At 46.8% G+C, this 133,037-nt stretch overlaps 1 protein-coding gene across 2 annotated transcripts; it reads left to right on the top strand.

Moving 5' to 3' along the window:
* Positions 1-18,879: 18,879 nt before the first annotated feature.
* TP63 (tumor protein p63) lies at positions 18,880-119,292 on the top strand. Of its 2 annotated transcripts, XM_058031109.1 has the most exons (15): positions 18,880-18,917; positions 21,169-21,258; positions 39,438-39,566; positions 40,303-40,435; positions 72,591-72,845; positions 100,525-100,711; positions 102,408-102,523; positions 102,818-102,927; positions 103,163-103,299; positions 104,310-104,392; positions 105,315-105,451; positions 115,673-115,830; positions 116,713-116,857; positions 117,677-117,770; positions 118,996-119,292. In XM_058031109.1, the coding sequence occupies exons 1-15, from the start codon at positions 18,880-18,882 to the stop codon at positions 119,290-119,292; spliced, it is 2,109 nt and encodes a 702-aa protein (XP_057887092.1). The 2 variants fall into 2 exon arrangements, with proteins under 2 accessions (XP_057887092.1, XP_057887093.1); XM_058031110.1 differs by lacking the exons at positions 18,880-18,917; positions 21,169-21,258 and having other exon boundaries at positions 39,478-39,566; positions 103,163-103,287.
* The last annotated feature ends 13,745 nt before the right edge of the window (positions 119,293-133,037 follow it).

Consider the following 133,037-nt stretch of genomic DNA (forward strand, 5'->3'; position numbering starts at 1 on the left):
GAGCTGCTCTTAGAGAAAAAGGCTTCTGCTGTCTGCTTGTTTACTTGACAACGTGGTCTTTCACTTGTGGTCCAAGACAGAGACACTGTGCATGTCCCACCCCACTCAAATAGTGTGGAGCAATGCTCCCCACAGCCTGCTCTGAATTAGGGATCTGCTTGCACATTCTGTCACTTTTCAGCTGGAGAAGCTCCATTTCTGCTCCAGCTAGGGAACTTGGCCTCCCCCTCCCCTGCTTCCTCATCCCTTAACGCAACACTAAAAGTGATGCTAACTTAGAAAGGTACTTGGCATCCAAAATAGCACACCCACAATGGAGCCTGTCCAAATTTACATCTCCGAAGTAGCTAATGCTATGCCCACTGATGACTTTTTTCAGTGACAGGGTGGGTGTCCCTGAGGTCCAGGGATACATCTTCACAGCCATTCCCTGGAGAAATGTTTGGCTCCTGTTCCCACGTGTGTCCCTCCCAAAGCCCAGGTAATGTAGGCAGTTTCACTGCAGTGATGCTCAAGTGGTTGCAATCAGAGCTGCAATCACAAAACCCACCTTGTGTCCCTTGTGTCTTGCAGGGCTTCCCTTGCATGTGCACATCTGCTTCCCGTGTCCCCAGGCCAGCCCTGTCCCTGCAGCAGGGACAGGAGCCCAGAGCTTCCTTCTGCAGCAAATCCACCCCCAGCTCTCTCTCATGCCAGTGGGAAAGCAAGGCTTGCAAAATGAGTGCTTTTCCAGGCTCTCTCTCCATGCTGAGACAGACCACGACACTTTTCAATTTTAACAATGGGCAGCTGGGTTTGGTGACTGGCAGACAATGAAGGCAGATTTCCTAGGGCTTTGTCTGGTGGATAATGAAGGGCTGGCTTTGTTTGGGTTTTTTCCCAAAACTTTCTTTCCCCTACTGCATTATATTGAGGCTGTAATGTAATAATGAGCATTATATATGCAGAGCAGGAAGATCCCCTGATGGACAAAGGGATCCTCTGCTGTTCAATAAAATAGTCTCCCCTGTGGCTACTTCTCCTACATCCTAGTTTTGTAGATGTTCTCATTAAGATTAATTTAAATCTGATGAAGGCTGAACCACTTCTTGCATTCTTCCCTTTAAAGAACATAGGGCACTCATGTTTTCTACCTACCTTATCACCAGGCAGCATAAAATTTGTAAGAATTGGGAATTTTCCTGAGCATCTGTCAGCAGCAGTGGGAACTAACCAGTTCCAAAAGGAAAGTAGGGAAGTTATAAAGGCAGAGGGAGGAAAAGTACGTTATTACAATCTTCTTTAAAGCTTTCTTGCAAAAACAGTACCACCTTCTGCTGAAACCTTTGTAAAGAGAAATGGGAACAAAGCATTCAGACACTGTCACAGTGCACCAGACCCTGAAGAAAGACACCTTAACTGTTCTCTGGAGGTTTCTGTATGTGTGTTGTAGGGATGCAAACTGGAACACATGCCACTTTTTCTTATGCTTGAGAAAATGGCTCAGTTCTTGCAGGTCTGTCTCTATCTAGTGGCTCACATTTCCTGTCCTGTTCCCCAGCACCACCACATATCTCCCCTTCACGGAATGGTTTTCATTCACTGATTCCTAGAAGGCCTTACCAGGTTTAGAAGAGCTTACCAGGTTAAGAAGAGCATGTGGATGTGGTTGGCATACAGATCTTATCTGAGCCAAGGCCCCACTGCAGCTCTTTGCCCCTTTCCATCTCTGCCTGAGACCTCTTAAGGGATGTGTGTGCATCTCCTAGTGCTGCTTGAATCCCAAGGTACAAGGCTTTACAGAACCATCCAAAGCAGTCCAGTAATGTCCCTTTACTCTGTGCTGATCACATGGCAATTTCAAATGACTGGAGCATTTCACATTTTTGTGTAATCTCCTTAATGTGGGGGCACTTGGGGAGCTCTCGGATTGCAGGGAGTGCAGGGTAACTTGAACTTGTTGGAACAGTACAAGTTTCCACAGATCTGAGCGTGGATGTTTGGTGGGGTTAGGAGCTTCAATGCTTGCCTGGGAAATGAGGAGGGGGATCAGCAGGTCCATTTGGCTTTCTGCTGGAGCAGGCATTCACTGAATGAGTAAGGACACTGGCTGTCACCTAGCAGCCACCTTGCAGTGATGAGGGCACAGGGAGAGCTGCATGTGGTGTTTTGCAGAGGTGATATTTCAGATAGAAGTGGATAATGATGCTGCCTGGAAAAGTTAATGTAGGTATTTGCTGAAGAGTTGGACTTCGTTTTACAAGGTTATCATTCAGTCAGGTTTTATTGACAGCAGATTATTATTGACACACAGATTATTATGTAAATTCTCAGAAATGCTTATCTGTGGTTTGTCGCTGTTGATCTATTCACAGTTATAATCTCCTTGCCTCCATAAATTTTTCTGCTCTTGGGAGATGTAAAATGTTATAGGAGTAAAAGTTATTTAGGTGGAGCAGTTACCCTGAGTTTCTTGCTCATTATATTTCCCAGTGAATTTTTGGGAAAAATTTAGGTTTCTGGTAATTTAGTCAAGATTCAAAAGAATGAGTTGATGAGTAAAGAGATGAAGCAGTTCTGATAAAAGAGGCAGCTAAGGAGGTGATAATTCCAGCCTCAAAAAAGTGAAGGAAAGGGGAGGAGGAGTCCACTACCTATTGAGTGACATGGAGGTTATCCAGATGCTTCCTGCTCACTTTCTCTCAGAAGCTGGAGCATAAAAGTAAATTGGTGGCTGTGAAGTGCAGAACAATCCAAAGGAGAGTGCCTCCAACTTGAAGCTGTGCATTTCTTTCCTCTTATCAGAGCTGCTCTTGTCACACTTAGCCATTACATGGTGTAACTTTTTACTAGAGAAAGCTGTGAGTACAAAAAGCTCCTTCCAGTTTAAAATTAGGGACCTAATGAAAGATATATGACTGGGTTATTAAATGCAATATTAACATCTCTGACTTGACTCTGACTATTCCAGCTTCCCAAAGCTGGAAAATATTAAATTAAAGAATGATGAAGTGCTGCAGGTAGGATCCTGGTGAGGCTGGTGTGCTGTAACCCACCCCTTTAACCCAAGGATGAGCTTAGTCCCTTTACCTTAAGCTTCTCTTTGGTGTCTGACAGAACAGGAGAAAATGTGGGAGGTGAATTGTCCTGTACCAGCTGCAGGATAATGAGACTTGCAAGGCACCAGCTCAGCAGGAAAGATATTGCTGTGGTTGAGATCCCACCACTCCTGAGTGGTGCAGAAGGAAGCCTGCATTGAAAGCTGGGTTCAGCCCTCAGAGGGCAGAACCCTGTGTCAGCATCAGTGGGGATAGGGTGATGTAATAAACTTCAGCCTTTCTCTTGTTTTTTGGAGAAACTGTGTCTTCTCCTTGACCTTCATCCTCTAGCTGAAGCCCAGAATATGATTCTTTGCCTTGTGTTTGTCCTTGAGAAATCGTGAAGAGAACAAATGCTGAGGCCAGGCTGAGTCTGCTCCAGCAGTCAGAGATAGAGAGTTTGCAGGGTTATGTGGAACATCTGGGGCTGAACACAGCAGTGACAAAAACCAGAACATGCTGAAATACAATGCTGAGTGTGTGTTGTCTGACTGCAGAGAAGCTGGTTCTCCCTGAGACATTAGTTCTTGAAGCAGAAGACGTGAAGTCAGAGAGGTTTCCTGTGTGCCAGCTACCCCCAAGCCTGAGGGCATCCTGGTCCTGCTCCATCTTGGTGGCAGGGTCAGGGCTGCAGATGATGCCAGCATCCCTGACTCTGTGACACCTGGGAGAGATGTGAGGAAAAGGAGCTTGCTGCCTGCAATAGCTAGACTGCAGCTGATTGTCAAACACAGCCTAATTTAATTAGAGTCGAACTGGATCTTTATTTAATGAGATCTGAGACTAATTAATTTTTGGAGTCACAGTATGAAAGACGCTTTGTTCCTTTTGAATAGGTAATTAAGTGAGGCATATGCAGACAGTCAATGCCCTGCTGCATTTGCAAAGAGTTTGTTCTCCTTCTTATCTTCATCTTCTTTGTATAAGCACTAGAATTAGGAATTAATTGTTTTGTTGCTAATGATGTTGGGTATAATTATCTTGCCTTAGAATGACAGACTTTGTCCGGGTCATGGGTTGTGGGTAGAGAGCAGAAGACAAGCTGCCCAGGATGATGAGTTGTCTTTGAACTTCCCAGAGCTAAAGCTACTTTTGCTCAGGAACAGAGTGGCCAGCTGGGATCCACTGCAGAGTGGCAGGTGACAGCATTTCTCAACACCAGCTCCAGCTGGCTTTCCAGTTGTCTTTCATGTGGTTTCTCCTCACCTGGTTCTACCAGAGTTGCATGGTCACACCACAATATTTAGCTGTCTAGTTCTTGGAGAAGGAGATTTTTTTGTCCTTTTTCTTTCATTTGTAGTGGTGCTGTGTGTACCACTGCACTGGATCAGAACAGCTTGGCTGTTTTGATCCTCACACCCATAAAAGCCTCAGGGGCTCCAACGTTTGCAAGCACAAGGCAGCATCTCCTTAATTGAAGTGACATTCATTTGCAAGCCAAGAATTAATATTTTGAGTTCTGATGTTTATGATTTAATCTTGTGTGACTTGTTCCCCATTGGCACCAGCAAATAACCCACAATGTTCAATATCTAGCAGGTCATTTCCATTAGAAAGCAAACTTGGTGTTTGAGCCCAGCGTTTCTTAGCATGTCTTTGATGAATCTTTTTTCATTTGTGATGCTCAAGACAGAGGTTCATGGTTGCTGGGCAGCTGAGTTAGCACACAGATGAGAACAACTTCGATTTTTCTGAGGACCATCCTTGTCCTGACTATTTTGTGGGCCCTCTTTTCCAGCTCACTGCACATTTATGTACATCATCTATACCTGGTCTATACATCTCTATGAGTCTGCAAGGAAACCAGGTGGCATTCACGGGAGTTTTCTTCCATGTACACATGTTCTTTGTTGCAAAAGCTCAGTCTTTGAAGGTTTGTGGCTTGGTACCAGATTATGGCTGTATGATCAGTTCAAGCCATTGACATAGTGTATGTACTAAAACCTCTGACCTCAACTCAACCCATTATTCCAAAAAAAAAAAAAAAAAAAAAAAAGTAACTTCTTGTTGACCCAACTTTATCAGAAAGAAAAGGAATAGTTCATACTGACAATACATAGAAGCTAGGGCAATGAGAGTGTTTCCCTGTCAGGTATCCTTGGAGATCCATTCTCATGTTCCAATGTCTTTCCAAGATTGTAGCAAAACCTCTTCCAGCAGGCTGCTCCAGAATGGCACATATTTTGGACTTGTAGCACAAACAGGTTAAACCGTTTCTGCCAACCCTAGTTTCTACAGCTACATATTCAACTTTGGAGGAGACCTGTACTCAAACACATCATCAGAGGATCTCTACAGCCTTAACTTTGGGACTCCAGACTATCCCCTCTGCCGGGGTCTGTCTGTGCTGAATACAGTGTGCTATAATCATGCTTTTTTATCTTTCATTGCTTAAGGGCTGCTTCCCTATTCCGTGACAGAGTCAATAATTTTTCCTGCACTTATGAACCTCTTTCTACGCTTTTAGATGGTCCAAACCTCTTGGATTTTCTTCAACAATTCCCCACGACAGGCATCTGGTGCTCTTGCCTGTAGGGCACTCTCTAACCACAGGCAGTCGCCTGTGTTAGCTGGCTGCCAAAACGCAAGGCAGCCCTGGCAAAGTTGCCTTCCATTTCATTGAGATTGGAGCCCAAGAAAGCCATGCTGGTGGCCACACCAGCTGTGTGCCTGCTGCAGGAAACCTTGGCCCATATGGCTCTTGCAGGGCAGGGGATGTTTGCAGAAAGGGGCTGCTGTTCCTTTGATCCTTTCCACGTGGCAAACAAGCAGTGACCACAGGGCTCTTTGCCCTTCTCTTACCCTTTCCAGCTCCCTATCCCAGCTCTGCCCCTCTCCGGGCTCCTGTTCCTGCTCTGCTGGGAATTCCTGAGCTGCCTCAGGCACGGAGAGATGCATTGGGCTTGTATTGATGTGGAGAGTGATGTGAGGATGCCGAGGGCTGGAGCAGGAGAGCCTGGGAGCAGGTGCACTGTGGTTAGGGCATATGACTCTCTCCACTTAATCACCTCCGAGCAGGTCTCCACCTATTCCTTCCTCTCCTTTTCTGGAAAGTTACTGTAACTTGCATATTTGTGATGCTTTCTGCTGCTGCAAGCAGGACGACTTGTTTACATGCAAATAACTTGCTTTTGGTCAGCTGCATTGTCTAAGGACAGCCTGAATGTGCTGAGTGGCTTCCCCAGCCTGGCTTGCACAGTTCTTGACCTGTGAAGTGCAGGAGTTTCTCCTACAGCCTCTGGTTGTTCTGATCTGAGATGATGGGGCACAGAGCCCAGCAGGATCAGACCTGGCTGGATGGAGATGGCAGTGCAGTGTTTGCAGACAGATGTGAGCCCCTGTCTGGTCTGGACCAAAGCCAGCACTGGACTGAGGCACAACCATGTTGGTGCTGAGTATATTGGTCTGGGGTCTCAGCCAGACTCAAATAACAGCACAGCTTTGGGTCCTGAGCTGAATCTTACCTGGCTGGGGTGAGCTTGCCATGGGTCTGCTCAGAGACCAGCAGGACAGCTCAACATACGTGTCTCACAGACATGGCAAACTTGTCTACAGAATCTAGTAGTTGATCCATCCAGATTCCTCACCATTAATCTTCATCTGGCATCACACATCTTGAGGTCAGCAGTGTTGAGCTCAGCCAAAATCAATATAATTCTACATTGTGAGTGTGTGCTCAGTGCAGCGCAGCTGTCCTTGCTATGCAGAGAGCATAACTTCATATTCCAGACCGACATGCTGAATTTATTGCCTGGGATGTTCAGTGAACATGGGGTGGTGGGTGGGGAAAATCCAGGGGTTTGATTCAGAATTTGTGCTATATCTGTGAGTAAGAACACACATCTGACTCAAAGCATGCAGCTCTTGTTTGGGCTCCTGTGTTCCACTGTGCTGCCTCCTCCTCTCTTGGGCTTTGCAGTACAGAACTGCTGGCCCAGGGGTGCAGTAAAGGGAGATCAGGAACAGAAATAATATTGAGTAAAACTGATCATGTGTGGGAAGAAAAACAGGTTTTTATCCTTTTATGCAAGGGGGAGGGGGAATAATTCAAATGAAGAGATTGATTCCCTTTTAACTTAGCTCTTGAAAAATGCCACAGTGAATTATTTGATGTCCTTAAGCAGATCCCCTCATCTTGCTTCCTCACAGGTATTTGTTCACAGTGTCCATGTCAGCCTCAGCACAGGGAAAGTTGCTCACAGCTCTGACTCCTGTGCTAAGAGGGATTTCTGCATACCTGCTCCCCAGGCTGCTTGCTTGCTGAGCACTCCCCAGGGCATGAAAAGTGGGAAAATACAAAAAAGGGAAAGATACAGCTGGAGCCTGTTAATTAAACTGAAAACAATATCCCAGTGGCTAAAACCTTACTGAAGTCAGTGAGAATTCTTTTATGACTAGAATAAGGACAGTTTCAGCCCAGACCTGGATCCATGTGTCCTGTTTATATTGGTTTTGATGCTTATATTTAGGTTTTTAACTTCATGTTGCACTCTCATCCATGGGCTTCTCTTGTCTCTGGTCATTTCTCAAATGGTTCCTGAATGCAACACCAAACAGACCTCTGTGGCAGAAAGGGAAGACACCAGCTTTCAGGATCTTTGCAGAGATAAATAAGACTTTGCTTTGCCCAAGGGCATAACTCCACATATGGCTCTGGAAAGCTTTAGGAGGTCTTTGGAGAATGCTAGACCTTGTTCTGCTTCTTCCTTGAGGCTGAAGCAACTGATATTATTCTGCTGTTACTTTCCTTATGGCCTAAAGTTGAACTAGAATGACGGAGCAGGATTTTCTGGCTCTAGGACCAACTTCACGGAAGTTATCACGGAGAGTGGCTTCTTTTCATGCATGGTGTCTCCTGCAGGGTTATTCTCAGTGTGCATGTTATCACCTTGTGTGATACATAATCACCCAGAGGCTAGGACATGCAAGCACATGGTTATGAATACAGAAACACTGTGATCCCTTGCCCTGATGTCAGAGATAAATACTTTGACTCTGGACTCCATTATATTCTCAGAACCAAACCACTCAGCAAACCTGCCTCGTGATTCCACTCAGCCCTGTCATAATGATTTTAGAAGAAAACCACAAGAAACGTGGTGGTTTTGGGTCCTTGTCAAAGCACAGCAGAGGAGTGTTGGTTGATTACTTTTTAAAAATTCAATTTAACATTACATTCAGAGTGAAAGTCTGGGCGTACACCTAAATGTTAGAAATGTAAAGAGGGTCTTACATATAATTGTGGTGAGAAACCACTGGATATCATTTGAAACTTACTGTGGATGCAGGAGATGAGATAATTTAAATATAACTATGTGAAATCCCACCATGGAAACTGTATGAGCTTCTGGGTTACTCTACCCTTTCTTAACTTTCTCTTTTGTCTAAAAAGCTATATTCTCTCTGGTACACTAACAAATATAAGCATTCACACTTCAGCTCTGTGAATTCAACCTTTTCTTCTCTTTTCCTCTTCGTCTGTGCTTTCCCCAGACACACACACAAACGAAAAGTAGCCCGTGGCATGTACCTGGGCAGGACGTGCCCTCCTCTCCACAACTGGGCACGGACACAGTTGCAGGCAGCTGCTGTGAAACCAAATCTTTTTGTGATGAATAACAGCTCTGGAGCTCAGCAGGCATCTGACTATGACTGGTGAAGGTATTGCTGAGGTCAGTGGCGGCGTGTGCAATTACAAAACACTGGGCAGTTGTCCAGGTGGTTGGTGGAGGCACAAGCACAGCCCTACAGCTACGAGTGTGCTTGGGGCTGTGGACAGGGCAGGGTTCAGCACAGGGCACTGTGGTGGTGGCAGCTCAGGCAGCTGCAGCAGAGTCCCGTGACAGTGAGCAGAGCTCTGGGGAAGGTGACTGAGAGGCTCCAGAGCCTGCAGCAAGCTTCTCCTCCTGGGCCATCCAACAGCCAGCCCCAGATGTGCAGGGAGAGTGGGTAACCATGCTCCCAGATAGGCCAGGTGTGCTGCTCTGGGTGCTTGGGGTGTCTTCATCCAGCCCTCTAGATAATTATTGTTGCAGCAGGCATGGAACACAATGGGGGCTTTGCCTTCAGATGCTGCTGAGCACAGAATGATGTCAAGTCCCACCTTTCTTCATGTGGATGAGAAAATGGCCCATGAAGTGATAAAGCTGAAACACTTTCTAGGGGTTTACGCTAGTAATTCTAGGGATTTACTAGTAGGAACTTACCCAAAACTACTAGAGATTTGCCCTAGTAGGATGTGTGTGGTGTGAGAACAGCCACAGCAAGAGGAGCCAGGTGGGCAGCTGGGGTTGAAGCACCTTTAGCATCCACATCAAAAAACCCCCCAGAATTTATGTCAGTCCTTTCCCAATGCTGTAACTGCTGATGCATCAGCTGTTCTGAATCATCTGCTCATCTTTCTTTCAAGTCCTTGTGGGACAGGAACTTCTGGGTTAGAGGCCACCAGCACGCAGCACTGCTGTGGCCCTCTGTGCCTTGGCACAGGGAAGTTTACAGTCCTTCCACGAGGTGTGACATAGAAAAGCTCAATTAATAACAGGATCTGCTTCATGTGCAGAGGATCCTCTCCTCTTCCCCAGTGCTTAAAAAGGAGTGCAAAGGGCTCCAGTGAAGCCAACCTTGCACACCATAGATGGAGCTTTCTTAGATCGCTTTAACGGTTGGCATTGTGAAATATTTGTTGCATCTGTAATTAGGGAGTAGAACAGATGGCTAAAGCTTAGTTATAATTAAAGTCTAATGCACAGGAAAATAACCCAATGCAGCCGGTGATTCAGCAGCAACCAAAGAATTTTAATTCTTTTTTTGCTGGGCTTAAGCTTCAATTGTAGGAACTGGGACTTGAGGGAAATTCTGTTGCATCACTTATTACATAGGGACATGGCTTTGTATTAAAGGATGGTGTGGAAAGTTTTGATTGCTATGTATTAAGTTATATTGTGTGGTCTTGCCTACCTTAGTGACTTGAAATCATGTGTGAAAAAGGCATGTGAATCGTTTTAACAACACAGAATCTGCATGTTGCAATTCGTTTTAGAAGAGACTTTCTTAAAACCTGTCTGCCTAGTCATTGATTGCCAATGCTTCAGGTTAAGGTATTTGGAAAGAGGCATTAATTAGGTGCTCTTAGACAGGAACATATTTTATTTATAAATCTGTTTGAAAAGAAGCTTTCAGAAATATCATCTAAATCACATTCAACACCACTTTCAAGTAGAGACCTCATGACATGAGAACTGGAAGACATTGAAGAAGCTTCTCATTTCCTGAGAGGCAGGAGACCAGAGTAAGAGTTAGTATCAGGCAAAGAAACACAGAGTGGTGTTACTGTGAGCTTTGCAGACTCTGGAAAGGGTTTATATGTTTGGAGTTGTTTTTTTGCACCCTACTCTTATTAGAGCAGAGGGAGGTCTATAATACATCCTGCCAGAGGTATGTGAAGCCAGCTCTCCCAGAAGGAGAACGTGAACAGTTCTGGACCATTCCTGAGACTGGAGAAAACATCAAAGTCCTTATGAGCATTCCCCTTCCTCATCTTCTGAGAAGACTTACTGGACAGATTCACCTGTATCTCCCTGGGATATGGGGACATCCATTGGTCCATTAATGATGCACTTGCTGGGCTACAGCTGCCTGAGAGGTTTGGCAGGTGTCCCCTCCTCCCTTTGCAGCAGGCTGGAAAGAGCAGTGTTAAGTGACAGGTTTTTCTCAAAGCTGTCATCAGCCTTGAGTGACCACTGCTCTTTCAGAACCTTTCCCTGGAGGACCTGGATGGTATCTCTTTGATGGTGAGCATGAAGGGAACAAGGAATGCCAGTTATTTGATATTTATTGTGGATTGTAGGCATGCAGACAGCCCATGACTGCTCAGTGGCTAATCAGCATCCCTTGCATTTTCGTTGTTCCTTAGTGCTGTCTTGAGCCTTGGCAGATTTTGGTGCAGGAGTGGTGTGTATTCTGTCTGGGCTCCACAGGACTTGGAAGAGATGCTATGTTTAGTGGAGTTATTGCTGGGAATGCTTGAGCAGGAGGCAGGTGGTGTTAAGGTTTCTGAACTGATGCTGTTTGACCAACCTGTGCCATGCTTTGGAGCTCTACTCTTAGGAAGGGTGACTTGGGAAAAAAAATCAAACAAAACCACCACAGAAAGAAGCAGGAATGTCTCCCATCTCTGCACTTGTCTCAAATGTGGACCTAGGGGCTAAAATACCCTTGCTCTTCAGGGTAGTGCACTCTTGCAAGACACAGCTGACCTCTGCTTTCACACCCACACAGACCATGGTCTCTCAGTGAATCTGGAGCAGCCTCCTGGAAAAAAGTATGGAAAGTTAATGGCCACCACAAAAGGAGAATTTGGCTCATGCAGCCTTTTGATGCATGGCAATAGGATGGGGAACAGAGGGACCTAGCTCAGTTTCTCTAAAACTCATGCCTGCAGGACTTCCCAGGAAAGCCAATACGCAGGGAGAACACAAAGCACCCTCCTTCACCCTTATCCCTGCTCTGGAGTGCTTCTGACCCGTTACCCCATAAGACAACAGCAGTGAGACGTGGCAGTAAAGGCTCTGTGGAGCACATTGGAGCCAGTCCCACTGGTACCAGGAGTTTTGGGGGCCACTGCCCAGCTGTCAATAATGCCATGGGCAGGGGTCCCCAGTGACAGGGATCTCCTGTGACAGGAATCACCAGCGACAAGGATCCACAGTGGCAGGGATCACCAGATGCAGCGATCCCCAGAGGGCAGGGATCACCAATGATAGGGATCACCAGTGGCAGAGATGACCGTGACAGGGATCCCCGGTGGCAGGGATCACCAAAGGACAGGAATCCCTGGTGGCAGGGATCACCAGATGGCAGGCATCACCAGATGGCAGGGATCCCCAGTGACAGGGATCACAGGATGGCAGGGATCACCAGTGACAGGGATGCCTGGTGACAGGGATCCCCGGTGGCAGGGGTCCCCAGTGACAGGGATCACAGGATGGCAGGGATCACCAGATGACAGGGATCCCCGGTGACAGGGATCACCAGATGGCACTGTTACGCACACTCCCTTTCCTGCGCAGCGCTGCCTCAGACCAGGCAGCGTTGCCGAGGTTTTTGAGAGGCTGATTGTTCTGATTGTTGAAAACCAACTATTGGTTCTCATTCTGCCCACAGCGTTGCTGCCTGGGGGAGATTTGATCCCCTCAGAAGGAGGGACTGGGCTTCTCAAATGTGGGATTACCTGTGTGTGGGTACCTCTGGTGTTAGCTGGGTTACCGATGGTGTCACTTCTGGCAGCCTCACCTCCCAGGGATGAGCAATTCTGGCTTCTGCCATCCCGTGGCTGTGGGAAAATTACCCCAGTCTGAAAAGCTGAAGCTGAGCTGGGAGTTTGGGACAGGGAGTTATCTTTTGCCTACTACAAGGGTGCAGTGTATGACGTGCTTGGGCTGAGTCACAGCAGAAATTGTTTCACTTTGGAAAAAGTGAGGTGCGAAGGTTTGATCATATCACATGCGAGGCTTTGTTTTTTTTCAGGGATGCATGTATGGTTATTAACATCAAAGCACAAGGATGGGGGTAATGCAAGAGACTCTCTTTTAGTTGTTATCTTCTCCATAAAGACATGAAACACTGGCTCTTCAGCTTTCCTCAGCTTTGCTCTGAGACAGGAAAGAAGGTTTTATTAACTTCAGTGACACCAAACTCTTATTTTATGTCCTCTACTGTCAGTGATTAAGTGGATTTTGTGCTCCATCCTGAGGAGGATGCACCAACGAGCAGAGTTAAGTACATCCCACCCCTAGTGTATTTCAAACTGCAAGCCTGGAAAAGGACCTGTGCCCCTAACTGCAGGCATTCTTGGGCTCTATCTGCAGCACAGACAGGAGAGAAATCACTGCCTATGTGAACACACCCACCTTAATGGTGAGCTGGGTTCTGCTGGCTGGGGAGGTGTGGAAGTGCAGGCTTTAGCAGAGGATGTGCAGGTTTGCAACCAGGGCTTCCATTGCTAGTGGTTAATGCTTTAGGGATTTTTGTTTTAATTGCTACTGTTCTTGAACTGGCTTTAATCCCATTAGTTCAGGTATGCCTGCAGGAGCTGTGCTTGCACCTTGGATTGCAGGAGAGACATAGCCTTAATGCTGGGAACTAGAGCTCTGCCAGCCAAGCAATGAGATTTTGTTGTATCCTGTTTGGAAACGAGAAATTCTTTTGAGACCAATGCTTTTGCATTGAGGATTTATTTTCTGCATCTGCCAAAAGGGCAGAGAGGTTTCTACTTTTGCAGAGCAGGCAGGAGATGGGAAGGTGCAGGAGCAGCAGGGTTGATAGCAGCAGCATGACATTGCTACAATTCAGCTCAGCTCTGACTCACGAGGAAGAGTGAGAGGCTGTGAAAGATGAGTGATGCAGCAATAAACTCGGTTTACTGCATTTCTCTGTGTTCCATTGAAGCTGACAGTAAATGCTGTTCTTCTTAGGAACTTTCTCTCTTAGTCAATCTCTCCTCACAGAAAACTTGATTCAGCAAATCTTTTGCTTTGCTTTACGTAGAGGAAGCCTCTTCTTTCATTTGATGCTGGGCTGGTGCTGCTGGCTGTCAGCAGCACTTCAGAAGCTGATACCCTGGAATTCCAGGAACCAGCCTCTGAAGCTTCTGATGTGAACACCTGGAAGATGTGAGCAGAGCGTGAGAAAACTCTGGGATGGGTCTGTGGTGAGATGATGAGTGTGAGCCTGGGCTAGAGAACTGATGGGAAACTGCAGGGAGCTCCCAGTCCTGCCCTCCTTCCCCACCCCTCACTGCACAGCAGGGCTGGGGCAGACCTTCACCCACAGGGATGTGCTCACTGAGGTTCCTGTCCCCAGCCTGGGCCTGACCCTGCAGGGTGTGATGACGCTGTGCGTATTTGTGGCACAGCTCTTGCCAGAATGCCAGACATGTCGTGTGGCAGCTGAGTGGGGAGACCAAGCCTTCCACCTACACAGACCAGCCACCCCTTTGATACGCAGCCCTGACCCCACGGCAGGGTGCTGGCACCTGTCCTGGGCCGCTGCGGCCTGCAGGCCCGCTCGGGGCCGGGCTGTGGCCCCGCGGTGTCTCGGAACAGCCCTGGAGATGCGGCACAGCTGCGCTGACGTCGGGCAGGGAAATTCCCTCCTCTGCCTCGGGTGGCAGGAGCTTCCCGTGGGAGCTGCACAGTGGCCTGCCAGCTCTCGAGGACAGGGCAGGCTCTCCTGGGGCCAGAGAGAGAGAGAGCCTTCTTTCGGCCTTGCTCCTGATTTATCACTGTAGTCGCTGCTCTGTGGTTTGCCTTCTTCACGTGTGCCTGAATAACCATAAGGCTTGGCAAGGGACATGGAGCAATACTCCAGATTTGGTCTCTTATATCTACTTCCCTCTGCTCCCTCTTCATAGGGAGAAGTGCCCTGGTTTTTAGTAACAGTGGAAAGAAACCTCTCCAGTGCTCACATCTGCTCTCCACTGATGCTATTACCCTTATAGTTACTTTTGTTTGATGACTCCTCAAAGGGGAGAAAATGGAGACTGCAGCATCCAAAACACAGGTTCAGCTTCAAGTCTTCTCCTCTACCATCTCTTTCCAGCTCGAGAACAAGGGTCAAAACTTTCTGCTGCCCCAAATTTTGGAGAGAACAGACACAGTGTGGCCCTCAGTGGTGGGAATGTCTCCAGGAGAGGGGACATCCATGGCTGCACTGAGGCTTACCCAACAGACTGTGACATAGGAAACTACACCTCTGAGGACCTTGATGGGGGGGTCAGTGAGATAAAGAGGCTGATGGGTTAGAAGTGAGGCCAGCCTCAGGCAAGCTTTTTGGCTTAGCCCAATCCCATGGAAACACATGGAGCTGGCGCTTGCAGGAAGCCCAGAGCACAACTGAATTAACCTGCTGAGATGGCTGCTCTGGGCTTTCTCCTAGAACCAGTCTCTGCCCTGGGACTTGGAAGATGGGAAAGCCCAGAGGAAACAAAGGATGCCCTCAGTGTCCCATGGGAGCTGGGAGTCTCCATAAGCATGTGGGAGAACAGGAAAAGTGTAAAAAGTGCTTTGCTAGAAGCTGTGGGGTTGGAGTAGAAAGGGAGGCAGTGGGAAACTCCTGTTGTAGCTGTTCTGGCTTACTTAAAAGTATTAATAGTTTCAGGATTGCTCAAGCAGAGAACTGGGGCATGCCCTGAAAAAACTACGAAGTTTTTGTAGTTGGTGTAGTTGTAGATGGTGTAGTTGTAGATGGTGAGGGATGAGAGCATGGAAGACCTCAGCTTTACCCCTCTGAGGATGTCAGTCTTCCAGTCCCTGTCATCTGAGCTCCTGCTGAGACAAGATCCTGGGGACAAACACTCAAGAAGTGGTTTGTGCCTCACAAAAATATCTGTTACCCCTGCAAACTATACTGACCTTTGCAGTTGAGTGGATGATGCTGTGGCACTACAGATGTGACACAGGAGACACCAAAGGCAACCAGACAGCTCTGAAAGCAGTTCCCATTGTCCTGTTGAGCAGAGCTGGAACACTGCCCTGCCCTTTGCTGCCTCCTAACTCTGCCTAAGCAGTTGATGGCCAGCATGAGGACTGTGCAGAGCTCCAGGTGTGTGGTATTCACACGGAGATGGCAGCTTGAAGCTGGTGTGTGTTTTAAAGCCCACAGTTGTTGGCACTGAGATGTCCAGGTTGAACAGGAGAAGGATGTGGGGAGGAGTACATTGGGACACCAGATGTGCCTGTGGGGTTGTGCTGCACTGCTGGCCCACTGGATTGCCATCAGTCCTGGGCCACTCTTGGTCATTGGTGACCAAGCATGACCTGCCCAGATGTTGCACAGATGTGGGGGGGAGCTGCTGCTGGGCTCAGCCCCACCAGCAGGTCTGTGCTCCCCAGGCAGGGCAGTGCCAGCGTGGGGACCTGGGGTGTGAGTGCCCTTCTTTACTGCTTTGTGTCTGCACCAGGGACAAAGGTGCTGGGGGGAACGGGCAGGGTCGTGTGTGGAATTGTGGTGGGTTTATTTATTAATTTATTATTTAAAGTTTGCTCTCTTCCCATCCCTTGTCTCTCAATATGGAAGGTGCAGGGGGGAAAGCTTGGAAAAAAGCCAGAAATTTGACACTTCTGAAGCAGTGGGATCAGAAATTAGCCAGAGGCAAAATCTGAATTCTTAAGGAAGCTTTTCCCCTACCATCACAGCATTCGGGGAGATCCTCCAGATCCTGTGAGGGTCATACTCCTGTTTCCTCTTTCCCTTCACTGGAGCTACTGAATAGTTGTCTTTGCTTACTTCTGTTCATGAAACTCCTAAAGCCTTAATTCCTTTGAAACCTTTAAACATCCCTAATATTTAGTTAAAATTGAAAAATTGAAAAATGTGCTCAAAAGACATGCCGATGTGGCTTTCTCTTCCCTTGAATAGCCAAGGTAAAAACATTTTACTGATGGTAGGAGGGAATTATTTCCTTCTCTTCACCTTTTCTAACAAAAAAAAAATTTCCCCAAATATCCCAGAGACTTCTTGCTCTTAAAAGAAATTAATTTTAACTTAACAAAAAAAAAAAAAAAAAAAAAAAATCCAAACAAACCAACAAAGTACCACAACCACTCCCCTGGAAACCCCAAGCTGTGAATGAATCGTTTCAGCCCCTGGCATAAAGGGTGGGTCTGATTTCAGGCAAATCCTGAAGCCAGCAGTTGCCAAGGTGGCTCAGAGCAAAGCATCCTCCTGTCTTCTTCAGCTCCAAGTGGTTCGGAGGTTCCCGGAGCCACGAACAGGGCTGGAGGCACAGAGATGTCAGGAAAGCGCCTCTTCCTTGTGCCCTTTTCAGGAGCGGGGCTCTCACAGCCATCCTGACCGCGGTGGCGGTGCGGGGACCATCGCAAATCCCCCGCAGCAGTCTCCTCGCGGGGACAGCAATGTTTGCCTCTCCAAAGGATAATCTCCCGGTCAATGCAGCGCCAGCCTGGGGCGGGAGCGGGGCACGGAGGGTAACGGGAGAGTGTCCCGCAGCTGTTTCCTGGCTGTTTGTCCGCCGCAGACGTGGAAGCGGCGGAGCGGAGCGGGGCACCGCATTCCTGCCCACCTACGCACATGCCTGGTGCGCTGCCTGCTCCGGGGCCGGCTGTAAATCCGCTGTCCAGACAGATCCCCGGCAGCCCCGCTTCCTGCGGGACGCGTGCCTGCAGCCCGCACATCCACCGGCCGCACCGAGCGTGTGGCCAGCCCCTCTGCCCCTGAAAGGAGCTCGCCTTGCCTCTGCCCCCAGGGTCACAGAGCCGGGCATTGGTTTGGGTTGGAAGGGACCTCAAAGACCCTTCCATCCAAGATCACCCAAGCCCCTTGTGCGGGGAAGGGACACCTCCCACTAGAACAGGCTGCTCAGAGCTCCGTCCTGCCTGGCCTTCAGCGCTTGCAGGGATGGGCATCCACAGCTTCTCTGGGCAACCTGTTCCACTGCCTCACCACCCACACAGCAGAGAATTTCTTCTTAAAGTAAAGAATTTCTCCCCAGATAACTTCTTCTTCAATTAAATTTACTAGTCCTCATATACCAACCCCCCACCGTGAAATCCCAGCTCTCAAACGTCTCAGGCTCCATCTCCCAGTAGGTTTCCTTTATGGCAGTGCAAATGAACTTGGCCAAATACCAGGAGCCCCGAGAGCCTCCCAGCTATGCACAGGGCACTGGCAATGCACACAGGCACACACCCTGTGCTTGTGTTTCCACTGCTGGCTGTGCTATGCAGCGTGCCTTGCAGCTGAGAGGAGCTGCATGCAACCTCACTGCACTGGTGAACATCCCTGCCCAAATTCCCGGTCAGTCAACCCATAGCTATGTGTTGGCTGTGGCAGGAAGGCTGTTTGGGTTTCTGGAGAGAAATCAGGACACTTGGTGGCTTTGCAGGGGGCTTTTGTACACTACTGCCTCTGAGTTTCCATGGCTCCCTTTTCCAGCAGGATAAAGCAAACGATAGATATTCTGAGCTACCTCAGAACATGTCCAGAATTCTGTGGCAGGCTGAAAATGTCCAGTTCTCTGGGAAAAGCTGGTGTGTGCACAGCTAAGGAAAATCAAACCATGAGCAATTTGCATTTACCCAACTCCAGGCATGAGGGGTGGTACAGGTCTTAGGCAGCCCCTTTTGAAATTTTTGTGGAAATGTCCTTGCTAGAAATGTCTCTCATCAATGACTTGTGAGTGAGAAGAGAGCCCTGCTACAAGCTGCTATATCTCATCAGAATTATGTGGTGCTGCTTTTTAAAATTAATTTTTTTTTCAGAATAAGTTATTCTTTTGGTGTGAATTGCTAGCTGGAGACTATCACTTAACTGCAGCACTGCAAGATGTGTTCAGCACTGCAAACAGGAACCACAGGATTTTGGGTTTGGGCTGTAACAGACTTGTATTTACTGTGCCTGGGGTGCCAAGGCTGTGCAGAGCTAAGGCAGTGTAAAACCAGAGGGCAGCTGCACCCCCAGACAGGGGCCAGCCCAGCACCAGCAAGGTCAGGAGCTGCCAGTTTTACTTGACAAAGCCCTTGGGATGTGTGATCTGGGCACCTGCTGGGTGAGGAGACTGGCCAGTATCAGAAGAGGGTCTGTCTCCAGCTGGGAGTTATTCCCTGCTCCCCAAGCATTGGCCATTGCACCCAGGCCATTCTGGGAGAGACCCTTCTCCAGCTCCCATGAAGAAGGTAGAGCAGGGCTTCTCAAGAACAGCATTTTCTCATGACATTTCTTTTGCCTTTTAGGTTGAAACCTATGAGGGGAGGCAAACTTTTCCAGACTGTTTGGAGAGCACACAATGCATGACCACTCTTCCATGAAGTCAGGCTGGAGGAGGTAACAGCTAATCCCACCATGGGCATGGTAGACAAAGTCCAAGCAGCTTCTGGTGTTTCTCCAGGAGCAAGCACGAGGTCTCAGCAGTGGGTCCAGAGCCCAGCCTGCTGCCTGTGTGCATGGTTGGTTATCCATGCCCACATCCATGGGTACAGATTGAAAGCATGTCCTGGGGTATGGTCTGGGCAGGGAGAGCACTTCCTTGCTGTGTCTGTGGTTAAGGGTGGATGCTCAAGGCCTAGACCAGAGCCAGGCTGGCAGTGTGGACCAAGAGTTGGTGTGGCCCTCCTTGCCCATTCCCTGGAGGTATTTGCCCACTGCCCTGATTTCAGCAGCAGAAGAGGATGCAGCCCCTCTGAAGCTCTCCCTGGGCTGCTTTGTGTGTGTGCAAACCCTGCTGTGAATCTTTCTCTCTTCTCCCCAGCAGATTTGGAGTTTCCCATACCTCTTCCCCAATAAGACAAACTAAAATGTTTGATGTTTATTCCAGGGTTCAGCCTAAGAGACAAAAGATGTTTGATATTACTGTTCCTCCACGGGCCAGGCAGGGGAAGCAGTGTCCAGCAGCAGGGAGCCCTTAACTCCAGTTAATAAACATATCCTTCACTTCCAGCCTCTCTTCCTTGGTGAGAGCCACTTAGTGAAAGCTGCTTGGGCTTGGTTGGGGATCAGCCCTGCGAGTTTACAGGATTCACAATTCACAGATGTTAGAAGCTATCAGGCTGAGTGTGGGTGGAGAATGTCAAGTCTGAAATAGCTCTCCTGCCACCCTGGCACAGGCAGCAAAGAAAATGTTTCCACGTGACATTCTTCAAACCAACATTTCCTACAAGGAAAACACAGAGGGGAAAAATAAGAGGCAATTGCTGCCATCTCAGAGGGTTCCTGACTTTTGCCCCAGGGGTGGCTGGAATTATTGCTGACACTGGCACAAAATATTCACTATAGGTGAGCTATAGATCAGTCCCTTACACTTCCCCTTGTCCACACAAATGTATAAGTCTGCTTGAAGATGCAATCCCTCTGGTGCACAGATATGTAGGTGCTATTTTTTTCCTGCTGGAATCCATTTTAATTTAGCTCCTGATTCATATTTCATTCATTCTCCAAACCCACAAAACCAGGATAGGTTTACAGCCTGTACTATTTGGATAAATCATGGAGGGGGAAAAAAACAGGGGGACAAAACAGGTTGCTTTCCTGAATGACGTTTTGTGTGACTCAAAAGAGAATAGTAAAAAAAGAAAAAGAGGTGGTGGAGAGAGAATTAAAGCCATCCTTTCTTGCTTTTGTGCTGTTTCAGGAAAATCAGATCAGCTTTTCATCTTTGGTAGTTTGTTTTGGTGGATTTCACTCTTTTTTCTCTAAGCTTTAATGTCTGACAAAGATGTGATTTCTATTTTCTTACTTTTACTATCTCCTCAAAGTCATTGAAAATATTGGGGGTTTTTAAATGTGGAAAATGTATATGTTATTTAGAGGACACCAGAACAATGCAAGATTTTTATATGATCTCACTTTTTTTTTAAAAAATGAAAAGCTAAAAAAGGGAAAAGATTAACAAATATATGTGATAGCTCTCTTGCAGGGAGGAGGGCAGGAAGGGGAGGCAGAGAGGCAAAAGTTTAAAAAAAAAGTTATTTTTAATTGAGGAATTTCCCCGTATTTTGTCATTCCGTTTTGAAACTGTGACCACAACAGACTGTGTGAACTGTGTACGGTGGGAGGGACACTGAAAATTTCCCCAGGCAGCTATAAGCAGGTACCAACCCCAGAGCTGACAAGGGAAGCTTTTAAAGGAGGATGAAATTCAGCACAGGCACTGCACCCAGCAGAGGAAACTCCGGCCATCTGGAGACGAGGATGACCAGCGGCCACAGCAGTTTGTAAAATTGCAAGAGCTGCCAAAATTAAACTGTGAAGTCAGGCGGGCAGGCAACCAATGACCGGCGAGATCAGAAGTTCAGAGAAGCCCCAGATGAGCTCCCAACAACAAGTGTGGCCAGCGCACACCAAAGTTTATTAAGGATGTTGAGAGGAGGGGAAAATATCTGTGCAGAAGATGCCCAGCTGGCGAGGAGGGAGTGGTGGTGATGCTCGGGTAACGGGACCAATCCCATTGGCCAAGCCCCTGGCAGATCCCACCCATCCGCAAGTGTAAAATAAATCTCTAAAGTTGTACCTCGTGTACCACTTGACCTTATTGCTTTTAGCCTGCTGGCTTTATATCTATTTATTTATTTTATTTCAGTTTGTCCCCAGGGAGGGGCTGGAAGGAAATGAATTTTGAAGCAGCACCTTTCAGCACCTTGCCGTACTACCCCGATGCCTGCATCCCGCGGTGAGTGACGTAACCCCGCTTATCGCAGCGCTTATCTCAGCCTCCTGATAATCGTTAACTTTCCTGCTATCGGCCGCCGGCAGCTGGGCTGCACGCGGAAAAAATGTGCCGCTCTCTTCATGCTCACTGGAGCTTATTATTATTTTTGGCTTTCTAACAGGTTACTGTTTAATTATAGGCATCCGTTTAAGATATCCCCTTTTCCTCTTTGGCATTAGAGGGGAAAAAAAATATGATAAATAACACGAAGGCTGATAGTATCTTTCCCTGGTGTTTTGGAGCAGAAGGTTGCACTGTGCTTTGGGTAGTACAGGAATGGCTTTAGGTTTCTGTTGTGTGTTTGTTTGTTTCTTTAAGTGAAAGAAACTTCTGGGAATAACACAAGCTGACCTATTGAGCCCTGAGATTTTGGAATTTAAAGGATAAATAATTAATTTAAAAGATTCAGAGAAGGAAAAAACTGCTTTCTAAGAGAGAGCAATTTTCCAGGAATATTTTTTCCTTCTGTCTAACAGCCAGCATCAGAGCTTGACAACCACTCTTATTTTAGCTTTGTTGTTACGCCGAGTTTTATAACTTTCCAGCAGATAAAAGAGCATGTCCACACGAGGTGTCACAGTATCACATTGTCGGTTTGTTTGTTTCTCCCAATAGAAGATACTATATTTAAGCATGCAAATGACATGTAGATGGTATTTTTCCAGTCGTAAAGTTCGGAGAGGTGAAATCCTCTGGGCACAGTCACTTGTTGAGCTCCTTTATAAGACTGGTTTCTGTCTGTGTTTTGTAAAAGCCTGGCTGGTGTCTCACCGAGGCATTAATCCCTGGAAGAGTTAACTATTAACTCTGCATCCTCCACAGCGTGCTGGGGAAGGCTGCCCTGCTGCAGAGCTCTGTGGTGGAGAAAGGGCTTGGCCACCATCACCCAGCCCGTGGCATTGCAGGCAGCTTGGTGACGATCCCTGGGTTGTTTCCCCACTGTTGTGCTTTGTTGCAAGGTTTGTGGGGTCTTTTATCCCCCCCCAGCCGGGTGTTTGGTGCCACTGCTGTGTGAAGGTCCTGGGGAGGAGAGTGGAGACCTGGCAGCGAGGAGGGGCCGCGTTTGGGGCCAGCAGAGGGAAAGGAGAGAGGCTGGGAAATAGCGCACGGTCCTTGGCCGCGCTGCCGGGCACAGGAAGGTGGAATGAAGCCGGGGGTATTGGATTCCCCAGGGAGACCTTCCACAACAGCAGCCCAGGGCTGGCCAGGCACATGCAGCCACGCTCTGGCCTCCTGCAAATCCACCCAGCCCTGCTGAGCCCGGCGGGGATGTGCCTGTGGCCAGCAGAAAGTGTGGGAGTCACAAGAAAGCAGCACCAGAGCAGTGCCCACCCAGCAAGGTGGGTTTGGGCGGGCAGCTATGGAGTCCTGAGCGCACTAATGTTTCCATGGCTGGAAGCCCCAGCCAGGCAAACTCCAAAAGTGAAAATGAAGAAAAAGGAAAAAAGCAAGAAGTGTACACTGGGAAGTGTACCTGATCTCTGGGACAGCTTCCCAGCCCGTCAGCTCCTGCCAGTTTGTATCCCACCTCACGCCAAATAACAGGTTCTGAAAATTGGTGCTGTGGTGCAAAAAATTCAGCTGGAGCATGAATTAAAGAGAAAAGAATCCATTGGCTGTATTTGGTGGAACTTTTTTAATAAGCCTTTCAATCCCTACAAATCTACCTCACCCAGCAAGTCAGGCCTTACAGTAGAAATGCTGCTCCTCACCACATGCCTGAGCAGCATGATGAGTTTTTAAGTGACCACTGCAGTGTGGGAAGCCTCAGGACAAACAGAATTTGTGACACCCCTCAGTCATAAAACCTGTCTGAGATACAGCTTAGAGTAACAACATCTCTCAGCTGTTATGCATGTCTGTTTACATGAGCCAAGAGTGGCATTTGTTCAATTGTTAGTGACTGTGCTCTGCCACAGGTCAAAATCAGCTCAAAGCTGATCGCAAAGATATTTTTCTCAGTCTGAGACATAGAGGGTCTTCATCTTTAAGCTCCATTGGTTGCACATTCATAATGTGTTATGTGACATTTCTCTGACTGCTTTAACATTCAATAGTTTCAGAATTGCATTTATTTTACACAGTTTCAAACACTTCTGCTTTGATGTGGCCAAAATACTTTATTTAGCTAATACCAGTGTGCTTCTTTGCAACTTTAAAATTACATCTAGTAATTATCTAACCAGCAAACTGATAACGTTGAGGTATGCTGGCAAAAAACCAATAGTGAAAAGTGTTTTAAACTCTGTTAAACTGCTGGGAGGGATGCATGCCACACAGATATCCCTGTAGTTCAGCGTGGAGGGGGAATAAGTTATAAATCCCAGTTAACTCTTAAGATTTGTGGCTTTGATTTACCCTCTGCTGTTGCTTCATCTACTTACCTCTTCAGTTTGGGGGTGTGCAGCAGGAGGACACGTGGGAGCCAGCTAAAACGTTTCCTCTGTCAAGAGGTGAACGCAGAGCACAGTGAGGAGCATTAATGTGCCTCTATGATGCTCATGTGCCTTATGCCTGCCATTTCACATGCCACTGTGAAATTATATATCCAGAGAACACAGTAATTCAGTGCCCCAGATGAGGAAAAACAGCTGAGTGCCCAGACTCTGTGCTGTGTGTGATTGTTTAAGCCACTTCAGCCTCTGCCTCAACAGCCCAGCTCCCTCATTGAGGCTATTAAAAATGTGGGTATCAAAGCAAAGCATCACAAAGAATCATAGGGAATCAGCTGGGTCACAGCCTCCTCCTTCACAGCCCCACTCATTGCTGAGTGCTGGAGATCAGTGCTGGAGCTGCAGCCCAGCTGGCAGAGGGGCAAAGGAGCAGTGGGTGCTGAGAAGGGGATGTACATCCTTTTGCAGAAGTGAAGGATGCAAATGTAGGTTGTGACTGCAGTGAGGTTGTTTGGACAGGTGTATCCTGAGTCTGCCCATCTTTCTTCTTCTTAAACGGAAAGAGCTGAGGGATGCTAAAATTCAGCAGACCTCGAACTCTTTCTCCTTCTACTTTCGTTGTAAAGGGAAATCCTTGAAATCAGGAATATGCACACTCAGTGCCCTGGCTCTGGGACTTGGGAGGTGCTGCTGTAATGACAGAAGCACCTGCACTGAAGGGCCAGGCCACTGACCCCATGAATTGCTGCCTTGGATGGCACCGTGGGAGCTCATCCTGTGCTGCACAAAACCCAGGTCAGCTCTGAGTCATAAAAAGAGCAGATTATCTGAAACAGGCGGGATTTCCACCTTCCAAGAAGTGCCCACCTAGCTGCAGCTGAAAGCCACTAATGTAAGATGAAAAAGGCACTGTAATTATGATCAAAGTCCAGCTGTTGAGAGCTGTGTAATTAGTATCTCTCCCCAAAGCTGCTTTTTTTTCCAGCTAATGCCTGGTTGGGGGAATGATGTTTACAGATAAGTTACTTGTGTTCTTGGAAATAATGGTCATTAGGCTGTGCTTTACCCAGGAGCCCTCTGCTGTGGGGGCTGTTGGGAATGCACCTGCTGGTGCACTGCACTGAAGTCCTGCCTGCTCTGCCCCTCCCTCTCCCCATGCCCAGGCTAATTGGTGGCCTCAGGATTTCACATCAGTGCTGTGTTGAAGGTGTTCACCATGCCTCACTCTTCCCTTCTGAATGAAAGGGCTCTCACACAAGCTGCTCTTTCTCCTTTCATTTCTCACTTTGTATTCTCAGCACAATGTGATACAGTCCAACCTCCCAATTCTCGCTAATAACAGAGGAACAGCCCTGAAAACCACTGCTCTCAGCAGCATCTGTGCTGGAAACCTGATTTCTCAGACATGGTCCTGGGTTTTGAGGAAGTTGCTGAAACCAAAAAATCAAACAAACCCCCCCAGCCAGGTATGTAGGGGAAAAAAAAATCTATTTTTAGAAACCAATGAGGAAAACTGTAAGAAATTACTTCAGGGGGGGTATTAGAAATTAGTTGGAATGGAGAGGAGTGTTTGGGCCATGGAAACATCATCTATTGGGTGCTATATCTGGATGGATTTTGGTGAGCAGGGCACAGTTCCAGGCAGCCAGAGCTCCAGGGTTCAAAGAGATCTTTCATCAGGAGCACTGCATGTGACACTTCACCTTCCCTCAGTGGTTCCCAGACGTATCAAACAGGGCTGGTGAGCAGACTGCAATGATCAGACAGGAGTCTGGCCAAGGTCAATGCTGTAACACAGCACAGGTGGAAACTCACTGCACCCCGTGCTCATCACTGCCCACAGGCACCAGTGACACTGCAGGCTTCTGTCCCTTGGGCTGGGAGGGGACAGACCCAGGCAAAACCTGCAGTGCTGGCAGCAGAGTGCTGTGCCCCTCATGGCTGTGAATCAATGCTGGAGTCATCCTTTCATTCAGGTATCAGCTGGGTGACATTGTGACAGAGATTCGCTCAAGTTGTCACAGGGTCGTGTCCCACAGGAGCATCTCATCCCACGTGCAGGCTCTGCAGAATCCCTGCATTTGGGCAGCTGCACATTTTTCCCTTTCCTCATGCTATGCTTTGCTGAGGAATAGCTCAACTCCTGCTATGACAGAGTGGACAAATTTCAGTTGCCTTCACCTATGCAATGGGAGCCCAAATTTGCTGTGTTGGCAGAAAGACCTGAAGTCAAGTAAAGAAAGATGCATGACTGAGTATAGATCTGTTTGCAGAAACAGCCAGTGATAGTGCAGGTACTTTCCAGAGACTCAGAGAGGGCCCAGAAATTGTTGTGAGCAGCTTGTGGTGTGCTCAGGGCAGCTGGTGACCCCTGAAGGAGCAGAACTGGCTGGATGCAGGAAGGAGAGATGAGAAGGTGCTTTTGTTTCTGGCCTTTGTGAGCTCTCCTGTGGTAACACTCACAGCTATGGCTGCCACCACTGGTCGAAATTCCATGGGGGAAGGACCACAGCTGGAGGCAGATGCACATGAGAGGACAGCATTCCACGTGCCATATGACTTTTGCAGAGTGGCCTCCTTGGCAGGAGGGCTTTCCAGAGCAGCTCTGCAGTGGATGCCAGCATGGGACATCTCAGGTGCCTCCAGCACCCCATCAGGCGTGTGTGCTGCTCGTGGTGAGGAGGGGAGGGTATTTATCTCATATGTGAGGTTTGTTCTTTGGTCACTGTCCTGTTCTTGCACTGCAATCTTATCAGAAGAATGGGTTTAAAATATAGAATCTTTGCAAAACAGCACTCAAGATTTGCACATTAAACCCTCTTCAGTTCTCTCTTCCTGGCAGAGCCCAAAGTCTGCTTATCCCTGCTGTCCCTCTTCCATTCTGTCTCTGCTGCACCCTCCTTACTCCACAGTCACTGACAAGGACAGCACTTTTTCCTCTTCAAAACTGTGGACGCTTCTCAAGAAAATACCTGTCTGCTTGGAGGTCCTTTTAGTGCTGCTTAAAGGATTAAAGTGGAACCAAACCAAGCATTTTTTTTTCTCACATCCCAAAGGACTGCAAGGAGAATATGTGAAATCTTTCACAGGGTCCTTCGTACTGTGAGGAGATAATGCCTGATTTATAGTGCCTTGCCCAAATTTCAAAAATCCTGAAGAAATTAAAGAAGCAAGTTCTTAGTAGTTCATCTGTTCAGAGGTGTTTAGAATGTTCATGGTGAATGTTATAATTCCATGATGATTGACATTGTACCTTCTGCTACAAGCTAATTTGCAAAAGTTCCGCTCAACAAACACCAGGATTTCTGCTCTGTTACAAAGCAAAAAGGCTCAGCTACAATTTGGGGAAAAATAAAACCCTCTGCAGTTCAACACATGTCCAAAAGAGTATTGAAGCCTTGTGCATAAAACATTTCAATAGCAGTAATAAGGTATGGGGGAGGGAGGAGGGGCTTGGATGAGGAAGAAATCAAGGAAACTTGGCTTTCAGTTTGGTGCCTGGCTCTAAGCTAGTTTGGCATTTATGTGAAAACCTTCCTGGGAACGTGGACATGGTGGTGAGAGCCAGTGGTTATTCTGCCATACAAATTTTGACTTCTTTTTACCTTAAAATTTTGTAGCCCATGATTGACACTGAAATAATCAGAAGGAAAATGTTTTGCTGTAATAGATTTCTGAGGTTTGACTAGCTCTGCTGGTAATAGATAACATCAGCTCAGACAGCGTCATGAAAACATCTGTATCTGTTCTTGGGCCCTGCTTGGGAGTTTTTGGTGCCTGTTTACAATCACTCCTGTGTAGCAAATCACCTCCCCACAGGATTTTGCTGCTGAGTCATTTCCAATCAGGTGTTTAAATGCCACAGGTGGTCTGATGTGATAAATACCAGTACACACAAGCAAGGGGAATTCAGTTAGTGCATGGAGCTATAAAGAGAACAGCCAACTCCCCAAGTGAGAAGGGGGAAACCCTGCAGTAAGTGATCAGGGCTCCAGCAGGTTCTTTGCAACATAAAAATAAGCCTGCTTACAAAACCTTGCCCTGGGAGGTTCAGTGCCTGTGTGGTTTAGTAATGTTGATAGGCACAAAAGTCACTGCAGGCTGAACAAATGCATGGAGAGAAGCTTGAATTGTGCTGGTGAGATGGATGTTGCAAACAGCAGTGGCTCAGCTTGTATTGCCAGCAGTGTCTGGGGAGCAGGAGCTGGGGGGAAATATCAGTGGGATGGCTGGAATTGCTGTCAGTGGGGTATATGAGGCGGTGGCAACAAGTGGGAAACTGTAGTTCAGCTGGCTTTGAGAGTTAACATGGCCATTAGGTGGTCAAATATTGCAGGGTTGAAACTCTCCACATAAAACAACAAAATTTCTTTACACAGCTTTCCAAGTTTTGTTGTTCATATTTGTGAATTTTCTTCGTAAAATATACAGGCTGGAAACATCATTCCTGCTTTTGATGAAAAGGGTGATGCTCTATGCATTCATAGCACTGAAGCAGCTACAGCTTTAAGATTATCACAAGCAAAAATCATAAATCACATTAGGTGTGGCAATGTATTGATAAAATTATAGGGAGCCAACCCTGTAATTTCTCAGCACCCGGCACAGTTACAAAAGCAGAGATGCCGTGAGTGCTCCAGGTAGCATTGCCTTACACCAGCAGGGTTCCTGACAAACAGTTCATTTGTTCCTGTCTTCCAGGACTGTAATCTGCTCTTAATTCTTTGTCCTTCATCTGCCCTGTCTGGGAGCTATTTTGTGACACACAGGAAGGTTTCTGTAAGTGCTCTTATTTTTGAGAGGAAGATTCTCTGCCCTTGGGCTTAGGAATAGCTGCCCTGCCACAGAGTTGCTACACGCTGAAAAATGCAGCCCACATGGTATTTAGCAGAAGAGCTCCTTTTCCTGTAGGAGTACCACTGGTGGCAAGGGTGAGGAGTGGGAGTTAATGCTTAGTATCCAAAATACACCAGATTTCACAGGCTGGCTGGGGGGGTAACAAGTTTGGGGAGCTTCAACGAAATTCATATTACAGGAATCTGCACCTAACATCTGCTTTGCTGGTGTTTCTGTTTTGCATTTTAATTATTTACTGAAACTCAGGATGTTGCTGTTTACAGTTTCCTGCTTCTAAAGAGTTCTGGGGACTTTCTGTATTATCATGATGATTTCTGATATTTTTTAAAAATTCAGCCGGTGAGAGAAAGCTTGTGAGAAGGACTTTATAAGTCCCCTGAGCAGTTCATAAGGAGTTTGTGTAACTAAAGATAGAAGCAGTTTTTTTAAGAGCAGGTACCTTAGGGAGCCAAGTGTCTTACCTGGCTCAACATAAAATGTCACAAGCCTTTTGCAGTAGTCAGTGTGAGAAGCCTCCTGCTCTAAAAAAGAAGCATGTATTTCGTGCTCCCTGTCTGTCCCTCTCTTGTCTCACTGTATTTATATGACTAAATGCCCTGCAATGCATAGTTTCCCAGGCCTGAAAATCAGCATGGGCTGCATGATTTCTCTTACATTGCTTCCTCTTGGTGGAGGGACCATCCTGAGGTAGCCCATGTGGGAAGTCCTTTCCCTGCTGCCTCCTCACAGTGGCCACATTTGGGAAATGCCTGTCCTGTGTGCACTGGGCCAGCAGCAGCTCAGCACCTGCTGCTCAGCATGCAGGGGTGCCCAGAGCCTTCCTGGAGGCTGCAGCTGCAGCACACCAAGCACTTGGCCAAAAAACCCAGGAGCTGCTGGGCAACCCTGGCAGAGGCACGATCTGACTCCTTGACATGTCAAAAAAGTTCAAATCTCAGCAAGTTTAAAAGAAGCTCCACTCTTGGCCGAGTGTGTTACTGTCCTTGGGACCACGTGCCCTTAATACTGCTGATAGTGATATGATGCAAGCAGGGAAGAGGCTGTAGGCAAACATGCCACACTCTGAAAAGAGCTCAGAGCATGTTAGAGCCCCATCATGAGCCATCAGGGCCACAGCCTTCTGCTCTTTGCCCCACAGAGTCTCCACCTGTGTTACCCAGCAGGGCAGCCAGGAGCTCAGAGAGATCTCCCTTGAAGGGCCCTGGTTTGTGGGCCCAGCCATACTTGTGATGAACCCCTCATCTAGGGGTTTCTCTCAGGCAAAAAAATAAACAATTAAATAAATAAATAAATAAAGCAATTTTTCATTCTGTGTTGTGGTCTCTGTATTGGTGTGATGGAGGTAGACCAGTGAAAACTTACAGATGCTGGTTGCACTCAACACTGCAAAAGTTTGGCAGACAATTATTAAGAAAGTCCCATTTCTGTAGGAAATGCTGCAAGCTCCTTGTAAAAACTAGCAATGAAATCAGGTAAATATTTTTACTGGGTAAATGCTGCGATAGGAGGAAAAATACTAATGACCAAATCTCAAAAGAGGGGAATTTGATTTTGCAAGCCTCAGGAAGATGAGACTTCTTGCCATTGCCTCTCCAGAACTTTGCAATTTTCCTCATTAAATATCTAAAATCACTAGAGAAGTCCAGTGCTGAAGACCTGTCATAGCTGTATTTTTCTCATGACTGACACCTCCTGAAAATGACCTTACCCTTTTTTATTTCTGTGTCTGTTGCTTTATGTCTTTTAAAATTCCCTGGTGCTACAGAGATCTGAGCATCTGAAATGATATGGTTCCATGGTTTAGGCTGCTTTGGGCACTTAACACTGCTCCTCCAGGAAAGATGAGGGGTCTCCCCATCTTTCTGTGCAGCAGAATTCAACAGCAGAGGTGTCTGAGTTCCTACTGCCCCACGTGCCCCCAGGCACCTGCCGCAGGTTATTGATGGTGGATGAGTGGGCCATGGAGTGATTTTGGGTTAGGTACTGACCCCAGAGATACAAAAAATGGTCTTTGTTGTCTTCAGCTGTAGCTGCATCTGGACAGCAGAGGTTGGCATGTGGCAGCAGGGCTGGAGGCAGCACTGACCCATCAGGAGATGCCTCAGCAGAGAGCTGTGCTTGTCCTCTCCTCTCCTGAGAGGAGGATGCATCACTGCATTCATCCTGCTGTGAAACTACCAGGGCTCTCTGGCTACAAAACTCCTGTATCAGCTTCCAAAGTTAGACCCAAATACATGTTCTCAGCTGGGTATTTGAACGAGAGCAGATAATATCTAGTACTCAGACCAAAGAGATTTATTATTTTTTAAAGGGACTTGCAAATGTTTTGTGGCTTCTAGACAGTTTGCCTGTAAAATTTTTCTTACAACACTTATTTTTGGACTTGGACCAAAAATACCTCAGAATTTTGAGGGCTGGGCCTGGATTTCCCACTTGTGCTGCTTTTTAGAAGACTTTCTCACTTACTGCAGTAAAAGATCTCATCTCTGTCCAGCAGCTCTGACTCTTCCTTCTCCTGATGGGCACTGCTTCTCACCACCACTACAATAGGTTTGGGAAAGGGATTGACTGGAAAAGTGAGTTACAAAATAATGCAAATGCTTTTAACTGGTTTTGGGTTCAAGGCTTTCTTAAAATTGAATATTTACATTTTATTTTATTATCTAAATTTGGAAAGTCTTGTTTCCCTGGAGATGCACTAATTGTTAGCAAGTCTCTATGTGCTTTACCAGTTTGGGGATTATACCTTAGGAATGGAAGAACAAAGCTGGACAGGTCACCCAGGGGCTGGGGGTTGAGCTTGGGTGTCCTGAGCTGCAGGTTTGCATTCTAACCCTGGGCTTCTCCACACAGGTGGTCTTCTGTGGGTTATGAAGAGTTTGTACCCCAGACTAGAAAGCCCCAATTGCAGTGGGCAGGTGGGGGAATTGCTGTGGCCAGGGCTGAGAAAGGGAGTGGGTGTCAGGGCTGAGCAGAAAGGAGGGGATGTCCATGGCTGAGCTTCTGAGGATGGATAAGAAGGGGGTGTCAAAAGTTGAGTGGGAGGTAAGAGATGTCTGGGAAAGTTCACAAGATGCTGAAGGAAATCTTGAATGAAAAAAAAATAATAGGGTTTACGGTTATGAGAGAGAGTCTCAAATGCTGGTGGAGTGCTGAGCTGCCTGAAGCCCTGAGGACAAAATCTCTGTTATGCAAAAGTGGTCCCTGTTGTCAGGCTGACAATGATGATATGTATTAGCTGATTAGATGAGCTGTTGATAGGAAATGCAGCGGGTTCCTGCGCTGTGGAAGTTCTGAAATTGCTCAGCTTCAGGAAGCCACTCCCAGCCGTTTGCAGGCCCTGCAGGGCTCATTCTGGGAACCCCGGTGGGAATGCAGGGGCAGTCTGTTCCTCCCAGAGGGGCTCTGCAGCCAGCACTGGACCAGGGCACTCGTGTGGGACACAGGGCTGCCTTTAGGGGCTGCCACAAAGCTGCAAATGTTGCCTTCACTGCAGGCAGTCTTACTCAAGATGAAAGGAGATGATGAAAGGAGAAAAATCCCCCTTGTGTTTTGCAGCATGGTGAATTGGGAGGATTACTTTGTACAGGCAGTTTCACTTTCTTGATTAGGTCAGTGTTGCCTGTGCACTGAAGACTTGAGTCAAGAGCAACCAGGAAGCTGAACCATCCCTTCCTACCGCTTTCCATTCATCTCACACACATATGCCTCCAAAAGACAAATCTAAGTCACAGAGAGATCAGGAGGCACTGTTAGAGTAGACCCTAGCAGAACACTCAGCATTCCTGTGAGACAGGGCTCCTTTATTTCCCCCCAATACCATGCAGCTCACAGTTGAAACAGGGTGTGTGCAGGGCAAGCGCCCTTTGCCTGGAGAACAGGAGAAGCTAACAGTCCTGCCTGGTGCGTCCTTGACAGATGCTGTAGGACACCAGCAGTGTCATAGAGCCTTTGCTGCTGCCACTCCCTGTTCCTTCATGTGTTCCCTACATCTCCTTGGCTGTTGGCCACTTCTGAGATCAGGGTTCACCCTTCTGGCAGTCAGCTTCTTTCATTTTCTAATGCATATCCCTGCTGCCCCTCCCCATAACCTGTGCTGCTGTCCACATTTTTTTGAGAGAGATCAGATCAGTGAAATGTGGGAACTGGGGAAAAAACTGAACCATAGGAGAAAGTTCTATTCTGTCTCAAAATAATCCTGTGTTGACGTTTGCTATTCCTTACATTTGTCCTTTCTAGCCCATGCATGTGTCAGTATTCTCTTGGAGTTATTTTTTAGGACTGACACACAGGAGCAGCATTATGTGCAAAGACAATCTGAAGGGTTTAAAGAACTTGCTGGAAGTCTAAATTTTAAAATGCTAAACCTGAAAGCTCGGCTTAAAATCGAAAGGAGAATAATGGCTTGTGAGCTTAGTTCAGCACAACCTGCCTCTGCCAGGATGGGAATCAGTCTCTTTTGGGCTTGTGTGAGTTATGACCTTGGAATATGGCATCAGGCAAAGAAAGAAGCAGGAAAATGCATTCTACAGTGCAATTCATGCTGGGAAGAGAGGCTGCTTGTTAATGAAGTAGACACAGAAAAAGGTGCAGTAGAGGCAGATGAAATTCAACTGCAATCTTCTCCGAGGGGAAGATTCTGCCTGTCTCCCATTTGGCTTTCATTCTGCCCGTCTGTTTAGGGGGTAGCATCGAACCTGTTTGATTTCCAAAGGCCTCCAACCTTTGGGAAGGGGTTACAAGGGGGTGCTTCCAGGGTGCGCTCAGCTGGCTGAGGGTGGCTGCTCCAGGCAGGGGGACAAGAGCGCTCCGGGGAATTCCAGATGACATCGCCTGCCAGGCGCACGCCTGTCCCGTGCTGCCAGACCCAGCATCCTTCTCCTCTTGCACAGCTGTGAGCTTCATTAGGTACCGATGGCTACAAATCACTGCAGCGTTACAATGCAGAGCAGGGGGAATTCCAGCAGGACGAGGGCTGCCAAGTTCCTACAGTTTTAACGGCGTGATCTGAACAGGAGCCCCCTCCCCACGCAAAAACTAAAAATACAACTGACTCCAAGATTCAGGCATTTAGGCATAATGCTCATGAACTTTAAATCGTTTACCACTGCTTTTGATGCACTTCAAGGTGTAACTGGAGAAGGCAGGGACGAGCACGTGGATTGGGATTGCTGGAGCTGAAGCTGCCGACTCCTCTGTGACTTAAATCTCTATCCAGCTCATACCCTGTGGTGGCTGAGGGCTAATGTATTAATGTGTACACAAATGAAGGGATTAGGGGGTTGATTGCTGTATAAATTCATGAAGAAAGATTAGGTTTTCGTCTGGATTGGAATTCTCATTCTACTCTGAACTCTGTGTGTGTCTTAAAGCTGGTCACAGCATTTCTGCAGCCCCTTGATTTTCATTCCTGGGCATCAGCATTTTGGTGTCTGAAGATAAATGAAGTTTGGGAGTTTCTTAGTGCAGGAGGTACAGTGTATACTGTACCAGAAGAAATTAAGGCCTTTCTGAATTTCTCTATGTAAACACCCAAAATCACTAGTTCCTTTTAGAGCAAGCACCACATTGCAACTTGGGTGACCAAGGTTGTATTTATGGCTTGCTGACTAATGGTGAGTAATTCTATAACCTCCTGGTGTCTTCATTTTCTTACAGGTAATATGGGAGTAATCACACTATCTTCCTTTGCAGAGCACATGAATAAAATGAGACACATTAGATATCATTATTTAGACTTTATTAATCATTTGTTGGGTACATTTGTATAATGTGGAAGTGCTGTCTTCATAAGAACAGATGTTCTTCTCTCTGCATCAAGGTTTCCTGAGTATTCCACTAGTTTATTCCTTAGGGGACTGTAACTTGTGAAAAAAGAGAAAAATTTGTAGCTCACAAAGACTTCGCTGGTTCCATCTGCATGTCCACTGACTGAGAACTACAGGCCAATGATAGAAAATTGTACATCATTGATAGACATCTCATAGGAAGAAGCAGAAAGCAACACTGTGGTTTGGGAACAAACAGAAAGAAAGCTCCAAATAATTTTACTCATCCCTGCTGTGAAAGATTTTATTTTACAAAATTTTACAGTGTGGCTTTACAACAACATCAAGCCACAAAGTTCTGCACCCATAAACCATACTGATAGTTTCTGAGAACTTGCACACTGCTGGAGAAACACAAACCAAACCAGAGCTCCAGTTTTTGAGTGAAGTTATGGAGAAATGGAGGTACTTGGACCTCTTAAAACCCAACACAGCAGCTTCACTGAGATACCTTATTCATTTCTGGCTTCCTCACAAACCATGATATCACCCCAGAGTAGTTCAGAGTGTTGAAGCACCAAGCCCGTTTTCGATGAAAACACAAAGGAAACCAGCTACCTCTTGGTTGCGACAGCCTTTATTTTTGGAAGGAGGTTGCTGGACTCACACTTGTGCCAGCGGTGCACCCTGTGTCAGATCTGACCCCTATCAGCGCAAGCAGGTGCCCTCTGCCTTTAAGGTTCAAAACCAAGAGGAGAGGCTGGGCTGTGCATGCTCAGTCTCAAGCCTGGGTCTTTCTCTCCTTGGGAGCTCGTGCTTTTCCCCAGTGGTAAGTCAAACCTGGGTGTTTTGGTTTAAGCCCTTTCTAAGAAAGATTGCTTGCAGTGGAAGGTGGTATTTGGGGTGAGAAATGTTGCTGTGTTGCAATAGTTGAGTTGAATGGCTTTCTGTCATTGTTTCCTGGGGTGGTGAGTGGCTTTTTTGCTTTATCTTTAATGTCCTTAATATGAAGGTAGGAAAGGGGGTAATGTGGTGAAGAATGGAAGGATCTGCTTAGACTGAGCAGATGTGGGAGCAGAAATGGGCTTGTTTTCTCTCCACTTCACCACCACTTTTACGTTATGCTTGGCCAAGCCGTCAGGGCTTTGTTTCCTCCCATGATGGGACACTCACCTCCAGGGAAAGGCAACAGCAGTGTGGCCACAGCTTATGAGAAACAAATACTGTGCTCTTCCTTTTTTGGAAGGGTGAGTTGGTTTTGGTTTGGGATTTTTTCTGTAAATTCTGAAATGGAGTGCTGTGTGGGCACAGCTACAGGTGCGTGTTGCCGTCATTGCCGTGTTTTCAGAGATGTCACTCATCAGTGGTGTGGCAAGGGGGATCAGCTGGGGCACATCCCCACTCAGGAGCTGTAACACAGCTCTGCTGGGGCAGTGCTCGCTCAGGAGGCAGCACAATAATCACTGTGCCTGGGGCTCCAGCCCACCTAGTGAATTTGGAGAAGTGCTTTCACCTGGGCTCTGGGCTGCTCCTGTTTCAGCAGATAAATGGGAGCTCAGTGGGAGGGTATAGCTGCCTGAAGCCTGTCCTGGGATCCTCCAGCTCAGTGTGCTAGCACTGCACGAAGGAACACTGCTGCTCTTGGTGAGGTGCTGCTTCTGGGAGAAGACTTAACTTGCTATTAATAATCCCCTGGTGGTTTTTAAAGGAGGGGCTTGTGGATGCAATGTCCTGTTCAGCTTACAGTTTGATGGAGGCTGTAAATCCCCCTGTAGCTCCTGGTGCAGTTAGTGCTCTCTGTTTGTGAAAAGCATCCTGCCAGATTGTTCAGCAGTTGGTGTGAGGACCTTGCAGACTTTGAACACAGACAACCTAGACAAGACTTACTGCTATGCCTTGTTCTGTTCTAGTCAGTGTTTTGGTATAAGAGGTTGTGTTCAGTAGTGCTATTTCCTGTGATGGCCTTTGGGATGATCAGATGTAGGTAAAAGGGATGTTGTTTAATGCTTGTTAATTAAAAAAAAGCATCTGGTTCATAGAAGCAATTTAAGCAATGCAATCTTATATTTAAATTTAGGCACTCAACAGTTATTTTGCTGAAAGTAGAGCATTTGCTGATGTGAGAAAAGACAATTCACTAAAGTAGTGAAATTTATGCACAGATTTTATATAGGCTTTAGGTGTTATTTTCCAGTGGAAATTCTGATACTTAAGTATGTGTTTGGTAGAATGAAGCTTCTCTTTGTTGAAGGCTGTTAGTTAAGGAAAATAGCTCTAGGTTTGGATTTTGTTGAGACCACAAGGAAGGGTACAGTTTATCTTGCATGCAGCTTTGTGCTGAGCTGAGGTTGCTTTTCTTGCCTTTTAGCAGCTCTTTCCCATCTGAAACCAAGCTGAGCTTACTGTAATGCTATGGCCTTGTCACAGCTGCCTTGCCAAGGCTGACTGCCTGATCTTGCTGCCTTCTTTGGAAATAGAGCTGTACAGGTGGTAAAGGTGTTGAAGGAGTCTCTGTGAAAACATTAAGCAGTAGACTCCTTGGGCTTTGTATAGGGAAATGTGCCTTTTTGGTCATCAGGTAAAATCTGGCAATGCTTTTCCTAGAATCACTAAGCTAGGAGCTTGTCTGGCTACAGGGATAAAGATGCTGTAGCTGGAAAGTGCACCTCTCTAGAGAAATTCAGAGTTGTGTTTAGCAGAGGGATGCACCAGCTGTGTCCTTAGGTGGAGCAGTGCTTTCCAACAGCTCTGTTAGCTGCAAAGGTGTAGAGGAACAAACCTGGCTGTATCTGTTTATGCAGCTGGTATCTTCTGCACTGCTTGGTTGGGGCAGGTTTGTGGAATTGCATCTGAACAGCACCCCCAGGAGCAGAGCAGGCAGGGTGAACTGGGACACTTTGAGACAGAACTTTGTCCAAAGCTGGGGCATGCTGAGGCATGCAGGAACCTTGTTGCACTGAGGTTTTTTTGAAGGAAAGGTCTCTGAGAGAGGTCTGGTTTGGTATAACTCTTTTTTTCATTAATGTCAGTTCCTGTCTGTGTAGTAATGAAATGTGATTTTTAGTGTACAAGTCAAAAGCAGTTGTTATAAGCGGGAAATAATTGTTAGAAATGAGCACTTTGATGGTTTGAGAGAACCCATTGTGGGGTTTCTCTGCCCATTCCTGGTGGTCAGGACTGGGTGCAGGGTGTTGAGCAATGCCTGTGGTCTGTCTGGGTGTACAGCAGAGGAGGTTGCAGGGCTTCCCACTGTGCTCCTCCAAGGCTCGTGGTGGCATTGATCTGCAGTTTATATGACAGGCTTTAGGCCAGAGCTGTTCTTCTGGGTTTCAATGTGGCATTCTTGAAAGTGCCTTACCTGACTGAAAGGCTGAAAGGAGCAATTTTGGGTTCTTTGTGGGATAACTGCTGTTCTCAGAGGATTTGTGATTATTTTTTCACATGAAGTGTGAGCATGTGCTCCCATCTGTGAGGCAGAGCTATTACCCATGCATTTCTGCCTTTCATTTTTGTTTCTGGCTGTTTGTGAACTTTTAAATTATGCTGGAAGTTTTTTCCCTAATCACAAAAAGGATGAGGGACTGAAGTGATGCTTTCGCCTATTTTGAGGCATGCCCAGCACTGGCTCCAGGGGGCTTTTAAGCCACTTTTATTTCCTTTAGCTTAGAATAACAATGTGCTCTTTTTTAAGAGCATGGAGTTCTGTGGACAGCAGAGGTGAGGAAAGCCCAGCTTTTTGCAGACCAGAGTCATCCTCAAAATGAAAGAGGCTATAAAAATTCAGTAAAGAGAGCTAGATACCTCTATGACAGCAGCCAGAAGTAAATACTTCAGGAAAAGTGGAGTAAAAGCACTATAGTGTGATCCTGCCTCTGAAATACTCTTTCTTAATTTTGGCAGCTTAATAAATTAGGGTCTTCCATGCAATTTGTTTAGACCATTGTATTAATCAGGACTAATATGTGCCAAACCAAATATTAGTTCAAGTCTCTTTGGAATTCAGTTGTAACCTTGGCTCCTGCCATGGCCATTCCCCTGGCAGAGAATGTGGTTGTTCACTTGCATTGTGCTGAAAAACTCTTCATATGGAAATTTTGCAGGACACCCCCAACCCTGTAGCAGGAAAGGTGGTCACCTGCCTCATACTCTGAAGCTGAACTGAGAGTTTTTGTCAACTGCAAATATAGTGGAGAAATTCCTCCCACCCCCTTTACATCCGTCAAGTATTTTGACATGGGTCTAAAAGCTGCTGTGTTTGAATTTAGAAATTGGCCAGTGGGATGAGAATGTGCAGCTGTGGAAGGCATGAGTGCTCCAGCTCTGTCACTGCTCCTCTTGGGCCCACCTATTTCTGTGAGGCTTGTGGGAGCTTAAGGGGATAAAAATGGCCAAGGTAATTAGCAGATCTGCTGGAAATCAGTTGGTCTGGCTCAGAAATTGGTGGAGGTGAGAAGGCAGTAGACAAGCAGATAAAATCTGATGTGATTTAACTTTTCTTTAGAAAAGAAAACAAAAATATTATTTTATTATTAAAAAAAAAAAAGAGGAAAATAACCAAAAAAACCCCAAACCAAGCAAAACCACAATCCAATACTTAGTTCATGACCTCAGCTGCAGTGGCTGGGTGTAGAAGTCAACTAAATCATTCAAGGGCATGCCATTTAGACAGGCAAACAGCCTGGGACAGTGGAATCCCACATTGCTTAGCTGCTTCACCCACTGTGAAGACTACCTGCTTCATATGGGAAATTGATTATTTGAGGGAAAAGGGAAAATGGTTTGTTTGGGTTTTTTGGTTGTTTTTTTTTTTTTAAGAATCTCTGGGATTCTAATGACACAACATCCCAGTGGACTCTGATGGGTATTTAACTTACTGGGAAGGGTGGCCAAATTCTCTCCCATCTAAATGCAGCATCTGCAGCAGTGTGGAATGTGTGTTGTACAGCTGTGAATGTCTCAGGCATTCAGCGTGTCTCCTTTTTCACACAATAGCTTCTATTTATGGGTTTTCATTGAGCCGGACACATTAATTCAACTTGTCTTTTTGTGTGTGTTTTTCTTTTGGTTTGTTTTTTCTTTCTTTTTTTTTTTTTTTTTTTTTTTTTTGCTTTTGTTTTTTAAGGTTTGTAGAAACTCCGAGCCCTTTCTCCTGGAAGGAGAGTTACTACCGGTCAGCCATGTCCCAAAGCTCTCAGCCCAGGGAATTCCTCAGCCCAGAGGTGATCCAGCACATCTGGGACTTCCTGGAACAGTAAGTAACCCTTATGTGGAACCTATGGAAGGTGTTTTAGGGCAGGATGCCTCTGTAACTAGGCTGCTCAGGGATTGATTCTGGGGAGTTTGGAATCCTGTACGTGTTGATCAGCTATGGCTGTGCTGGTTGGACGTGTCAGTCTGTGGTGTCTGACAGCTCTGGAGCTCCCCAGAGGGCCTGCACATGGCTGTGGGCACCAAGTGCAGGGTCAGCAGTGGCAATGATTGTCTGCCAGGCCTCTGGTGCCTGAGCTGGCCGCTTCCTGTGAGCGTGGTTGGCATTTCCCCTCAGGAATGGGCTCGTCACTCTGTGTCCAGGCTGCGTGTTTGCCCCTTGCTGATGCCAGGGAGGCAGAGGAGGTGAAGATGGCGCAGAGTTTGCCCTGTCAGGTCCATTGGTGGAAAGAAAGCTGACTCTGTTCCCATTCCTGACTTGCCATGACTGACACTGAAACAATCACTGCTGTAAATCCTCCATGAGCTCTGTCTTTGAGTGATTTGACTCCTCTGCTCTTGCCTCAGAGCGAGTGAAGTGTCCCTCAGGGCCCTGTCCTGTTTGGGGCTGCTGTAGTACAGTGGTGAGGAGGGGGCTGCTCCTCAGTAATTCCTGACTTTGCCATGAGACTGGCTCGTGGTAATGCCCAAGTCCTGGGCACAGGGGAAGGGGAGGAAGGTGGTGGGGCGGTGGAAAACAGAACTTGGCCAGCTTTAACTCCATTACTATGTTTTTCCAGGCCAATATGCTCAGTTCAGCCAATTGATTTAAACTTCATTGATGGCCCATCAGAAGATGGCTCCACAAACAAAATTGAGATCAGCATGGATTGTGTCCGGGTGCAGGACACCGAGCTGAATGACCCAATGTGGGTGAGTAATGAGGAACTTCCTCAACCTTTGGGGGCAGAAGGGGAGTTTTTGCAGGAGCTCTTCCAGCTGCATTGCCCCAGGGCCAGCTTCCCACCTTGGCTGGCTCCTCACCTGCTCTTCTCCTGCAGCAGCAGTGGCAGGAGAGAGGGCTGAGGCAGCTGAACTGGCAGGAGAGCTGAGGAGCCTCTTGCACAGGCTGCTCGACCATCCCTGCACTCTCCCTGCTTAGAGCTAGTTTGACCTCATGGTTAAAATAATTCTGCGCACAACTGAATTTTGCTGACCAAGGCCAGAGGTTCTTCACTAGTATTTCTTCTCTTGAGGGTCATATATGAATGAAAACTTGTTTTAGACTGTAGTTGAGTTCCTTTCCCCTCCAGTTTCTTAAGACTGGAGAGTGTTTGTAATGAGTCTTGGCCATGGGTGTCTCAGGGGTATGGCTCAAGGCTGGAATGCAGGTGAGGCACTGGTGCTTGCTGGTTCATTGCCTTTGGCACTAACAGACTGGCTCTTTCTTAGCAGTAGCTCTTCTGAAGAGGCCAGGTGCTTTTCTTGCAGGCTGGAGCAGGAGGTATTTCTGGAGTTTGAGCTGCTCGTGTCCTGTTTCTGTTCTTCCTGGGTTTTGTATACTTTGGGGTAAAGATAAAGTGTAGTTTGAAATTTGTGTTGGTATCTGTAAATTTTGTTTCTCAGGATGTTTCCATCCTGAGAAGCTGATGCTATTTAATTCCCTGGCTAATCAACCACAATTTTTGATGTGCCCAGTGATGATGTGTTGGCAGTCTGTGACCTGGAGGATTGTGTCTGCAAGGAAGGAGCTCCTGGGTCACTCTGGTTGCACTCCCTGGTGACAGGAGGTTTGGCCTGTCAGTGGTGTGACTGCTGGGGAGGCTGCAGTGCTCTTCCCTTTCCAGGAAGGTTGCAAAGGGTTAAAAAGTTGCTTTGAGGTTGGGTATGTGCCTGGATAATGTGGTGAACTAATCCAAGTGCACAAGGAGAGGTGACCTATGTCACGTCTGGTTATCTTTTGATTCAGCATTTGCTGGGGTGCAGGCCTTCCATCAGCATCTAGATTTTGGCTTTTTCCACTATTAGAGCACAGCTCCAGTGAAATGGTATCTCCTCAGTAGTCCAAAAGATTCTCCATGTTTACAGGAGATTCATCTTTTCAAAGTGGACTATAAGGATCTGTTTGAACCATGTCCTCCTAAAAACCAATTCCTAACAGTTTAAAGGTCATTAGCAGTAACTTTCCTCCTTCCATACTTAAATCTGGATTTGTGGCATTGAGCACAAGCTCACCTCCCATCTCCTGTCCCTCCAGGCTGCCTGCAGAGCCTCGTGGTGGCTGCTGGGCTCACTGAAGGCCTGTTCAGTCTCCCCCTGCCTCAGTGGTGCAGTGAAACATGAATGGAAAGTCCCTTCCCCTTGTTCTCTCTGAGCACTGCTGCCTGGGAAAGGGGACAAGAAGCTTTCTCTATGCAATTACTTCTTGCTGATGATGAGCTTGAGCCCAGCCTTGCAGGAGGCATTTCTGGAGAGGCCAGGCCGCAGGGTGACTTCTTTTTCAGAAGTGTTTTTCACTGACGTGACAAGCTGAAGGGGGAGTGGGGAAATTCCATCCCATCCTCACCCTTACTGTAAAGGCAGCAGCTCGGAGTACATTAATGTATGTACATTAATAAATGTTCCAGTTTGTCTTCAGTGGAAGACAGCACCTTCTCTCAGTTGAATGCTGGACAAAAGCCTTCACAAAGCAAAATATGCACTGCAAACCTGTGCAAACAGCCCGTCTTTTAAAATGAGGAAAGCTCTTTTTACTCCCCTTACCACCACCACCACCTCCCTATAAATTTGCAAACATCCCTGACAGGTGACAACTCCCCTTGCAGAGGAGTCTGTGTTTGCTTTGCTGTTTCTGGGGCTCGAAGCGGCTGCAGCTTTCATTGGCAGAGAATGTGTAGCCTGGGGCAAGGTGTTTGCTTTAATCTGAAATACCTTACAACTCTCTTCCCCTCCAGCTTCTCTTTTCCTTCGGATGGCTGCGGGGCACGAGCTTCCCTTGCACCTGTCTCTCCTGTAACCTCAGCCATGTCACTCCCAGACACGAGGTGCTGCACGCAGCTGATTGCAGCAAAGGGTTGAAGAGGGCAGATAAACACAAAGGAATGCAGCAGAAACAGAGGGGCCCGGGGAGATGAGCGCTGAGATCAAGGCAGAGTGCTTTATAGTATTACATTTGTCTTAGGAAAAGAGCAAGGCCAGGTTTTCTCCAAAATGCAGCACCATGTGAGACTTAAATCAGTGCAGAGCAGTTAAGAGTGGTTTATTTAAAGCCATTGTCCTTGTGTGGACTTTAAAGCACTTCCAGTCAGCTTTTAAAATAAGATTTGCACCTTCTTGCAATTTATGTCTGAAAAGTGAAACTTGCAAAGGAAATGTCTTAAAAGATGCTCATCCTTGAGCCTAAGAGTTGTGTTGGTGGAACGTGGATTTTTAATTTTTTTTTTTTATTATTTGACTTTTGGGAGTACAAGTGCTTGTTCCCAACAGAACTAGTAGTGGGGAAGGAGCTGCAGAGCCTGAAAAAACTGCCCCACAAGTGGGCTGGAAAATGAGCACGAGTCCTGCCCTGTTGAACACCCATCAGTTGTCTTCATTGCCTTGAAAATGCAGCTCTTTGGGGAGAAGGTTGGGTGGCACAGAAATCCCTCTTGTCTGGGCTGTGGCCCTGTCTTTTGCTGAGACCTTGCAGTTCTCATGCACTTGTTTTGAGGAAGAAATAATCTGTGCCTGTGTAAGAAAGGGGTAAGAGAAACTGTGATCTGCAGTAGCTTGGGATGAAGAGATCTGAAGGGGGGCAGGAAGAGGTTTCTGGCTCTGGTATAACATTAGAGTCAGCAACCTTCCCCAGCTGTGTGACAAGCTCTTTCACAATGTCCTGGGTGGCCTGTCCTGGCTGTCAGCTGTGGCCTTTCCTGTCCCCTGGTGTGAACCACAGGCAGCCTGGGAAACCCCAGCAAAGATCTGCCTTCTTTGCATAAGTGGAGTGAAGGGCTGGTGGTCCCTGTGGGTGTGGAGAGCACTTACTCTGTGCCATGGCCCTGGTGTGGGACGGAGCTGCGGATGGCCAGGAAGGTGAGCTGCATGTGTGTCCTTGTGGGCCTCCTGCCATTCATTGAGAGCACCAGAGAAGGTGATCCCCAGCCTGTCCTCTGATCAAGGATGTAGCCAGAAGCTGTGGGGTGTGGTGGGGTGATGTCTGCTTCCCTGCATTCAGGATCAACACTGATTGCAAAGTCTGTATCCTGCAGTGCTAGAAATCAGGTAATGTTACAGCAGTTTTATATTTGTGTCTGACTGGTTAAATGCCCTGGAGCATCAGGGAGGAGAGGTCTGGAGATCCCTCTCTAGGAGTGGGTGTGTGGCAGCGCAATAACCCCTGCATTGTCCTGAAGCCTTCTTAGTACTGTCAGCCTGCTCTACCAGGTGCAAAATTGCTTTCTCTTACAGTGTCTCAAAAGTCCTGCAGACTCGTGGATGCTAAGAGATGCTGGTCTGGACCCAAAGCTGCTTTGGGCTAAGGATTTCAGCAAGAGCCTCGTGTAAAGTAAAAGTGTTATTTGAGGGGTTGGCAGAGTTTGTAAATCTTCTGCCGCCGCCACCACCCCAGCAGTGTGGCCAGGCCTGGGGACGGTGCTGGCAGGAGCTGGAGTGCTGTCCCCAGGGATGGAGCAGCTCATCCCCTCCCCCTGTACATACCTTCCTGTCATGCCCCTGAGCGAGCCCAGCGTCCTCTCTCCCCAGCCCCTTGCCTAACCAGTTCAGCGGAATGCCTGCTCCCCAGACACTGCCTGGTCAGAGTTTTCTTAACCTGGATCCATCCCTCCCCATAAAAGGCAGAGAGAATTCCTTGCTTTTTTTTTTTTTTTTTTAATTTATTTGTTCTCCTTCATCTTCTGCAAATAATCGTGGGGATTTGCTGTGTGTGGCTTGATCAGGCAGTGTTGAGCAGTGTGTGGGGTGGGTTTCTGACCTGGGGATGGTGATGTGTGTAGGGCTGTGTTTGGGTTTGGGTGTACAGCTTCATGGGCTGTGGGTGTCCCAAGCGTGGTAGCTACAGAAATTTTGGAAGTGCAGTGTGTGTTTTGTAGTTTTAAAACTGAGAGCTTCAGTTCTGTGGCTCTGCTGTTCTCCTTTATGCACGGAGGTGGAGGTAAAAGTAGGGTGGATAGACTGGATGCATCTTGTGCAGGAAATTGAGGTGTTGATGCTCTCAGCCTCAGTGCTTTTACCGATGATGCATCTCAGAGTTGGTATCTGATGCTTCCCAATGGAAACAAGCAACATTTCCCATATTTAATCTGCTGCAGGCTCATGAAAGTGCCACCAAACCACCTTGTACAGAATACAAGGACCTGGGAATCCAGGCGGCAGCCCAGCAAGCTGTAGAGGAGCTGTTCTGGCCCAAGGTGGCTGCTGGCTCTCTTGTCTGTGCTCTCATCCTTAGCACCTTGTAAATCAGTAATTCATATTTGATGGCCATGCACAGAATTCCTGGTTCCCATCATGTGGGAGCTGTGGTCAGGACCAGCACCTGATGGACAGACACAAAAAGTTCCCTCCCTCCTGTCCTGCACGACTGCTGCATTCTATCCAATGCTTTAATGTGCAGGCTCTGAACTCTGTTAATTTTAATTGCTTCTTCAAAGTGTTTTTCTGATCAGGAGAAGAGAGCTGCACTTGTTGCAAGGTAATGGCTGAAGAAGCAGATGGAAGCTGGTTATGGGGTGGTGGAACTGTGGGATGGAAGGATGTCCCTGTGTGCCCACAGCAGGGCGGGGAGCTGATGTGGTGACAGTGCAGGAATGGTGCCTCTGTGCAGGGACTGGCTAACATGTGATGTGTGCTGCCACGGGCTCTGGCAGCTGCCACAGCCCTGCATTTTGTTGGGAAAATGGTTTTGCACCTGGAGGATGAGGCTGATGTGATAAGGAGGTGCAGCAAAGTGCCTTGTGTGGCCATCCGTTTCCATGCCTAAGTATTCCAGGACTGACCATAGCAGAGAAGGAAGGAAGGACTTTGTACAGCACAGGGATGTGATCAAAGCTTTTATTACTGTCTGGCTTTTGTTTGAGAGAGTTTGAGGCTTGCCAAGTTTCTCTTCTTTGTGGTTATTTATTCGTTCCATAGCTGTGCAAAGAAAGTTGAGATTATGCAAAGACATTTCCATAATGAGCAAAGGCATTATTCTATTGGAAGCTTCCCTGCAGCACCTCTCCTGTTTGCAGTTGAACTCAGAAGCTCTCCTAATTTAGGCTTGGCTTTGTAAGCCTGCTGATGTTTAATCTTCTGCTGCGTAGGTTCCTCCAAATGATCTAATCATCACGTTTAGGCCTGTAGATCCAGATCTAGAAATGGTCAGTTCTTTCAGATAAGAATGAATGTGAAGAATGTATCTCTATGTTCAGAGTCTGAAGACTTCTTGTTTGTTGCAGGGCTCTAAAGACATATTTATATTTCTTTTAAGTAATTTTTCCCTAGATCCCTTTGCTGTGCTATTGGGCCCTAGTTCTGGCTGCAGACCAGGGATGGGTACATTTCTTCTTGTAGGAATGTAGCCAGTTGTGAGTAGTATCCTTAAACCAAGTGTTTTGTTTTTAATGTCACTCCCCAGGATTCTCAATGGTACTAAAGAAAACTAATGGGTGATTTTTGTGCTGTGTGCTCATTTTAGAAGCATATTTAAAATTCCTTTAAATATGTCTTCCCTTTCAGCATCTTGCTGTACACTCATCTTGGGAAGGAATAAACTAATTTTAAGCTGAAAAGCACAAACCTACAGGGTTTGTCACAGTGAAATGGGGTGTTTCAGGGGGTGTGGCTTTAACTCCCCAACTCTAGTGCTCTGAGCACCTGATGTGGAAGAATGTGGTAACTGGATTTCTCTGACTATATGCAAATGCCTCCAAATAAAGAAGCAGTCACTTCAGAAAACATCTTCCTCAAGCAGCTAGGCCTGCCTCCAGAGGTTTCCATGGTGCTACACGTGCTCCTTGAGCAAGTATGGAGCAATAATATGTTAGTGCTTATTTTACATCTTTAAAAGGTCTGCACAAACACCTAATTAAAAAGCATCTTGATCTTGAAACAATAGGTTGTTGGCACTTTCTCCTCTGGAGAAAGTTTAAGGCTTATGCTATCTTGATGGGAACTTCACTCATTGTTTCTATCTAGGTGATAGGATCCTCTTTCCCCCAGAATTCACCTTCCTCTGGATGTTTTGTTTGTTTTGTTATTTTTTTGTTGGGTTGTTTTTTTAAAATTATAAACCAAATTGTGTGAAGAAGGAAAATGAGGCCCTTTTCTCTTGTTAGCTGGAAGGGTGATGAATTGAGCTGTCCATGTCCAGCCAAATGGAAACTCTGTGCAGCTTTGTGGTACCCCTCCTTGTGGGGTGAGGTGAGTAGAGGATGGGAAGCACCTCACAGTGCTGTTTCCAGCTGCAGAGCTGACCATGCCAGGGAGGGATTTCTCCTTCCAGACTCAGACAAACCCAGAGCACAGCCCTGGGAGTGTCCTGCTCCCCTTCCTTGTCCAGCACAGCCAAGTGTCTGTGCTGCAGCCAGCTGTGGGGTGTAGCTTTTGCTTTAAAAGTTCTCTCTCGCATTAATTGGGATTCTTGCTTTGAAGAGAGTCTCAGGCATCCAAAGTCTCACTATATATGTTGCTTTGTGGTTCTGCAGATTCTGCCCACAGTCCTCTTAATGACTATTATTTTTTCCCTCCAATATTTCATGAGGAGACTTCTGGACTAGGTAATGTTTTCTACTGAATGAATTTCTACCACCTGCTTTCCACTTCACTGTCACTGATTTGATAGCACTGAAATTAATGAGGGAATGAATTGTCAGGCAGTCACAAAAAATTAAATCTGTCTCTGTGAAGCGTAGATTTAAGGAGTGGTTTGTGGCCTGGGTTCATTTGCTCACTGCCGACTGAACTCTTCTCTAATCAGCAGCTGAATTTGCAGAGATTAATGAGAGATCAAAGGAGTTTTCAGTAACAAATATAACTGTCACTCTAAAAAGTGTGGACTTCTATCTCCAGTCTGTTTAAATAAAAGGAAAATGTACTCTGAAGCACTTTTATTCCTCCTTGAGAGCGTGGATGGGTATAGTGGACCTCATGGTGATGTCCAGACTGGATTAAAATTAAACAAGAGTGAAGCAAAAATTATCAATCTTCTGGGGAAGACCACTGCAAAGTGCAGCCTTTCTTCATAGGAAAAAAGGCTTCCTGCCTTGGGAAGTGTGTTGCACTCCAGAGCACCTGGGCAACATTGGATAACAGTGATGTTTTAATAGGAGAACTGTGAATGGCCATAGGTTGCAGGGTCAGGGTGCAACCACGAATTTGGAAGACTCTTCTTGAATTATTGCTAGGTGGTAACTTTCTTTTAAATACTGGATTATTGTAAAAGGGCTTGGGTGGGAGGGAACTGGCAGCAGAGCAGAGGCTGGTTAGAAGGAGCTGCTGTGGTTGTGCATTTAGAAACAGTGGTGCATTTCAGGAGACCTGTCTGTAGTTTATATAAGATAAGGGACTTTCCCCTCATCTGCTTGTGCAAGAACAGCCCTGGTCTGTCAACAGTTGCTCCTTTCTCTGAGTGAAAACAAAAGCTCTGTAATCTGTTGCTATCTCCTTCTCCCTTTCCCTGGCTGAAGTGCTTGGTCTCTGGGGATGTAGGTTTGTGCCATGACACTGTCCTGTCTCCAGCTGGAGGGATGAGACTGTTTATGCCAATTAGGACCAATTTTCATGAATTTTCTTGTGTAACTTCCTCTCTTAACTTTTGAAAAATATTTTATAAATGTGGGGAGTTGGGGGTGGTCAATCATACTGTGCTGAGCATCCAGAGATCCTTGTGAGGCAAAAATGCAGTTTGAGTGCTGAGGGTTGTTACTCCAACTAAAGAGCTTCCCTGGCTTGAGCCCCTGGACACATCTGCATGCATGAGTGTCTACTGACCCGTGGGTTTGCATTCATCAGTGTGAAACTATCTGCAGGCTGGTAGTTTTGTAAGCTTATGTGCAGCCTTGCCAAGATATGTGTCCATGTAGTTTTACCTCTAAGCTTTCATAGTGAAAGTAAATTCCTCTAAAAACAATCACTAGGGTACATTGAAAGTGGGAAAATTAGATTAAAGATGTGCCAGGAATAAGCAGAAACATTTTTTGATAAATGATCTGTATGCTTTGTCTGCCTCCTATGCCATACCCCAATTGTGGGAGGCCAGTCACTGCTGGCACTTGGGTGGGAATGACCCTTGTTGGGGCTACAGGGTTTTTGGTTGTGCAGACAGTGAGGAAGGTGTGGGCACCTTGCATCACCTTGGCTGGAGAGCTGAATCTCTCCGGAGGAGTGTCTTGCTCTCTCTCATTAAATGGAGCTCAGCAGCCCGAGGGCAGAGGCCCGGGGGCTGCGTGAGCCCTTCCTAAACCAATATTGCACAGCGGTTGTGAAGGGAACTGGTTTTGTTTCACAATTCCTTTCCACCTTCCCTCTCCCTGCTCCCCCACCACGTAGCGTTATCTCTTGACTTGATGCCATTAGGTCTCTAATTAGCCCTAGGGGTGTTCTGGGGGAGATAACGAGGCTGTAGGAGCTCAAATAAGCAGCGTGTGCAGATGTTTACCCAGGGTCGGAGGGTAGGGCTGTTGTGACAGGGATTGCCTTGGGGAGGGCATGTTCCTTGGGAAGGAGAAGCCAACCTGCACCATGGGCAGAGCTAGGAGCTGGGCTCTCCTCCTGCCTTTTACCCTGCCCTTCGAAAATGTGGAGAAAAATGCAGTTAGGAGTCCTTGGAAGAAGGGATTGATCCTCAGTACTAAACACCTGCAGACAGGGCGTGTTTCTAACGTGAAGATTTGTACATTTGAGTGCATTTCAAAGAAATTTCTGAACTTCAGACCTTCCCTGGGTCAGTGGTGAGGAGCCAGGAGGTTCGAATTTGTGCTTCAGGTGCATAGAGAGGTTTCTCTGAGAGCTGGGGGTGCCAGGTCCCTCTCTTGTATGTGGATCAGCTGCAGTTCCATGCAGTGCTGCGATGCACACAAGGCTGTAGCCAGTCAGCAAGCCAGTATGATGCTGCCTTTTATACCTCATCTCTTTTTTTATTTGTTCTGTCTTGCCATAAATGGTTAGATTAAAAGCAAAATAGAGGAAAGTACCTATTTCAGGGACCACATTGTTTTTCCCTCTCTTCCTTGTGGTTTGAACAATGAAGATCAGCTCTGCGTGACTTTTCAAGAAGGCAGGTTGATTTTTGCTTTTTTTTTGAAAGTATTTTCTTTTGGTTCTTTAACCTGGCTTCCTGCTATCGCAGAGTATACATCTGTCCCTATAAGATCTGCACTGGAAAGGCTGTGAAAGCCAATTGGCAGAGGCTTGTTTTTTGAGCATTCAGCAGTTATTCAGAGGTAACAGAAAAAAAAATCCTCCAAAAACGATGTTCTATTTTTTCCCTCCTCCTCCTGTTATCTCAGTCCTAATTTGTAAACATTTCTGAGTGAAGTGAATGTCACAGTCTGTGGTGACGCAGTCGATCCAGATGCTATTTTTGTACGAGTGGAGAGGTTTGAGCAGATTTTTTTCATTTGATCTGCAGGAAATTCTGCATGAACTGCCTAACACACAGGCAGGTGTGCATGCACACACCCCCCTTCTACAAGAAATTACACAATCCCCAAACTAACACTGAAGTTGTGCTAATGACATTTTTAATCATCACCATTTTGCACACTTACCTTGGGACCGGAGAGGGTTATTGAGAACTTGCCCATGTACTGGTGAGAGGAGCTGGGATGAGCCATGTAAGAGCATGGGGAAAAGCATTCAAACAAAGACTCTGAATCAGCAGTTTGATTTAGCCAACAGCTCGTTTTGGGAACTTAGGGGTCTTGTTTGTATTTTATTTTGTTCTTCGGCATACCAGCAGGAGCCACAAAGCATTGCCAGAAGCCTTTTAGAATATCTGAGTCAGACCTGGGAGGGTTGCAGCTGAAACTTTCAAATCTAACTAGCAATTATTATTTCTAGTTTCCTACAGTATTGGAGGTAAATTACTTTAAGACTTCCTTTCCTGAGACTGAGCTACTTTTTTAATTTCAATCCAACTAAGCATCCAGAGCATAAGTGCCAGGCTCTTCTCCTGACACTTTTTCTTTGTTTTCTACTTTATTCTTTTCCTGTTTGGGGTGGTGGAAAGCTTGTTGGACTCTAAAAGCAGAGTTAAACCTTCTTCATCTGCCCTCAGTGAGCAGTTGTTCTTACAGATATGTGAAAGGAGGGCCTTTGCTTGAGTGTTTGCTTTGTCTGATTAGGCTAATTGGTATGATAAGGCATAATCTCTGTTTACAAAGATTGTCTTGCTGTGACTTCAGACATTACAGCTGATGATTCCCTTGCAGACCTGTCCAGAAGGCTCAGACAGATTATGACTATTGCTGTCCCAGAGCTGAAAACTGAGTGTGCAGTGTGAGGAGGGTGGGAGTGTCCTTTTGTTTTTATGATTCAGCCATTTAACCATATGATATTTCAGGAAATGAGGTTTTCCTCTGAGAACCCCAAAGAGATGCTGCCTGGCTGCTATTAGGTTGTTGTAAGCTCATCTATCTGAAAATTTTGTACCTGCAAAATGAGAGAATCAAATGAGGGTCTGGGAACTTTTCTTCCTCATGATAAGGCAGAGAGTTTCAAGCTTTACTTTTTTCTGGTGCCAGTGTGAATATCCAGGAGATGGCACCAGCCAGGAGAGCATTTTAGGAGGAGAGTGCATTTAGAGCTGAATCCAGTGAAACAAAATTTGGGTCTGTGGGGGATGAGAGGGACACACCTGTGCCTGGGCTGCAGCAGCGCTGGTGGGCACAGTGTCTGGTGCCTGCTCTGTTACCTCCTGCCACCCCTGCTGGTGTGGTGGTGTCATTTTTTGTGTCCCTTGTGGATGATGGATTTGCAAAAAGCCACTTGTCCAGCATCTGATTCAAGGTGACCGCACAGGGTAATGCATCTGAAACACTGAGCCAGGTCGGGGCTGTGTGTACAGAGGGCAGGGATTTGTGCTGACATGTCAATTTATTCATGCTATATACACCTCTCCTCGTGTTTGACATGCAGATCTCTTTGGATAAACTTCCACGTATCTCTCTGTATCTGGGTGTTGCTTCACCCACAGCCACCTCCAGCCACCTGTGGGGCAGAAGATGGCAGATACCTCACACAACAATGCTGCATTAATGACCTGGAAAAGGAGGATCTTCTGAGTTTCAGAGCATAGCTATGAAAGAGGATTTTACAATGACCTGCTGAGGTTGGGAGACTTATGTACCTTCTCCTGCTGTCTCCTTCCCCTCCAGTTTTTGAACTCATGGGCCAGTATGAAAAACTGGACAGTATTTAGGGATCAAAATGGTCATCAGAGCATGGCATTAATATATCCTCACTGTTAGACAGCAGAAGATCCATGGGTGACATGAATTCTTGCTTCATGTCCAGCTCTGTGTAAGCTTTGCAGTGGTGCTGCAAGGTGCCCGTTTGGCTAACGGTGCTGTGGCTGCTCCCTGCAAACTTTCCCTGCATCTCCAGATTAGCACTGGTGTGGCTTTTTGGCTTGTGCCCATCCCGGGTGAGATGAGATAATTGCATCGGGCACAGTCCCTGGTGTAAGGTGGTGCTGGGGAAGATGGAGAGGAGGGCAAGGGGCCCTGGCAGTGGTCTGTTGAGTTGTTCCTGTGCTGTGGGAAGCTGTCTGTGTGCCAAGCAGTTCTTGCTGGTAGCTCAGGAGCACTGAAGGTGTGTGTGAAGCTCAGGTGGCTCTGACCTGGACTGGGATATTACTGGTCCTGGTAGGTCAGGAGTGCTCAGTGCTCCTCTCTGCAGCCCGTTCTGGAAAGTGCCTCCTTGCAGTGTGCTTGGTGAGGAGTTGGGAAGCACTGAGAATGCTCCCAACCTTTTACTTGCACCCAGCAGCTCCGGTGAGCTGTGCTTGCAGGGTGAGAGCTACATCAGACCCCTTATTGTTGTGGCAAGGGGCTGCTGCAGGGGAAGGGGAGACACTGTAATCCTCTGCTCTGTGTTCTTGTTTCACATCCTGCCTGAAGATGGTTTTGCCCCGTTTTATTAGTGGCAGCCTTTAGGAATGTGCTGGCCGCTCCAGCCTGGAATAGGCTGGTGAGCTTGCAGCGTCCTTTAATTTGCGGAGCTGCCGTGTGCGGGGAAGGCAGCCCAGGAGCCGCCAGCCCCTGAGCAGCGCAGCCTGCTCCACATCGCTTCCATCTGCCCCGAGCCCCGTGAGCAGCGCAGCCTGCTCCACATCGCTTCCATCGGCCCCGAGCCCCGTGAGCAGCACAGCCTGCTCCACATCGCTTCCATCTCCCCCGAGCCCCCTCAGCAGCACAGCCTGCTCCACATCGCTTCCATCTCCCCGGAGCCCCGTGAGCAGCACAGCCTGCTCCACATCGCTTCCATCTGCCCCGAGCCCCAGTCCCTCCCTGCGCGTCCGGAGAAGCCGGGGTTAAATGGTGCCCGGGGCCAGGCGTGGCAGGAGCAGCAGCCGCTCCGGGGCAAAGCGGGGAGGTGCTGGGGCTGTGTGTGGGTGGCAGCCCTGCCCAGGACCCTTGTCCCTCCCTGCAAAGCCCCTGTGGTCTGTGTCTCGCCGCCCGCAGCGGGCTCGGTATTCCCTGGCAGCGCTGGCAGTCCGCCCTTTGCGTTTCGGCAGAGCCCTGCGTGAACACCCGCGCTCAGATAAAGTTGGGAGCGCTGTCATGAGGCTGGGCCGCACTCTGCTCGGGATGTTTGGTTTCCTCTCCCCCCTCCCCAGCCCTGTGGAAAGGTGTTCTGTTTCGCCTGGCTCGGCGGCGCTCCGGGAGCAGCTGCCTTTGTTCTGCCGTGCATCCCGCTCGCCCGGCGGATCCTCATGGGTGAGGGTGAGCCAGCCCAGCGCTGAGCCCGCACCCCGGCACCCCCGCTCCGGGGGACGCCAGGGCAGGACAGGGGGCTTGTCTGCTTGTCTAGAGTGAAATCGCAGTGGGGATCTCTCCTGCAGATCTCGGCTCAGTGCTCTTCCTATCTTTTGAAAAGTATGCCGCGGGCATCCTGTCCAGGTGGTTTTTACTGAGCAGCAGCACCCGAAAACTTGTCCCATATATTAATTTAACACCGTGAATCCCTTTGGACGGGTCGAGTCTTTTTTAATTTGTTTTTAAATCATGATGCAAGTTCGAAGCAACTGCAGAGGGTGGGAAAAAATGTAGCTGGAGTGATGCCCTGCAAACACAGGACCTGTTGGCTGTGAGTGTGGATGGGAGCACACAGGTGATGGAGAATACAGCTGGGTTATGGTGCACAGAACCAGTGATTGATTCTCAGAAAGGTCCTTGGGGCTTTTGTCCCAAATCTGCACACAGCAGCAGCCAAATGCTCGACTGCATTACCGTACCACTGGTGTCGAGCATTGCGTCTCGATCCCTTTGTGAATATTTAGGTTTTTGGTAGCAGCAAAGTCGGTGCCTGGAAAAAAACAGCCCTGGAATCTTTGTAGAAAATAAATAGGAGAAGTTTCTTGGAGCAGCTCCTTTAGAGCAATTCCACAGCTCTCTTGAGTTCCTAAACTTGTAGAAAAGTGACAGGGGAAAGTTATTGTTTCTTTTCTTTTCCCTGCCTGTCTTTTCTTTTTTTCTTTTCTCTTTTTTTGGCCATTCCCCCCTCCTTCCCTTCCCTTTGCTTTTTAGAGATTGGTGATAAGGAATTCTAACTACTTAATGAGCTGGGAGAGGCCTCTCTCCATTGGAGTGGAGGACTCCAGGTGGCACTTTGACAGATTGGACAGGTAAGGCAGGAGAGCCCCACCTCCTCCTCCTTGCCTATAGTTAGGTATATAAGGGAAACTTCAATTATGCAGAGAGGCACACTCTGAGTCCTGTTATCTCCACAGTAGCATCCCATATTTTTAGGGTCTTCTAGGGGGTGGGAGGTGTTTGTCAAAATCCTGGAGCCAGAAGAAAGAACAGCAGCGTTGATCAATTTGACTGCTAACATGTTGTACCTGGAAAACAATGCCCAGTCCCAGTATAGCGAGGTAAGGACTCTAGGTTTCAGCTGTGATATCACTAATGTATTTTTATTTTTAGTGAATGCGTGCAGTTTCTTCACCCCCGAAGTTAGGTGTGGAATATACACTTGTTTTTGTGAGACTTTTGCATTTTACAATGGGAAGCAGAGTTTGTTGGGCTAAATATCTAAATGAGAGCGAACTTCAAATCTTTACATTTGGGACAGCAAATTTGTTTTGGGAAGCCTGATCAGCCAACATAATTTTCTTTCATTGGAGAAGCAAGGCAAGGCAGTTTTTATGGTGGGCAATGCACACAGATTGCATTCCTGTAGCAGTCTGAATACTAGCTGTTGTCTGCATTATAACTCTTTTATGAGTCTTTTATTGCCAAAATTACTGCTTGTGGTTTCAAGTGGATAGTATCTAGGAAATAACTAAAATTGTGTTAAAAATCCCTTCTTAGGTTACTTTTTAAAGCATAAAAATATGCAAACAAAGGTCCTCTGCTGCAAATGCTGTGTTAGCGTCCGCACCAACACCTCTTTTACTCAGTGCTGTTTATACCTTGCCTCATAACTTGCAGCAGCAAGGTATTTTACACAGAGTGTTTGCAGAGGCATATTATATAAGGATAAATGCGTGTACAATAGATGCATTTTACTTTCTACAGCCCTTTGCACTTCATGAGTGTGAGTGGGACGCAAACTTCAGGTGCAGCTTTGATTTCATTTTTGTAAAATTATTTATTTAATTGCTTTTAACCAGCTTGGTTCAATGCTTTGTAAGGTGGCAGTGGAGAGGATTGCCACACGCTGTGCAAATCTTGGAGGAAGTTACTGGGGTTGAGGGAGATCTAACGACAATATTGGTTTACATTCCAGCGGAGACAGCAGCTGTGTTGACACTTGCCAGAGTGGCAAAGCAGCCAAAGCTCTGTGTGCGCGTGTGTGTATATTCCTGAAGAAAAGGCTTCAAGTGGAGGGCACGGGGTACGAGCCCCAAAGCAGACAGAACCTCAGCCACTTGGGAGAGAAAACAAAGTAGAAATTGAAAGGCGGAGAGCATAGCTGGGAGATGAGGCAGGTGGTGAGGAGAAGCCTGTTGAAGGTTTACTCAAGGCTTGCACGCCTGGGATGGCGGGTCTGTGACTGGGGAGAGCGAGAGGTAAACTGAAACCAGCGTGCTCTCCCCGTCCCTGTCTGCAGAGAGCCCAAACCCCCGTGCGTGCGCGCCCGCTTCCTCTGCTCCTCCATGCAGGAGACCCAAATGGGTGACTTTTGTTTTTTCCTAGGTTAATTATAAACTCTTAAATGTGGAGAGAGCCCTTCTTGGAGTGTTTGCTTGGTGTTATTTGTCTGCTGCTATCTGATCAACTTTCGCTGAATAGCAGCGGTGGGGCTGTGGAGTCCCTATGGTTGACTGGCTGGGCTCATCTGTCAGGAGCGATGCGCTCAGGAGCGTTCTCGCTCTGCTTTAATGCCGCTCGTCACTGCTGCTGTCAGGGGAGGTTTTTTAAAAGGCTTTAGCACAGATTTCTTTTTTTTTTTTTCTACCTCCCCTTGCTCTCCCTCTTACCTCCTTGGATTTGAACAAGGTGCACTGACTTTATTCATCCAGTGAAGCATTGTACTTTGGGGAAGGCAAACCCCATTAGCATTGACTTGGCTTCATTTCTGAGGAAGAGCAGCCTCGCTAATGACTTGTCTCAAAAGAGAGGGAGACTTGTTAATGCTCAATTAAAATATATAGGTAATGATGAACCTCACCCACCTTAAGCTTGCAAACAAGAAGTAGACTTTGGCATGAATTCCTTAGAAAAGAAGAAAAAAATAAAAAGCTTTCAATGTGCAAATAGAAGCAGAACTTTGTTGTCACTGCTAATTGCAGTTCAGATTTTAGAGCTGTTGCTGGGTTGGTCACAAGGCAGACATACCAACTCATGAACAACTTAGTATCGGCGACTTTCTGGGTAGAAATTGACCTTATTTAAGGGAAGGAAATAATTTCCCCTATATTAAAGTCAAGTTTTAAGATGAAGAGCAGGGGTCGCTCTCTCATCCCAAGCCTGTTGCTTGGGGTGCTGTGCCCAGCCACCCCAGGATGTTGGCTGCGTGCTGGCAGATGCTGAGCTCTGCTGTCCTCACACACTGGCTCCGTGGTGCCTTCAGCCCTGGGAATGCATTCCCAGCCTGGGAACGGGCCCTTGCACCCTTGCACAAGCCCCAGTGCAGGCTGTGTGGCCGGGGCGGTGAGCTTGCACCATCGCCCACAGCCACCCGTGCCTGCGAGCGGGGTGCCCAAGATGGGTTCCTTCCAAATGGGTCAAATCTGCTTGGGAAAAGCTGAGAGAGGGGAGAAGGGTGTTAAAGTGAATCACAGCCTTGGGAGGCTGGAGGTGGAACCTGTTTGAACCACTTTTTCAGCTTAATCTATCCCAGCATTTGATCTGGGTCAGTTGTAAGAATAATTAAGCTCTTTGTTGGTAGAGCACTGGACTTGATGACCCTGGAGATGTGCTCTTGTGTGCTTATGAGTAGGTGATGTGAAAAGGAGAGAGACTTTGGGTGGTTATTAATAGGATGATGAGGTACTGATGAATAGGAACCCTTTGAATGTCGCTGTGTCTTCCTGCCTGATCTCCACATGTGGAATTTTGTGTTGTGCACAAATGTTTGTGAGATAACATGCACAAAATTGGGTGTGAAGGAGAGAACCTGCAAGTTTGTCTGGTCTTGTCCAAGTTTCCTGTGTCCTTATGAGGGGAGATGAGAGCAGTAGCGATTCCCTTTAGGGACTCTTGGGTTCCTCTGCAGTTTGGCTGAGTGATGATGCAGAGTTTGGAGTGCTTGCTAAAATCAAATTAAATCATTGCCAAAAGAATAAACGCATCTTGTTCAAACACTGATAAGAAATATGTGCCATGACTTTTTATTATATCCGTCATCCTTCCCAAAGATCTTCCTGCTCTTTGTGGGAGACAAATTAAAGAATCTCTTTCCGTTAAGATTTTTATCATCGTTGTGGGGGGGAAACTAGTTTTATTCTAAAAGAACTTGTGCACTGCTTTATGGGGTTTTGGCAGCATTCCTTCACACTGAAAATTAAGAAGAGCAATATACATATGACTGCAAATATATTTGAGGGTTAGGATAGCCTCTTCAGAAGGGTGCATTTTGGTTTTGTTTTTCTTGTCTCTCTTAGCTTTTTAGTAATAATTCACATGTGTATATTTGAGCTGCAGTGCCCTGGGTGTGAGTCCTTTCTTTGTAGGAGCAGCTCAGCAAACCTTAGTTTAAGGTGAAAGACTCTGGGGGTTGAGATATAACTGGCATTTTGAGCATCAGCTTCATTTGTGTGCAGTGAAAGTGTGTCCAGGGTTTATCATGCTTGTTGTCAGCTTGGATTTGGCTGAGAGCTACCAGAGGACAAAGCTGTGACTTTGCTTGGCTGATTTTGCAACATGGCACAGTTGTCATTTGACAAAGGCTCTTTCCCTCTTGCTGCCCCTTCTCTGCGGCCCGCAGCCAAACTTGAGGTAAAGGAAGCAATCTCTCAGAGATGCTGCCAGGTTGCTGCCCAGAAGAGAAGCCCACCTGCTTCCTTCCTGGAGGTATCAGGAGGAAAGGATTGTCTGTGCATTACCCTCTGAACCCCACTTCTTGTCTAACCCATGATGAAAACATTGGATAAATGCTATATAAAGCCTAACACTGGATAGATGCTGTATAAAGCCTATTTTTTTTTTTTTCTCAAGGCAGAAGGCTTTGGCTAAACCAGATTCTCTCTCCTGCTCTCCTATTTGTGATGCTATCTTGGAGTTTTGCTGGCTCTGAGCAGGCAAACAATTCCCAATCCCTGGGGAGGGAAATATCTTCCTGAGCTGTGCAGGATTCAGATGTGAGTTCCATGCCTTCCAGTGGACTCTCCTTATTTAAATGGTATCAACACCCCACATGGGTGGGCACAGTCTATCATTAGGAGCAAGAAATAGGGAGATGCATTGGAGGTTGTGTTTCATGATGGTATCCCTGCAATTCCAGCTACGCTTCTTGTGCATTCATCCTTCAGTTTTGCTGTAATTGCACTTAGGGGATTAAAGTTTTTGTGATGTGGTGCCATCTGTGCAGGCTGGAGAGGCATGTGTCTTATCCTTGAGCTGCAGAGGTCTTCTGCAAGATTGCAGAGGCCCTATATAGCCACGTTCTCTTTTTCAAAGACGTTTTCAAACTGCATTCCAGTTGCAAAGGTTTAATCTGAAGATGAAAAGCCGAAGGTTGGAAATGAGCTGATATTTTGTTTGGAGAGACTAAGTGGATGCTACTGCCCTGTTTGGGTTTGCCAGGGAAGAGGGTTAAGTAGACTGGAGAGATGGGTAGTGGGAAGTTGAGACCTGCCTCTTGCCATGTGCCCACCTCCCTCCCAGCTGAAACAAGGGGATCGTGCTGCAGGAAAAACACAGGGAAGGGCAGGAGTTGAGTATGCTTCCAGTAAAGATCCACCCCTCACTGCAGCAGGTTTGTCATGCCATGGATCGCCTTTTGTTCTCTCCTAGGGTTCCAAAAGTTTCCTGTGGTAGTACGGGCAATAGGACCCCCATGCAGAGCAGCAAGTTGGGGATTTTGCCTGGAGAAATCCTCTCCTTGTTTAGGTGGAGGGATGAGCCCTCAGCAGATTGTAACCTGCATGTGGATGGAAAAAATAAAATGTGTGCTTTATCACACAGAAATGAAACCTGCTGACATTTGACCATCTGCACTGCTTTAACTGCACAGTACTTGTGCAGAAATCAGGGCAGTCTGGCTGTGTGTGAAGTGTTGGTACTGCTCAGTTACGTACGTGCTCTGGGGTTTGTACAGTCATGTAATTACACTTGACATCAGATTGGAAATGGCAGCTCCATTTTACAATTTTCCATGGTCAAAAGAAAGATTAGTAAGCACTATGAAATCAGGGGCAGATGATCTTCTCAGTTTCTTGTTTCATTTGGCAAAAAATAACCCCAACTAAATATTTTCTAGTAGGAAAATACATTTTTCAGTGTGAGAGATGAAAAAGAGCTGCCATTGCAGCGTGGTCAGGATGTTTTACATCTTGAAGTGGTTGCAACAGGTGATCCATTTTCTTTGCTGTAAGTTGACATTGGTTGAGAAGGGATGAAATTATCCATATATATATATATATATATATAGAGTGTGTGTGTGTGTGTGTGTGTATATATCTACATAGTCTGGTAATGTTTTTTCCTTGGTGACTAGAATTGCTCTTTTGACTAGTTATTTTTATTGGTCTGACTTGAATCTTCGATAGTGTCACCAACACCCAATTTCTCTGATTTTCTTCTTCCAGCATGAGCCCAGTTATGCTATTGCCTACCTTCCTCAGGAGCTATTTTTCTTTCTTTTTACCTGCTTTGTTTTAAATAATGATCTAATGGCTTTAAGTTGAGTGAAATAGGTTTTTTTTTTCTCCTTGGGCATAGAGAAACACCAGAAAGCAACTTTTTCTACCTTGTGTTTCAGCCCATCTGGTGGCAACCTTTTTGTTTGCATTTGTCAAGTTATGCCTTGTGGAAAATATAAACTCTGTGGAAGGGTTTATTTCCAGTTGCAGCTCTGTTTACCGTGAGACAGAAGCTTCAGTAGATCTATGAAGAAGACATGGCATTTGCAACAGGAAAGTTGTGGATGTGGGATGTGAGAGGGTGTAAACCATTTGCTTTGCACTTTTTCCTCTGGAAGGCATTAGTTATAACTAGTGGAGAAACTACTTATTTCATTATCGTGGAGGGCTGAATAAAAGCGGGTGTTGCCTGGCTCAAGGCAAATTTTAAATTCTATTTACAAAATGTTCCCACTGAAAAAAAAATCTGGAAACGCTTCAGAAAGGAGCTCTTGCACCGATGGATTTGTGCTAGACATTGTTAAACCCTGTTATTTTTCTGGCACTGCCTCCAACGCCTCTTGAGAATGTGCAGAGTAGGCAATAAAATGAATGCAACTCTTTTAAAGCTAGGTTGCATAAATCATGAGAAAGGAGAGGAGCTTCTTGTACTCCAACAGCAGCACTCACTCCATCCTCTCCAGCACAGAAGTGAGCTCAAAGCTCTTTGTGCTACTTGGCCTGGATTAGTATTAAGTCACTTTTGGTATCAAGTAGAATTAAGAGGAAAATAATTACTCTCCAAGGGTGTTAAGGTTCGACTTTTTTTCCCCTTGCACGTGCTTTCTGGATTCTCTGTCTCAGTGCCATGATCCTTGCAGTCCCCTGTCAGCTCTCCAAGGCAGTGATCTTTAGTGTGACATGTGAGCTCAGCCATGGTCAGGCATGCGGGTGGGTCTCTCCAATGAATAAACTTGCTGTTCTTAAAAATCTCCCTGTTTTGTTTTGTTTTCTTCAGTTACAGTACTAAATTATTTCTGAGAAATCTTCCCGTTTTCAGTCTCCCAGAGCTTCCCATCAGAACTTTGCTGTGCTGGGTAAAGAGGCTGTAATTGTCAGATGGATTAAAGAGCTGAAGGAGCAGACCATGGCATAAAGCTTTCTGTGTAGCAGCCCAGAACATACAAGGCTTTGCAATTGATGATTTGGCTGTGAGTTACTGGCAAGAAAGGTTCACCCCTGTTTCTCTGCACTATTTCATATAAGCACACTAGGTCCTGGGTGAGAATCTTGGCTCTCTTCTAAAGGAGGGCCTATGAGAGCCTCTCCAGGGTTAGCTTAGCTGCTGGGCCAAGGAGCAAAGAGCAGGGGGATTGGGGTTTTACTTCTGTAAGGCTGCTAATAGAAGGAGTAAACCCAGTAAGAAACAACTGTTCAGTAAATCTCAGATAAGACCCTGGAAAGGTTTAGGTCCTTGGCATTGGCAAATGCCTCTTTGGAAACTTGAATTTAAATTTGGTGATTTTATTTGAAATTACTGGCCATTGTTATCAGGTTGATGTACAAGCAAGCAACAAAAACCATGGAAGATGTCCAGGGCAGCTTTTTGGTTGGTTGAATGTTTGCCTTTTTAATTTTTTAAAAAATTTTTTTTTGGTGCCTGTTTTTTTTTTTTTTAATTTGTACTAGAATTGAGTCACCTGGGAATTGATCCAAGTGTGCTCAGTGATATCTTGTATTTTTGCAAATATCTTGCCACTGCTGTTTCACCTGGGGTCTTAGTGGAACAGCTAAAGGAGCAGAGTTTTAACCAGGACATGTGTTCTATCTTGAGTGGATGGCTTGAGGTGTGATGTATTTCTGGGCTTGTGCTCAGTCGTCCGCTCACTCTGGAAGTGGACCCGAGTGGCAAGGCTGAGCACGCTTGAAAATTAATGCATTGATTGGAGCCCAGCAGCCTCTTGGGATCAATTCCAGACTTTGGATCCGGATTAAACTTCCCCCCAAGGACTTTGGGAAGTGGTGTACAAGGGGACCTGGTGAAATTTGAGACTAGTCCAACTTCCTCAAGATGGCAAGAAGATGAATGTTTTAACCAAGGGCAAGAAAGTGGGAGGAGACGCCCAGTTGAGGGAGGGAAGGGGAAATATTTTATGGTGGGGTAGTGTCTGGGAATGAAAGGGATGGATTGTGTCTCAGCAGATATGAATCTTTCAGTTTTAATCCACATCTAGGAAGTAAATACACAGAATCTTGCCAGCTCTGGGGAGAGGGGAGGAGGTGCTGGGCTCCTGGGCTGTGCTGCTGAGGCAGAAATGCCTGTGCTGCAGAGCCCTGGTCCAGCTGTGTCAGGGGATGATGCACAGGGCTGGAGCACAGCGCCTCGGGAGCCAAGGGGAGCAGAACAATGGGAATAGGTGGATGCCAGCAGAAGTGTTGAGTCAGCAACTGGATCTCTGCTGATGGGAAATGACTGAAAAGTGTATTTAATAATTTTGCTGGTTTGTTTTAGCTTTTTTAGGTAATGTCATGGGTCTTTGGGAATCACAAAAGTATTTTTTGGAGAGCGATGGCACAAAAAAAAATTTCTAAGTGCTCTGTAAAATTTGGATTCTGCAGATTTAAGTTATGTCTGAGATTCTCAGTAGCCTCTGCAAGCCTTTACTGTGATTTCTCACTGCTGCAGTTCTGTTCTGCATTTCATCCATAGTCAAAGGATGGGCTCCTCAGGAGTGCTGGTGGTGATTGACTAGAACTGAATAGATGAGTAAATCTCCCTCCACTCTCTTTCAGCAGCAGGAAAGTATGCAAGAAGTTCTTTTAAAGGAAACTAGACTGTACCCTGGCTAGGTGTCACCAGGACTTTGCCACTTCAGTATCATGCAGTAGTTTCCTGTTTCCAAAGTTGAGATGAGCCTTGGTCAGTCTACTGTGTTTTGTGTCTGAAAGGAATTGTGAATGTTCAAGTTGGGGGGGGGGGTAGGGAGTTTAATCTGGTGTCTGATGGAAATTAGTAGGTATATTATTACTCAGAAATCTGCAACAGCTTTCTCTATGCACAGGGAAAGGTCTGTGCATCTGAATACCTCAAATGGAAATCTCTGAAGCTGTGCCTTGCATAAATGACCACGGCACCGTGTGTCTGGTGCTTGGTGCAGTCAGTAGTATTGGACAGGGAGGGAAGTGCTGAAAACTGAGTTTAGTTTTGCTGTTAGACATTGGAAGCCCCATGGCAGAGAGCCCACTGGAAATCCTGCATGTGCAGCATATGTGGCAAAGTGATTTCAATAGTTGGGGAAAATATTCTTGATGTTTATAAAGCTGATGGAGTGAAGCCACTGTGAAAGAGGCAGTGCCTTTGCATGGATGTTGTGTCTGTGTGCACTAACACCCCCTCTCTCAAAGACAGCTTTTGTGTTTCATGTATGCACAGCCTGGCATCTTTGCCACCACATAAAGTTCCTGCTCACCTCTGAGTAAGCTGCAGTAGTGATGTGAAGCTGTTTCTGATACAGGTCTCCTGGCTGTGTGTATCCTGCTGTACTGAACCCCAGCAGATCCTTGGGCTCAGGCAATGCCAGCGTGGTGCAGCCCAGGAACTGCTTTCCTACAAAAACTAGTGTTGGAAGGCAGAGCCCTGCCTCCTTTTGTTCTCTGCAGTTGGGATCTAATCCGAATTTGGCATCCAGTCCTCTTGACTCCCCCCTCAATCTTGAAAGCTTTTCAGTCTGCTGTTTTGTGTCCAGGCTTTTGGGATCACCATGCAAGAGTTTTCTTGCTTGATTTGGACAGAAGCAATGGCCAAATACATTAAAAAATCCAGTAGATCTTCCTTTTACCTATAAGGACTCTGCTGCAGTGTAACCCTTTTCCTCTGCTTGCTCTAACTTGTTTTGATCTGCCCTTTGCCCTCCTATAACTCTTCTTATGAATTCTTATATTCCATAGTTGCACCATGCTTCAAAGAGTGGGCGTGGGGGGTTTATGTGTGTGGCTTTTTTTTTCTTTTTTCTTTTTCTCTTTTTTTTTTCTGTGTGTTTAACTGCTTGACTTATTTAACTTGCAGATTATCTGAATTTCTTGTTCTGACTAAAATGCTACCTAGCTGGAGTATTTTACTTTCATGTCTAAAAGATGATGCATTTGGATTTTATTGAGCATAATGATGAATTTGGGAGCTAACTTCAATTCCTGGTTCTAATCTGACCCTGGTTATTCACTGTCCTTGTGCCCTTTGGCCATACTTTGGTGGTTACTGTGCCTGCAGCCTTTCACTGTGGATGACACACCGATATCCTGTCCAGCCTAAGCTGCCCTCTCAACACAATAAAATGCTGCATGTCTGAGATGACTGATAACATCAAGGGTTACTGTCCAGTAAAGAGCTTTAGAAACAAGGCAGCTTTAATCAACTACTGGAGTTTTCCTCTCCAGCCCCTGCTTCTCCTCCCCACCTCCCCATTTGTATTTTAATTGGTTCCTCTTAATGTTTAAAGTTCTAATTTTATTTTTTTATCCAACTTTTCAGCATTGCTGTACAAACTCAGCACATAGAATTTCTGGGCAGCTGTCTGAGCTAGGATCTCACAGTTGTTCTCAGCTACTGAAATCAGGCAAAAAAAGCCTTGCCAAGATCTTGGCATTTTTTTCTGATGCAGGTCTTTGTCTTGAGTTGTTTACATCTCCTGGGAGCACGAGGGGGTGCTTTTCCTATTTGTCTGTGCTTTATGGCTCTTCAGATCTTTGTTGATGTTGTGTTGTCCAGCTGGTAATAGGAGAACGTAGGAAACTCTTGGCTTCTTTCAGTTTTAGGAAGCTGAGTGTTTGGGTTATTAATCAACTTCTTTTAATATCATGGAGTTGTAATGTCTTGTGATTTCATGTGTTTCATAGAGATGATATTGTATGATTTACTTTTTTTTTTACTGCCTTCTCTTTTTTGTTGGTATGTTTTCAAATTACATGTCAAATTGCTGAGCACAAGCTCAGGGTCAAGAAGTGACTGTGTGCAGCGGGGGTGGGTCTTGGACTTTCCTGTTTTAAACTGTCTGAATTTTCAAAATAACTGAGCATAGCCGAGATACTCTAATGAAAGTGGTTTATGTTTATGAAAGGGATTTTTTGTTTTTATAAAGCTTTATAACCTAAAATGACTTTCAGAAACACTGTTGCTTTCTATGCAAGTAGAACTTTTTTCAAGAGCCCGATTTAGAAATTTTTTTAAGAGCCTTAAATGCTGCTCTAGGGAAATCAGGGGTTTTATTTTTATGTACACTGGAAAATATTTAGAAGTACTTAGTGTAGTGTGACCAGCCTTAATATTTCTGTGGAGTGGGATGCACTGTCACTCTGATAATCCTTGAATTAGACAAGGTCTCTTAAGTGAACCTGTGGCAGGTGGTAGGAGTCAGGAATTACAGGCATTCCTGCTTTGGGCTGTACTTGTTTTAAAAGACACCCTGCTCCTGGCTGAAAAACAAAATGAATTAACCAAGGGGCAAAACTCAAAGTTTAGCTAAAACAGAAAACTATTACAGCTGGGGGGAACAGGACGACTCCAAAGCTTACAGCCCTTGTGGGTGGACAGGAACTCGCCCTCACGTTGCTTTTTGTTCATTTGTCTCGTTCTCTGAGCCCACAAATACTTGCATATGTGGACTCTAACTTGAACATGAAGTTCTGCTGCATTCAACAGTCCTGTGGCTCAGTGAAATGTGACTTGCAGCCGTACAGGGTATGGCTCTTGAAATTGTGCTGCTTCTGCGAACCTGAGGTGTGTAGATGTGGCACTGTGTGCCTGCTGGAATAGCTCATCCCAGTGAAAATGGCACAGGCTCTTCTGCCTCCTCCTGTGTACAAGCCAGATTGTTTTTCAAGTGTGGTTCTGTATGTATTTGCTGTGCACTGATTTCTCCTGTTCAGCTTCTGTGGTGTATTGTTCACCAAATGGGCCACAAGGATATTGGGGATGGCTGGGACAGAAGGAATGCTCTGGTAAAGTGGGCAGAGCAGTCAAGTTTTTAAGCTTGAAACACAGTGGTGTGATTGAGTTGGTCATTTAATGGTGGGTTTTTTGAGGGGAAGAGAGTAGTTGTGGGGGCTGGGTTTGGTTTGTTTTTTTCTCCTCCCCAGCTGGTTGAAATGGAGTGTCTTCCTTAAGCTTTCCTATGTGTTTAGGTGGTGTTGGAAACTGTCCAGACAACTCCTAGGTTTATCTAACTACTTAACATGAAATACCTGTGCAGAAGGATTGTGTGTGTCACTCATGGGGTTTGGGTTTTTGTTCTTCTTGGAAGAAGAATTTTTTTTTCTTTACTATTCTTGAATTTAGTTTCTTTAAATTATGGCGGTTGTACATATTGCACAGCCCTGCAGATCTCAAATAGATTACCTTCTTAATAATGTAGGAGGAAATATGCAGAAATATTTGTGCTCCCTGCTTACAGGTGGGATTGAGCTGAGGAGAGGCTGTTTGGTTGTGCTGCAGCAGGTCTGATATCCAGAGTGATTGACTCCAGGGCTTCTTTTAATTCAATGCCCTCCATTGCACTGGGAACTTGTTATACCTCTGGGATGGGAAATAGCCTTCTCTCTTCCTGGAAAAAGCAATGACCCAAGAGTGGGATTACTCAAATCAGATAGGTTTCTGGGCACTATACTAGAACAAATCAATCTTTGTAACTGTTGGTATCTTTGGTTCAACCGAAGTTACTTGTCCCCTTGCTTTTCACATTGAGTGTATGGTGCACATTATCATTTTATCTGAGGGTTTCTAAGTGCTTGGTGTACTCAGCTCCACAGTAGCTCTGTGGAAAAGCCTCTGCAAAATAGACCCACAGGATTTATTTCCATTTTAGAACTGGAGCTGGAGGGAGTGTGGCTAAGCGGCTAAGCCAGTGTTGAAATGAGCTGTGCATTTCTTCCCCTCATTGCTTGAAGGGGACCAGAGCAGTGTCCAAACTGAGTTTGAAAATTTTCAGTCTTTGTCTCCCTTTTTTTTTTTTTTTTTTTTTTTTTTCTTTTTAATTTGTTTTCTGGTTGGTTTTTTGTTTGGTTGAGGTTTTTTTGTGTGAGAAAACAGACTGGAGAGGCAAAGCAAATCACAGCTTTCATTGCGATGAGTGAGCTGTCTCTGCCTCAGCCCTGATCTTAGCTGAGGGCCATGGGTGGAGCCCTTTATTTCTTGGCACTACTCTGCCACGGCACAAGCAGAGCGCTGACATTGGGTATTGTATCAGCTGCCATCACAGCAGCTGGCAGTCAGCAATATCTTGGTTAATAATTGTGATAGAAGCCCTTCTGTTGAGCTTAAGGGACTTATTTCCACCTACTAAAATCCTTTGCTAGGAAGGTTTGAAAACTTAGTGGATTTGAATCTGGATATATTTGAGGTGTCTGTAATCTGATTTGGATAGGAAATATTTATCCTGCTGCTTTTAAGATAGCGGGAATCTGAATGTTTCCCTGGGCCAGCACAGCAGTATTGCTGCAAGTTGCTTACCAGTCCTACAAGAGTTGGCCCTAGTGCATCATTGTGGTGTGGTTAAGGACAAAGCACAGGATGTCCTAAGTGCTGTGCAAATCTTCTTGTTGGTAATAACTAAGGAAGTTTATTAGTTTCATCACCTCCTATCTTTGGAGAATAAGCACCAGGTGTTTTGCAAGGCTTTTGGGTAGTTGGACACTGTTCTTGAGCTGTGTAGATAGACCCAGTGGTGAGAATTAAAATGCAGTCAGTAGGTGTGTATGGTAATGCTTGATCTTTTGGTATTGGGGAGAAGGGTTTTGATAGGGGTGGAGGCATCTAGGTGTTCTACACCTGAAGGTGGTAACTTTTTGTCTGTTTTCTCAAGTGGAGAAACCCTCAAAGCTCTGTGAAATGCTGCTAACTGGGTAGTTAATAGCTGGAGCTGTGTATTTTAGGGGATTTTTTTGGTGTGGAAGTCCCCTTCAGAGCTTTTCATGACTTGCACTAGTTACTTCCTTTCCAACGGAGGGTCTTTTTGCAGATCTTTCTCACAACCTTATTAATTTACACAATGGGCTTTAGGCTGGAGAGCCAGGGCTGGGTTCTTGCTTGCAGGGCAGGGTGAGAGAAGGGTTTGGGTGGGCTGGGGCATCTTCCCCTGCTCGGGCTGTGCCGTGCTGGAGCATTTGCATTGCCCTCTGCTGGCAAGCGCCCCGGAGCCGCTGGCTCTGCTGTCCCCTGCTGTTCCCCCGTGCTCCCTGGGGACATCCACCCTCCCGGCAGCACAACCGTGCTTAAACCATCGCCAGTTTCCAGTCTGGTTTTAATTCAGCAGCCCCTCCTGCAGAGCCATGTTTCTCCTAACCCGCAAGCATGAGTTAGCATGAGAACCCGAAAGTGAAGCTGATGGGATGTAGGAAGCGAAACTGATAGTTCAAGATGCGTTCTGAGATGATGTTCCGAAATACATGGTCTGAGATCTAATTGTAGCTCTCTAATTATTTGCTATTAGGCTTGCCTGAAGGTTTTTATAATGGTTCAGTGATATTAATAGTTTCAGAAACTTGATGGAGGGAACAAAATAGCAAACAAAGGCACTGAATATTAGATAATCCATACTTTCAGCTTTATATGCAATTCATTTCTTTTCACCAAATAGTTTTCTCTTTATATCAGGAATTGGTGGTCAGGCTACATTTCAGTCATTTAAAATGACTGAAAAATATGAGCGTGTGTTAAATTCTGTGCTCCCAACCTGCCAAGAATTAATTTCTGGATGAAATGCTGTTGTGTTCCTTTCCGTGACTGGTGAAAGGAAGTGGTGTGTGTGCAAACACACGCCCTGCAGCCCCCTCCGGAGGGGCAATACCTTGCAGACAGTCTGCAGCCTCTCTTTGTTCTCCCACTCCAGGGGCCAGGGGGGTGAATTCCTGCGTGTGCCTTCCCCGGGCCTGCTGCCCCTCTAATTGTCCTGTTGTCAGAAGGCGTGTGCCTCCCCAAGCCTTATCAGATTCCTCCAAAACCTTGCAGGCAGTTCAGGTGTTGACCCCTTGAGCGCAAACAACTCCACGCCTGCCTTGGGGCAGAGCTGGGAGACCGGGCTTAGTGCCGGGCTGTGCAGACCTGGTGGCTTTGTCACAGGGATGGAGCACCTGCCTGGGGAGGGGACACAGGGGCCAGGGAAGGTGAAAGGCTGGCGGGACTCGGAGCAGCAGAAGGGGAGTCCAACAGCTGCTTGTGTCAGCATGAGGATAAGTGCAAGGAGATTAATAGTTATTTAAAGAGCAAATGGGGACACGGCATTCGGCTGTGGCATGTGAGTGTATAAATGCACTGGAATGGCTGCTCTGCCGATAACATTTAGACAGATGGTCCCTGGACTGAAAGGAATGAAAAGGATCTTGGAATATCTGAAGGATATCTTACATTTTAATGGGGCACTTATTTTATTATTTTTGTTTAATTGGATCCCAGGCAGCACCTTCAGCATCTCCAGGCTGTGCAGTCTGGTTAACACTGACCGCTTGTTTGGCTGTCTTTCCCCATTAGCTTAAGTGGCCTGGGATTAGAGAAATAGTTTTTAAGTGAAAGCTGAAACACTATTGTTCTGCTGTCTGTGTGTCTGAGCTGGTGTAAGAGACTGTTTTCATCACAGCTGTCTTCTCATCATTTGCTGGTTAGGGAGTGTGTCTGATTATAATCTCCGTGAGGAATGAAGCAATTGAATGATACTTGTATATTTTTGAGAAGTCTTCAGGTTTCACTAGGATATTCTGGGGCAGGAAGGTTATTTTTTGATTAAATGCAAAATCATTGATAAGGTAAAAGACTCTTCCTGGTACAGCACATCAGAATTCTGGCTCTTTCCATATGGAATTAGCCTCGAGGGAAGACGTGTACCTAAAGTCCGTTAAATAGGTCTTGGTTGAGTGAATAGCCTGCAGGAGATGAGACATAACTGTCATCTGTGTTGCCAAAGCTGCAATCTCCTTTTGGAGAAGAAGAACCAGTCTGGATTGCTCTCTCCCCCATCAACTGTTAAGCTCTGAATCCAATTAAGTACCAGCTCTCCCATCTAACAGGGGTGCTGGGCACTAATAACGTCCACACTGCTCCAGAGGGGGAAACTGAGGCAAGGAGGGCAAATGACTAACCTGAGTCACTGGTTCACCCAGGATTAGGACTCAATATGTAATTGCTTTTATTACTGTGCTGCCTGCAGGCCTGAGACAAAGGAGGCCCATTAAGTGCAGGGCTTTTTACAGGGTGAGGAGCAATCCCTGCCCTGCAGACCTTGCTGCCTGCAGTAGGGTGAGGGTGGAGGGGGAGGAGAGGTGCCTTGCCCAAGGACATAGCAAGTTACCGACAGAGCGAGGGAGGGAACCCGCTCACCAGCTCTCCCTTCTCTCTGCAGCCTATCCCAGCTTCCAAAATGAAGTTTTCTGTGCTGTTCCCCCCAACCAGACCTTCACAGCACAGCTCCTGTGAGCTGATCCATCTCTGGAAGGTCCCATGTGCCTCACTGAAGACCCCAGAGCACCAGCCTTATCTTGAGTGTTTAATAAAACCCCCATAAAATATTAGCTTGTTCTAATGAAACAAAAACCTAAGGAAGAGCTGCATTGGGTGGTTTAAATTTCTCTACTTTCATTCTGGATGTACAACTGAGAGTGTGAAGTCTTTGCTCACGTGGAAGACACTTCATCCTTGCAAAGGGACCATCCTGTTTTCCTCTGTGAAAGGCTGAAGTGACTGGTAAAGCTGGGTGTTAAAGGGCTTATCCAAAGTTCCCAAGAGAGCTCAGCAGATAGGTTGTGCCCTTCCCTTTCAGGTCTTTGGAGGAGTGTTGTGCTACTCAAAGCTTCAGTAGGGCTACTGGGTTTCCCAGTATTGAGAAAGCTTTTTGTTATGCATCTTGTGGTTGGTGCTCTGACTCAGGGAGCCTTGCTTTGTGGCTGATAAGAAGAGGAATAACTGTTGGAAAGATGAGGGAAGTTGTGAGCAGAGTAGCTGAAATACTGACAGATAGCTGAGCTTGATCACTCTGGGTGGGACTGGAGCTATAGGGTGTTGAGGGACATGAGCTGCTTGTAGCCTTGGATGAGAGAAAAAGCCAGAGTTCCTTCTGCTGTGTCAGCAGCTAACAGCAGAACCAGGTACCTTTATTGCTGCATGTTCTTGGCTGAGCCCAGAGCTGCTGGGAGTGGGCACCATAAACCTTTGTGATGCTGCTTGCCCTGAGATGGGCACAGTTAGTGCCCTTGGGACACCCACTGGGTTCACAGCCTCATCCCTGTGTATCTGACTGAATCCCACTTGCCTGCTGCCCTGTCACTAAGGCGAGTCCTTCAGAGGATTAAAACTGTGTGGCAGTTGTGTAACTTTCTCCAGAATACTTTCCCAGCTTCCAATTGTTGGTAGTTCAGAATTTTTAAATCAGATACACTTGTTTTGATGGATTTTTCTCAAGCAGAAGTTGTCTCCTGCCTTTTTGAACTTAGGTTTTTAGTATTGTGACATTTTTGTGGCAAAAAATTCCATGTTTATTTGTGGATTTTGTGAAGCATAAGTCCTTTTTGAAGAAGAACTGTGTGTTTAAGCCAAAATTCTGCTCAAGATGTTTGCTTATTCCACAGCTCCTCTTTTAAGATAACATGAAAATTAATTTTGTATTTGCTGTTTTTCCATGTCGTCTAGGAATTTGTCACCTTCTATCATGCCGAGTTCCACCTTTCTTCTCATAGTCTTTTATCCAGCCTGAAAAGTTATCTACTGTCACATTACAGGATGGCATTAAAAGGATTTTCTTATTCTTCTCACCTTCCTCTAAACTGTGTTCCCCTCTCTTTGATATGGGGGACCATGGCTACACATTGAATTTAGGGTGTTAGATGTATTTTTTGTTAACCTCTCCTTAATCTAACCTTTGCCCTTTCTGTACTCTATTCTTAGAGGTTTGCAGTTTTGATGTCTTCTGGTTGTTTCATATATTGTTTGTACTTGAAAGCTTTTAAAGTGCTAAGTAGCACTTAACTACTACTTAAATGTACAACTGATACTTCTTAAGAGAAGAAGCCTTCTATGCTGTTTCCATTCTACTTGATGAGAACTTTAATTCTCCACCACCCTCTGTGACTGGTCACTGGGAGTTGAGTGCAAGGTGCAGATAGTGGCACCTAACTGATTTTTTCAGTGAGTCACATTTCAGCACAGTTACCACCTGAGTTAGAGGTCCTGATGTCATCCTGTATAGTGGGATCAGATCCATAGCCTTTGTGTAGGGCATCAGACTGTTGAAGGTGGTGTAGCCTTGTACAAGTTGCATTGTATAGGGGACCTGCTGAGTTTTGTCAGGTTTCAGCAGTACCTTTGAAAAGATCTGATTGTGTTGTTAGATGTAGACACCCTGCCTCTTTGTGATGGCTTTCTGCCCTGCAAATCACCTCCTGGTTATGCACAGGCTATTTTCCCAGCTCTGCTGTTGATCCAGTGTGTGACTGAGGAGCTGTGCTCCTTTCTGTTTCAGTCACCAATGTCAAGTGGGGGATATCCTTTGCAAATCTCCCTCCTGGTGTGACACAAGCTGTGGTGCTGAGATGATGCCGTGCATCCTCCATGGTGGAGGCTGTGCCATGTCTGGCCAGCCCGTGCTGATGCAACTCCTCTAACATTTCTGTGCATCTCTCTGCCTGCAGCCACAGTACACGAACCTGGGGCTCCTGAACAGCATGGACCAGCAGATCCAGAATGGCTCTTCCTCCACCAGCCCGTACAACACGGAGCACGCGCAGAACAGCGTCACGGCCCCCTCGCCCTACGCCCAGCCTAGCTCCACTTTTGATGCCCTCTCTCCCTCGCCAGCCATCCCTTCCAACACAGACTACCCAGGACCTCACAGCTTCGATGTATCATTTCAACAGTCCAGCACAGCCAAGTCAGCCACATGGACGGTAAGGACACAGCATCCCTTTGCTGCCTTTGGTCCCCCTGCCCGTAGTGACTTTATCGTGTAATACATACCCAGGCTTGTGCAAGAGCAAAGTGACCCGAGTGCTCTGCAGGGTGTGATGTGTCACACAGAAGGGAGACATTTATCTTGGTTGCTCTGAGAGGGTGTGGTGGGAATTTAACCCTCAGTAATACCACTAAATCCCAGGAGACTAAAATGCCTTGCAGAAAACCAGTCACGTAGAGATCACGCGTGATGAACGAGTGGCTCCCTTTTTGGGCCTAGCAGGAGCACTGGAGTAAAACCTGAGGTGGGCATTAGCATTGCCTCAGTGCTTCCCTTGGCTTTCCCCAACATCCATGGGTTTGTGTGAGGTTTGGCATGCAGGGCTGTGCCAGCAGAGTGGAGGTGGTGCTCCTTGCTCAGCCTCAGGACTGTGAGGCTGGCATTTTCTGTGTCCTTCTCTTGCAGCTGGTATGGGAACCCCAGTGTGTCCCCAGCTTGAGTCTGCCCTGTGTGTTGTTTGGGGTTTTGTTGAAGGGAGTGGGATTGTTTTGTTGTTGGTTTGGTGTTTGGGGTTTTTTATTTAATGCTTTGCTCTCAGAACACTTTTTTCCTTAACAAAAAAAAGGCAGAAGCTTGAAGCCTGAAGCCCAGCTCTTGATCCTTGGTGGCGCTGGCTTGATTGTTCAATCTCTAGATACTTCACAGCTCAGGACACAGCACTGCTGGAGCTGAAAGTCCAGCTGTTGTGGCTTAGGGCTCTAGAGCAGAGATGTTTACAATGGATAATATTGCTATCTTAAAGATGTTCAATATTTGCCTTCCTCTCCTGCTGGCACTTGGAGAAGGTGCAGTGAATAATGTCCTGCCCCACGCTATCTGAATAAAAGCAAGGATTTAATTTTTTTTTTTTAAGCAAGAAAAGAGACTTTTTACCGAAAGCTAAGAGCATTAAAATAGTGTGACTTTTTTATTTTTCTTTTTAATCTGAGGAACTGCTTTGATCTGAGATACAATCTAGCTGCAAATGCAACTAAAAAAACCCTCCCAGCTACTGCTGCCAGCAAAGCAGCAGAGCCCTTGTACTCTCATGTGGAAAAAGATGCCATATAACCACAGATCACTATAAGGTTATGTCCCTTACATTTTAAAAGCCTTTTCTGGTAAAATTTGTCTAGAACTGACACTAATGACATTGTTCAGAATGTTAGGTGAGGTTAAAATGTGATAGGTCCCATCACAAACAGATTTTCATTTGTTTATGCATAAAAGGGTGAGGTATTTCTAAGTGAGGTTGAAGTTGCATTTTTTTTTTTTACTCATCAGCCTGGGTAGTGATGCTGTGCTGTACTTCGCACTTGTTTTTATGTCCTTGTTTCTCCTATTACACTGCACACAATATTTATTTTCAATTCCCTTTAGGTAAGGAAACTCTTGGTCAGTTCTACTTTGCATTTCTCAGGGCAAGAAAATGCTGGCTTGGATTTTTGCTAGCTGTTCTGGAGAGGGTCCTTTGAAGGAGATATGAAAAGACGTTCTCTTTTGATACGTATGGTACAAAGAATTATCTAACGCAGCTGCAAGGATCCAGAGTGTTTGATGCTGTCCTTTCAACTACGAAAAGCAGTCTTTTGAAACGAGGTTTGAACGTATGTAGTAGGTTGCTCCAGCGGAGATAAAGGCAAGAGAGCTACTAGCGAGCTTAAATGAGATGTTTCACCTCAGTGATAGTGGCGTTTTGGGGTGGAAGTGAGGGCTGAATTTCAATGTAGATCTAGGTAGTGGTCAAAGCTCAGATTACATGCTGACTTTGAAAAAGAAATTAAATTACTGTTTGGTGACTGCAGTCATCAGATGTGTGTAGCCTGGGGAAAGGCTCATTTAGCCTTCCTTACTTTTTCATTGCCCTGATGTGGACCAGCAGATGAAGGTGTGTTCCCCATGCATGTTGCAAGTCTGTTAGGTCCAAGTCCATGTATTTTACTAAAGGAATGGGCTCTTAAACAGCTGTCTGATTAGGGAGGAGGGAGTGTGTCCAGGTGTCCCTGCACTGAGCCAAGTGACCCAGATTTAGCTGCTCGTGCAGGAGCTGGCAGTGAGCTGTACATTCACAGTGGATTATGACAGTCCTGTGGTGCTGGCTAGGGACCTTCAATCAATGCACCTTATGAAGTGGAGCATCTATCCATCTTCAGAGCTCTGCCCTTCTGCTAATTAATCCACCAACTCATTTCACATGAGCTCTTGAGCAGTTGGTAATCTGCGTTCGACAGCTTTATCAGTGGGGTGGGTGGGGAAGGACGTGAAGGCTCTGCTTCCCACTGTCGTCCTGAGAAGTGTGGAAACACGCATGAAATGTTGATGAAAGCAGGAGTGATTGCCCCATCCTCTCAGCAAGAGCAAGTTCTTGGAGTTGCTCCCCCCCCATGTGACTTCATACACTTTGATTAATGCCTGTCGTCTTTTTTTAATGATGGATTAGGAACTTACCCAACTGGAAGAGTTTCTTCCACTGCAGTGACCTATTAAAAGTGTAATTACTTGATGGCCCCACCCTTATTAAGAGTCCAAAACTTGAAAGCCTTGTTTCTTTGTTTGTTTGGTTTAGTTTTTCTATTTTTTTCCCCATTTTCCCTCTTGCAGTTCCCCAGATAACAATATTGAGTAAGGAAGTCCATTGTGTTCCACTTTCCCCTTTTGTGGAGGGGATGAGCCTGTCTGACCCACCTTGTCCTTCTGGGAAGGGGTTGGTGGTGCCTGGCAGAGGATCAGCTGTCCTGGCTGACAGTGTGCTGCAGCAGAGCTCCTCTGATCTTCTGGGCTGAGTCATGTCAGATTAGGTCATGGGAGTGAAGGCAGTGAGCTGGGTAAGAGGAATGGATTATTTCTCCAAAAAGCAAGAGCTGCTTTCATGGCATGATTGGAGACCTGTGAAGGTGCTTCAGGTTTCTAAGCTACTTTGTGCATTTAGAACCCAAGGTTACTTCTGTGGGAGGTGGGGGAAAGTAGAGAGTGTACTTGGTGGTTATTTAAATGCTATGTTTCTGGAAACAGACCTGGAATCATTTTTTTCTTAAAACTTTTTGGTATTGTTTTTTCTTCTCCAGATTCTGCCGAAGGGTAGGTTTATTGTCCTAGGACAGTGGACACCCTTTGCAAAATCTGCAGTATTTGTGTACTAAAGGCTGGGAGGGAGATGAGTGTGACAGCTTCTCTGCTCAGGGGTGTGATGGGCTCCTAATTAAAGTGGGGGGGGAGAAAGAAAAAAAGGCCAAAAATTACAAAGAGAAACACTAGCTGATGCTAGGTGACAGGGTGATTCCATATGTATGAGCAGTTCACTTTGAAAATATTGCAGATTTTCTCTCTGAAGTCTTTCATGACCGTCAGTAGGAATTCCAGTAAAACATGCTGTCTAATCAGGTTAGGTCTCATTTGTATGCAATGTTGATCTAATTAATGATGACAAATTGAGATTGGATTGCAGAGGACTTTATAAGCATCCTTGATTATTTTTTTAATTAATGACCTCAGAACGTAAGGATATAAGCAGGTTAATCAGCCTTTTCAGAAGGAAAATCTTTAACAATTTAAACTCTATTGAAGTGTTTGAAAACAAAAGCCTTTATAGTCTAAATTGAACAAAGTTTCTTGCATGCCCCCTCATACAACAAAACCTTCTTGAAAACCATGCTGCAAAGGAACAAGCAGTGATTGTTTGTAAAGATGAGACAGAGAGCAGATTTTTGAGGTTGAGGGAGAAGCCCTCTGAATTGGGTGAACTAAGAACTTTAGCAAAATAGTGTCTCATTTATTGTGGAAGAATTCCCATATGCCCATGCATTGCAGTATCTCCTCCTGTTTCTGCAGCAGAAGAAAACAAGGCATTTCAAAAGTGTGCCACCTCCGATTTTTGCTTTGTGGAAGTTGCATGCCGATCTTCCCCACCTGGAGCTCAAATAAATAAACAGCTGCACTCCCTTTTCCCCCTAAAAAATATTTGGCAACCACCTGCCACTAGCAGAACCTGTTAAATGGGGGAAAGCATGATTGCAGTAGGAAAGTAAAAATTAGAGTTGTATGTCAAGGTAAGTAAAAGTTAACATTACTGCCAAATGCAAGCTATCAAAAAATGAATCTGATCCACCCATCCCCAAAAGCAAGATACTGCCTTATAAGTCATGAGACTCTTTTTTTAAAAGACAAACAGGTTCTTCTTATTCTCTCCCAGGTTTTTGGGCCTTTAGGGTGCATCTGCTAAATATTTTAAAACTTTTCCTGATAATCACAAGAAGGCAGAAATTGCTTTAAGTTTTTAAATGAAAACTGAAATTTATTTGCAAATTTTTGATTCTGCTGAAGAAAGACACCAAGCCCTGCAAGACTTGCATAATTCAGGTGTTGGCAATACCTGAGTTTAGCAGTTTATTCTCATGCCCTGCAGTACGTTGGAGCTGAGCTGGGTTGGTCCTTTCAGGGTTTGTTATGAAACATGGAGCTCTCCAAAGCTGCAATCCACGTTCCAGGCAGGCTCACTGGTTTTCCTGTTCTCAGTAAATTCAGCTGTACCTTCAACCATCAGAAAATGCTCAGATTTCGAACTTTCTTTGCTAGCAAAGCTGGATAATAGTGTGTGTGACATGCATGAAAGCAACTAAGTGGATTGTGCTGGCTGGGGTTAGTGAATTTGGAAAAGCTGCATTTTAAGGAAGCTGAAAAGAATGTACTTAAATTAGTCCACACAAGCAATAACAGGTTCTTGTGGTTGAGAGAACAGATTCCTTGGCTGGGCTATCTCAGTATTTCTATTTCAGATTGACTCATTCCATTTTTATTTTAAATACATTGTGTTCTGATCCACATAGTTAAATTTGGGATATTTTTTGCCAGTCCCTATAAAATGAATTAGAAGACTGTGCATAAGCATAGTGAAGCAGTGAGAGGGCAATTAGAGGTGTACGCTGCCTTGACTCAACAGTTCCTAATTGTGTTCAGTGTTCTCTTAAATAATCTGTTCAAATAGTGCATCATTTCAGTAACTCTGGTCATGTTCAGTATGTCCTGACTGCAGATTGTCTCTCAGTATCATAAATGAAAACCTTTTTTAAAGACTGGTGACTGTCTCAGTGAATATACCTGAATGCTGTGCTGAGTGTTCCTGTGGAATCTTAGCTTTGTGATTGCTTGGTGGTGTTGGTCAGTGTCATTTGAGCTTTCCAGTTTCACCTTTAATATTGCATTTAAAGCTGTTGGGAGAGAGGGGTTGAACATGGCCTTGTTAGAGGATTTTGGGTTTGCCTCTCGTCAGAGGCTCCTGGTCAGCAGGGGTGTAGGCTGTGCTTGTTTGCACAGGGCAGTTGAGGAGGGTCCTTGTGAGATTCATTTGTCCAGGGGTTTGTAGCCCTCCCCGCACAGACAGACTGGGCACCCGTGGGCCGCGCTGGGAGTGAACGTCTGCAGCCCAGTAGGTTCCCCAGCAATGTTTATTTCACTGGTGATAGCCTCACTTGTTATGGCAGAGAGGAAGGGAAAAGATGGCGCAATCCAAAGGGGAAGAAGCCACCTGGAAGGAGAAGGCAGCAGATGAGAGAATGGGTTGCAGTTCGGGATGCAGGCGCTGCAGGCTGGTGCAGTGTTGGGAGCCAAGGCCTTCACGGCGGATCAGCAGAGCTGCTGTGCTTGAGCACTTGTCTCAGGTGAGAAGTGGCTCAGATTTGGCTTCTTTAAGCTCTCAGCAGCTGTGCCTGCCTCAAGAGGCTGCTTGCAGCACATGTGGGCTCTTGGCCCAGGGCAGGTGTCATTTGTCACCATGCAGGGAGACGTGGCATTTGTGTTTTCTTGCTTGAGGAGCTCCTGAGGTGTGTTTCCCTCTGCGTGACATTACAGGGCCTAATACCAAGGCTGCTCAGGCATAAGTAACTTGTCCTAGGTCATCTACCTGGAAAGAGAGGAGCCAGGCTTATTGTCTTTGAAGGAGGTGCCTTTCTCACGGCAGGGAGGTGTTTTCAAGCTCACAAAGCTGGGAAGAACCAGTTCACCTGTGAGAACCAGTCAGGAGGGGACTGCTGGCTTCTGTTTGGCTTTTTATGCTTGAGTAAAATGAGATCTCACTGCATTAGGTTCCCATTAGACTGTAATTGTGTTTTTTCCCCATAATATCTTTGTCATGTATATTTTGTTTTTATTACCAGTTATCTTCTGTTACTCCTTACAAGTAGCTGTACAGACCTTTGAAGCAGTTTCTAGAAAATGTCTTGTGGTGTATGCTGTCTTGTTTTTTTTTTTTCTGCTTTTTTATGTCCCGGATTGTTTTGTAAATCCTACTAAGGCAGTGTAGCCTCTCTGTGTGAGCAGGAATTTTGCTCTATGCTGTTTGACCAGTGCCCTCCATGGTGACAGAGCTGAACTGTGGTGCAGGACTGTGCTGTGAGGGACAGTTTGTACCCCATGCAATGAGGAGGGAAGTTATTTACTTAGTGTATGAACTGGTACTTGTCAGCACTGGGAACTGAAAATTTGACTTTCCTGCTTTGAGTGTGATCTTCAAACAGCACAGTCAGTGTGGGGCACCCAGCACACCTGTCCTGCTGGGAGAAAGCATCAGATGGTGTGAATGACCTCCTCTCCCCACTAGGATTTAGCTTCTTGGTTGCAATGTTTGTGGCTGATTCCCTCCCACTGTAACTGGAGATGAGTTAGAGCTCATTCCAGGGATCCTACACTACTCCTGAGATCTGCAAGTGAAAAACCATGAGGCATAAGAACAGAGGATGGGGAAGGAGTTGTGTCCCCCTCTGGGACAGAAGATCCCTCTGCTGTTTTGTACAAGCAATTTCTAGTTTTGATGGCATCAAATTTTTTCTTCTTCATAATTTTAGTTTTAAGGTTTTAGCTATTTTTGAAGGAAAACTCAGAGGGGAAAAATTAGGCGCAAAAAGCTTTTTTTTTTTTTAAGGAGACTTTTTTGTCTATGTGGAGAGGAAAAAGCATAATTAAACATAATTTTCATCATTGCAACTTGCACAAAAAAAGCCCCACCTACTTTCATGAGAAAGGAATAAAGAGAATCATAATCCTGGATTAGGTATCTTTCACTACACATATATAAAAACAACACCGTGTGAAAAGGGGGAAAATATATAGTGTACATACACACACCAAACATACCAATGTGCCTCCAGCAGTATTACCAAAGGAATTAACTTTACAAGAAACAGCCACAGCCTGGAAAGAAGCCATTTTTCAAATAAAAGCTGAATGAGATTTGTGGTTTCTGAGAACTGTGAGAAGGAAGGGTTAAAAAAACTTTTACAGATAAGACTAGCTGATGTTGGGAGATGAGTGAACATCTTGAAGTAGGGGAGGGTCACTATTTAAATCAGCTTTTCTTTTTTTTTTTCCTCCTCTTAGTTAAAAATTGGCTTCTACTAAGAACAACATGTAGGATTAATGTAGTACTTTAAATCTTCAAAGTGCTGCACAAACATTACTTCCCTAATCAGCAAACACCTTTCCTTGGTAGGCAAATCAGGAGTGGAGTCGCCATTTTAGAGAAGGGAAACCGAGGTCCCAGAAGTGCCAAAGTTTCCCAACCAGCAGTTTTTGGAGTGGAATTTTTTTTTTTTTTTAATGCTTTGGTTTTTTGGTGGATTTTTCTTTGGTTGGTTTTTTGGGATTTTTTTTTTTGGTCATTGTTTTTGTTGTTTGTTTTTTGGGTTTTTTTTTTTTTTGTTTTTGTAGCATTCAGCATGGGGACTGCCTCTGGGCTGGCATGTTAAAAGCTGCTGAGCTCTCCTGGATTTCACAAGTGCTAGGCATGCAAAGCAGCCTGGCAGAGCTGAGAGAGGCATCAGCACAGTTGCCTCCTTACCTTTCCAAAGGTCACGGCTGCTGGCCCAGAAGGGAGGCAGCAGCTCCAGGGCAAGGAGGGTTTCCTAATAAGTTGTCAGTCTCCCCCATACCATTGATCTCTATAACCTAAACTTCTAACTGAGCACTGTTAGAAGATATTTCAACCCTACCAAAAAAAAAAAAAAAAAAAGTTGTGCAAAAACTATTTGAGTGGCTGTTGAATAAGTTGCTTTTGGGTAAATTTTTTCAGGGAGGCTGGTGCAAGAGGTATTGTTCACTGTGTAGACAAAGACTGCCCTTGGAGATGATCATTCCTTTCTTTAGGTTGGCTGAAATACCACATTTGTCATAGATATTATGTGCCTGCCAACTCTGCACAGAGCACACAGCAGTTTGGAGGTGTGCTGAAGTGAGAATAATTCTGTGTGTTGCATTGATGATGCTCTGTGTGCTGAGGGTTTAGCTGCAGTGCTTGGCAGGCCATATACTGTGAAGAAATTCCTACTTTGTTTTAAAAAGAAGTGTCCTGAGTAGGGATGGCTTCTATATAGAAGGAGCATGAACTTTATTATGCAATGGAAGTCTTTTCATGAGGTTTTGCTATGTGCAGGTGTGTCAGATTTGTTATTGTACACACAGCAGGATAGCTGCCCAAGTAAGAGCTTAGATCCTCTTGCAAACAGAGCTGAGTATTGATAAAAAAGTTGCCATTTCCAGTTGTTCAAGATAACAAACTTTGGAACAAAACTTGGTGGAGCTGTCTGTAGGAGGAGAGTGCTACTTTTCTCTCATTTGTATTGTTTTATTTCTTTTTAAATATGTTCTGTGAGAGTTTTCTTAACAGAGCAAAATACTACATGTCTCATATGAAGCAGTATTTTATGGTCTGCTGATACATGTTATCTGCTGAAGTCCATCTGAATTCAGCTTTGTGGAAAGGTGAAAAATGTGCTAGAGGAAACAGGAAAACATCACCTGAAGGCTGACCTGGCTTTCCTAAACAAATAAGACAGGACTTGGGTCTACATTTTGCGGCCCTGTTGTTTTCCCCATTAGCCATGATGGCCATGCTGCCTTGGGGCTCTCCTCCCTGCCTGTGTTGTGCCCTGAGGTGCACCAAGCTCTGCTCCTGGGGAGAGGAGATGATGCCCTGGAGAGGAGGTGCCCTGCTCAGGAGCAGCCCTGCCTGTGTTTGGCTCCCAGCCCAGCCTCGGAGCCACTCCTGCCCTGTGATTTAGATGTGATCTGGGTAACATTGTGCAAGTCATTCCCTCTGCCTCTGCTCCCCCTCTTCCCCCTTTCCACATACCCACCCTCAAATACAGAACTGTCATCCCCTGCTGTAAAACACTTCGACCCCTGATGTGAGATGCCCGAGGGGGGCAACTGGACACTGCTGCTTGCTGTGTGTGCCCTATCACTAGCTTTAGCTTTCATGTCTCTTATTTTGCTTTGTTTACAGGACATCAGAGTCTTTCTACAGACTAGCTTTTGAGGCAACTGAAACATGTCTTCAGGCTAAAATTTGCTGCTTGGGTTATTGCTTCCCCTGCTTGAGATACTGAGCTTTACCAGCACTGGGCCTGCCAGGTGTGAGAATTCCTGACACACAGGCCATTTGGGGGCTGTGGCTACAGGGAAAAAGCCTGTTCCTGTCTCTAGGCAGAGCACAGGGCTGTACCAGTGCTGTGTTAGCTGTGGTGCTGAGTCTTAACAAACTCACCCTGCCACTTGTCAGGGCTCATTAGCTCAACTGTGTGAGCTGTGGTTGGGAGCTGCCTCCCTCCTGACCTTACAGTGGGAGAAAATGAGCTCAGGTTTGCTATCTGACCTTCACCCAGAGCTCCTTGGACCCCCCCCCCCCTTAAAAGGCAGGGCTGGAAGGGACTCCCATGGCGAAGGGATGCGAGCAGTGCCACTGGGCTTGGTGCCCAGCCTGAAGAGTTTGCAGAGCCAGAGCAGGGCAGGCAGTGCATCTGCTCTGTCTGCATTTGAGCATCAGCACTGCCATGGGTGGGAGAGAAGAGTCTTCCCATGAGATGTTAGTCCAGTGTCTGAGCACTGAATGATCCTGCTTTTTTAATCAGCAGGGTGGTGGCTGCTTTTGCAATGAGTTCCTTGTCTCCCATCTCTTCTCCTGCAAACCTCTCATACAACTCATTCTTAGTCATTTTTTTAGACCCATACTTGGTGAGTTCTTGTAGGCATACAAGCAAACATGACTTCAACAACAGGGAGTCTGTGCCCTTCTAGATATCCTACTAAAACCTCTTATGGTATTGGTACTCAGAAAGAAAGTGGTGAGGCCCTAGGAAAATCTTCAGAAGTGTTATTAGTTCTGTACAGTTTGATGAAGACAAAGCATGTGGACTGATCAGTTTCTACAGGGAATTCATAAATTTGACCTTTATTTGGCATTCCCTTTGTGTGCTGACTTCTCTGATGAGTCATTTTTGCCCATTTCCTTTGCCATGCCTCTTGAGGTTGGAGTCTGTCTTTCTGGGCTTGTTTTTCAGCAGCCTGATCTGTGCAAGATAAAGATGGGGAGAGCTGGGTTGTGCTGATGCTGCTGGCACTCAGAGGGAGCACTGCAGCACAGGAGGAGCAGCTGCATGGGCGAGATGAGTTCCAGGATGAATTTGCAGGGACACGTGCTGGAAGAAAACCATTTCCATGCTGCATGTCTGGTGTCAAGAAACAAAAATGTTCTGATGCTGTTAGTCACCCTGCTGATCTCAATCTGTTTAATGGTGTTATTTTGTTTCAGTGCAGCGGTATTCTGATGTGTGTTTTGCAGCTTATTTCAGAGAAGCTTCCGAAACACAGAATTCATGGGGCTTAAGGAAAATGGCTTGGTAGCATGTTAAATGTTGATAAATCACCTAGCCAAGATTGATTCTGTTAGTGATTGGGAATGACTGCCTTGTGACCTCTTCTCTCTCCACCACACAGGTCAGAGCTGTTGGCAACCCTTGCCTCTGAGCGGGGAGCTCCTGGGGTGCCCCTTACACTGGACCCTGGGATGGCACTATGTCCACAGTGTGACCTCAGTGTGACCTGCTTGCTGGGGAAGTCAGCATTTCTCTGATCCCTGGAGGGACAGAGCTGAGCACGCAGGCAGGTGCTGGCTGCCAGGGGGTGGTGCAGGATGGCTATGTATTCCTGCATGCTGGGGTCTCAGGGCAGCTTTGCTGCCTTCAGCTTTTCCAGCATGGCTCAACAAGGGTGTAGCAGTTCACTCAACCTTTTAAAATGTTTTTCTTTTTTTTTTTCTTTTTTTTTTCCCCCCTTTTTCCACTGGCCATACCAATCTGATTACACCTTCGAGGGATCATCTGCCCCTAAAGCTTAATTAAGGAGCTCGTCTGACTTGTCACTGACTCACCTGCCACTGTATGAGCTCATGTCTGACTTGTCCTAGGAAGATAGTGAAATATGTCAGGGTTCTCTGAAATATAGCAGGTTTTTTGTTTTATTGCATCCCTGACATTTGCTGTTGGCTCCTGCAGAGGTGAGCAGAAAGATGACTGCCCCAACTTTGTTACTTTTATCTAAACTTAGTCGCTCACCTCTTTGTGCCTTGAAAAACCAGATGGGGTTTTGCTTGCACAGCTGTAGGTATGTTAGAGTTAATAAAAAAAATATTAAAAATTAAATAACCTTTGAGTTTTGGCTTCAGGCAAACTAGGTGAAATGATGTGTTTTGGAGATGAATGCTCTTGCAGGAGGCAAGATGTAGCTTGCAGGAGAACATCTGCAACCAATCCATTCTGTATGAGATGGGGCCAAGACTTGTTTGTATCTCACTACCTGTTCAAACATGTTATACCATAGCAAAAAGAGATTTTGAATGCATTGAGGAAGGGTGGGTAAGAAGGAAAAGAGACATCAAGCTGAATGTTTGCTTAATAGCCCTGATTTCTTCATTAAACTTTTAAGCACTTTAATAATCTGATTAGCTGCTTTCAGAGCACGGAACAGTTTTTCCTTTCTTCTTTTTTTTTTTCTTAAAAGAGGGGAAAAAAAACTCTCCTCATCTTGGTGCTGTGAGATGAGCTTGCTTTGTGACCTGGAGCAAATCCGCTAACTGTTTGCTGCTTTTCTGTACTCGCCCTGAGGACTGTTGGTGGAAGGATGTTCTGTAATACATCTGATCAAAGGCAGTGCAGAGGTTCAGTTACCAGGCTGCCTGCCTGGACCCTGGAATGCAGCTTCCCATCCAGAGCTCCTTGCCAGCTACTCCCATCTCCCATCCCCTTTGTCCTGTCGGAACTGCATGGAGCACGAACTTCTTGCAGCTTGCAGAGCTCATTTGCTTGCCTTTAATTGTGCATTTGAAATGCCTCTGAAGGCCTGTGGCAGCAGAGAACAGTTAGATGACTCAGGAATGGCTGGAGTGGTGAGGCTGGCAATAGAAGCTCCCATGCTGAGGTTCTTATCATTGCTGATGGTGCTCATCATCATACTGAGTTCTGCATTGTTTTGGGGTTTTTTTGTAAGACAACCCCAGAGATGTGCATGCAGCTGTATTTCTGGTTTGCACGTGTAGCTAATGTGGGTGTTGAAGGTGCGGACTGTGTGTGACTGGGGTTTGTTGTCAGTGGAATGTAGCAACTGTTAGTCAGATCTTTTTGCTTGTCTAGCAGGCTGAATTCCTTGCTGAGGAGATGAGAGAAGTGATTTGGGCCGATTCAGGTGGACATTGTGAATGCAGTGTCTCTAAAATCTTTTCAGAGGAAAAGTGCATGCATTCCAACTGGTCTATTCTAGGAAGAGATGGGGTTGTAGTACTTCCTGGGTAGTATTTTGCTAGTGCTTAAAACCAGCAGACTGTTGAGGTCTTTTCTACCCTTTTGTCAAACCAAATCCTGCTGTGACTTCACCAAAAGTGGTGGTGTAAGTGGGGCAGCCCTGGTCATGTGCTGATCTTTGTCAAGACCTCAACACATAAGCAAATTAAAGAATGGCAAGATGCACATGGGCCTGTCCTCTGCCTTTGATGTCGACAGAGCTTTGCACTGGCACTTCAGGGGGAGGTTATACTTACTGCCAAGTCTCCATGCCTTTGTCAAATCCCTGATGACTCTTGGTGCTGCTGTTCACATGTGGCCAGCTACAGGAAGGCCTCCTACAGCTTGTCCACACTTGGTAGGTAAACACTCATGGGAGGCATGGCCTTGAGCTCTGTGCAGCATTGAATGGACATGCAGATGCTGTGTCTGTGTAGGGCTGCAGCAATGGGCAGGGTCATTGGCTCTGGCACATTGCAGCTGGAATGTGATGGTTTAGGGGCTGTGCAAGGATGGCTTGCTGTGCTTGAACAACTTCTCTTGCATGGGATCAGCATGTGACCAGCCAGCAGTCCCTGTAGCTGCACCATGACCATGCCTTGAGCAGGAGCACTGTTTGCCTTTGCCTTGCCCTGCAAGACTCATCCTGACCTGGAGAGGCGGTCAGGGTTGTGTTCAGGTGCAGATTATACCTCACTCCAGTGTGATTAGGGCTTCAGACAAGAAGAATTTAGGTAGCTCTCTTGTCCTTCCTTGAGTTTGCTCTTGCTGAGGCTGCATGGAGTGCCTGATATGCATTTCAAGCTGCCCAAATGGGTCTCTGTCTTGATGCTCTGGTGGCTTATGCAGTCTTCTATTCCTTCTTTCAGAGCTGCATTGCTGTGACAGTTTTAAGAAATAGCAGGGCTCATCTCTGGAGAAATCCTCTTTTGGAGCGAGTTTCCAAAGTGATTGACTGTCTGGGGTTCTGTTTGCTTGCTTAGGAGCTCCCATCCCAAAATCACTGAGAAAGATGGCTGGAGCTTCTAATGGCACTCTCTTAGCCAAGCATTGGCTTAACACTCCAGTTTTATCCCTGTTGTGTGCAAACATTGCCTTGTTCCCAGAAATCTCTGTTGGCTTCTTATCTGAATTGAATGATGTAATTATGCCTCCCAGCCCACTATTGCAATGGGAAAATGGGTTCCTCTTGTTGGAATTTTCAAGGAGCTTGCTCCTTGGAGAAGCACACAGACTGTGTGGGAATGGGGTGTTGGGGGTGTGTGTTTTGTTTAGTGTTTTTCCCCTTGGCTACACGAGCAGCTAAAACCTGTAACCTACAGGAGTTGGAAGCTTCATGCAGAAAATTAGCTTAGGTTGGTGGAAGAGTTGAGATCACATTTTTCTAGGCTAATTAAAGGATTAAAGGTGCAGAGATTTAGAGCGAACTGTCGGTGTGCTACAGGAGAGAGCCTTTGATGGTTGAATCCAATTTGAGATTAAACAAATTGTATTTAAATAAGAAATACATGGCAACAGTTACAGTCTATCTGGGCCTCTCTATTCCTTGGTGTCCTTCAGGGTCAGGTAGATGGTGTGCTGTGGCTAGGGCTTTGCCTCCCTCACCAATTTCCTTCTTCCCACGTGCTTCCCTCTGGAGTGTTTGAATCTGTTGCTTCCACACTTTGTAAAATTGTCATTTTTTTCCTTCTAACCCAGTGCTTAGTGCAAAGGAGCCTTGCACTCCCCCTTACACAATAATGAACAGCTGTCCATTGCAGCAGTAATATGGTCGCATGCTTGTAGCATGATCGCATGCTTGTTGTGTGTTTTGTAGTATCTCTGATGCTCTTTACGGTTTTTCTGCATCCTGGTGCTTTGCTGTCTGCAGCTGGAGAGCTAAATGTTTACTCCCCTGTGAAATTTTTTTCTGTTGTTCAGTTGAGAAGCTGGTGGATGGAAAGAGTTGATTGTTCGATGGTGTCTTCCTCTACATAGTGGCTGGTAAAATTCTAGAGAGGCAGTGAACTTGTGCAGGTTCCAAGTCCTTGACTTCTTTCATTCCAGTTGATTGTATTCAGCGGGCTGCACTTGAAAATGGCTTGCTAGTGTTAGTCCAGCCCTTCTCCTGCCTTTTCTTTTGGACAGCATTACTTTCAGAGTGCTGCTAAGGGGATGCTTTCAAGTGTTGCCCTTGATAGCACTTGCAGTGGTGAAGGCTTATGAGATTGAGGGTAGCTATCCCAGAACAAAGCTTGCTTTCTGCCAGGGCAGGAATTCACCTGCACAGCATGGTGCAGGACAGCAGCCTGTTCTGCCCATGGAGACTTTGCACCTTTCTCTGATGCACCACATATGAGCTGTAAGGAAAATGGGAGTGCCAGACAGTGTGAGTGAATAACTTCTGATGTTGCAACTCTGTCTTGTTTTGTTCCATTTTGTTTTACTCCTTTTGAGTGAGGAGGGGACTTGCCTTTTGTTACCTGCCACCTATATAAGATCATGATGGGGTTTTGTTTCCTTTTTTTGGTTGTTGTTATGGTAATAGAGAAAATCACAAAATTGAAACTGGTAAAAAATCTGCTGGGATTCCACAATCAGTCAAAAACATGGCATTACTTACTAATTGGGTGTGGTTAGTTGGGAAATCTGACTTTAAAATTATGTTTCCCAGGGAACTATTCCTGTTCTCATTGTTATGAGTTCTCATTGTTAACAAAGACTGATTTTTGGTTGGGAAAGCAGTCTTGCTTTGAATGGACTAGGTCTTCTCACAAAGCATCTGTTGCTTGGGGTCTTCAGAGCTTGCAGTTTGCAAATGAAGCAGTGCAAGTAGTGAGGTCTGCAGGGACAAAGTGCTGTTTGGTGTTTTCCTTGGAAAGCTATCTTCAGGTTGTGGTTGCAAGGATTTGCATCTGAAGTCCACATTAATTCCTTTTATATTTCCAGTTAGATCATGCCGATGGCATTATTATCTGTGCTACCAAGTGAAATAAATCAATTGCTAGGTATTGAGAGACTTGATGTTATCTATTTCCAATAATTTATAGATCTGTTGCTGTGTCATGGAGTATTTGAGTAGTCATTCCTTTGGAGTTTACCTAGCAGGCTTTTGAAGATCTGCCTGTGAAGTGCATCCAGCTCCATGCAAGCTTGTTTTTTACATTTGTGCTTTCTTGCTGAAATTTCAAAGCAGCCTAAAAATCAGAGATCTGGACTATGCTGTGTCCAAGCCTTCAGTTTCTCCTGTGGCATGTTACTGCACAATTCCCTTTGGCTTGCATGTCCTCTGGGATGTGGTTTTACACTCTACTCTTAGGGGGCAGGAGATGCAAAACTGAAGCTTAGTTATTTCTCTGAGGGATAGGAAGGACTGCTGCTAACATTTTCTGAACTCATTGCAAGCCTTCCTCCCTTTCTAAAGGGACAGCTTTCTTCCCTTTTCTGCAGTTGTACAGCTCCAGGGAGTATGAGACAAAATGAAGGAGTACCCCAAACCTGGCATGGGCTTGTTCACCTTCCTAGCAGAGAAGATGCCACAGCACTGACCTCACTGGCTGGCTGGGGGTGAGGTGCTGTGTTTTTGAGCAGGGAATGTCCTGATGGCTGCTGCAGCAGCTCTGCTGTGTTCCTCAGCATGGAACTTGATGAATTGTTTCCCACGGTACATAGGAAAATCAAGGTCTCAGTTCAGTAAGGCACTTGAGTGAGTGCATAACCTCTAGCACGTGAATATTCCCAGTGAAATCTCTTGGGTTCTGTTGGAGTCAGCAAGGCTGCTCCCAACCTTAAAGGTAGGCATCTGCTTAAACACCTTGCTGAATCATGTCTTGACTTTGAAAGTAGGCTCAGGAGAAACCACATGAGTTGACTCAAGGACTGTGCTTAGCTAGGTCATTGAGGATGGAAGGAGAAGGCTGAGGAGGAAGATCTGGGTAAAATAGAGATCTCAGAATTCTGCAAATGCTGGTAATAGCTGACTTTCTTGCTACTCATCCCCAAAGCTTAACTGTATGAATAAAAGATTTAAAGGTTTGACTTAGTCACCATTCATCCTAAATATTCTGGAGCTGCTGTCATGCTTTATTGACCTAAGATCTGAGTTACTGCATCTTTATGACTTGCTCAGTTAGGTTTAATTTTTGTCTTTCCTAATCCTTATGTTTTCACTGTGACTCAGATCTAGAGTGTGGCCTTGTTGGGTCAGTAATTCCAGAAAAGAGAGTAATGTTTGCAGAAATGGTTTGGTTCAGTCTGGACACTCTATTGCCTAGAAGAAGGAGAGGGCCCTTTTCTGCTGGTCTTCATACATGGGAAGAACATTTGTTCCTGCTTGGTGTCTCTGTGTGAGTTTGTTGCCTTGCTCACCATCCTGGACAGAAAAGCTTTGCTGACTTTTCACTTTAATTATCAATGAAATGCTCAACAAGCAGGAGAACAATATTTGCATAGATGTAATTCTGGAAGTTGAGCGTAATGTGATCAGGAAATGGGACAGGCCCTGGCTGTTATCATGGAAGAGACTTGCTGGTACTTGCACTTAGCTTAAAATGTAATAAGATCTGACTCAGGATAGTTTCCTGGACGTTAACAGAGAAGACTCAATGCCATTTTGGCAAGGGTCTGGCACTATCCTTTCTGCACAGGAACAAAAGAGATTTCTGGTGAATTCATATATTTGTTCTGAAAGGGCTTCTAACACTGCACTGACAATTTAGAGGGAAATGGTGTCCCTTGGAGCAGAAAAGCAGGGGTGTGTGTGTGTGTTTTCAGGACTTTCTTTTTCTGAGGTAGAAGCCAAGGAACAAGGCGCTTGCGTGCTGTGCCAGTGAAATCTCCCTGGGAAGACATGATGCTACTTGCAAGGTATGCACAAGACAAGACCAGAGGCGCCGCAGTGCTTGATTACTGTCAAGGACTCAGTTGGAACTTGCCTTTGCTCTTTGGCCTGCAGCATTTATGTAGAAATTGGGGACGCTGCTGCTTGCTTCCAAAGCTTTGCCTTGATGGGTCCTGCCCACATCTAGGCAGGGAGGAAGGAGCGGGGGGGCTCAGAGCCTATGAAGTAAACAGGAAAATTACTCACCTTAATGATGCATTTCACTGGCATTGCCACTCTGAGAGCCTGTCAGATTTAATATTTTCTGTCTTCCCTTCCATCACCTCCCATCGGTGTGATTAATAGTCTATTAGAAGGATGAAGTGGAGAGGTATCCACACCTTCCCTCAGGTGGAATAAACAGGAGGGGAAGCCAATGAGTAGGAGAAAGGGGATCACCTTTGTCCATCTGAGCCATTTGGTCTTTGTTGAGAGTGCACATCCAGAAGAGTGCTCATTTACTGACTTGGTTGGTAGTCCTTTGATTTATTCCAGTTCACAGGTGAGCCCCCTGGCCTCCCAGTTAGCTACCAGCCCTGCTCCATGGGGTACACTGGTCAGTTCCCCATCCAGAAACAGTCAGGGAGCAGTCCTGCACTTGGTCACAGCACAACAACCATAACACTATAGGAAAGCAAGGGAAAAAACCCAAATTATTTGTATGTGAAGTTTTTCAGGGATTATTTACCCTTTTTGTAAAATACAGTGAGTCTGAAAGCCAAGTCAAGAAAGAACAAATAGGATAGAAAATTCATCTGGACAAAGGTGTTTAGTATGAGAGGTCACAAGACACTAAACCTGTTTTTAGCTTGGAATTGCTTGAACTTTCTTTCCTGTATCAGAATGAATGTGCAAAGACTGGTTTGCATCTCCTGTGACTCTGTCCATGCCCCAGCTAGGAAGCTGGGCCAGTATTTGACGTAAATACTTTTACCCTCACAACGTGCTGACCCTGTGGTATTTTACAAGTAGGCCAGTCCTTTGGCATGAGCCAGAATTTGGGTGGAAATCTGTCACCATCTAGTAAAGTGTCCTGCTTCCCAGGGTGTTGAATGGCTGGTGCAGTCTGTGGCAGAGTGCCTGATAGTTCTGAGCCTGACTCTGATACTAACGTGCAGGCTTAAGGATGTTGCTGATTGAAAAGACTGTATTGCCAGACCAACTTTGTTGTTGTTTTTAATGCATTCTCGTGTCCAGCTTGGCTTCCCCCTGGTGTAACAGATACTGTACGAGTGACTCATTCACTTTCCTCTGAGTTATTAATGAAATCCCCTTATTTGCAGATGGAGGAACTAAAAGGAGTTTTGTACTAACATCTTACGTTGGGCATTTGCTTGTACCCTGCTTCTTCCTCTGATCTTTAGCTGGTGTGGAGCCACCTGAATCTGTGGCTGTGTCACAAATTGCAGAGGACCCAAAGCCTCTATCTACTCTCTGTGGGGCTGCAAGATCTGATCTGCTTGTCTGGGACTTCTACTGCTGACTCATGTTTTTGAAACCAGGTTAGAATTGGTGGGAGCAGACTAATTTTTGAGAGCTTTGGGATTTTTGCTTTGCTGTTTACTTTGTCTTAATTGAGCAACCTTTATGTATTGCTGTGCTTCTTCCCTCATGGTTGAGTTCATCACCCTTTGACTTTCAGCAGGGGACAAAAGTGACAGGGAGATGCACTAAAAACTGGTGTCTGGTTACTCCTGACGATGTTTCCTCTAGCTGATTAGAGTTTTTGGAGTTTGGCTGGTAGGATGGAGCATGCTGCAACATGTGAACTTGAAACAAATGAGATCTGGGAGGATAATAGGAAACACACAGCAGCTTTCCTCTTTTGCTGAGCCTAGAACATGTGACTGTAAGAAAGTTGAATCCCCCACACCAAGCTAGGAGGAGGTTTGAAAGGGCCAACCTGGACTTTTAATAAATTAGTCCATGAGCAGAACAGGTTCTGGTGCTCAGTATGAGAGGCCAAGGCATGTGAGTCAGGAGCAGTATGTGATGGGGAGGTTTTGCTGTTGGGAGCCTGAATACATTCTTTTCAGTGAATTTCTGCAGTCCTTTATAACAGAAATAAGATTTTCATTAAAATACATGTTAAATCAAATCTTAAATTCAGCTTTGAGCTTACAAATTCCCTGACACAGAGGCATGCTGGCTTGAGCAGGCGGTGGTTAACTCTGCTACCAAAAGTTAAGCGTATGCTGAAGATTTTTTTTTACTAAAGCAAGTCCTGGAGGTTTTTGCCTGCAGCATTGGAGCATTCATTCTGGTGTAATGAGTAGAATTGCCTGGAAGGACTATTGCTGGTTATGTCACTGCTGAGTGTTCATCTGCTCTGACACTTGAGGTCATACAATCAGCTTAGTTTCATGTAGGCAAACATGTGATATGTGTATTGTCCACTCACTTGCATTACCTGCAAGCAGGTGAGCATATTTTATAGAGATGCAAATATTTGTAACTCCAGTGTAGTGCTTTGTTAACAGTGGGTTACCCCCTTGCTAGGAGGATGTGAAGTAGCCACGTGTCTTTGAGAGTAGCAGGCCTATAGAAGGAGGGGAGAAATGCAATGGAGTTATCCACAAAGCTGCTTTGCTGATCACTGTAATGATTAAAAATTTTACCGTTCAATTTTGTTGGCTTACTAATTAATGCTTAATAATTGAAGTGGATGTTTTCCAGATCCAATATTAAGTAATTCTTTAGACTAACATTGATCACCCCTCACTATTCTGCTGGAATTTAACACATCATAGCCTGTAGGTGAGTTTGGGTAGAATGAGAGTGAACCTCCTATAGAGTATGTTTCTTAATGTTGTATATTCTGTGGTAGAAAAATAGGTTGCTAACTGGTTGTGCATTCATAATGGAGAAGTTGCTGGCAGATGTAGATATTGAGGATGATGTTCAGCATCAGATCAGCTTGCCTTTCCAGAGATTTGCTCTCATTTCATACTTCTACCTCAAAAAATCTCTGCTGCAAAGGAATCTATTGGAAATGTAAATTACTAGACATTGTTAGCATCTGAAACTTGTTTGCTACTGCTGAAGTTTTGATTTAGCAACTGACAGAGAGACTGGATACAATACACAAGCAGTGTGTGAGCTGGGTGCACCAAGCTAAGGCCATTTTACTGCAGGAGTCTTATGATTTTGGTTTTTAAATAAATTAATTTCAAAAATATTTAAATAATAGACTAGCAAAGGAGGGGAACTCGCAAAACCAGAGAGCAAAGCCTTCCTTTACACCTATCACTTTGTATCAAAAAAATGGGTAAAGCTTGCCTCCAAAGTTTTGCATTTGAGATTTTTTCCTCTTGATACAGAATACTTTTGATTTGTTGTTTGTTTTTAGAATGGTTTTCAAGCTGAACCTCCAGAGGTTTTCATTTGTTGATGAAGTGAGTCTGTAGATATGAAACTGAAATGTAAAAGCTGCCATATGTGAAGTTTTCACAGTTACAACAGTTTCATAGTGCAAAAGCAGTATGGGAAATTATCAGTGTTACTGCTGTTACTATCGTGGCTTTTCTGCCAGTGTTAGGTAGAGGTGATACATCCTAATGGTTTGGAATTAAAACCCCCGGGGAGCCTCAAGTGAGATGCTGAATATTGTCAAATGAAGGAATTATCTTTATTATCGTAAAGATGTGCGAATCTAGCAGATGCTCTCAATTCGGTATTTTTGGGAATTTCAGGGAGTGTTCTGTACCGTGTCCAGCTGTGCATATCCCCTTTACATGCCGCCCTGCGAGCTGGGGTGTGTTGGCAGGCGGTGGGGCCGGGCAGCGCTGCTCACAGGGAGCTCCTGAGGGCCGGGCAGCGCGGAGCTCTCAGCGTGCCAAGGCCGGAGGCGGCTGTGCCTCTGCAGAGGGGCAGAGCTGCTGTTCCCCCTCGCTGCCCTGCGGCGGGACAGCGCAGGAGGAGCCCGTGGGGCCACTCAGCGCAGGAGCAGCTCGGAGGCTGTGCAGGAGGAGCTCGGGGGGTCGCTCAGGGCCGCAGGAGCTCGGGGGCTGTGCAGGAGGAGCCCGGGGGCCGCTCGGGAGCTGTGCAGGAGCAGCCGGGGGGCCGCTCAGGGCCGCAGGAGCTCGGGGGCCGCTCGGGGCAGGAGCAGCCCGGGGGCCGCTCGGGGCCGGAGGAGCCCGGGGGCTGTGCAGGAGCAGCCGGGGGGCCGCTCAAGGCTGGGGGAGCCCGGGGGCCGCTCGGGGGCTGTGCAGAAGCAGCCGGGGGGCCGCTCAGGGCCGCAGGAGCTCGGGGGCCGCTCGGGGCCGGAGGAGCCCAGGGGCTGTGCAGGAGCAGCCGGGGGGCCGCTCAAGGCCGGGGGAGCCCGGGGGCCGCTCGGGGGCTGTGCAGGAGGAGCCCGGGGGCCGCTCAAGGCCGGGGGACCCCGGGGGCCGCTCGGGGGCTGTGCAGGAGCAGCCGGGGGGCCGCTCAAGGCCGGGGGAGCCCGGGGGCCGCTCGGGGGCTGTGCAGGAGCAGCCCGGGGGCCGCTCAGCGCGGTGCCCGCGGCCGGGGAGCGGCTCCTGAATCCCTGTCCTCAGGCTACGTTTCTGCGCTCTCCTCCCTGCCACCCCTCCCCTTGCCCGTTTACCTAAGCAGGTCAGCACACACACACGCGCACCCGTATATTTATTTTTTCGCTAAGGTTTGCAGGCGCAGCAGCTGCCGGCTGGGAGTGCCGCCCGCCCCGGGCACCCCGCGCTGCCCGTGCCCGCTGCCCTGCGCTGTGCGCGGCGCTCCGGGCCCCGCACACCCGGGCTCGCTCGCTCCCCCCCGGGCGCGGGGGGATGCGGGGCCCACCTGCCTGATGTCAACATCCCGGCGGGCGAGGCCAGCAGGAATGTGCCGCTCCCCGCCCGGCGCAGGTAATTAATCCCCGCGACTGACAGGTGGCAACAGGCGGCCCTTGGCTGCGGCTCCCGGGGAAAAGCGCTCGGAGGAAGGATTTTAATAACTCATCAGCGCTGTTCGTGAGCGCCTGGAGAGGCGGTGGGGACGGGGAGGGGGCAGGAGAGCACCAGGGGAAAATGAAGTTTAAGTCTTTGCGAAGGCAAACGCCCTTGGGTGATTCACTGCCCTTCCCTCAAGAGGGAAAAGAGTGTGACATGGTTTTTCCTTTGCTCCGGGGTGGAGAAATTTGGTAAATGCCTGCAAAGCACTGATGGGGCAGCATCAGCATCCTCTGCTGCTCCCGTGCTCCAGGGCATCACAGATGGGGGATGCTCGCAGGCGTGCCTGGCTCCCTGGTGCCCGGGGCTGTGAGGCTGGGGTTGTTGCCACACCTGGTGGATCTGTACCACTGGACCTGTTGGCCGTGCCCATCCATGTTGTGAATGCCAGCTGAGCCCACAAGCAGCAAGCTATCCACTTTTCTCTGGTGCCTGGTGGGACAGAGGACTTCACACTGAAGCTGCAACAAGTCAGCTCACAAGCCATGTGGTTAAGGTTATGCTGAGCTGAAGGTTGAATCTGAAAGGAGGTGTCCATGTGTGCATCACTCCTCTTTCATTGAGTGTCCTCTGGGTACAAGTTGGTTCCTAAGAGTGTGTGTGCATGTGCACACGTGTGTTTGACGTGCCCCCACACGCTTCCAGCAGTTTTTTGTAAATGAAAAGTTAAATCATGGTCAAGCATAGCAAAAATGTTTAAAGTGGTTGTGTAGATTTCACTTTTGTTCTTAGTTGGTAGCTTCCTTTCTTCCCACTGCCTTTTGTTCTCCTAAATAATTAAAACATGTTCAAATTATTTTCTGTTTCTTTGTGACTCTCCTTGTTTTCACCTGTGAATACTTTGGTGCAGGTAGCTATTCTGTTCCCACTCTTCTAACCTGTTCTTTTTTCCCCCCATCTTAGGGAGTTAATTTGGCAGGGGAGAAAGCATAGCTGATTGACAGCTTTGAAAACATCAAGTAAAATGAATCTTGTTAACTGAGTTGAACTAAAACATGACTGCTTGAAAGAAGCTTGCAAAAGATTCAAAAGACCTGTTGATGTGAGCAGGAGGGGCTCAGGGAGCTGTAATGCCTTAAGCCAACCCCTGGGATCACCTTCACGCTGACATCCGTCAGCATTTGTAGAGCTGACTGAACCCCACTCCTTTTAAAGATTTAGGAGCCATAATCCCTCTGCTGGATCAGATGGTAAAACAGATATTAGAGGTAGATTTCGAAAGTAGTGTTTGGGGGATTTCACTGCATCAGAGTTTTGCAGAGGAATTGAGTACTCAGTAAAAAGCCATTGTGGCTTGTATTACATTGAGCACTTCCTTTCAGGAGACTACAGTCCCTTCTAGCAAAAATTCTCCATTTGAGAGTCAAGAAGTCTTTTGGTTTTGCCTTTCAACTCTTTGTTGACACACCTTCAGTAGAAGGGGCTTACTAAAAAATCAGACAGGTGTTGCCTGATGGTAGCTGCCATGTGTATTGTGATACTGAATTACCAGCCAGGGTGCCAAGAGTGGGTAATGCAGTATGTCTGCACAGGCAGGTGGGGAGAGCAGAGCTGCAGGCACTGGAACGTTTGCATCTTTCATTTTAAAACGCATTATTAAGCAAAATGCTAAATTTCTGACAGGCAGCAGTCAAACTCCAAGGAAAAGTCCAATGCCAAAGCTCTTTCCTCTCCCTCTTGAGTAGATAACACATTTTCAGGCTCAGCTCTTTTGTTTTAAATGGCTTTCACGTCTGTTCTCTGGTGGAAGTGGTGTTGCACTCCTCAGGCTCCTCACAACTTTGTTCCTACTGCTAGATAATGGTTGTTGCCATCTTGTTACCTGATAGGCTTTTTTGTTTGGTCAGACTCATTTTTTTTATATTGGTAATCCAATATTAATTAATTTCGTTTTCCTGCTCAAGTGTGTTGATTAATAGTCATGTTTTGGATTTCTGGGAATTGCTCATGATCTTAGCCCTCATACAGCGAGTGTAAGTTCACAGCAAAGTGGTGAGCAGGGGGACTATCACCTCCTGCAGGGTGGGGTGGAGTGGGACCACTGAGGAGCAGCACCTGTGCCAAGAGGATGGTCCTTCCTTTCAGGCACTATCTGAGTGCACAGACAGCTTCTGCCTCGGGTTTTCTTTCTGAAGTGCTTTTGCTTTGAAATCTATATACAATATCCTGTCTTCCTCTGTGGATATAGTGATTATCACTGATCCAGGACGAAGTCACTATGACCTAGTTGTTGGCATCTATTTATGCCAGTAAATGGCTGTGCATCAGGTTACTCCTGGTTGCAGCAAAGTTGGCGGGGTGGGGAAACTCAAGCCCGTCTCTGTCTGACAGCAGGTACCCCGTGGACAGATTTACACCGGTGTTAAATGACTGTCCCTTCAGCGATTACACGCTCTCAGGCGGCTGTGCCTGGGGTAGATGTGAAATCATGGCTCTGTGCCATGTCCCCAAGCCCTGTGCAGTGCCTGTGAGGCTTGAACTCTTCTTGCAGTCAGGTGACAAAAAGGCAGCTCAGCCCCCTGTTGCCTCTTTTGACTCTGCTGGGCACTGTCGCTAAATCTTCCCCCGTCCTGACCATGCTCTGAGGCAGAGGTGGGCTCCTGGGCACCCTCCCATCCCGACATTCCAAGCTCAAGTTGTTGGCCAGAACCTGCAGCTCTTGAGTCTGCCCTGTGTTTCTTTGTTGGATAGGCTTGTTCATCATAACCCATTAGCTCTTGGCTGTTTGCTTGGTGTGAATTTGGGGTGTATGTCCAATGCCTTCCTTGCTGGTTGTAGCCAAAGGGTCCAACAGTTGGGGTCCCAAAGGGTGGGTGAAGAGCAGATCCCTTTCTCGGCTCACAGATGGGCTGTGCTGTTTGATCACAAGCCTCAGTATTTGTGCTGGTTTTGGGTACATCTCAGTCCTTCTGAAAGCACTGATTTTTGGTTTTCCCCTTTCTTGTAACCCCAGCTTTCTGTCTTTGAAGATACTATATGTAAAATTACAGTCAGCACCAGGAGTCCTGATCAGTGACTGAGGGTGTGTATCTCTTTCCATTTGTTCAATTCTCTGGATGCCTGCAGACACTGGACACGTTGCCTCCTGGCATATGCCATGGCCTCTGTACACCCCTGCTCTTCAATATTTGTCCTTGCATTTCAGCCTATCACCTTTGGGTGCCCAATTCTTTATGCTTCAGTGATGTTAAGGCATCCAAGTGATTAGTTGGCTTTTTGAGATTTTTGAGGCGTTCTGTCCTTGAAACCTTCACAGTGCTATGAGCAAACTGATGTGTTGAAGGAAACTGCTTTACAGGTTTTCTTCCTTTTTAAATATAAGTGATTCTTTTTCTACCTCTTGAGATGGAAGGACAACATGGTGAGCTCACTCTTACCTTCAGTAAGGAATTGCTTTTTAATTAAAAAACAATAAGGAATTTCAGGTTTAAAAGATGTATGATACAAATCACCATCTAGATGTGTTTCGCAACTTTTTTTTTTTGTAATTGTTTGGCATGTTCCCCGTTTCCGCAGGCTGGGTAAATCCTTTGTGGGCTTAATCTCTAGCCTGCAGGCACATAAAATGCATTGCACAATTTGGCCTTTGCATTTTAAAGAAATCTTTTTTTGTATCTTAAATACCTGTAGCATCTTTTCTGCCACATGGCAGGATGGTGTTGAGTGAGGAGGGAAGGGACTGGCGTGGCTTATGTTTAATCCCTCTCTCCTACCCTGTGTCTCTTGCAAGTTTGGTTTTTCCTATGTTAGCAGTGTGTATACTCTGAAATGCAAATAATCCCTGACTATCACTAGCTAATCCTTTTCCTGCTGCATCATCTGCCACCCACCCTTGCACGTGCTGGCTCTCCCTGTCCTGGTGGGGTCCATGGCCACAGGGTGCTCCTGACCAGTATGAACCTGTCACTGCTGTGTTTGAACAGCTGGGAATGGGGCTCTATTGGCCCAGGGCTCCTAGAAACCTTTTCCTGTGAGGAAACAACCACCTTGGGGCTTTCACTTTTCTTTGTCTGCAAGAACTGAGAACACCGAGATGGGGAAATGCCAGCAATTCCTGTGGGTTAGGTTGTTACAGGGAGAGCTCTGCACTCAAAAATGTCTGAATACCAGGAGAAAACTGAATGCCTCTGGAGCATGGTTCTGAAAAACCTGCTGTGTTTTGGAACAGCCTTACACAGGAGGGGAGACTGGACAGTCTCCTTCATGGGAGATATCCAGGAAAATGGGTTTAGGTTGTACAATACTGAACCACTTGGGACTTTCCTTGCCACCCTCCCTGCTAAGCAGATGCTTTTACTTTGGTGAGGGGTTTTGAAAAGGAACCACCAACTTCATCCTTGCTGTTTTGCTGAGCTAAGGTTTCCAGATGTGAACACACTCCATGAAAATGCTGCATTAGTTTACTGTTGTAGTGAAGAACATCTTAAGAGAAATCTAGTATGCTTCAAATTAGCACAGTGAATAAGAGCATCTTGTTCTGTTCCAAGTGCTCATTGCATGGTCACAGTCTCCCTTTTGGAGCCAGCTGCTGGGTTATACTCTAGGTTTTGGTCACTGTGGGCTAGTCTTTTGGCTGTTCAACTCTTGTGGCCTTTGAAAAACAAAATACTGGATTTTGTTTACCTCATTTTTGGATGTAATGATTTGAGTTCAGAAGTGAAGGGACTACTACAGAGATGTAGGAGATTATTTTAAAAGATGGCTGAAGTGTCAGATTTGGTATAACTCTCAAATTGATCAGGGTGTTGTTTTCGAGTACTGTTCAGTTCCAAGGTTGATGTTTTTGTTTAATCCCTCTGCAAGAGTAGGAGGGCTTCTTAGAAAACAGGATGAAACACTTTTATGTCTGTGGTTTTGAGTGCTTCCAGGATTACAGGATGCTGTGAAAAGAATAGCATCTGTTTTGTTAGTGGATGTTGGGTGTCCTCTGCAAGAGGGAGTGTGTGCCCAAGAGAAATAAAGGCTTTATTTGTTTGAGTAAATGAAGTGCTCTTTATCTGAAGATTTCTGCCTTTGGGGAATTTAGGATGTAGATTTATGCTCTGCTATTTTACAGCAGGTAATCTAGGGGTTTTGTCACTTCTCTGGGAGCATGGTTGTTGTACAAACAAATGCAGTGCCTGTGCACTAGTGGCTGGTGCTTTCAGTTACATGTACAAAGCCAGCTCCATGTTCCTGGTGTGCCTTCATCCCCAGCTGAACTTCTCTCTCTCTCTTGCTCTGTTCCCCATTCAGTATTCCACCGAACTGAAAAAGCTGTACTGCCAGATCGCCAAGACGTGTCCCATCCAGATCAAAGTGATGACCCCACCGCCTCAGGGAGCTGTCATCAGGGCTATGCCAGTCTACAAGAAAGCTGAGCACGTCACTGAAGTGGTCAAACGCTGCCCAAACCACGAGCTGAGCCGGGAGTTCAACGAGGGTAAGGAGGGCAGTGCTGTGCTGGCAGTCCCTCTGCAGAGCTGCTTGGCTGATGAGCAGCCACCAAGGGATGTGACAGCAGCTTCAGAGCAAACCTTATGGAAACAGACCTCTCTGTGACACCTTGTGCAGCTTTTTATTTCCTGTGCTTGGCAGGAAGGATCATGCAATCAGTGCTTTAGCTGTCCCTGTGCATGCTCGTCCTTGGGAGGAAAGCACTAAATAAACCTCATGCCTGCCCAGGTCGGATGGATGTCTGTCCCCATGGCAGGCACTGCCCCTCTGGCAGCACTTCTCTGCTCTGCTTTTGCTCCTGCAATGAGAAGCAGCTGTTCTTGTGCTCAGGAATGAGCTTCCATGTGGCTGGGACAGGGATCTAGTAACAGGATGCAATATCATCTCCATCTTTAATCCACGCCTCAGAGATGGAGGGGCTGTTTATCTCTGGCAGGGAAATGCTAAGTGCCAGCATCAACTGTAGGCAACGTTCTTCTACATGTAACACTCCCAGTTCAGTATAATCTTTTACTTGCTTCTCCTCACGTTGATGAAGGAGCAGCTGTTTTTAAAATGTCCTTTGGTTTTCTGCAAGCTCATGGGCTGGGTTCCATTTTGCCTTGGTCATTTAAGTTCACGTAAGTTCAGATGAGCATCTGTTTTATTCTACATACATTATTTATCTCCTACTGTAAAAAAACCCAGTTGGTGTCAGTTAGCAGCATGTCTTAGGAGTCTGGATCCCATTGCTGGTTACAGTGCAGCCAGCTAGACAAGCCCCAGAAATAAGCAAGGACTTGGGAGTTTAAAATCAGAGTGGAGTGAAACAGTTCTTCAAAATAGTTTTTTATATAAAAAAGTGCTTTTCTGACAGGACTGGATTTATTGAGGTTTGACACCATTCAATAATGAAGCTTAAGAAAGGAGAAAAAACCCTATAAATTCTTATTCTGAAATAATTATTTCTGTAGAAATAGGCTGTATTTTGAGTAGGAAATGAACAGTTAATACCCAAAACAAATTCTTGAGATGAACCCATAGCAGGCTTCTCTCCTCAGAATTTAGTTGTGTGTTGTAGAAACACTAAAGATAATTTGTAGGAAGGAAGCTTTTAATTATTGGATAGTGGCCTAGGCACCAAGAAGATCATGTTCCCTTCTGCTGCTGCTGTAAGCAAGCATGATTTTCCAAGCTGGCCATTAATTAAATGCATATTTCTTTTGCTTCTTGGTTCTTTTTTTTTAAGGATCAAGACTGATGGAAGGGAGCAGAAGAGGACTAGCAATTGATAGGAAAAAGAGTAGGAATTGAGACTTGAAGTAATTTACTTTGTATATGCATTAGAGGGAGGAAAATAAAGGCTTTCAGCTGGTGTGAAAATCCAGCAGGAGTTACCTGGTGGAAGAACTGCTGTGAGCTGCCATTCAGTTCACATTTTGGCTCACTTCTTCTGGGATCTTGGGAAGCCCTTGTTCAAGTTTAGCCACAGGTGTCCAGAGTGAGCTTGGGGAAGCCTGTGTTACCTTTGTTCTGGCAGTAGGGATGTTGGGAAGGGTTGCTTCAAGGGCTGAGAGGCACCTGTGTGTGCTCTGATGGGCCTCTGGTGGGTACATGTGCATCTCCCATAATGGCAGATCTTGCCACTCTGTGCATGACCTTACTGAACAGTCTCTTGTTTTTTTTCCTCTTTGCCTTTGCAGGGCAGATTGCACCTCCCAGCCACCTGATCAGAGTGGAAGGGAACAGCCATGCCCAGTATGTAGAAGACCCCATCACTGGGAGGCAGAGTGTGCTGGTCCCCTACGAGCCACCCCAGGTATGTTGTGAGCTCAAGCTGCTGGCATCCTGGCATGCAAGGGTTTGGGGGTTGTAGCTCTGGTCAGAGGAGTTGTGATCTTGGGCTTTTCCTGTCCTCATCACAATGAATCTTCCTTTCTGTCAGAAATAAGCTGTGAAACACCCTCCTTATCCCTTTAAAGGAAACTTTGTGTTGGGAGCCTATTTCATGCTGGCCCAATTGCAGCCCAGCTTGAGAAATGCAAGAGGAGGACTTGGAAAAAGCAGAGCTTTCCATCCACCACCTCTTGCTCTCCACCTTTGTCTCACCCAGGTCGGTACTGAGTTCACCACAGTCTTGTACAACTTCATGTGCAACAGCAGCTGCGTTGGAGGGATGAACCGCCGCCCAATCCTTATCATTGTGACGCTGGAAACCAGAGAGTGAGTTGTGCATCATGAGTGTAACCCTTCTGGCTCCTCTTCCAGTTAGGACAGCATTCCATATCCTTAGAACAGTTTAATTCAAGGGGCTAAAGGATATTTTTTAGATCTTTGCAGCTGGGAGTTGCCCAGCACCTTGGTAGATGGCAGGTGCAGAGTGTGGTGTGAAGCTGAGGAAGGCTGCTGGCCCATGTCTGAGATGCCAGCTGATGTTTGTCCTCACCTCTGTTCGCAGTGGGCAGGTCTTGGGGCGCCGCTGTTTCGAAGCCCGTATCTGTGCCTGCCCGGGCAGGGACCGCAAGGCAGACGAGGACAGCATCCGCAAGCAGCAAGTGTCCGACAGCACAAAGAATGGTGATGGTACGAAGCGCCGTAAGTAGCTGCACAGCTGGGCAGATGGCAGAGGGGGCTGTCTCGGGGTGCTTGTGCCACGGGGACAGAGTGGTGCTGTGCATGGGCTTGCAGGCAGGAGGGCATCTGTTCTCCCAGGGTGAATCAGCCTAGAGACTGAGCTGGTGTTCACAAAGCAGTGTTTGACAGTCTGGGTATGTGGGCTCCCTTGCAGCGTTGCCGGTGTTAGATTAGCCCTGCCATGGTGAGTGGAGGGGGTGTTTATTTGCCATCTTCCAGTTGTATGTCTGGAACCTCTAACCTTTTGAACCTTTACTGCTTGTTTGGGGTCATGCTGTTATTCTTTGCTTCATCTAGCCAGTGTTCTGTGCTGTGGCAGGTGTCTCCCAGCCACAGGGATCTAGACTGAGACTGCACACAAACCCTGCTGTGCATTGCAGACCCCCTGGCAAGCAGCCTCTCTGTGCTTTGAAGGGAGCCAGGTCCTCACTGGACATGCAGGGTGTGGAAATCCACCTTTGGTTTCCCCTGTACTCAGTGGAGGCAGCACGCTGAACAGCAGGCACAGGTTGTGACTGGAGGCAGACTAGAGAGGAGCTTTGTTTTCTCAGCGAGTTCTGCTCCCTGCCAATGGTCTCACCTTCATGGATCACTGGTTCACCAACAGCTTGTGAGCCTTGTAATACCAAAACTTTCTGTAATTTTCCTGTAAAGAGCCAGTACTTGTTCAAAGTGTGGCTTGCCAGGGTTTTGTCATATATCCAGCACTCCTTGGCTGATGTGTTTCTCCAGGTGACATGGCCAGCCAGTATCTGCAATCATGTCTGCCTTAAGGAGCCAGGAGCTGCAAGGACAGTTCTGGAGTGGCTCAGGCAGAGATCCCTTCAGAGCACTGCAGATCTGAGCTGGTCACGCACTTTATCTCTCTTTTGTATCTCTCTTTTTGCCTTTTGCTTCTTTGTATGCTACTCTCCTCCCTCTCCCCCCCTTTCTTTTTTGTTAATGGGGTGCCTTTGGGGTTTTTCTCCCAGCTTTTCGACAAGGAACTCATGGCATACAGATGACATCTATCAAAAAAAGACGTTCCCCAGATGATGAGCTCTTGTACTTGCCAGTGAGTTCTCTCTCTTTTTATTTACCCTATGTTTAGTAACTTTGATGGTGATTTGAGGTTCACCTAGACTTCGGAAAGAACTGAGGATGGGGTTGGGGTGTAAAAGAATAATTTTTATTTAATTCCATGACTACTAATTTTAAATACATATTCCAAATAAAAAATATTAAAAATCCCACTAGGTGCTAAGAATGGCTTATGCAAGGCATATGAGAATATTGCAGGGGATCTCTCTGTCCTAGTGGAAACATTGTCTTTGAGATCTAACTAGGTTTCCTCCTCTGTCATTTCTGGGTCTGTGGCACATGACCTTTCTCTAGAAAACTGATAGGTGGCTGCTTCTGTGGCTCTTATGTGCAATTGTAATGCAGTGATAGAAGTGAAATATGCTGTATTAAGTGCAGACTCTGAAAGGGCAAGAAGTGTCTCTAATTGGCTGTTTAGCTCCTTCCCATGAGCCATGTTTAGTTGCTTAAATCACAAGTCATGGTGTGCTTGGAGAAGAAGGGAGAGCCAAACCCAGCTCCCAAATTTATGTGATGTCTTTTCTGAGGGCATGTAAGATTCAGCACCAGATCTGCTTACATCTGAGGCAAGTAAAGACATTTTCTGTCTAAATAGGTTGGATCAGAATGTTGCTTTTGGCTGGCATAGATTCACACTGAGCCATATGACAGCCCCAAGATGTTCATCAGCCTGCAGTGTGAGATTATCACTCTTCAGCATTATTTGCTGCGCCTCTAGAACAAAGCTAGCATTTTTATTGTGTGAGCATACAGTATAAACAGATTATTTGCATCCTGCTCTGGTTGTTTACTTGACATTTTGAAGACTTTCTAAGGTGACTGTCAATAAGGTCTATAAATGCAGTCCTTTAAAGCTTTTCTTTCCCCCTAATCTCTGTCCTTTTCCTGTGACCCAGGTGAGGGGACGGGAGACCTACGAAATGTTGCTGAAGATCAAAGAGTCTCTGGAGCTGATGCAGTTCCTTCCCCAGCACACGATTGAGACCTACAGGCAGCAGCAGCAACAGCAGCACCAGCACTTGCTCCAGAAGCAGTGAGTACCAGTGTGCTTGCAGTGTCAGTGCAGGGGGGAGAGAGGAGAGAGACACAGAAGGTTTCTGCGCAGATGTTCACAGGGACGCGGTGCTCAGCTGAGGGCTGAGCAGTGGGACAAAGCAGTCCTGCTTCCCCCAGTGCATGTCCTGACTGCTGGCAAGGTCCCTCTCTAGTCTTTCATCTCACATATTTCAACTTCTGGCCCTAGAGGGTGAATGAGGATGGGCTCAGTGCCTCGTTTGACTTCCAGCCAGAGCCCAAGGCAGAGCCATTGACAGGCTGTGGTCAGAACCCTGCTGTGTGTGCCCATCCCGGCTGGGGGATGGGTGCACTCCTGTCCCATTGCTCATGGGAATGGCAGCAAACATGAAGCATCTCCAGTGCCTTCTCCAGGGTATCCATCTGACCACCTTGCTAAGAGTGTCAAGAGGTGGGACTGTGAGCATGAGCTCAGCTGATCTGTGCATTGGAGGGCTGGTGTTTCAGTGGTACAGCAATACTTCAAGTTGTTCAGTTCAACTCTTAAACTGCCTAAAACAGGCAGCTGAAAGTTGAGAGCAAAGCTGAAACACAAAAAATTTGCTTTGCAGCTAGTGGACACTTCAAAAAAAAAAAGATTCTATACACACTTTTGCAGTATTGTCACAAACTCACTTTGCCAGATGACTCTTCACACTGCTCATGAGAAATTTTCCATCCTTTCCGAGGTCAGCTGGCAGGGATTGCTCTGGGTGCTCTAAGTGTGAGTAGGATGGGAAAAAGAAAGGCCAGAGAGGTGTCTGGGTTCCCAAAGCTTTGCAGTCAGAGGCTTGGGCAGAGAATGACTTCCTAGGCTGCAGTGAGCAGTGTCATCCATGGGCATTGCTTCACCTGCTGTCTTGGGTGACAGCAAATGGCCCTGGGCTGTAGGTGGCTGCCAGCGGCAGTGCTGGGATCTCATGTCAGGAGGCTGTGGGTATAACTCATTCCTCTGCAGAGGTTAGCATGGGGCCAAGGCACCACATAAGTCCCACTTGAGCCTGTAGGGATTTATTTCACTGCCTTGGCCTTGTCTCAGGACTTCTGCAATACCACAGCTTTCTGCCAGATCTCTGCATGTGCTCACATTTCGGCCTGTGTGTTTTTAGTGTCAGCTGGAGTCTTGTGGAGGTGTGAGAAAAGCCTTCTGCCAAAATGTCTGGAGCATCCAGGGGCTCTGGACTCTTTTTTTGGGATACTTAAAAATCTCATTATTGTTATTTACTTTTATCAGTCATCTGAACTGTTTGTGTATACTATAGCTTGTGTTTACTAGCTCCTAGGCATTGTGGCATTTGTGTGCTCTACTGCTTGTCTTCAAAGCTTCACCTGAACCACAACCATTTCAGCTGAGAAATGGTTTTGTAAGCAGAAATGGACAGCAGCAGATGACAGCTTTCCCTTGGTGCTGACAGTTGGCTTTGCCGTGATTACTTTTTTCATTCTTTCTATATCAGTAGAATAGGTTCCTGGCAAATGAGGTTGGTGTTTGTGTTACCTTTAAGAGCAGCATGTAGAACTTCAGCCATTTAATTTAATGAAACTTCTTTTGGCATGTCTCCTGGCACTTGTCCAGTTATATACTCATTTTTCTCAGTTGCTGTGTGCTCATGCAGGGGAGAAAGATTAAGAGCCTTAAAGGGTGCCAGGAGCATGGAGAAAAACAACTTCTAGTATTTGTCCAGAGCTGCTGCAGTTGTCTCTGTCCACAGCCTGCCGTCAAGCAGTGTTCTCTGTGCTGAAATGCATATTCAGGCAGTTTCTTAGGTGCACTTTGGGTTTTGGTGCTTTTTCTTTAGTAATCCATGGTATGGCTTAATATCTGAAGGAATGTGTTCAGGGCAAAGGGATGTTTAGGCTGAAAAGACTCTAAGATGCAATTGCACCGCAAAAAAGGAGCCTCAGGTGTCAATGTGAGGGTGGGGAGAGCAGCTGCTTTGTAGGGAATGGCTGAGATAAGAGCAGCCTTGGATGCGAGCAGGTTGCTGGGAGATGTCTTGCCACTGCTTCCTTGTCAGAGTGGCCAAACTCAGGAGCACGGGGGCTCCTTTTTGAGTCTGTTCTGGCCTTTCACTTTGTATGCAGGGATGTACTTTGAAATTTTGGTCCCGGTTCATGTTTGGTCACTTTCCCATGTGAAAAGTGGGAGCTGGGAAAGTGTGTATGCTGTGACCAAGGTGGAATGTGCTGGAAGCTGTGGGTCCTAGCAGGGATCTTTGGGAATGGAATGTTTTTAAGTCGCCTTTGGTTCTTCCTTCTCAAAATGAAGCAGCACCCACATGTGTTCCAGAGTAACACCTTGATGGAGGAACTACTGGATTTTTCAGTTTACTTTTTGGGGCAGTCTTTAACATAGAGAAGCTGTCTAGGTGTGTGGAAAGAGTTTTCCCTGTCACTCGTATAACATGAAAAGCTTCATCTTTTTTGAAGAGTAGGAAAAGTAAGGTTGAGATGATCATGGTGAAAGATTGTTCTCCAAAATGACAGATTAAAAACTACCGTATAATGGTTCTTGTGCACATACAGACCAGCATTGCATTTGACAGACCAGCAGATGCAGCTGTCTGACTGTTCTGGAATAGGAAGGACAAATCTGGTGACAATCAGAATTCTTGTGTCCCACTAGATGACCAAAATACTGCAAAGCTCCACATTGTGCCAGACCACAGTATTTCTCTGTCTCATCTCCTCTCTCTGCTTGCTCCTTTGTGCATGGTTTTCTCCTATTTACTGTTATGCCAAATACCTTCATGATCATAGATGGGAAGTTGTTGGGTTTTTTTCTTTCAATTTCTATTCTTCCTTTTTCACTGTCAAATCCTTGGGTCCCTACTTGAACTGCAGCACACACATTTATTTAGAGGAGTTCATAGTCTGCTACCATTTGTGTAAAACACAGATTTGCCAGATGATTATTCCTGCCAGAGAGATCAGAGGTGGCTCATGCTTTGGGGAGGGAATGTTTCCTCATTACCCTGAAATATGTTTGCCATCAATATTCCCATACAGCTACCTGCACAGTCTTTGAGGGTTTCATTAGGAAACACTTTTTCATGTAGTGGGTTTCACTCTGCTGAGCACTGTTTTCAAAACTATGTGTATTTCAGTTTCCTACAGCAGAGAATCGCAAAATATTTCAAATTGGAAGAGACCCATAAAGTTCATAAGGAACACCCAGCCCCATTCCTGTGATTGAAGGGTTTTCACAGTGTCTTCCAATGGCTGCCAAGAAGGGGGCTCTTACATCCAAGTGGGATCTTGTACCCAGCAAAGATTTCTTTCCTATCAGCAGGGCTGCAGCTAGGAGCCCGCTGGCTGCCTTTCAGACTAGTGAGCAGCACAACTCACTATCCAAATGAGAAGGAATTAACCTCATTAGTGAGCTGTGACTGAGGTATCCACTGCCTGGAGTGCTCCAGCTGAGCTGCAAGGATGCCAGTGCTTGCTGTTGTGGGAAGGGGGCTGGTGGGGAAGGCATTCTTTATATCTTCACCTCATTATTCTCACTTTTGGTGTGAAAGCTAACAGTGGATTTTGCATGATTTGGTTTGGTTTTGTAGTGCTGTGCTTGCATGTGAACTCCAGGCACCTGGATAGTGTTCTCCCTACAGAATGGCCAAGATGAAAGGAACCAGGTAGAAAGAGGTGGTTTATGGGCTCTGAGGATGCAGTGCCCTCTGCATCAGCTGGTGGCTCCAGGGACCCCTCAGCTTCTCAAAGGAGAAGAGTTGAGCTGTAATCAGTATGGCCCATAGGCACTGTTCTCCCTCTCTAGCACCAGCTTCTGAGTTTGAAGTGATTGTAGTTAGAAATGGACTCAATGGAAGCTGCTACTCCTTTTCCTCTTTGAGTGCTTTTATTCCTCCTACATTTGTCACTGGAAACATTATCAGGGCCTTATTTGTACCCATGAGACTAGGACAGCATCAGGTTTCTCTATCAGCTGGTTGTTTTCCCTTCCTTGCCAAGCACTCGCTTGTGCCTGGGGCTTTCCAGCTTTCTGAATCTCCGTTACATACCCTCACTGTAGGTGCTAAGACATCTGCATTTTCCCTCTTTGAAAGCCCATGCTGTGATCATGAAGGTGGAAAGTAACTGTTTCTCTCTTGGTGGCTGGCAAAGGGTCCTGTACATTCATCTTTTTCTTTTCTCTGGTTCCTTCTTTACAGTCTCCTTTCGGCCTGCTTCAGGAGTGAACTCATGGACTCAAGGAGAGACCCTCCCAAACAGACCGATGCCATCCTAAAACATTCCAGCCCCCCAAACCCATCAGTATATCCCTAAACCGAGCTGGCAGGGTCACTCTGCCCAGCTGGCAGGACTAGGAGCAGTGGGGCAAATACACAGCCTGATAGCAGCAGAGTGAATAGTGAGAGCAAACTTCTCAAGGGACTCAAACTTTGCAAAAATAACAGACACTTGTACAGACCTCTTAGCTGTGACCTATAGCTTTGCGAGGTCGGGAACCACAATTTCGTCTGTCTTGGTGTAACTTTTCTCCCCTTGGTGTAACATTTTTGTAACATGTTAATACTCTTTCTTCTTACTTCTGTATTTGTGAAACTCAGCGGGGTTTCTCTGAGCAGGTCTCAATTTTAAAATGCCTTTTGTCTTGTTTAAGTTAAAAAATGTGTCCATGGACTGGGGTGATGGAAGCAGAGGATATGTGTTTAAATGGTCTGTGGTAGTCAATTTGGCCTGTTTCAGTGCTGGTCATGCACTAGTATAAGTAGCTGATGTATTTTGTACTGCTGGACAGGGAGAGGTAATAATTATATGAACTGGCGCTGGTAAGGTAACTTTTTTTTCCTGCAGAATTGGCATCATGAGTTGTTTCCACGTATTTCCACTCTAAAGGGTCTGATGTAAAGTACATCAGAATTGTAAGGATGGCCATGTAACCTTGACTTTGCACCAGCTCTGCTGACTTTGATCCAGCTTTATTGAACTTGGGAGTTCCTCCCAACTCTGTGGGCTTGACCCAAGTGGTGGGCTGAGCTGCACAAGTTGAATGTGTGGTAGAGTTGTAATGATATCCATCTGTGCCTAGTGCCCTGTCCTTTTGCAGCCCAGGGTGTCCAAAACTCCCTAGTGCCCTAGCTTTGGAAAGGGGTTGGAGCTAGCCCCTCTCCTTACAGATGTTCAGAAGTTTAGATGTTGCCTTAACATTTTCATCAACCCTCCTATCTTTTGCCCGATCTCTCCAAGCCTCATAGTTCAAAGGAAAGCAGTGTCATCTCATCTTGCAGTTGACTCAGCCAAGTGGCTTCAGGCCATGTCCACCTTGCACATTAATCCTGCAACCAGAGGGTCTTGCTAATTGTGTTTGAAGTGCTTCTGGGTTTAGCAGTTCCTGCACAGAAGACTTTTTCTCAGCAAGGACTTGTAAATTCTCACATTGCTTTTATCAAACTCTGTCTCTGGAAAAAAAGCCTGATGTAGTTGGAGAAGACCCTTCTCTCTGACCATCACAACATCTGCTTCCAGGCAGCAAAGCAGGGATCTGAGCAGGTGATGAGTTGTACTGACATCCCCTTTGGGAGCCATATCCCATCTCTGGCTATCTCCAATGCTGTAGCAAGACTTGCTCTACCATAGCAGTGTGGAGGAGGGCTGATGGAAAAGAGCCCCCAAAACTGGGGTTAAGTCTATAAATAACAAGTAATTAAGCACCAGCAGTGCCTGTTTCATACAGTTGCAGCTCTACTGTCGTTCCTTGTGTAAAGCTAATTAAAATCAAGTGCCTTGTTACCTTGCCTGGAAATTCCAGGAAGTTCTTTGAGATCACAAAGCAGATCACTATTATTCTGTGCCTTTTTATTTGGGAAAAGAAAGGCAATGTGATTCCTTTCCCTGTGAGAGGTGGGAACCTGAACTGTAAATGCAGCCCAGACATAGGATTATATTTGGCACTATTTTCTGTTCTTCCAGTGAAGGTTTATTCTTGGATTTTTGCTTTTTCTGCTTCTGGATGGCAATATGGAAGTACTGTGACAGGGATATACTGATCTGTATTTAGAGCACTGCTTCTGGACCTGTTCACCAGCGAGTTTGAGGAGGCATGCACAGCCTGCACTGGAAGATTCTGGTTCATCATTTGGTATGGCCTCTGGGAAATGCTTTGTACTGTAATGGGCAATACAACATCCCAGACTTCCACTGAACAAGAATGTAAATTATTTGGATCCTATTGTTTTCTGGAAAGCCTTTCTGATTTGTCCCACTTGGCTGTAAGAGGATGATGATTGTGATGCTGATCTTAGTGGTGACTTGATTTGCTTTCCAACTACCAGGTGGTTATATTAGAAGGTGCTATTCTTTTTTTCTTTTATCAAATACCTGGAGCTGTAAGCAATTTGAGTTGCTTTGTAGTCTGTCCTCTGCAGATAAAATGAAAACTTTATGCCAGCTGTCTTTTCATTGCTTCTTTGCCATCTCTGTGTCTTCAGGAAAATAAGCCTTTTCCTTTCAAGGAATAACCAAGTGGACTAATTGGGCCTTATCAGGTATACTCAGGTCATATCAGTCTGTGTCAACTACTTGATATATCTCCGCTCCCTGTACTACAGCTCCGTTCCCTGGAGAGCAGATTGCATCCATGGCCTGCCTTGGGAAATTCCCATACCTGAAATCTAAAGGAGTCATTATTGCCACCTCTGGCCCTGTGCTGTAGTTCCTGTCTGCCCAGTAACTGCTGGAGCTCCTCCTTTCCCTGCTCCCAGCGTGGTACCAAGCCTTCAAACCACTGGAGTGGTTGAAAAGATGCACTGTTGTTTGCTTTAGAATAAGAAGCAGTTTGGGGTGGGGGCAATAAGGGCATCTCTGTTTTTCAGTGCCCTGATGCTTCATGGGCCTTCAAAGCAGAGGAATGGAACTGAGCAGCATCTGTGTCACTTGTATGCCCTTATTAGACTACACCAGTGGCACCCCAGTGTTACACAGCCCTGTGGGAAGCCTTGCTTTAAAAACCACTGTCCATGAGCACTTTGGCCTTGTGTGAACCTGGGATGTCATCCTTGGTGTGGCTGCTGAAAAAGAGGGCAGACACAGAACTGGGCAGCTCTGATTCTACTTGTGTGTCTGCACTGACTGGCTCTGGGTCTGCAGGGGCAGCAAACTGCAGGCACAGGGGCTTGGGTGAAATCTTAAACTCTGAGCCTGATCTGCCCAATTGCATTTAATGAACCTTTGATGTAATTTAAGGCTGCTGACATGGCTGTATGCTCCTCTAGCCAACAAGGACTCTGGTCTGCTCAGTCAGGTAGTGTGTTTGTCCCAGCAGTTTGCTGCCTCTGGTGAAGGGCTGGTATCCAGGGAGCTGGGAAAATGTAGAGTTATACGAGGCTGTGAACTGAACTTTGTTCATATATGGGACAAGAAAGTTCCTTCCTGACCTCTTGAGATGATCAGTATATGCCTTGAAGCATGAGAGACTGATTGCCCTCATATGAGCTTGCATAACTACAGATGTTATTTGCTAAATAATTACATAGCCTCTTGAAGAGAGAAAACTCAGTTGCAGAATGTGACTCAGTGCCTTTTGTATCAGACTGTTCCAAGAAGTATAATAGTCTCTTAATTGAAGCCCTTATACCTTGATATTAAAATGCATTTCATTGGCATTGATATCAAAGAAATGTTAATGCTCTGACTTCTAATCTTTCTTGAGACCTAGTAGGTAAAATTTTAATGAAAATCACTGTGCATGACATTCTTGTATCTGTTTTTAAAAATCGAGGAAAAAAAGCAATATATTTTAAATGGGTCCTCAAACACCATGTAGTCCTTGTGCTTAATACCAAAAACATTTTCTTGTGTTTCTAAGGCTCTTGCTATATTGATGTGTGACATTAATTTTCAATAAAATTTTGCATCTTGGTTTATCTTGAGACTTCTCTTTGGCTAGATGTCCTTTTAAACATCTGCTCATGGGATGGAATAGCTTAGTTGAAACTAGTGTGGGTACAAAGAAAAATGCTTTTGTTTTCTGTTTTACTCCCTTGAACTTGATGATGGTAATCTTGACTCTTATGAGTATGAATGAGATAAGCATGGAGTCCCTAAGCTATATGTTAAAGTATGCCTTTGTTTTCTAAAGTTTTGGTTGGCTTGTGTTTGATTGCTTTTTGTTTTTCTTTTACCCCCAAGTATTTTGTAGTCTCCTAATTAGCTTTGCTGAGATCACTACTGGTGGTGGAGAGGGCAAAGGTAGGCCCACTGCTGCCCTCAAACATTGCAACTCAGTGTCCTTTGGGAAGCCTTTGTTGATTTGATTTGGAATTTTGCTGTGTTCATTGACCTCCTCACTTGCAGATCATGCAGATTTTTGCCTTAATAGACTCTTCAGGTGTGTGTTAATTTCAGCTGGAGCTTAAGATAAGTGCATGAACCCATGAAGTAAAATACTCATTGGTCCTAAATCCAGAAGCCTTTTGGGCTAAGGGTGGTGTCAGCTTGACTTGAATTTCATGGCTGGCCTCAACTTTCATAATTGGGGAATTGAAATGTCAGATCTGAATCTTTCCCTTCACTCTGAAAAGTCAGGTCTGAACTTCATGGCTCAGTTTCACTTCCCCTTGGGAGCTGCTGCCATTGTTAATATTAATTTGTGAAGCTTCTTATCCTTTCCACTTCCTTGAGTCTGTGAAGTTTGCTGGATCTTGTCCTGCATCTTCACTGCCAAAGGACAGTTCACACCCATCTGCACCTCCTGTAATTGTGTAATTAGGTAACATTTCTTCAGGGCCTTAGATACTCTAGCCTGTTAGCATAGATGTTTTCTCCACCCAACACTGCAAGTCTTGAAAGTGCAGGAAGCTGGAGACAATGTAATTGTGTGGAACTTGACCTTGAATGCTGAAGGTTTTAATAAATTGTCTAGGAATAAGCCTTTTCTTTCCTTTTACACTTTGCTTATTTGGAGTAATAATTATTTTATTTGCATAGAAGAAAAGCCAGTTCCCAGCAATTGGTGTAACCAGTTATACCCAGATGGGAACAAGTTTCCCAGTGGGAACTAAGATGGGAATGTGCCCTTGGACACTCACTGTGGAGTCAGTGTGAGAGGAGTGCTGGGCTCTGTGAGCTCTGCTCTGCAGGGTGACCACAGCTTGAGGGTACTTGTGCCTGGGGAGCAGGCACATTCCCAAACCTTTGCCCAGTCCTACAAATGCCCCTGGTGTCAGAGAGAGAAATACCTGCTCCCTTGTGGCATGGCAGTGCTATGCCAATTGTGCTGTTGGGCCAGCTTTAATGCTAATTTTCTGCATGTCCCACATAGGACCCCACTGCAGATGGGATGCCACAGCTGTAACTCGATCTGGGAGCTGGGCTGCCCTTCAGAAGCAGCCCAGTCTTGGCAGTCTGGATCACTGACATGGCAGGATTGCAGCTGGGACCCTCGGGGCTGGGCAGCAGGGATTCTGGCAAGCCTCTCTGGCCCACTCCATGAGTATGCTGGGTGGAGTTTGGGGCTGGATGGACTTGAGGGAGTCTAGTGCTGTTGTCAGGTGGTAGCAGGAACCTGATCCTCTTTGCAAGCAGCCTGCAGGGCTTGGATACCAGGTTTGCATTAACACCAGCAAAAGCTCCCTGTTGGCATCCCAGGCAGCTCTGACCATCTCAGTAGTGGTCCTTGAAGTGCATGGAATCTGTCTTGAGCAAGGAGTTACAACTAGGAATTTTGGAAAAGACAAGGTGATAAGCAGACCCAAACTGAAAACTGTTTCTTCAGTCAGGTTTCAGAGGTGTTTAGGATGGTTTGAGATGGTTTCTTCAGTTCTTGTTCCTATGAAAAAGTTTTTGACTACAAGGAGAGTTTAAAATACTCTTCAAATCTTGGCACATGTTTGCTGGCATTCTGTTGAAGTGAAGGGAGTCGATGCTGATCAACAAAGATGGGTCGTCTCCCTTCACTTCAACAGCATTTCATATATTCTTTTCAACTGAAAAACTTGCATACACACTTCTCCTTAAATAAAAAGTTTCAGCTTAAAATTAAGCTTTCCTTTTTTTGGTATTTCAAAGTGCTGAGAATATCTGGGAAACCTCTTATTTCCTCTTGACTCATTTTCCAAGGATCTTTCTCTGTGATGATCCTGTGGTATCAGTGATTTCCCTGGCCATGTAGCCCTTTGGGTGCATACTCTCAACAACCAGCTGCTATGTGTGATCCCTGTCCTAACATCTCCTTGGTTTGCAGGACCTCCATGCAGTCGCAGTCCTCGTATGGCTCCAACTCTCCGCCTCTCAGCAAGATGAACAGCATGAACAAGCTGCCCTCGGTCAGCCAGCTCATCAACCCCCAGCAGCGCAACGCCCTGACCCCAACCACCATCCCCGACAGCATGGGAACCAACAGTAAGAAACTCTTATTCCTCCTTCTCCTCCCTGCTAGTCTGGACAAGGAGATTTGGCATCTCCACATGGCTAGTGTGAAGCTGGAGAGCCTGGAGTCATTCGCTGTAAACCTGCAGAGTCAAATAAATATTGCTCGCTGGTGTGCCATAGGGCAAGGCTTCAGCACCCTGCTCAGAGCCACACAGGGTGATCAGAGCTGCTTCTTGCTGCAGATCTAGCTGGCTGCACTGTCCTCTGGCTTTTGAGACTTGTTTCTTCTTCCTTTCCCAGCAGAGGAGATGCAAACATTGGCAGCATTTTTCCCCCTCAGTTAAATTAAAACCGTTCTTAATTTTAAAAGAAACATCTCACAGTTCTGTTCCTCTTGGCTGCTGCTGTGTGCTCAGCAGCCCTGTAAATTCAGGATGACAGACATGGTTCTGGGGCTGAGTTTTATTGGGGCTTTTTTTGGTTGGTGTTTTGTTTTTTAATTTATTTCAAAGCAGCTGGACTCTTGCCCACACCTGTTGCTGAGCCCCTTCTGGTGCTCTCGCTGTCTCTGAAAACAAAGCTGTTTGGCTGCTGTATTGGGTTACTCTGCTGGCTCTGTCCTGCTCCTCTTCTGTGGCAGGGCAAGCCAGGGTTTCTATCCAGCCTGTCTTGGAGGGAAGGTGACGTGACAGTGGCACTTTCTTCTGTGAGGAGAGAGCTCCAGAAGGACTGTCTGTCATCTGGTCCTTGGCTCTGCCTGAAACTTCTCATGAGCTTGTCATGTGCAGGGTTTTACAGGGGATTTCAGTCTGCTTCAGCTGTGGGTGCTGTCCTTGGGTGCTGTGCTGTGGGCGAAGGCAGGATCTGGGCATGCCTGGGTAACAATGTGCTCCTCCTTCTTCTCTCCTCCAGTTCCCATGATGGGCACCCACATGGCCATGACCGGTGACATGAATGGCCTCAGCCCCACGCAGGCGCTGCCTCCTCCCCTCTCCATGCCTTCAACGTCCCACTGCACCCCCCCTCCTCCATACCCCTCAGACTGCAGCATCGTCAGGTGAGCGGGAGCAGGCTGCCCGGCACGCTGCCCATGCCAAGGGAGAGAGCCCTGCATGGGTCTGGAGCCTGAATGATCCTGGAGCACCGGATCCCACTGGGCTCTTGGCAGTCCTGAGGCTGGTACCCTCTGGGCACCAAGCCTCAAATCCCCACCTCTGAGGAGCTGAGAGAAACAGGGATGTTAGGACTGCGAGAAAGCTGAGGGATTGCAGCATCTGTTGGACTGGTGGAGTTTGAGGGTGCCAGGCTGTCTTGCAAACATTTCTTTTCTTTTTTTCCCCTCTGGCCCCTTGACAAGCCATGGCTGGGGTTAGAAGCCCCTCTACCCTTTGTGAGGTCAAACCAGTTGAAAGATGCTGCCCGTAAACGAGGAATCCTTTACACTTAGAGAAGAATGTGCTGATTGGCAGGGCATGATGTGTCTGAGCCCTAGACCCCATGCCTTGCTGAAGCCCTCTGTGCATGCACCAGGCTGCCATGGGCTCAGCCACCTTCTGGGTGACATGACCTGGCAGGAGGGTCTGTGTGAGCCCTCCTGCCTCAAGACCCAGGCTGTGCAGCACTGGCTCTTGACTTAGGCAAGATGCTGCCATGAGGGCTGTCTGCTGGGTGCTGAGCTGAAGGACTCCCTCATTTGTTTGATGTGGCAGCGATGTGGCTTGCTGGCCTGGGATATCTTGGAGGAGGTCAAGCCAAGGGTGAAAGCTTTGTTTCCTGTTGCTGCAGATTGGCTGAGTGTTTGGTTTTTCTGTGGTTTGGGCTGTTGCAGCCAGGGTGATCCTATTTTCTCTCTCCTTCCTTCCTTCCTCCTCTGCAGCTTCTTAGCGAGGTTGGGCTGCTCATCCTGTGTGGATTATTTCACGACCCAGGGGCTGACCACCATCTATCAGATTGAGCATTACTCCATGGATGTAAGTAACTCCTCACCATTTCCTTTGTTTGTGCTCTTGGCCCTGCTTTAGGAAGAGGTCAGAAATCCAGACTCAGTACACTTTTATTTATTAGTTTAATTTAAGGCTGTTGCACATAGAGAAGAGATGTTGTGAGGTGAAGAGAGGCTGGACTTGGGGCCAGCACTGTAACTGCCTTGCCTGGCACAGAGAAAGTGTCTCCCCTTCCCCAGCTCTGTCTGTCTGAGCCCCTGAAGTGGCCCCAGCCCACGCGCCTGTTAATTCTGCAAGGCTTGGTTTCAGTTTACACCTCACTTGCCTGCAGACAAGTAGGCTCTCCAGAAGTGGTCTGCAATTTTCCCTCCCTGCTTCTGTTTTCTGGCCTTACCCTAATCATCTTCCCTTGCCACTGGCATCTCATCCCTGTTTGTTGTTTTCACTTTTTTACTCTTGCATGGCTTTTGCTGCAGGGTTGCTGCTTCCTCTCCGGGGCCATTGCTCTCTTCTGAGCTGGCTGTCCCATTATTTTTCCCCAAGACTTTGGGAGACTGTGGTGCTGTTGCTCCCTAGCATGGGCTGCCTTCCTTTTGTTGCTGCTCTAATTAGAAAAGCTGACCCAAATTAACTGAAGTTGGTGGCTAATTTTTTCAGAAGTTAATACTGTGTATCCCAGAGTTTAGATAATGCAACTCTCATGTTTTGCACCAGAAATGATGGGGCCTCAAAGTACAGGTTTTCTAAGGCTATGTGTCTGTTACTAAATTTGGTTATGTTAAAGTAATTAAGACAGTTCCTATAGAGTCACACCCAGAGCTCTGGATACTGGAGCTCAGCCTTGGGTTCTAAAATCCTTTTACAGGCTTTGTAATTAACATGGAAATTTTCAAGGCCATTGGCCTTCAGCAGCCCAGCATCCCCCACCACTGACAGCCAGCAGATCTACCTGAGGTTGTCTTGGAGGCCTTGCAGTCCAGTTAAGCTTCTAGCTGTAGATCACCACGTCTTATGCATGAACAAGTGTCTTGTGGTACTTAAAAATAGACTTTTGTGCCTTCAAAACAGGCTGTTGCTGCCTTGTAGCCACAAATGCCTACTTCCAGGAGTAGTGGTTTGTCTTCTGCTGCGCATCGTGCCCACCTGGGTTTTAGCAGCTGTGGTGGCTCTTGGTGGCACAGAGGCTGTGTTCGCTCCTGGAGCCCAGCTTGCCCTGGGACCCCTCTGCTAAGCCCTGCTCTTTGCCTTGCAGGATCTGGTGAGCCTCAAGATCCCGGAGCAGTTCCGCCATGCCATCTGGAAGGGCATCCTGGACCACCGGCAGCTCCATGACTTCTCCTCCCCTCCCCACCTGCTGCGCACCCCCAGCGGCGCCTCCACAGTGAGCGTGGGCTCGAGCGAGACGCGCGGGGAGCGCGTCATTGACGCCGTGCGCTTCACGCTGCGCCAGACCATCTCCTTCCCACCCCGCGATGAGTGGAACGACTTCAACTTTGACATGGACGCCCGGCGCAACAAACAGCAACGCATCAAAGAGGAGGGGGAGTGAGAGCCTCGGGCCCCCCTCCACCCCGCCCACGAACTGCTCAGCCCTTCATTTGTCTTCCTTCTGCTTGGTACCGCACCCCTGGATGGAGGGCAGAGGAACTTTCTTGCTCACTCCTGCCAAGTCATGCCCTGGGGGCTGTCTAGGTCATGCTCCTGGACTGTAACCTCCACTCCAGCTCTTGCAAGGGGAAGAGCTGAGCAAAGGGGGAAGGTGGGTGGTATTTCCTTGACTGCCATTGACCTTCTTGAGAAGGCCAACTTGTTTTGTGTTTTCCTTTGGGGAGAGGGCTTCTTTTCTTGACTTTTGGATCCTCACACACCTTGTGGGTGCCCTGACCTGAAATATGCTTCTCTCACCCAGCTATCCCACTTTGTAAAGCAGGAAGGTTGAAATAAAATTCTAAAAAGCCTAAAAAAAAACCCCAAAAACCCTGGAAAAAAAAAACCACCAAGCACCCAAATGCACTGCAGCAATGAAACCAAATGCAAAAAACCCAAAGCAACCCAACCCTGAACTGACAGTCAATCTGAAAAATAAATGGGAATCAGTCTGCTGAACGCTGCACTTAAACAGCCTCTTCTCAAGAGCTGAGTGCTCTGTTCATGTGTAATATTCTCCAGCGGAGACGGCACATGCACTTTGCTGGGCAGGCCAGCGCTGACAGCACCTCCATCTGACTTTTGCCTTGTCCTTCACTTTCTCTGGAAAAACCAATCCAGCTGTGTTCCCTTCGTTTTGGGTATACATTCATATGTATGTCCCGGTTTGCCTCTTTCAGGCTTGAAAGTGTAAATAAAACTACTGGTCACGCCAATTGTCCCCACTGGATCTTGAACCGTATACTGTAATTCTGTACATATAACCATATGCCGTGATACTACTGACATTTAAGCTGTAAAATTAGGCTTTGCCACACATGCAGCCTGCCTAGTTTAGCATAAGGATTTTTTTGCCCACCTAGCCTCCAGTTAAATGGAGGAGTGAGAGCTGCACGTCAGTTTGTAGGACTTTAGCTGCCCTAAACTCAGGCTACCTTTTGTTTGGACCGTGCTAGATTACTTGGGAGGAAGCCAGACTTGTCTTTAGATGTATCTGTAAAAGGGATGGAATGGGTTGTGGTTGTTGCTATAGGTTAAGTGACAAACAACTACAAAAATAACCATAAGGTGCCTTAAAACACGGATAATTTCTGGGAATTATGAGTGTTGTGTTTCTATGAGTGTTGTGATCGCAATAAGCCATGTTTACATGAGAAATTGATTTTTCTCTGTTTTTTCCTTACTGGTTCTACCACAGTTGTGCTCTGAGGCATTTCCTCTGACTGCCAGTGGTCCTGTGGATGAATAACTGAACGTGTGTTTTCACATTTTTATTAGCCAAAGTACTGATACTTAAAGGTATATAACCTAAGCTGAGGAGCAAGGCTCTGCACAGCTGCTTTCAAGTTGGCTTGTTCTTTTTAACAGTAAGCCTGCCTTTTTTTTTTTAATTTGGCTGGGGAAAGATGTAAAAAGCAGCTTAAATGACTTGTTATCCTATCTTACTACAGCTAAATATTCCTGACTCAATGCAGTGGCTGTTTGTGGGCCCTGCTTTGTTGAGAATTTCATGAGTACAATGTGGTTAGGGTGCCCCGTCTCTTGTGCCAGAAGTGTGTTGCATTCAAAGACTGCCTTTTGGTGGCTCTGCAAGCCTCTTGGTTAGGTATAAATGATAATGCCACATGGTTTATTGTCAAGTTTGTATATAAATATTTTTTGTATGTGTATTTTTTTTGTTTTCCTACAGTGCGTCATGATCAGTTTTATTTCTTTTTGGGCGACTGGGTCTGACAGAACCACAATTAAATGTTGTTGTTTGTTTTTTTTAATTATTATTTTTATGCAGAAGGGGTTACAAATAATGTAATAAACAGCCAGTCACTGGATGAATAATTTGTATTTTTCATACTGAGATTACTGTGTTACTTTGCAGTTGAGGGGGGAGTGAGCACCTACTGAAAGCCTGTGGTATCATTTTATTTTGTAACACTTCAAAGAGCAGTGTCCTAGATTTCAAAGTATTTAACATGCTCAGTGTGAGAACTTACTATAGCTCTTTTTTTTTTTTATATGGTACAAAGCACGAGTCGTTCTGCTCTTGACTTGATGCAATGATTAATTCAGCAGGGCAGTGTTAGTGTGGGGAAAGAGTTAGAGCAGATACTTTACAAATCCCTGGAGGTGAATTAGGCTGTGCTCTTCTCACCTCCAAGATTTTGCATCTCCATTGTGTAGTCCTTCTGAGCTGCTTCAGTATTGTACATACATTGATGCAAAAGACACTGTCATTTTAGGATCTAGGGAGCTTCTGACTATAAAGGTTAATGCAGTTAATGATGTGCCCGGAATCGGTACAAGATTTCAGTATCTGCTTTTCAACTCAGCCAGCGAGATGGAGCTTTTCTGCTGCATCACTAATGATTCAAATATATGCTGTGAAAACCTTTCTACTGTATGCCACTATGGATGCCACTTCTGTATAACTGGAATCTTTAAGTGAGTTTGAACTGCTGTAGCTTTTGCCCTCCCCTGTAGAGCTGTGATTTTGTTTTGTTTTGATGCATCAAAGTGTTATGGCTTAATGGAGCTGAGAATCTGCCAATGCTTGTAGCAATGACCATGTTACCTGCACCAAGGCCCTCTGTGTTTTTGAACACCTTGTTGTTGAAGTGAATGACAATAAAAGCCAGAACTGAAAATGACACTGAATTCCCAAACACCTTCTTTTCCTTCCTGTGCGTCTTCTTGGAAATATCCTCCTCTGAGCAGCTGGGACTTTAGTGTCACCCTTGCCCATGGGTGCAGTTTTCTGTCCCCACAGACTCTATGTCCTGAGGGTGTGATCCAAAGTGCCATCACACGTTCATCTGCTGCCTTTCTGGCAGATGCAACAGGTCACCTCCCTAAGCCTCTTGCTGAACTGTGAGGTCTTCAGCCTTTGGCATGGCTCTTTTTTGGCCTTTCATCAGATTTATGTGGTTTTTTTCTGAGCCGGGCACCAGTTAGTGCCTCACATTCCATGTCCTGCTGGAGGGAAGGTGTGCTTGGAACAGACAGGGTCAGTGCTGTCCTCTGACATCCACACTTGGGAAATAGCCTTACACGAAAGGCTTTGTGCATCACCCTATGCATCCTAGCAAAGCCATTTCCTTCTCCTTTGCATCTCAATTTTTCTTTCAAGGATTTGAAGAAACAGGTCAGAGCTGATGGGATGGTTGTCCTGAAGGGGATGGGAGTGGAGTCTCCTCCATCAGCTGGGAGCTTCATTCTGTCCATGGACAACCACATTAACATCCCAGCTTCATTAGTGGTTTCTGACACGGGCCCCATGGCTGTCTTACAGTTTTTATGGGTTATGGTTGGGGGATGATGCTTAGGAATGGGGAGAGTGGAAAGAAAACCTGTCAAGGGTCCTAAAAGAAGAGGCTGCCCCAACCTCCCTTGGGAGCAGGTTTAATTGGGGTAGGGAATGCCTGCCTGATTTCTTTTGTTCTGATTGCTGTTGCTTTTCCCTTTTTCCAAGTTACTAGAGAAGTAGTTGACTCCAGATATCAATATCCAGTGGTAACAGAACCCATGTTGTATTCTGGCAGAATGAATGAATGTGATATTAAAAATTAGTATGTTGGTCTCAAAAAAGAGAAGTGCTACTAGAACAGCTGTGAGAATTTGCTATTTCAGCTGATGGATGCTGCCTCTAGATGAGTGAATTGGATCACGTAAAACAAGATTTCAGTTTCCATTGAACAAGTAGGTTTCAAATATGGTTGTCATTTCTGACTGCTGTGGTCCACTGCTGAAGTGGGGAACCTCCACATTGCTTAGGTTACAGCAAGGCTTTCAGTGCTGAGGAATCCCAAGCTGCTGCTCTCCCTTTTGCCCTCCACCCATACCCATTGGAATTTTGGATATTGGGATGCTTTGTAGGCAAGCACAAAGTTTTCAGGGCAGGGACTCATGACAAGATTCCAGCTGTGTTTTGCAAGCCTGGGTGGACCTCTGAAGACGTGCATGCCCTTCTCTGCTGTTAGTCCTAAGTGTGCTGAAGCTGGCAGTCCCCTGGAATGAAGCTTACCCAGACACAACAAAACTTGGCAAGTACCTGCGTGGAGCCTGTGGAGGGTGTCTTGCTCATCATGTTCTTCCTGTCCTGTGTGCCTTAGCAAACCCCCTTCCTGATGGCACAGCAGCTGCCGTGGGGGAAGGATTGCAGGACCTGCCTCCCACTCTGCCTCTTCCCAAGTTGTTTCTCCATGGGAAAACCATGTGGGCAGCCCAGCCCTGCACGGAGTCAGAGCTTGGGCTGTTTGCCCTTCTGATTCACTGAGCTGAGGAATGTGTACCTCGTGTGATTTGCTGGGTGGGGGGTGCTGGGGAGCCGTGGCAGGCCCTGCAGGGCTGCCCTGCCTGGCCGCTGTGGGCTGTGCCTGTGCCACGGAGCTTTGGCAAACAGCTCTCTCTGCCTGCCAGGCTCCAGCTGGTGGTTTCTGGGTCCTGGGTTATTTTGTCTCCCTGTGACCCATGGCAGAAATGTCTTCCTGAGCACATAGCAGAAGGTGGAGGCTGGAGTTTTGGAGCCTCATTGTTGATATTTGGATACACTGGCCGTGAAGGTCAAATAAACAGGAAGGAAGATAATCTTTATGCTCTGTTGGCAAGGACTGGCTGTGGCTTTCTCCCAGCTTGCTTCCCTAAGGTGAAGGAGCCAAAATTATATTCAGAGGTATACGATAGTTTTGCCCTGCTGCTGGGTGAGTGTTGCTATGGACTTCCTTGGCTCAAACTGGTCAAAGTCTTTTTTTGGGGGAGGGTTTGGAGGATTAAATGGTTTTGTAAAAATGCTTTTACTTCCTTGCAAACGCTCTTAGTGTCATATGTTTTATTCTTAGGAACATCAGCTCTGCCTTCATGAAATAAACCAGGTGCCTGGGGCCACAGGTGAGTATAGGAAAGACTTTGTGGGATTAGGGGGCAGGAGATGCAGGAACTGGGGCAGGACCAGGGATCTGCAGCTACAGGTCCAGGGCATGGATGAGCACCAAGAGGTAACACTGAGGGTGCTATACAGTGGCTGTGTACCTGTAGCATTGAAGCCAAGGTCTGAAGGGTTTGCTACACCTGAGGACATTGATTGTGCCCAGTGTGCTTCTGCCTTGGTCACTGCAGTCACAGCAGTGCTGTGCCCCACCCTGCTTGTACAGCCATATCCGTAAGAGGCCCATGAACCACTGCATTTTGATTTCAGTGCTCTAAGATTGTTTGGGAAGGGTCTCCATGAACCTTTCAGCTGATTTTCTGACCAGTGTTGCAGTGCCCTGCCCTTTGCCTTTGTGGCAATGTGGGCACAGCAGCCAGTGGCTTTTTGGCTGTGCCACTTCCCCTTGATGGGGATACGTGCTGCAACAGGAGGTGTGTGCCTGCTGGCACGCTCAGCAATTACTCACCAGCAGCTGGGCTGATACCAACCATTACAGCATGCAAGGGAGATGCTTACATTGTCTCTCCCAACAGCCTAGGGTAGGAGATTAGGCTCTCTGCATCAGCAGTGGCAAGAAAGTCCCTGGGGAGCCATTCAGGGGATATTAGATTCCCACTCTGAATCATGCCCTGGAAGGTGCAGTCTCATTATTGCCTGCATCAAGGCCAAGGGAAGACTAAGCTTGTTAGTTAATATTTAGCAGGGTGGCTCTATCCATACAATCAGCTTTGCTAAGTTCCAAAAGCTTGAGAGACACCATCATGGCACAGCAAAGAAACTGGTGTAGGGCTACGGGGAGCAAGGAAACAAATCAGCAGGCCTGGGTAAGAGATGGTGCTTTTCCTCTTCTGTTCAGCTGCCAGCAGTCTCAAAATTAGCGTCTCAGAGCAGACTAATGCAAAAAAACCCAAAAAAACCAAAACAAACAAACAAAAAAACAAAAACAAAAACCAACCCCCCCCCAAAAAAACAAACAAACAAAAAAAAAAAAAAAAAAAAAAGGAGAGAGAGAAATCAAGAGAGAAGAGAAATCCAAACATGTATTAAAAAAATAAATTGAGACAAAGTGAGAGCTGGCTGCCCAGAAGCTAGGGCTCTCCCGTGTCCCGTCTCCCGCCGCGTGGGTTCCACGTCGAGGGGATTTGCGGGGCAAAAAAATCACAAAAACGACGAAAAAGGGGGCAGAGCCCAGCGCGGTGCCGGGCAGGCAGTGCCCCCTGGCGGCCCCGCAGCCGCAGCCCGGGGTGCGGGCTCCGCTCCAGCCCCGCGGGAGCCGCGCGTCTCCCCCGGCCACCTCCGGCGCTCACAGCGTGGGCAGAGGTTTATAAACCCGCCCCTTCTCACCCCCTGCGCCCCACGTGGAAGGGCAGCAACTCCTGTTTGTTTATTCTACACGGGCGGAATAAGCGAGTGACTTGTTGGTGTTGCAAAACAAATCTTCCTGCGGCCACCTCTTGGGAAAGCTGGTGCTCCCCTGCCCTTTGCCGTGCACACAGAGGATCCCCCAGTGTTGTGCCCATCCCAACCCACTCCAGCACAAATGGGAAATTCAGAAGATGAAGTCCAAAACCCACCACCTGCCAAAGCAGGAGAGATGACTCCTCTCACCCCAGGCAGTGAGCCTCTGCCCAGAGATGCCTTCAGAGCCAGGAGGCACATTGCAGACAGTAGCCCTGCATGGGTGCCCCGTGCCGCAGCTGTGCCGCAGCCACAGCCCCGGGCTCGCAGCACCGTGCGTGCCGTGCCCGAGGGCAGCAGGGGCGCTCCCCCTTCCCCTCACGCACACACACAGCGCTCGGCTGCAGGAGTGCTCTGCCAGAGCGATACATATCGCTTCTTCCAGCTGAGAAAACACCGGCGGGTGATTGCCCAGAGCACACGCCGCAGCCAGGAACTCCCACAGCAGCACCTGGCTGCAGCTCCCACGCCACAGCCGGGCTGGGTGGGGAGCCCGGCACCCCGCCAGGCCCGGCCCGTCTCCCGGCACTCCCCCAGGCCCGGCCCGGCTCCCGGCGCCCCGCCAGGCCCGGCCCGGCTCCCGGCACCCCGCCAGGCCCGGCCTGTGCGGTTCCGGGCTGCTGCTGCCGGCGGCTCGCCTGGAAAGAAGTACTCATTTGCACTAAAAGGTGTGAGAGGGCTGCTCAGCTCTCAGGTGTGGACAGGCATTTTTTAGGCACTGCTGTTCAGGTGTTTAGCATTTGGCCCAACCATATCCAGGCTTTACCCTTTTCCCCATCAGCAGCACACACGTGAAGCTGAGCAGAAGAAGGTTTGAAGGGGAAGATGTTGTGGTGGCCCCTTGGAAGGGATTTTCAGCTCTGTCCTAGAACAGTGAACTCTAGCAAAGTGTTTCCCAGTTTTTTAGGAGATTCTTTGATGTCTTCCAGTTTTTTCCTGAGATTCCTAAATGAAACCCCAGGAAATCTGCTGACTTCTTGTTTTCTTCCTGAGGTTGTTTTCATTTCTTGGCTGGTTCCTTTTTGTTTTTGTTTTGTTTTCCCAAATGTCTTTGTGAACCTCTGATTAATTCAGCTTCTGATTCCTTGGCAGTCGCCTCTGGAGACAACACTGAAGATTTCCACACGTGTGATCCATCTTCTTCTTGGCTGCATAGCCCTCAGTGCTGGAATTGGGTAAGAAATGTTACAACAGATCCTAGTACACCAGAGCAGGGGTGTTAGGAAATAAAATATTGCACAGTGCTGCGTGAAAAACTCTTTGATTAATTAAAGGCGTGGGTGGCTAGACAATTGCATCAAATTATCCACGCACCGTGGCAGAATGTGAGATAAAGGCATTGATTTCTTATCCCAAGGACACGGTCAAGCGGCTCTTGCCAAGCCTTCAGAGAGCTGCTGGCATGAAGGTGAACAGGAGTATTTCCATGGAGATGTTTTCCACAGAAACAGGAGGTAAGCGATCACCTCCACCATGCTGTGCTTAGAAGGTGCCACAATGCCCGTGTGTAAGGAGCCTGGCCCCAGAGCAGTGCCCAGTGCCCTCCCCTCAGGGCAGTATTTGCCCCCTAAAGGCTGATGCTGAGCAAATCACTGATGGAGGCCAGTCCTCCCTCTCTGGGAAGCCTCAAACCCACAACATCCTTTGAAAATCCTGATCAGGGCTTCCCTTAGCTGGAGGAGCAGCCTGTGGTGGCTTCTGCCTGCCATTGAGGGTGATTTGCTCTCCTTAGAGAAACGTTTTATTCCAACTTTAAGTGACTGGGTAGCAATACAATTGCCTCTATTATGGTTTATATTCTAGTTTTCCTGCTGTTTAATTAGTGTTTGAACAGGAGGAAGTCAGTTGTTTAGGAGCTATCAGCCGGCAGGATAGTGCTGTGCATCAGAGGTTTAGGGCTCACAGTTAAAATCATGCACCAGAACCACACACAAACCTGATTTTGCACAACTCTAACAGCAGAGACTCAGCTTACCCCAAAGAAGAGATGTCTGAACGTGTTTCACCTGGCCCAGAACCTTATCATTTCACCCAGGGGTAAATGTGAGCAAGTAACCAGTAGGCCAAGTACATTAGTCAGGCCATGGGCAGCAGCTGTCTCAGATGGTTTCAGCCTTCCCTCGGGGTGAGGAAATTGGACATGGCTAAAAGCCCTGCCAGGGATGCCAGCAGCCACATGAAGATGGGCAGGTGAGGAGGTGAAGGCACCCTGGATCCTGCACAGGCAGTGACCAGCTGCTGTCTGAAAAGGCCCCAGGAACCAGTGAGCTGAATGAAACTGGAGTTTGTTTGTTTGCTGTTGTTTTTGCAGTAGTGCCCCCATGGCCAGGAAGCAGAACAGAGATGTTTCACAGGAGATGAAGCCCATCCAGAGAATGTAGCTGGAAAGAAACTGTAGCTCTGGAGTCTCACATCTCCATTTGAAGTGAGGTGATGCTGGGCCCAAGGAGAGCACAGATTAATCCTTGCATGCCTGCTTAGGCCAGGGCATCTGGAATAGCTTTGACAGTTGAGACAGGCAAATCAAACCCAGAGAGGCTGCAGAAAAGGATGCCCAAGACAGACATCTGTACTAATTCTGGCCAATTTCTTAAGCCTGATTTTCTTCCTGTTCATGCTGCTGCAGCTGGCAGTGAGCATCCCCCCTGCAAGTGAGAGAAGAGCAATGCTGGCTGGGGTGGCCAGGCATGACAGGGAGAGAAAAGGTCAATGTGATGCTCCCAGAGCTGGCCTGTGTTCCCAGGCAGCACTCTGCCCTTTCCCCCCTTCTAGAAGGGTAGAACAGGATGATCTCTTTGGTGCATTTATCCCTGTTCATACTGAGTGTGCCTGCAAGGCAGAGCTGCCTTCAGACTACCATGGCCTGGCACAGGGTGACTACTGGCTTGCAGAGCAACTGAAGGAGGAGAAAAAAAGTCCAGTTGGGTTTTCTCCAGAAGCTGTAGTCTTTAGAAGGAATTAGCAGCAGCCATGTCATTTCTTGGGAAGGGTGGAAATGCTGGAAGGGAGATGAAGTTTGAAAGCAGCAGGGGAGAACCCAAGGAAGTGCCTGGGTGCAGCACACAGGTCTCCCCAGTCCTATGCAGTGCTCACAGTGGGAGCAAAATGGGACTGCAGCTCTTCCCCATAGCCTGGAGCACGGGCTATCCAGCAGGAGCTTCTGACCTGGAAATTTCCTTTTGCTGCTAGGCCCATCACAGGAGCAGGAGAGATGTTTGTTATCTTTGCCTGGTGGCGCCAGCAGTTGAGCAAGAGGAGTGGGAGGCTGGCTGCTGGTTCCTGTGCCCGTGCCATCAGGAGCTCCCACCTCATCCCGCAGGGTGGGGGACTCAGGCTCGGTAGCATCCCCGGTACGGTGCATCTCCCCTTTTGTTTCAGTGTAATTAGTGTGAAAAGGGAGAAAGGATGTGGCACCTTGCACCTCAAGGGGAACTAAAGGCTCATTAGCAGGGTGCGGGAGGTGGCTGCAGGGGCAGCACCGCGGCAAACAGGTAGGGAAGGATGTGCACGGTGCCAGCTGAGCAGGGCAGGGTGTGTGTGCTCATCAGCCAGGATTTCTCACTCCCTGCAGTGCCTGGCTTTGGTGCAGGAACGTTTACTTTCCCCACAGCCTCTCAGGAGGCTCCAGAAGGGTGGGCAAGCCCAAGATGCCAGGAAAGCCTTGTGGCAGCTTCTTGTGGGCTTGTGGCTGGCAGGGTGGATCTGGCAGGTTGCTGGGCACAGAAGAGCACAGCGCATCATTTGCTTGTGGCTGAACTTTAGGAAGATGCTTATGAACATCTGACTCTTCACAGCCATGAGCAAGATGGAAAAACCCTCCTGGGCTGCTCTGCTTGCAGAGATGCTATGAAAGCTCTGTGAGTCACTTGGGGAAGCCCAGGGTGCAGCCAGGCTCCAGAGAAAGTCCAGATGCACTTCATCCCATCCCTGAGAGTCACTGGAACACAGTTTGGTGTGGGGGTAGGTATTCTGAGAGTGTTTGCCCACAACACCTCAGGGTGTCAACCACACATGGCCCAGGGCTTTCCCTGGGCACTTCAGGGACAGACCCCTTCCCTGCAGCTGTGCAAAATGAGAGCAGTGATCACCCCACTGCTGCTGAGGAGTCCACAGCCTGCCCCATCCTCTCCCAGGGCCATGGGCTGACTTCATTTTTCCTTTGACCCGCTGGCCAGAGGAAAGCAGGAGGGGCTCACAGGACAGCCTTTTCCAGTGTGCTTGGTGGGGAGAAAAATGCTGTGGGAGGTGGCTGAGAGCTCTCCCCACCTAGACAGGGAGGCCATCCACCCACCCACACCCAGTTCTTCTGCTTGGAGGAGCCCAGCTGTGCTGTAGGCAGGTAACTGTCACAGAGTAGATAGACGTGAAACTACTCAGCTTCTTCTGCCTCACCCAGGGCCAGAAGGGTTTTTTGAAAACAAAAATAAAAGGGAAAATACAGTCTCCACCCTTCCACCCATTTTGGTTGGCAAATCAAATAAAACAATCTCAAAGTTGGCACCACAGGAGCAGTGAGTGCCAGCTCCCAGCCTCTCACATGAGGTGATGAAATGAAAGGAGATGAACAAACAACCCCCAGGTGCCTGGGGGCTGCAAACTGGTTTTAAGATGCTGGTGGGTTGTTTTTTCCTGTGTGGTGGTGGGAGCAGCTCCCCACAATCACCACATGACTGGGAAACTGCCCCCTGTAGCAACTTGGTCACCCCTGGGCTGTGGGCAGATGTTGATCTGGCTCAATGAAAAGGGCTGAGTGAGAAATGCATGTCACCACAGATGGTTTCCGTGGACATCCTGACTCGGGGCAATGCAGCCTATGACAACATGGTGAAGGGGACATCAGGCTCAGCCATCACCTCAGGTATGCCCAGTGGTGGCAGGGAGCCCTGCAAGGATAAGCTGGGTGCCAAGGTGATCCACAGGAGCTGGAGCTTCTGCCCTGGATGGATACACTTGGCCCACACCTGTTTGGTTGCTGTAACTAATACGAGTGTTTAAAATACAGGTGTGTGTGGGGGAGGGGGGGGTTCAGTGGTTTTGCAGACAAAATTTCCCTCTTTAGGGCTATGCACACTCAGAGGTGGCTCTGGGTTTGCCATGAACAGACCTTGTCATGGCGCTATGAAGATTTTTTCAAAATTGGTCAGGGGATCCACATTCTCCTCTCTGGGGGTGGGAATGATAAGACAACTTCTCCACCTCTGCTACAGTCCAGTCACAGCACTGTGAGCAGCTGGGAGAGGCTCTGCAGGGCAGTCACACTTCATCACAGCTTCTGCCACGATGCAGCCAAATCCAACACTCATTCCTTGCGCTGGGGCTGCCCAAGGCACACTGGTGGCCAAGTGGTGGCCTCGTATCTCAGCAGTAAGGCAGGGACAAGTGTTTAACCTGATGCTGCCAGCTGACATCGGGTGCAGAAGCACTGCAAGGAGGGGATGTGACACTGGGATGTCCTGCCCTGGGATACCAGCACCACTCCTGGCACTGCCAGGATCAGGCTGGCCAGTCCCATGCAGCATTTTACCCCTGAGCTCAGGACGGTTGCAGGAAGGCCCTGTGTGGTGGAAGGGTGGTTTTCCCTGGTGATTTCCCCCCATGGCTCAGCTGCTGGGCTGGCATGCAGGGCCAGGCAGGAGGTGCTTATCAGCTCACCCCATCAGGGCAGCAGGCAAGGGTGCCCTGCCATCTCTGCTGCTAATCTCATTACAAATAAAGGAGGAGTAGAAGCTGAACTGAGCCCATATAAATTCCCCCTGCCCTGCCCTGCTCAGCTTCAGGAAATACCTACTAGAATTGCCATTCTCATTATGCAGACCATCCCTGGAAACAATCATTAGCTGACTTGTCCCTTTGCCAAGTGTGTCTGCTCACCAGCCTTGCCCACAGGGCCCCCAGAGTTCCTGCTCCCACCAGGGCTCCTACACACTGCAGGCTCCTGCACTTGTGCTGTGCCACCACAGCCCTGCATGCTGCTGCCTGGCCAGAGCTCAGCTGCACCCTCTCCCCTGAAATTCAGGGGTGCTTTCAGCTAGAAACAAGGTGAGGGTGGCTGGGCAGCTCTCTGAGTCACCTGTTTAGCTTTCTCAAGTTCCTCAAGTGTGCTGCAGTTATTTTTGGTGGGGTTGGACGCTGGCCAGGTGGTTGGGACCTGCTGACATTTATGATTTTTCTTTTTCTGCATAACAAAAGTTTTGCTAAATGAGAAGGAAACAAACCCAGTCCCAGCTTTCATCATGTGTTTAAAACAAGATAAAAGCAATTCTGGGCTGGCTGTGGTATCCTCTAGAGCTGTGGAGACAGCAGTTTCCACTGGGGGGATGGTCAGGTGCCCCACACATGCTGGGCTCCCGGAGGACACTGGGGAGCTCTGCTGCTCTCAGTGACATCAGGTCCATCTCAGTTGGACCTGTCCATGAGGAGCCCCAGGCCCCAAGGGAAGGCAGGGCTGTGCTTGGGGCAAGCAGCACTGCAGGATCTCACTGTGCAAGGCTGCACTCCGTTGGTTCTGGTGCTCTCACTGACACCAAGGCAGCTCATCCATTTGGGTGCTGATTTGGAAATGGAGTGGTAGGAGGGGAAGCACACATATTTGGGGCCATCCACATGTGGGGAAGAGCACAGTGTCTTGGAACCTGGCCTGGGTCAAAGCCCAATGCACAGACAAGCAGGAACACCTCCCCCAGGAAAAGGTGGCTCTTACAGTGGGGTGTAGACATAAGGAGCAGTTGTGGAAACAAAAGACATACATACTTCTTTCCTCTTTTTATATAATTCTTCCCAAAGCAGGACTAGCCCATTTTTATCTCACTGCCAGCTGTTTTGTTCTTTTTTCCCCCAGGCTGGGCAAGGGCGTGGACAGGAGGAAACAACCTTTCTTTTTTTTTTTTTTTTTTTTTTTTTTTAATGACAGTTTTTCATGGGAAGATGTTCAGCTGCCTGTGAGTGCCCAGGCTCTGCCCAGGTGTAAGCAGGAAGGATGAGCAGGGCTCAGTGCAAACTCCATCTCCTTGCTTTGCCACTCTTTTCAGCTTCAGGCACTGAGGAGCTGCAATGCAAAGCTGACAAACCAGGGCAGGCTCTGCTCCCACCCATGGTCACAGCAGCTCTATCTGTCTAGGGCCTGGGAAATAAAGAAGACATACAAAAAGACCAAACATACCATATTTTATAAGCTTGGAAATAATGGGGTTTAGTCATCATCCAGTGAAGCTGCTGGAAACTGACTGTCCACATGGCTCTAAGCCTCCACAAGAACATTGGCAAGGTTC

Source organism: Melospiza georgiana, chromosome 10 (genome assembly GCF_028018845.1).
Source record: "Melospiza georgiana isolate bMelGeo1 chromosome 10, bMelGeo1.pri, whole genome shotgun sequence".
NCBI classification, from domain to species: Eukaryota; Metazoa; Chordata; class Aves; order Passeriformes; family Passerellidae; genus Melospiza; species Melospiza georgiana.

What these genes read in the sequence shown, in the direction of transcription:
- TP63 (XM_058031109.1), top strand. Translation starts at nt 18,880, where the DNA reads ATGCATGACCACTCTTCCATGAAGTCAGGCTGGAGGAG. An exon ending in ATGAGCTCTTGTACTTGCCA is followed by an intron (nt 104,393 to 105,314) that starts GTGAGTTCTCTC and finishes CCTGTGACCCAG; the next exon opens with GTGAGGGGACGGGAGACCTA. An exon ending in TCAGACTGCAGCATCGTCAG is followed by an intron (nt 116,858 to 117,676) that starts GTGAGCGGGAGC and finishes CCTCCTCTGCAG; the next exon opens with CTTCTTAGCGAGGTTGGGCT.